Raw genomic sequence first — 144,179 nt, 5'->3', positions numbered from 1 at the left:
GCCATCATCGGCGCGTGCGCGCATGGTACGCGTGCGCGTCCTTGGCCTGTTTCGCAATGTGCGCGCGAGCGCCTTGTGCGCGTACGCGTGCATGACCTGGATCAGCTCTTTGGCTTTTAGTGCTTCTCTCCACTTGCATGCTTCCTTCTTTGCTTCCTTTGATCCATGCCTAGCCTATTTCAACCTGAGATTACTAGCAAACACATCAAGGCATCTTATGGAATCAAAGAGAAATTAGAATTCATCACAATAAGGCTTAAAAAGTATGTTTTTACACTCAAGCACAAATATGGGAGAGATAACAAAACCATGCTAATTCATAGGCTAAATGTGACAAAAGGCTATCAAAATACTCTAAATTCAATACACAACAAACCGTCAAATTGGGGTTTGTCAACCTCCCCACACTTAAGCCTTAGCATGTCCTCATGCTAAAATAAGAAAGAACTAAAGGTGATGACATTTATTGAATGCAACTAACTATATGAGTCCTATCTAAATGCAACTACCTAAAATAAATGCAAATGCTTAATTCAAACATATCAAATTGCCAAGAGAGCATGTGTAAGCACAAGGGCTAGGTAATAGGAATTAATTCCAAACCACAATTGTATTGAATTACCAAAAAGAATTTAAACTTGCAAGAATATAGATAATATGGATGAATACATGTAATCGAACTTTTGAACTCTCACCGGATATGTGTATCCGCTCTATTCACTCAAGTGTTTAAGGGTCAATTCACTCAATTCTCTTCTAGTCAAGCTTTCCAAAATTTGATTTCCTTCTAACAATCAACATTTATTCAATGCATGCATACATTCATCATGAGGTCTTTCAATTAGGTTGTAATGGGGTTAGGGTCAAGGTAGGATCATTTATGGTTAAGTGGGCTAAGGTTTGAATCTTTGATTAGCATAGACTTTCCCACCTAACCTATATAATGACCTATACAAGTTCAAACTATTCTAACTACCCATTCTTCACTTTTTCACATACTCATGCATCCTTATTTGATTCGTAACACCTATGCATTGATTTCTTTTTATTGACTTCACTTTGGGGCAATTTGTCCCCTTTTTATTATTTTCTTTCTTTTTCTTCTTTTTGCATATACATTTTTTTCTTTTCTTTCATTTTTATTTCCTTTTCTTTTCATCTTTTTCTTTTCTTTTCATTTCTTTTTTTTTTTTGTCAAACTATATACAAGAACATCAATGCACAAGGTCTATTCATTTAATCAATACATGAATATGTACCCAATTCCTAAACATAAAAGTGTACTACCCCTTTTATCCCCTCCAATGTTCTCAAGTCTCACCAACTTTGAATAATAATCACTCTCACTAGCCTAGGCTAATCAAAGATCCAAACAAGGACTTTTCATTGGTTTTCCGCCTTAGGCTTGTAATGTGCTAAATTGAGAATGAGTTGGTTAAGCATAGGCTCAAAATTGGCTAACAATGGAGAATAAAAGGTTGGCTATTTGGGTAAGTGGCTAATGAAGTAATGGCCTCAATCATATAAATGCATAAATGCAAGAAATAAATGGACATATAGAATCAAGCAAATCAAGGATTACAATCATAGAAAGAGAACAATTTCACACAAGAATGGAAAATAAGTGGTTATAAAATGTAACCACATCAATAGGCTCAAGTCTCACAAGCTTGTGTTCTTAGTTCAATACATGCTTCACAAAGTATGAAATTCAAGCAAATTCTACCAAAAAAATTTCCTTCAATCAATTGGGTTAATGCCCTATATTTAAACTCCTTGGAAACTTTCAATGTTTGAATAAGCATTGTTGTGATTAAAAGGTTCAAAAATTTTTTCTTAGTTCACCCTTTTCTTTTTCTCTTAAAATCAATTTTTTCTCATGTAAAAAGGGTAACTAAACAATTCAAGTATGATTTCTAATCACAACCACAAACTAAGAACAAAGATAAGCAAAATGTACAAAGAAAGTAAAGATCCAACTAAAAGTACTAAATCTATCATCCAAAATATCTAAAATATCCAAAAGCATCAAAATAACTAAAATCCAAAATAGGCAATAAAAGTATCCCAAAGTAAACTAAAAATGCATCCAAATATATATACAAAATGTGCAAAATAGGATAACTAGGCTGAAAAAGTTCACCGGTTCCCAAATGATGCTACCGGTGCCCTCCCCACACTTAAAACCAAGCATCGTCCTCGATGCTAAACCGGAGGATCAGTGGGGGGTACAACGATAGGCTCAGGCTCTGACTGTGGAACCGGCTCCTCATGAATCTCTAGTGGCTCTGTAGTGGCGGGGGAATGCTGCTGAACCGGTGCCTCCGCAACCTCCTCCTGATGATCCTGCTCATCGGAGGCCGGAGAGTCGGGAAGTGGGGGTAACTCAAGGCCCTGAGCCACAAACATCTGGTCTATCCGATCCAAACGACGTCTGATATGGCGCTTCTCACGCTCTAGGAACCGGAAAAGACGCTGGACTAGGAGATATGTAGGCTCAGGTGCTGCGGGCGGATCAGTGGATGATGAAGGAGCTGCAGCTGTAGAAGAGGATGGGGCAGCCGTAGGGGCAGAGGGTGAAGGTGTCCCGACGGGAGCTCTGGCCCGAGACCGGCGTCTAGCAACTGGTCTCTCGTGCACCCAACCACCCCAAGGAATAGTAACCTCCTTGTCATCATCATCAAGGGGCGGGGGTCGCACATCATCATCCAACCAAGGAACCTCAGCCAGGGCCGCCATACTCGTGACCAAAGTAGGGAATGGGAGTAGGCCACGAATATGCGCCCGCCACATACACTGTCTGATCAGTCTAGGGAAAGAGACTTCCTTCCCCTCCATAACACACCCAATAAGTAGGAGCATCTCCATAGGAATCTCAGAAAAGTGGGTGGTGGGAAGGACATAGCAAGCAAAGATCATCTGCCACGTCTTGGCCTCTCTAGTCAGATGAGCAAACGCCATTCCTTTCGGCTTGGTATTGTTGGCATCCATAACCCAAGTAGCCTTTGGTAACCCAATGACAGTCCTGAGCGCCTCATAATCGAAGGTCATGCTGTGTATGGCTAGCTCAGCCTGCTGGTGGGCACACAACTCATCCGGAACATGCCGGCACTGTAATGCCTCCTCAATGGCGGTCTCAGTGATCATAATCTCCCTACCCCTTACCTGAACCGAATCCAATGTGGGACGGAAGAAGTTACAGTATAATTCCTTCACCCAAGAAACATTGATATCCCCCAAATCCCGGTCAACAAAGTCAATACCCAAATCAATGATCCGACCGGAAATAGAACGTCTCACATCCATGGGGAGAAGTAGCTTCTTCTCAATGTTGAGCTTTGTAGTCCGATACTTAGAAAACCGGAGCTCACAGTAGAGATTAAGGAATTTTTCAGGATTGGTGGAAGGCAATAACTGGTTTTCCTTGTCCACATCATTCATTGGATGCTTAGCATAATTCTTATATGTGGAAGGAAGAGAAGGGGTAGAGTGTTTTCTCTTTTTGGAGGTAGTGGCTATGGCTTTGCCTTTGTCAGACATCCTGAAAAAAAAAATATGATAGGATATATAAGACATTTAGCAATTAACAAATTAAGCATGTTCAGGATACAAATGACAAAAAGAAACAACCTTGATGTTGCAATGAATGTGCAAAAGTGAACAAATAACCCAAGAAAGCAAACTTCATTAAAAGCACAACCCATATTCAAAAGGCAATAATATCATCATAATTTTGAAAGAATTGTTAAAGAGTAAGCGGAAGTTAGATGGTTAGAGAGATTAGTGAGTTAAAGAAAATGGATTAGCAATATGATGATATTTATTCATGGTGGACGAAATTGTGATTTCTATCTTTTGAGCTTTAGCATATATTTACTCTTAGGGCACTGTTTATTCTCACAACTCCGTTCAACTAACCAGCAAGTGTACTAGGTCGTCCAAGTAATAAACCTTACGTGAGTAAGGGTCGAATCCACAGAGATTGTTGGTATGAAGCAAGCTATGGTCACCTTGTAAATCTCAGTTAGGGAGATTAAAGGGTAATTGTGATTATTGGAATAAAGAAATAAAAAAGGAATAATAAAAGGGATAGAACACTTATGCAGATTCATTGGTTGGAATTTCAGATAAGCGGATAGAGATGCTGTAGAGCCCAAGGACGCCTGCTCTCCTACTGCTTCTATTCAATCCTTCTTACTCCTTTCCATGGCAAGCTTTGTATAGGGGTTCACCATCAACTGTGGCTACTTTCTTCCTCTCGGGGAAATATCCTGTGCGGCTGTCACTCGCACAGCTAACCAGTCTGGAGGCATCACCCATGGCTGATGGCTACATCCCATCCTCGCAGTGAAAACTAATGCTCACGCACTCTGTCACAGTACGGCTAATCACCGGTTGGTTCCCTCCCCTACTGGAATAGAATCCCTCTTTTGCGTCTGTCACTAACGCCCAGCAGGTTACAGGTTTGAAGCACGTCACATTCATTCATTAACGGAATCCTACTCGGAATACCACAGACAAGGTGAGACTTTCCGGATCCTCATAAATGCCGCCATCCATCTAGCTTATACCACAAAGATTCTGTTGGGGAATCTAAGAGATATGCATTCAAGCTCTGTTGCATGTAGAACGGAAGTGGTTGTCAATCACGCGCGTTCATAAGTGAGAATGATAATGAGGGTAATCTGACTCATAACATTCATCATGTTCTTGGGTACGAATGAATATCTTGGAATAGGAATAAGATAGAAACCGAATAAGAGAAAATTGAATTGCATTGATACTTGAGGTACAGCAGAGCTCCACACCCTTAATCTATGGTGTGCAGAAACTCCACCGTTGAAAATACATAAGCAAAGAGTTCAGGCATGGCCGAATGGCCAGCCCTCTCTAACGTGATCACAGGATTCAATTTACAATCCAGGATGTCTAATACAATAGATAAATGTCCTATATATACTAGACTAGCTACTAGGGTTTACATGAGTAAGTAATTGATGTATAAATCTACTTCCGGGGCCCACTTGGTGTATGCTTGGGCTGAGCTTGATCATTCCACGAGCTAAGGCATTTCTTGGCGTCAAACTCCAGGTTATGACGTGTTTTGGGCGTTCAACTCCGGATCATGACGTTTTTCTGGCGTTTAACTCCAGACAGCAGCATGAACTTGGCGTTTAACGCCAAGTTACGTCGTCATTCTTCGAATAAAGTATGGACTATTATATATTTCTGGAAAGCCCTGGATGTCTACTTTCCAACGCCGTTGAGAGCGCGCCAATTGGAGTTCTGTAGCTCCAGAAAATCCATTTCGAGTGCAGGGAGGTCAGATTCCAACAGCATCAGCAGTCCTTTTGTCAGCCTTCTTCAGAGTTTTGCTCAAATCCCTCAATTTCAGTCAGAATTTACCTGAAATCACAGAAAAACACACAAACTCATAGTAAAGTCCAGAAATGTGAATTTAACATAAAAACTAATGAAAACATCCCTAAAAGTAGCTCAAACTTACTAAAAACTATATGAAAACAATGCCAAAAAGCGTATAAATTATCCGCTCATCACAACACCAAACTTAAATTGTTGCTTGTCCCCAAGCAACTGAAAATCAATTAGGATAAAAAGAAGAGAATATACTATAAAGTTCAAAATATCAATGAATATTAATTTAATTACATGAGCGGGACTTGTAGCTTTTTGTTTCTGAACAGTTTTGGCATCTCACTTTTTCCTTTGAAGTTCAGAGTGATTGGTATCTCTAGGAACTTAGAATTTCAGATAGTGTTATTGACTTTCCTAGTTAGGCATGTTGATTCTTGAACACAGCTACTTATGAGTCTTGGCTGTGGCCCTAAGCACTTTGTCTTCCAGTATTACCACCGGATACACAAATGCCACAGACACATAACTGGGTGAACCTTTTCAGATTGTGACTTAGCTTTGCTAAAGTCCCCAGTTAGTGGTGTCCAGAGCTCTTAAGCACACTCTTTAGCTTTGGATCACGACTTTAACCATTCAGTCTCAAGCTTTTCACTTGGACCTTCATGGCACAAGCACATGGTTAGGGACAGCTTGATTTAGCCGCTTAGGCCTGGATTTTATTTTCTTGGGCCCTCCTATCCATTGATGCTCAAAGCCTTGGATCCTTGCTTTAAAATTTTCGCCACCTTTTTTTTTCACTGCTTTTTCTTGCTTCAAGAATCAATTTCATGATGTTTTTCAGATCATCAATAACATTTCTCTTTGTTCATCATTCTTTCAAGCACCAAAAATTTTAACACTCATAAACAACAAGATCAAAAATATGCACTGTTCATTCATTCATTCAGAAAACAAAAATTATTGCCACCACATCAATATAATTAAATTAAATTCACTAATAATTTCGAAAATTATGTACTTCTTGTTCTTTTGAATTAAAACATTTTTCTTTTAAGAGAGGTGAAGGACTAATGGATTTTATTCATAGCTTTAAGGCATGGTTACACACTAATGATCATGAAGTAGAGCCACAAAAACATAGATAAACACAATACTTAAAAACCGAAAACAGAAAGAAAATAAAGAACAAGGAATGAATCCACCTCTAGTGGCGTCTTCTTCTTGAAGGACCAATGATGTTCTTCAACTCTTCTATGTCCCTTCCTTGCCTTTGTTGCTCCTCCCTCATTGCTCTTTGATCTTCTCTTATTTCTTGGAGAGTGAGGGCGTGTTCATGGTGTTCCACCCTTAGTTGTTCAACATTATGGCTCAAGTCTTCCAAAGAGGTACTAAGTTGCTCCCAATAGTTGTTGGGAGGAAAGTGCATTCCTTGAGGCATTTGTTGATGATGAATTTCCTCATGTTCTTCTTGAGGGCCGTGAGGAACTTCTCTTGTTTGCTCCATCCTCTTCTTTGTGATGGGCTTGTCTTCTTCAATGGAGACATCTCCATCTATGATAACTCCAGCTGAGTAGCATAAATGGCATATGAGGTGGGGGAAGGCTAGCCGTGCCATGTATGAAGGCTTGTCAGCTATTTTGTAGAGTTCATTGGATATGACTTCATGAACTTCCACTTCCTCTCCAATCATGATGCTATGAATCATGATGGCCCGATCCACAGTAACTTCAGATCGGTTGCTTGTAGGGATGATGGATCTTTGGATGAACTCCAACCATCCTCTAGCTACAGGCTTGAGGTCCAGTCTTTTTAGTTGGACCGGTTTGCCTTTGGAGTCTATTCTCCATTGGGCGCCTTCCACACATATGTCCGCAAGGACTTGGTCCAACCTTTGATTAAAGTTGACCCTTCTTGTGTAGGGGCGTTCATCACCTTGCATCATGGGTAGATGGAATGCCAACCTCACATTTTCCGGACTGAAATCTAAGTATTTCCCCCGAACCATTGTGATATAATTCTTTGGATTCGGGTTCATACTTTGATCATGGTTCCTAGTGATCCATGCATTGGCATAGAACTCTTGAACCATCAATATTCCAACTTGTTGCATAGGGTTGGTTATGACTTCCCACCCTCTTCTTTGGATCTCATGTCGGATTTCCGGATACTCATTCTTTTTGAGCTTGAAAGGGACCTCGGGGATCACCTTCTTCTTTGCCACAACATCATAGAAGTGGTCTTGGTGGCTCTTGGAGATGAATCTCTCCTTCTCCCATGACTCGGAAGTGGAAGCTTTTGCCTTCCCTTTTCCTTTTCTTGAGGAAACTCCGGTCTTGGGTGCCATTGATGGTGAATGAAAAATAAAAAGCTTAGGCTTTTTACCACACCAAACTTAAAATTTGCTCGTCCTCGAGCAAAAAAGAAAAGAAGAGTAGAAGAAGAAGAAGAGAATTTGGGTAGAGAAGGAGAGGAGGGGGTTCGGCTATATGAGAGAAGAAGGGGTTGTGTTGTGTGAAAATGAAGAAGAAAGGAGAGGTATTTATAGGGAGGGGGGAGGGTAGGTTTCGGCCATTTTGGGTGGGAAAGGATGGGAAATTGAATTTGAATTTTATGAGGGTAGGTGGGATTTATGGGGAAGAGGAGGTTGATGTGAATGGTGCATGGGGAAATTGGGAAGAGGAGTTGAGGTGATTGGTGAAGGTTTTTGGGAAGTGTGACATTGAAAATGAGATTTGGATTAGGAGAGTGTGATTAGGATTAAAAGAAAAGGTAGGTGGGGATCCTGTGGGGTCCACAGATCCTGAGGTGGGGATCCTGTGGGGTCCACAGATCCTGAGGTGAAAAGAAATACCATTCCTTCACCATATAGGCATGTAAATTGCCTTCATGCATCATTCTGGCGTTCAAACGCCCATTGGTGCATGTTCTGGGCGTTAAACGCCCATGTAATGATTGTTTCTGGCGTTGAACGCCAGTTTCAAGCTTGTTTCTGGCGTTCAGCGCCAGATTGTCCTCTGTGTGCGCATCCTGGCGTTAAACGCCAGGATGTAGCTTGTTTTGGGCGTTCAGCGCCAGAAAGATGCTCTGTTCTGGCGTTGAACGCCAGCCAGATGCATCTTACTGGCGTTGAACGCCAGTCTGTGCTGCCTCCCGGGTGAAAATTTTTTTTCTTCTGTTTTTGACTCTGTTTTTAATTCTTTTGATTTTTTCGTGACTCCTCATGATCATGTACCTAATTCAACACAAAAATAACACTAAAACAAAATAAAATAAAATTAGATAAATAAAATTGGGTTGCCTCCCAACAAGCGCTTCTTTAATGTCAATAGCTTGACAGTGGCTCTCATGGAGCCACAAGGTGATCAGGTCAATTTTAGTGTGTGGTCTCCACACCAAACTTAGAGTTTGGATATGGAGTTTGAACACCAAACTTAGAGTTTGGTTGTGGCCTCACAACACCAAACTTAGAGGTTGACTGTGTGGGCTCTTCTTGACCTTGAACTGAGAGAAGCTCTTCATGTTTACTCTCTTTTGTCACAGAGGGAAGGCCATGTGCCTGAAATATAAGGTAGTCCCCATTTAATTGAAGGACTAACTCACCTCTGTTGACATCTATCACAGCTCCTGCTGTGGCTAGGAAAGGTCTTCCTAGGATGATGCATTCATCATCTTCCTTCCTAGTGTCTAGGATTATGAAATCAGTAGGGATGTAAAGGCCTTCAACCTTCACTAGCACGTCCTCTACCATTCCATAAGCTTGTCTTATGGATTTGTCTGCCAATTGTAATGAGAACAAGGCAGGTTGTACCTCAATGATCCCCAGTTTCTCCATTACAGAGAGTGGCATAAGGTTTATCCCTGACCCAAGATCACATAGAGCTTTTTCAAAGCTCATGGTGCCAATGGTGCAAGGTATTAAGAACTTGCCAGGATCTTGTTTCTTTTGAGGTAGAGTTTCCTGAATCCAAGTATCTAATTCACTAATGAGCAAGGGAGGTTCACTTTCCCAAGTCTCATTACCAAATAGCTTGGCATTCAGCTTCATGATAGCTCCTAGATATTGAGCAACTTGCTCTCCAATCACATCTTCATCCTCTTCAGAGGATGAATATTCTTCAGAGCTCATGAATGGCAGAAGGAGATTTAATGGAATCTCTATAGTCTCTAGGTGAGCCTCTGATTCCTCAGGATCCTTAATAGGAAACTCCTTCTTGCTTGAAGGACATCCCAGGAGGTCTTCCTCACTAGGATTTTCGTCCTTCTCCTCCTGAGTGTATTCGGCCACTTTGATTAAATCAATGGCCTTGCATTCTCCTTTTGGATTTTCTTCTGTATTACTTGGGAGAATACTGGGAGGAGTTTCAATAACTTTCTTACTCAGCTGGCCTACTTGTGCCTCCAAATTTCTAATGGAGGATCTTGTTTCATTCATGAAACTGAAAGTGGCTTTTGACAGATCAGAGACTATATTAGCTAAATTAGAGTTGTTTTGTTCAGAGTTCTCTGTCTGTTGCTGAGAAGATGATGGATATGGCTTACTATTGTTCAGCCTGTTGCGTCCACCATTGTTAAAGCCTTGTTGAGGCTTTTGTTGATCCTTCCAGGAGAAATTTGGATGATTTCTCCATGATGGGTTATAAGTGTTTCCATAAGGTTCACCCATGTAATTAACCTCTGCCATGGCAGGGTTCTCAGGATCATAAGCTTCTTCAGAAGCTGCTTCTCTAATACTGTTGGATGCATGTTGCAATCCATTCAGATTTTGAGAGATTATGTTGACCTGTTGAGTCAAAATTTTGTTCTGAGCCAATATGGCATTCAGAGCATCAATTTCAAGAACTCCTTTTTTCTGAGGTACCCCATTATTCACGGAATTCCTCTCAGAGGTATACATGAACTGGTTGTTAGCAACCATGTCAATGAGTTCTTGAGCCTCTTCAGGCGTTTTCTTCAGGTGAATAGATCCACCTGCAGAATGGTCCAATGACATTTTTGAAAATTCAGAGAGACCATAATAGAATATATCTAACATGGTCCATTCTGAAAACATGTCAGATGGACATCTTTTGGTCAACTGCTTGTATCTTTCCCAAGCTTCATAGAGGGATTCACCATCTTTTTGTTTGAAGGTTTGAACATCCACTCTCAGCTTGCTCAGCTTTTGAGGAGGAAAGAACTTATCCAAGAAGGCAGTGACCAGCTTATCCCAGGAGTCCAGGCTATCCTTAGGTTGTGAATCCAACCATATTCTAGCTCTGTCTCTTACAGCAAAAGGGAAAAGCATGAGTCTGTAGACTTCAGGATCAACTCCATTCGTCTTTACAGTCTCACAGATCTGCAAGAATTCAGTTAAGAACTGATAAGGATCTTCAGATGGAAGTCCATAAAACTTGCAGTTTTGTTGCATTAATGCAACTAGTTGAGGCTTAAGCTCAAAGTTATTGGCTCCAATGGCAGGAATGGAGATGCTTCTTCCATCAAACTTGGACGTTGGCTTTGTGAAGTCACCAAGCATTCTCCTTGCATTATTATCATTATTATTTGCGGCTGCCATGTCCTTCTCCTGTTCGAAAATTTCTGAAAGGTTGTTTCTGGATTGTTGTGATCTAGCTTCTCTTAGTTTTCTCTTCAGAGTCCTTTCAGGTTCTGGATCAGCTTCAACAAGAGTGCCTTTATCTTTGTTCCTGCTCATAAGAAAGAGAGAAGAAAACAAGAAAAGAAAGAGGAATCCTCTATGTCACAGTATAGAGATTCCTTTATGTTAATAGAAGAAGAAAGAGGTAGAAGAATGAAGAGGGAGATTCGGATTTGTGGATGAAGAGAGGTGAAGAGAAGTGTTAGTAATTAATTAATTAAATAGAATAAGAGGAGAGAAGAGAAATTTCGAAAATAAATTTTGGAAAAGGGGTTAGTAATTTTCGAAAATCAAAGACAAAATATAATTAAAATTAAAATTTAAAACAAGAAGAATTTTTGAAAAAGGGAGGGAGAATTTTCGAAAATTAGAGAGGGAAAAGTAGTTAGGTGGTTTTGAAAAAGATAAGAAACAAACAAAAAGTTAGTTAGTTGATTAAAAAAGATTTGAAATCACATTTTGAAAAAGATAAGAAGATAAGAAAAAGATAAGATATTTTGAAATCAAATTTTGAAAAAGATAAAATTTTTGAAAAAGATAAGATAAAAGATAGAAAGATATATTTGAAAAAGATATTTTGAAAAAGATTTAATTTTAAAAATTACTTAACTAACAAGAAACTACAAGATAAGATTCTAGAATTTAAAGATTGAACCTTTCTTAACAAGAAAGTAACAAACTTCAAATTTTTGAACCAATCACATTAATTGTTAGCTTAATTTTCGAAAATTTGATAAAAAGATAAGAAAAAGATTTTGAAAATATTTTGAAAAATAATTTTTGAAATTTTCGAAAATTATATAAAAATGAAAAAGATATGATTTTTGAAAAAGATTTTGAAAAGATAAGATTTTTAAAATTGAAATTTTGACTTGACTTGTAAGAAACAACTAATTTTTAAAAATTTTTGACCAAGTCAACCCAAAATTTCAAAATTTTGGAGGAAAATAAGGGAAAGATATTTTTTTTTATTTTTTAAATTTTTAAAGAAAAACACAAAAATGACCCAAAACATGAAAATTTTGGATCAAGACACAAGATGCATGCAAGAATGCTATGAATGTCAAGATGAACACCAAGAACACTTTGAAGATCATGATGAACATCAAGAACATATTTTTGAAAAATGTTTTGATGCAAAGAAAGCATGCAAGACACCAAACTTAGAAATCTTTAATGCATGGAAAATATGAATGCAAAAATGCACATGAAAAACAACAAAAGACACCAAACAAGAAATCATCAAGATCAAACAAGAAGACTTGTCAAGAACAACTTGAAGATCATGAAGAACACCATGAATGCATGAATTTTCGAAAAATGCAAGAAAAATTTTAAAAACATGCAAGACACCAAACTTAAAAATTGACACAAGACTCAAACAAGAAACACAAAATATTTTTTATTTTTATAATTTTCTAATTTTTTTGTATTTTTATTGATTTTTTCGAAAATAAAGTTTAGAAAAACGAAAAATAAAAGAAAAATTTTGAAAAAGATTTTTGAAAAGAAAATTACCTAATCTGAGCAACAAGATGAACCGTCAGTTGTCCATACTCGAACAATCCCCGGCAACGGCGCCAAAAACTTGGTGGACGAAATTGTGATTTCTATCTTTTGAGCTTTAGCATATATTTACTCTTAGGGCACTGTTTATTCTCACAACTCCGTTCAACTAACCAGCAAGTGTACTGGGTCATCCAAGTAATAAACCTTACGTGAGTAAGGGTCGAATCCACAGAGATTGTTGGTATGAAGCAAGCTATGGTCACCTTGTAAGTCTTAGTCAGGCAGATTAAATTGGTTTATGATTTTTTAGAATAATTAATAATAAAAAGGAATAATAAAAGGGATAGAAGACTTATGCAGACTCATTGGTGGGAATTTCAGATAAGCGAATGGAGATGCTGTAGAGCCCAAGGACGCCTGCTTTCCTACTGCTTCTACTCAATCCTTCTTACTTCTTTCCATGGCAAGCTTTGTATAGGGGTTCACCATCAACTATGACTACTTTCTTCCTCTCGGGGAAATATCCTGTGCGGCTGTCACTCGCACAGCTAACCAGTCTGGAGGCATCACCCATGGCTGATGGCTACATCCCATCCTCGCAGTGAAAACTAATGCTCACGCACTCTGTCATAGTACGGCTAATCACCGGTTGGTTCCCTCCCCTACTGGAATAGAATCCATCTTTTGCGTCTGTCACTAACGCCCAGCAGGTTACAGGTTTGAAGCACGTCACAGTCATTCATTAACGGAATCCTACTCGGAATACCACAGACAAGGTGAGACTTTCCGGATTCCCAGGATCCTACTCGGAATACCACAGACAAGGTGAGACTTTCCGGATCCTCATAAATGCCGCCATCCATCTAGCTTATACCACGAAGATTCTGTTGGGGAATCTAAGAGATATGCATTCAAGCTCTGTTGCATGTAGAACGGAAGTGGTTGTCAATCACGCGCGTTCATAAGTGAGAATGATAATGAGGGTAATCTGACTCATAACATTCATCATGTTCTTGGGTACGAATGAATATCTTGGAATAGGAATAAGATAGAAACCGAATAAGAGAAAATAGAATTGCATTGATACTTGAGGTACAGCAGAGCTCCACACCCTTAATCTATGGTGTGCAGAAACTCCACCGTTGAAAATACATAAGCAAAGAGTTCAGGCATGGCCGAATGGCCAGCCCTCTCTAACGTGATCACAGGATTCAATTTACAATCCAGGATGTCTAATACAATAGATAAATGTCCTATATATACTAGACTAGCTACTAGGGTTTACATGAGTAAGTAATTGATGTATAAATCCACTTCCGGGGCCCACTTGGTGTATGCTTGGGCTGAGCTTGATCATTCCACGAGCTAAGGCATTTCTCGGCGTCAAACTCCAGGTTATGACGTGTTTTGGGCGTTCAACTCCGGATCATGACGTTTTTCTGGCGTTTAACTCCAGACAGCAGCATGAACTTGGCGTTTAACGCCAAGTTACGTCGTCATTCTTCGAATAAAGTATGGATAATTATATATTGCTGGAAAGCCCTGGATGTCTACTTTCCAACGCCGTTGAGAGCGCGCCAATTGGAGTTCTGTAGCTCCAGAAAATCCATTTCGAGTGCAGGGAGGTCAGATTCCAACAGCATCAGCAGTCCTTTTGTCAGCCTTCTTCAGAGTTTTGCTCAAATCCCTCAATTTCAGTCAGAATTTACCTGAAATCACAGAAAAACACACAAACTCATAGTAAAGTCCAGAAATGTGAATTTAACATAAAAACTAATGAAAACATCCCTAAAAGTAGCTCAAACTTACTAAAAACTATATGAAAACAATGCCAAAAAGCATATAAATTATCCGCTCATCAATGCACAATGAAAAGAAAGGTTGTGGTTCATGTTCACCATGAGTATGCAAATCCGGGAAGTCACAAGGAGATAGGAAGTTGCCCAAAATTGAATTAAGATAAAAATGTAACAAATTTCCATGAAAATCGGGCAGCATTCCGGCTTAAAATTGGATGTTCCCGGATAGCAAAACAGCACAAGAAGCATAGAAGACAGCATCAATTAGGCAAGCATCAAAAATCTCAACAGTGTATATCATTCAGGCAACATGAGGTGCACAAAATCAGGCCAAAATCAACAAACAACATCCAAATAAGCACATAGCAATTTAAGCACGAACGGAGCACTTATCAGGCCTAGAATCCTCTATCCAGCCCTAGCTACCTAACCGCAATTATCTCTATCTAACCTAACATGCAAAATTTGAATTGAAACTAAGTAACATACAATTAGGCTAACTAACAGAAATGAAAACTAACAGAAAAACAGAAAAAATTGAATGGAACCTGGGAGCAGAGGAATCAGTAGCGGAAGGGAGAATGGGGGAGAAATAAGGCTAAGCAAGCACTGCCCCGCCGTGAGTGGTGGCCGGAAAGACGAGCAGCGACGGTGGTTGGCGGTTCGGTCAAGAAGAAGGGAGAAGAGTGAGAGTGGATGAGAGTAGGTACGGTGAAGGAATGAGAGAGGGAGAGAGACCGTGAGCAGTGGCGGCCGCGGCGAGGACTGGGTGGCGGAGAGTGCTGCCGGCGTTGGGACGGCGGTGAGCGGGGAGACAGAGGGAAGGAGAGAGAAAGAGATGAGTGGAGGAAGGAGAGAATGAGTAGGGTTGAGAGTGTTTCGTGGATGGCTAGGAGTGGTGGCCGGCGGTGGCTATTGTTGCTGCCGCGGTGGTATGGAAGTTGAGAGGAGGAAGAAGATGGTGATGGTTGATGGTGTGCGCGACTGCGCAGTGCGCTTCGCGTATTAGGGTTATCCTAATTTGAAATCGACGCGAGCGCGCAGCTTGCGCGTCCGCGTCCCTTGATGAAACTTGCGACCTACGCGTGCGCGTACATTGCGCTTATGCGTGGATGAGAAATATAGGAAGGGACGCGTGCGCGTACAGTGCGCGCACGCGTTCATGAGGTTGGGCTAGAGGCATAGAGTTGGCCCAACCCAGGCCTAACTCTCTGGAGAATCGCCTGGAAGTTGCGCATTCAGATCGGCGCACAAGCGGCAGGTACGCGTCCGCGCGTAGTGAGAAAATTTGAACTCCACGCTGAGCGTACTATGCGCTCTGGCGTGCATGGTAGAAGAGATATAGGCGCGTGCGCGTATAGTGCGCGCACGCGTACAATAGATTGGGCCTGAGGCTTAGAGTGGGCTTGAGGCACGCCTAACTCTCGGGTCCTTGGCCTGGATTGGTGGTAGCACGCATGGACGCGAGCGCGGCAGGGGTGCGCGCGCGTGCATGGCTAAGGTATGAGATGGCGCGTTGGCACGATGTGCGCGCTCGCGCAGGTTGAGTTGAGCCTGGGGCCTAAAGCTAGCCCAGAGCTGGCTCAACTCTCTGGAGTTTGGCTCAAAAACCTGCAGCAGCGAATCGGCGCGGACGCGGCAAGTGCGCGTCCGCGTGAATGTTTACGCTCTTAGAAACGGCGCGCACGCATGATGTGCGCGTCCGCGTGGGTCGAGCTGGGCTGAAGGCATGATATTTGCCCAAGGGAGGCCCAACTCTCGGGAGTGTTGGCTCGTGGTGCATCCTCACAGGGACGCGTGCGCGTACATGGTGCGCTCGCGTCCAACCCCCCCTTTTTTTTTATTATTATGAAACAAACTGTTGGGTTCTCCCCTTAGTGTTCACAACTCTTATTCACTCAACCCTCATACAATTCACAAAAATGCAATTTTGATATTATTCATCTACTACTAAACACAACATGTATATGACTAAGCTAACAATAAAATTGTACAAACAAATTTGTATGAAACATCTACCTACAATGGTAACTCAAATCACTTATTAAGTAAATGTAAAAGATTGGAAAGAGTTTACCATGGTGGGGTGTCTCCCACCTAGCACTTTTAGTTTAAGTCCTTAAGTTGGACATTTGAGAGGCTCTTTGTCATGGTGGCTTATGTTTGTACTCATCCTTGAATCTCCAAGGATCCATGCTCCTCAATTGGTTGACAGAATTTCCAACCATTTTTATTGAGCTTGGGCGGATTTCTACCCAAAATACGAGTCCCCATATTTGGTCTTCACATATCGAACCGGAATCCCATATCTTATTTTCGCATCCATCCGTCGGTTGAGTTCCATGATTTTGTCGGATGGGTAGTTGACATAAATGTGGTGGACACATGGAATTCTCTTTACTCCAACAATGCTTCCTTCTGGATCCATGCAAAGTGATCCTTTTCCCAACATCATCCCTATACCTTGAGGCCTTGACCTTAATGAACTTAACACCTACTTTCCAACCACTACACAACTCATTCTTACTTTTAATTCCACAAAGAGTTCTAAGTTGACCATCATTTTCAATCAAACCATATTCAAGTGAGAAATTAAAGCTTAGAGATAGAGATTTTACCCACTTAAATGTTGTGTTTGATGGTAGCTTGGGAAGGAAGATTTCCCCACACTTAGACGATGCAAGATCTACCTCTTTGTGCTCATCTTTGGTTGTTTCCACCTCTTCACAAACTTCTTCAATTTCAACCTTTTTCCTTTTGTTACATGGCTTGGTGTTGACATATTGTTGGATGGGAGGTGATTCAACTTTGGATAGGAATTCATCGATGAGTGAATGCATCTCTTGATCAACCTCTTCATATTCTTCAATTTCAATATACACCATGCCATTTTTGTTCTCCGTGGGAGGTTGTACACACTCTTCTATAGCTTCAACTTCATGTCCAATGGGAGAGGATTCGATTGTAGAGAGGAATTCATCCATGATTGAATCCATCTCTTGATGAGCTTCTTCCAAGTCTTCAATGATGGTATGCCTTGGAGGTTGCGCACCCTCCTCAACATCAATTTCAAGCTTCTTGGAAAAGTACTTCATGATACTACATTCCCATGGACTTTCAACATCTCCTAGGTCTTCAACCACTTCTTCCTTTTCTTCAATGATCATAGGCTCCTCCAATTGTTCCAACACAAAATGATATCCTTCATCCCCCACCGAATCTTCCAATTTCTCCTTCATGCTTTGTTCTTCTTTTGACTTTTCACATGGGATCATGGGAGTACCTTGAGCGTTCAAACATCGGTAGGCTAAGGTGAACATTACCCTGGTCAAGTTGGTCACAAACTCAAGTGTATCCCGCTTCATGGCTTCTTGTCCTTGAAGTAACAAAGTGAGAGGATCGTCTATTGGGGCTTGTGGTGGGTAGGAGGGTTCATCATTTTGGAGAGAGGGTTCATAATAGGAAGGTGGTTCCTCTTGGTAAGGTTGTGGGGATGGTGTGTATTGAGGTGGTTCTTGGTAGTAATCTAGATAGGGTTGTGGTGGTTCTAAAGGTTCTTGCTCAAAATGGTCATAAAAATACGGTATGGATGGTTGGCCATTCGATGGATATGGATCATAGGAAGGTGCTAAATATGGAGAGGCTTGTGAGAATGGTTGCGGCTCATGTTGAGGATATGGTTCATAGGCATATGGTGGTGGCTCTTGAAAATCACAAGGTGGTTCACCATAGCCATTGGATTGATACGCATCATAGGATGGCTCTTCTTCATAGTGCATTGGTGGAGGTTGTTGCCATGAAGAGTGATCATATGCATATGGCTCCTTCCACCTTTGATGGTTCCATCCTTGATACACCTCCTCATTGAAGCTCTAATTACCTACAACACAATTGGAACCAAACTCATAGCCAAAGTGAGAATTCATGGTGAAAAGGGAAAATAAAATTCTACACTAGCAAATGAAGCAAAAAGCAAGATATTTACACTATTCACATATATACAACAACCAATAACACAACACCATTGCATTCCCCGGCAACGGCGCCATTTTGACGATTGGATTTTTGACGGTTTAGAATTTCTCAAATAAATTCTCGTTGTAAAGTATAGTTCCTAAACCAAACAATAATCCTTTCGTACAAAAAGTTGTTTGTCATTAGTACAAACCCCTAAATTTATAAACCGAAGTATTGGACCTCGGGTCGTTCTCCCTAGGACTACAATAAAGTGTCTTGTTATTGGTTGTGAGTTATTTTGGGGTTTTTGATAAGAGGCATGAAAGTAAATGGCAATGAAAGTAAACTAACAACTATAAAAGGCTCTTGGCAAGATATGAGAACTAGAAGTCCTATCCTAGTTATCTTACTCAATTGTGATGAGAATTATTCATTGCTCCCACTTAGTCAACCCTTGCTAAATAAAGGAAAGTCAAGTGGATGAATCAATTTGATTCCTCAAGTCCTAATCAACTCCTAAAGGAAAGACTAGCTTTAGAGGCATTCAAATCAATTAGCAACTTTTAATCATCAATCAACAAAGGGATTAGAGAACTCAAGAGTTACTAATTACTCTACCTAGGCCAAGAGGGACAAAATCTATCCTAAAACCCAAACAAGCATTTCATCAAACACTTGCAAGGCATAAAAGAAAAGTATAGCAAATCAACAACAAGAATAGAATCTAACAACAATTATTGCAAGAATTAACAACAACAATCAAGGAAATCACAATTATCATGAATTACCTCAATTGCATTATTGAAATGAAACTAGAGAACAACAATCTATCCAAAACAAAATGAAGAACTACAATTATAGAAACACATAACTAGAAAGAGAGAGATGAGAAGGTTGAGAATTGCTAAAGGAAAATTGAATCAAAGTATGAATTAAACCTAGATCTAAGAAGAGAGAGATTAACCTAAACCTAATCCTAATTCTAGAGAGAAGTGAGAGCTTCTCTCTCTAGAAAACTAAACTAAAACTAATCCTAGTGTGTGTGTGTGTATGTATGAACATGTGTTGTCAATCCCCTTCAATCCTTGGCTTTTATGTGCATTTTGGCGCCAAAGTTGGTTGCTGAAACCTCTCCAAAATCGCCAGGCACGTGCTACATAAATGAAATCATGTGCCATCATCGGCGCGTGCGCGCATGGTACGCGTGCGCGTCCTTGGCCTGTTTCGCAATGTGCGCGCGAGCGCCTTGTGCGCGTACGCGTGCATGACCTGGATCAGCTCTTTGGCTTTTAGTGCTTCTCTCCACTTGCATGCTTCCTTCTTTGCTTCCTTTGATCCATGCCTAGCCTATTTCAACCTGAGATTACTAGCAAACACATCAATGCATCTTATGGAATCAAAGAGAAATTAGAATTCATCACAATAAGGCTTAAAAAGCATGTTTTTACACTCAAGCACAAATATGGGAGAGATAACAAAACCATGCTAATTCATAGGCTAAATGTGACAAAAGGCTATCAAAATACTCTAAATTCAATACACAACAAACCGTCAAATTGGGGTTTGTCAGTGACCGACCGGCACCATGAGTTCCTCCTTGTGGACAGTTCCTAGACATGTGCCCAGGACGACCGCACTTATAGCATAAGCCCGAACCAAAATGGCACGGCCTATTCGGGTGATAGTTTCTGCATTTCTGACAACTTGAATCATATGAAGCAACCGCTGACTGTTTTCTTCTAATATTTCCTCGGCGACCATCATTCGTACCAGAATTATTCCTACCTTGGGAAAATTGTTGTGCGTTTCCTCTTCTCTTGAATTCTTGGACCCTTGGTGCAAAGTTCTGATTATGTTCCCTTCGGTGAAAATCCCGGCTATCATCCCTCTCGATAACAGCCTTCTTTAAATATTCTTCCGCAACCCTACTCTTGTTTACCAAATCTGAGAAAACTATGATCTCCATCGGACCCATTGAACTCAGTATATCACTCTGGAGTCATCCTTCATATTTAATACACTTCCATTCCTAAAAGTCTCCCGGAACACCCTGACAAATCCTGGAAAATCGACACAATTCCTTAAATTTGTTTGTGTATTCAGCTACAGACTTTTGACCTTGCTTCAGTTGCAACAATTCAAGTTCCTTAGCTATCTTGACCGAGTTGGGGAAGTAATTTTTATAAAATTCCAACTGAAAAGCATTCCAAGGTATTGTAACATCGTCTTGCTGCAGCAGGCGTCGCGTACCCTGCCACCAATACTAGACTTCATGGTGCACGAAATTGCAATCACACTTTTGCAATTCCGCACAACTAACCAGCAAGTGCACTGGGTCGTCCAAGTAATACCTTACGTGAGTAAGGGTCGATCCCACGGAGATTGTCGGCTTGAAGCAAGCTATGGTTATCTTGTAACTCTTAGTCAGGATATCAATAATTATCAGGGTTGATTGTGAAAAGTAAAAGAACATGAAATAAGTACTTGTTTTGCAGTAATGGAGAACAGGTTGAGGTTTTGGAGATGCTCCATCTTCTGAATCTCTGCTTTCCTACTGTCTTCTTCTTCAAGCACGCAAGGCTCCTTCCATGGCAAGCTGTATGCAAGGGTTTCACCGTTGTCAGTGGCTACCTCCCATCCTCTCAGTGGAAATGTTCAACGCACCCTATCACAGCACGGCTATCCAGCTGTCGGTTCTCGATCATGTCGGAATAGAATCCAGTGATTCTTTTGCGTCTGTCACTAATGCCCCACAATCACGAGTTTGAAGCTCGTCATAGTCATTCAATCATTGAATCCTACTCAGAATACCACAGACAAGGTTTAGACCTTCCGGATTCTCTTGAATGCCGCCATCAATTCTAGCTTATACCACGAAGATTCGGATTAAGGAATCCAAGAGATATCTACTCAATCTAAGGTAGAACGGAGGTGGTTGTCAGGCACACGTTCATAGTTGAGAATGATGATGAGTGTCACGGATCATCACATTCATCAGGTTTAGGAACAAGTGATATCTTAGAATGGAAGCAAGCATGATTGAATGAAAAACAGTAGTAATTGCATTAATCCATCAAGACACAGCAGAGCTCCTCACCCCCAACCATGGGGTTTAGAGACTCATGCCGTAGGAAGTATACAAAGAAACGTGTAAAGTGTCATGAGGTACAGATACAATGTCAAAAGATCCTATTAATAGTAAGCTAGTAACCTAGGGTATACAGAAATGAGTAAATGACGTAAAAATCCATTTCTGGGTCCACGTAGTGTGTGCTTGGGCTGAGCATTGAAGCTTTCATGTGTAGAGACTTTTTCTGGAGTTAAACGCCAGCTTTCATGCCAGTTTGGGCGTTTAACTCCAATTTTTATGCCAGTTCCAGCGTTAAACGCTGGGAATTCTGAAGCTGATTTGCAACGCCAGTTTGGGCCATCAAATCTCGGGCAAAGTATGGACTATTATACATTACTGGAAAGCCCAGGATGTCTACTTTCCAACGCCGTTGAGAGAGCGCCAATTGGGCTTCTGTAGCTCTAGAAAATCCACTTCGAATGCAGGGAGGTCAGAATCCAACAGCATCTGCAGTCCTTTTCAGCCTCTAAATCAGATTTTTGCTCAGGACCCTCAATTTCAGCCAGAAAATACCTGAAATCACAGAAAAATACACAAACTCATAGTAAAGTCCAGAAAAGTGAATTTTAACTAAAAACTAATAAAAGTATACTAAAAACTAACTAAAATATACTAAAAACATACTGAAAACAATGACAAAAAGCGTATAAATCATCCGCTCATCACAACACCAAACTTAAATTGTTGCTTGTCCCCAAGCAACTGAAAATCAAATAGGATAAAAAGAAGAGAACATACTATAGACTTCAAAATATCAATGAAACTTAGCTCCAATTAGATGAGCGGGACTAGTAGCTTTTTGCTTCTGAACAGTTTTGGCATCTCACTTTATCCTTTGAAGTTTAGAATGATTGGCATCTATAGAAACTCAGAATTCAGATAGTGTTATTGATTCTCCTAGTTAAGTATGATGATTCTTGAACATAGCTACTTTATGAGTCTTGGCTGTGGCCCAAAGCACTCTGTCTTCCAGTATTACCACCGGATACATACATGCCACAGACACATAATTGGGTGAACCTTTTCAGATTGTGACTCAGCTTTGCTAAAGTCCCCAATTAGAGGTGTCCAGGGTTCTTAAGCACACTCTTTTTGCCCTTGGATCACAACTTTATTTCTTTCTTTTTTTTGTTTTTTTTTTGTATTCACTGCTTTTTCTTGCTTCAAGAATCAATTTAATGATTTTTCAGATCCTCAATAACAGTTCTCCTTTTTCATCATTCTTTCAAGAGCCAACAATTTTAACATTCTTAAAACAACAAATTCAAAAGACATATGCACTGTTCAAGCATTCATTCAGAAAACAAAAAGCATTGTCACCACATCAAACTAATTCAACTAGTTTCAAAGATGAATTCGAAATCCTGTACTTCTTGTTCTTTTGTGATTAAAGCATTTTTCATTTAAGAGAGGTGATGGATTCATAAGACATTCATAGCTTTAAGGCATGAACTTTAAATTTTATTAATTATGAATTAAGAACAAGACTCAAAAATAGATATAAGATAAGACTAGTAGGAAAAAAATAAAAAAAATTCAAATAGGCTCCTAATGATAGAGGTAATCACAGAGTTAGGACTCAACAACCTTGACTTTGAGAAGTGGATGCTCCCTCAACTTGAGGAGAGAGCTTTTGGCGTTTCAACTCTTGAAGTTCACGCCCCTGCTTCTCTTGTTCCTTCAGCAATTTGCAGAGCATGCAGTTCTGATTCTACTGTTCTTCCTTAAGTTGCTCCATAGTTTCTTGCAACTTGGTGATAGATGCTTCTAGGCTGGTCCAGTAGTCAATTTTTGGGAGTTCAAGGAGGAACTCCTGCGCCCTCTTCTTGATAGAATTGTCTTGCATTTGTCCTTCCATTGACTTCTTGGTGATTGGATGTTCAATGGGTATGAATTCATCCACTCCTATCTTCACCCCAGCCTCTTTACAGAGCAAGGAGATCAAGCTTGGGTAAGCCAGTTTAGCTTCAGTGGAATTCTTATTTGCAATTGTGTAGAACTCACAAGCAATCAGATGATGAACCTCCACTTCTTTTCCAAGCATAATGCAATGAATCATCACTGCTCTCTTGACAGTGACCTCAGAACGGTTGCTAGTGGGCAATATGAAACGCCCAATAAAGTCTAGCCAACCTCTTGCAATTGGTTTGAGGTCTCCCCTCTTGAGTTGGTTTGGGACACCCTTTGAATTGGTTATCCACTTAGTTCCAGGGAGGCATATGTCCTCTAGAACTTGATCCAACCCTTTATCTGCTCTCACCATTCTCCTATTAAAGGATTCAGGATCATCTTGCAGTTGAGGCAATTTGAAGATTTCTCTTATTTTGTCCAGATGGAAGTAGATAACTTTCCCTCTGACCATGGTTCTGTAAGTATGGAAAGCAGTTCCAGTCATTCTCTGCTTATCTGTCAGCCACAGATTTGAGTAGAATTCCTGAACCATATTTCTTCCAACCTTTATCTCAGGATTGGTTAGAACTTCCCATCCTCTGTTTCGAATTTGCTCTTGGATCCCCGGATATTCATCTTCTTTCAGATCGAATTTGACTTCCGGGATCACTGACCTCAGACCCATTATTTTATGATAATGGTCTTCATGTTCTTTGGTTAAGAACTTCTCTTGATTCCAAAGATTCTTTGGATTATTCTCTTTCTTTCCTCTTAAATTGGTTTGTTTTCCCTTAGGAGCCATGATCTTGATAAATCTTGGCTTTAGTTGATCACGGAAAAGCACACCAAACTTAGAGGTTTGCTTGTCCTCAAGCAAAAGAAAGGAAAGAGGAGAGAGATGAGAAGAGCAAATTCGAATGGTGTGGGGGAAGAGGGAGGCCGAACGTGTATTTATAAGGGGGGAGGAGAGAATTCGAAAATTTGGAAGGAGATTTGAGAAGATATGGAAAGAATTTGAGAGAAGGTTGAGTTTTTGAACAAGATTTGGGAAGGATTTGAGAGAGATTTGAAGAATGATTTTAATTTTTTTGAAGATTTGAATATAAATGATGAAAGTTTGAAATGTGTTTGTGTAGAAAAGTATGGTTCAAAAAATGAAAGTTTGAAAAAAACTTAATCAGAAAGCAAAATCTCTGTCCCCCCACCTTTCTAGCGTTAAACGCCCAGAATGGCATCCATTCTGGCGTTTAACGCCCATTTGCTAGCCATTGTGGGCGTTTAACGCCCAGCCAGGTACCCTGGCTGGCGTTAAACGCCAGAATCCCCTTTGTCACTGGGCGTTTTGTTAAATGCCCAGGATGCTGCACACCTGGCGTTAAACGCCCAGAATGGTGCCCATTCTGGCGTTTAACGCCCAAAGTACCCCTTACTGGCGTTTTTTCGCCAGTAAGCTCTTTTTCTCTGCTTTTTGCACTGAATCTTTCTGTAACTCTGTGAATTCCTTCAATTTTGATAATTTCCCTTGTAGAAATAAAACATATAACCTGCTAATGACTGGGTTGCCTCCCAGCAAGCGCTTCTTTATAGTCTTTAGCTGGACCTTTACTGAGGATCATTCCAGCCTCAGGTTTGAGCATTCCTGCTCAAAATTGCTTTCAAGATAATGCTTGATCCTCTGTCCATTAACAATGAACGTTTTGTCAGAATCAATATCTTGAAGCTCAACATATCCATATGGTGACACTCCTGTAATCACATACGGACCCCTCCACCGGGATTTAAGTTTTCCTGGGAACAATCTGAGCCTAGAGTTGAAGAGCAGAACTTTTTGTCCTGGCTCAAAGACCCTGGATGACAACTTCTTGTCATGCCACTTCTTTGCCTTTTCCTTGTAAATCTTTGCATTTTCAAAGGCACTGAGTCTAAATTCATCTAGCTCATTTAGCTGGAGTAATCTCTTTTCACCAGCTAACTTAGCATCCAGGTTTAGGAATTTGGTTGCCCAGTAGGCTTTATGCTCCAGTTCCACGGGCAAATGACAGGCCTTGCCATACACAAGTTGGTATGGTGAGGTTCCTATTGGGGTCTTAAATGCTGTTCTGTATGCCCACAGAGCATCATCCAAGCTCCTTGCCCAATCCTTTCTTCGGGCCATCACAGTCCATTCTAGGATTCTTTTTAGCTCTCTGTTAGAGACTTCAGCTTGCCCATTTGTCTGTGGATGATATGGGGTAGCCACTTTGTGGCTAATTCCATATCAGACCATAGCGGAGTAAAGCTGTTTATTGCAGAAATGAGTACCCCCATCACTGATTATGACTCTGGGAACACCAAATCTGCTGAAGATGTGTTTCTGGAGGAATTTCAGCACGGTTCTAGTATCATTATTGGGTGTAGCAATTGCTTCTACCCATTTAGATACATAGTCCACTACCACCAGAATGTAAGTGTTTGAGTATGATGGTGGGAATGGACCCATAAAGTCAATTCCCCATACATCAAACAACTCAATCTCTAAGATCTCTTGTTGAGGCATGGCGTATCCATGAGGTAAGTTACCAGCTCTTTGACAGCTGTCACAATTACGCACAAACTCTCGGGCATCTCTATAGAGAGTAGGCCAGTAGAAGCAACATTGGAGGACCTTAGTGGCTGTTCGCTCACCTCCAAAATGTCCCCCATACTGTGATCCATGGCAATGCCACAGGATCCTCTGTGCTTCTTCTCTGGGTATACATCTGCGGATTATTCCGTCTGCACATCTCTTGAAGAGATATGGCTCATCCCATAGGTAGTACTTGGCGTCTGAAATTAATTTCTTTCTTTGCACTCTGCTGTACTCTTGTGGTATGAACCTGACAGCTTTATAATTTGCAATATCTGCAAACCATGGAGCTTCCTGGATGGCAAAGAGTTGCTCATCTAGGAAAGTCTCAGAGATCTCAGTAGAAGGGAGGGACGCCCCAGCTACTGGTTCTATTCGGGACAGATGATCAGCTACTTGGTTCTCTGTCCCTTTTCTGTCTCTTATTTCTATATCAAACTTTTGCAGAAGCAACACCCATCTTATAAGCCTGGGTTTTGAATCCTGCTTTGTGAGTAAGTACTTAAGAGCAGCATGGTCAGTGTACACAATCACCTTGGACCCCACTAAATAGGATCTAAACTTGTCAATGGCATAGACCACTGCAAGTAACTCTTTTTCTGTGGTTGTGTAATTCTTCTGTGCATCATTTAGAACACGGCTGGCATAATAAATGACGTGCAGAAGCTTGTTATGCCTCTGTCCCAACACTGCACCAATGGCATGGTCACTGGCATCACACATTAGTTCAAATGGCAATGTCCAGTCTGGTGCAGAGATGACTAGTGCTGTGACCAGCTTGGCTTTCAGGGTCTCAAATGCCTGCAGACACTGTGTGTCAAACACAAATGGTGTGTCAGCAACTAGCAGGTTGCTCAAAGGTTTTGCAATTTTTGAAAAATCCTTTATAAACCTTCTGTAGAATCCTGCATGCCCCAGAAAACTTCTGATTGCCTTAACATTCGCAGGTGGTGGTAATTTTTCAATTACCTCTACCTTTGCTTTATCTACCTCTATTCCCCTGCTTGAAATTTTGTGCCCAAGGACAATTCCCTCAGTCACCATAAAGTGACATTTCTCCCAGTTTAAAACCAGGTTAGTCTCTTGGCACCTTTTCAGGACAAGTGCTAGGTGGTTAAGACAGGAGCTGAATGAGTCTCCATATACTGAGAAGTCATCCATGAAGACTTCCAGGAATTTCTCCACCATATCAGAGAAGATGGATAGCATGCATCTCTGAAAGGTTGCAGGAGCATTACACAGACCAAAAGGCATCCTCCTGTAGGCAAACACGCCAGAAGGGCAAGTAAATGCTGTTTTCTCTTGGTCCTGAGGATCTACTGCAATTTGGTTGTAACCTGAATAGCCATCCAAAAAGCAGTAATAATCATGACCAGCTAGTCTTTCTAGCATTTGGTCTATGAATGGTAAAGGAAAATGATCCTTTCTGGTGGCTGTATTGAGCCTCCTGTAGTTAATACACATACGCCACCCTGTGACTGTTCTTGTAGGAACCAGTTCATTTTTTTCATTATGAACCACTGTCATGCCTCCCTTTTTGGGGACAACTTGAACAGGGCTCACCCAGGGGCTATCAGAAATAGGATAAATAATCCCAGCCTCTAGTAATTTAGTGACCTCTTTCTGCACCACCTCCTTCATGGCTGGATTTAGCCTCCTTTGTGGTTGGACCACTGGTTTGGCATTATCCTCCAACAGGATCTTGTGCATGCATCTAGCTGGGCTAATGCCCATAAGATCACTTATGGACCACCCAAGAGCTGTCTTGTGTGTCCTTAGCACTTAAATCAGTGCTTCCTCTTCCTGTGGATTTAAAGCAGAGCTTATAATCACTGGAAAAGTGTCACCCTCTCCTAGAAATGCATACTTCAGGGATGGTGGTAGTGGTTTGAGTTCAAGTTTGGGAGGCTTATCCTTCTCCTGAAGAATTTTCGAAAATTCCTTTGTTTGCTCTGATTCTTCTTGATCAGGTTGAGCATCCTTGAAGATGTCCTCAAGCTCTGATTCTAGGCTTTCGGTCATATTGATCTCTTCCACCAAAGAGTCGATAATGTCAGCACCCATGCAGTCATTTGGTGTGTCTGGATGCTGCATAGCTTTTACAGCATTCAACTTGAACTCATCCTCATTGACTCTCAGTGTTACTTCCCCTTTTTGTACATCAATGAGAGTTCATCCAGTTGCTAGGAAAGGTCTTCCTAGAATGAGAGTTGCACTCTTGTGCTCCTCCATTTCCAGCACCACAAAGTCAGTTGGAAAGGCGAATGGCCCAACCTTGACAATCATGTCCTCTATTATGCCTGATGGGTGTTTAATGGAGCCATCAGCAAGTTGAAGGCATATCTAGGTTGGTCTGACTTCTTCTGTCAACCCAAGCTTTCTGATAGTGGATGCAGGTATTAGATTGATGCTTGCTCCAAGATCACATAGGGCTGTCTTGGTGCAGGCACCTTCTAATGTGCATGGTATCATAAAGCTCCCTAGATCTTGAAGCTTTTCTGGTAAGCTTTTCAGAATGACTGCACTGCATTCTTCAGTGAGAAATACTTTTTCAGTTTCTCTCCAATCCTTCTTATGACTTAAGATCTCTTTCATGAACTTAGCATAAGAAGGTATTTGCTCAAGTGCCTCTGCAAACGGAATCTTTATTTCAAGAGTCCTTAGATAGTCTGCAAAGCGGGCAAATTGCTTATCCTGTTCCGCTTGGCAGAGTTTCTGAGGATAAGGCATCTTGGCTTTATATTCTTCAACCTTAGTTGCTGCAGGTTTATTCCTTACAGAAGTGGTTGAAGAAGCCTTTTTAGAGGGATTACTGTCAGCACTCTCAGGTGTCTGATCCTCCCTTGACGTCTGAACGCCAGGAATGGGTGAAGATTGGGCGTTTAACGCCAACTTCTCTCCCTTTTCTGGCGTTTGAACGCCAGAACTGGGTAGGGAATGGGCGTTTAACGCCAGCTTTCCTCCCCTTTCTGGCGTTTGAACGCCAAAAGTACTCCTCTCTGGGCTCTTACTGTCCTCAGAGGGATTTTGGACAGTGGTTTGGTTATCCTCTGTCAATTGTTCCTTATTTGGCTTTTTGCTACTTTGAGCAGTGTTATTCAATGTCTTCCCACTCCTCAGTTGAACTGCTTGACACTCTTCTGTTATCTGTTTAGATATCTGCTGTTTTGCTTGATTCAACTGCAGTTCTATGTTCTTGTTAGCAATTTTAGTTTCATGGAGCATCTCTTTAAATTCTGCTAACTGTTTTGTCATCAGGTGTAATTGTTGGTTAAGCTCAATCATCTGTTCTTGAGGATTAGGATCAGTGGCTACTGCCATGACTTCCTCTTTTGGAGAGAACTCATTGCTAGAGTACAAATATTGATTTCTAGCAACAGTGTCTATAAGCTCTTGAGCCTCTTCAATTGTCTTCCTCATGTGTATAGATCCACCAGCTGAGTGGTCTAAAGACATCTGAGCTTTTTCTGTAAGCCCATAGTAGATGTCTAACTGTACCCACTCTGAAAACATTTCAGAGGGGCATTTTCTTAGCATACCTCTATACCTCTCCGAGGCATTATAAAGGGATTCATTATCCTCTTGTTTAAAGCCTTGGATGTCCAGCCTTAGCTATGTCATCCTCTTTGGAGGGTAAAAGTGATTCAGGAATTTGTCTGATAACTGTTTTCATGTCTTTATGCTTGCTGTAGGTTGGTTATTCAACCACCTCTTAGCTTGATCTTTTACAGCAAATGGAAACAGTAATAGTCTGTAGACATCCTGATCCACCTCTTTATCACGTACTGTGTCAGCAATTTGCAGGAACTGTGCCAGAAACTTAGTAGGTTCTTCTTGTGGAAGACCAGAATACTGGCAGTTTAGCTGCACTATGATAATGAGTTGAGGATTTAGCTCAAAGCTGCTTGCTTTGATGGGAGGTGTACAAATGCTACTCCCATATGCAGCTGTAATGGGGTTAGCGTATGACCCCAGAGTCCTTCTGGACTGTTCAATTCCACTTAGGTCCATGATGGATAAAGGAAAATGATGTGGATTGCAAGTAGAAATTTTTTTTTCTAAAAATGACCGAAAATAATAAAATAAAACAAAAGGAAAATAAAATAAAATTTCGAAAACTAAAAGAAAAATAAAATCAAAGCAAATTGGAAACTAAATCAATCAACTAATTAAAAAGATTTTGGAATTGGCAATTAAAAAGATATGATTTGTTTTTTTTTTGAGATGAGGAAAGAGAAAAACAACAGAATGACACCAAACTTAAAATTTTTAGAAGATCAAACTCTAATTTTCGAAAATTTTAAAGGAAAAACACAAAGAGGACACCAAACTTAGAATTTTTAAGGATCAAGACAGGACTAAGGACATGCAAATACGAAAAATAAAAGAAAACAAATGCATGCAATTGACACCAAACTTAAAATATGAAACTAGACTCAAATAAAAGACTCTAAACCAACAAAAATAAAACAGTCCTAATCTAAGCAACAAGATAGACCATCAGTTGTCCAGACTCGAACAATCCCCAGCAACGGCGCCAAAAACTTGGTGCACTGATGAGCGGATAATTTGTATACTTTTTGGCATTGTTTTTAGTATGTTTTTGGTATGATTTAGTTAGTTTTTAGTATATTTTTATTAGTTTTTAGTTAAAATCCACTTTTCTGGACTTTACTATGAGTTTGTGTGTTTTTCTGTGATTTCAGGTATTTTCTGGCTGAAATTGAGGGACCTGAGCAAAAATCTGATTCAGAGACCAAAAAGGACTGCAGATGCTGTTGGATTCTGACCTCCCTGCACTCGAAGTGGATTTTCTGGAGCTACAGAAGCCCAATTGGCGCGCTCTCAACGGCGTTGGAAAGTAGACATTCTGGGCTTTCCAGCAATATATGATAGTCCATACTTTGCCCAAGATTTGATGGCCCAAACCGGCGTTCAAAGTCACCTCAAGAAATCCCAGCGTTAAACGCTGGAACTGGCACCTAAATGGGAGTTAAACGCCCAAACTGGCACTAAAGCTGGCGTTTAACTCCAAGAAGAGTCTCTGCACGAAAAATGCTTCATTGCTCAGCCCAAGCACACACCAAGTGGGCCCGGAAGAGGATTTTTATGTCATTTACTCATTTCTGTACACCTTAGGCTACTAGTTTTCTATAAGTAGGACCTTTGACTATTGTATTAAAAATCTTTTGATCTTTGGAACCTTTTTCTTTAGATCTTTTGATCACTTTGGGAGGCTGGCCATTCGGCCATGCCTAGACCTTATGCTTATGTATTTTCAACGGTGGAGTTTCTACACACCATAGATTAAGGTGTGGAGCTCTGCTGTACCTCGAGTATCAATGCAATTACTATTGTTCTTCCATTCAATTCCGTGAGATCAGAGTCTTCGTGGTATAGGCGAGAACTGATGGCGGCATTCAAGAGAATCCGGAAGGTCTAACCTTGTCTGTGGTATTCTGAGTAGGATTCAATGACTGAATGATTGTGACGTGCTTTAAACTCCTGAGGGCGGGGCGTTAGTGACAGACGCAAAAGAATCACTGGATTCTATTCCGGCCTGATTGAGAACCGACAGATGAATTCCGCTATGCTGTGACAGAGCATATGCAATCGCTTTCACTGAGAGGATGGGAGGTAGCCACTGACAACGGTGAAACCCTTGCTTAAGCTTGCCATGGAAAGGAATAAGAAGGATTGGATGAAGACAGTAGGAAAGCAGAGAGACGGAAGGAAGGCATCTTCATGCGCTTATCTGAAGTTCCTACCAATGAATTACATAAGTATCTCTATCTTTACATTTATGTTTATTTTCGTTCATCACTATTACCATTTGAGTTTGCCTGACTAAGATTTATAAGATGACCATAGCTTGCTTCAATACTAACAATCTCCGTGGGATCGACCCTTACTCACGTAAGGTTTATTACTTGGACGACCCAGTGCACTTGCTGGTTAGTTGTGCGAAGTTGTGTAATGCCATGGTATTGAGCTACCACTTTTTGGAGCCATTACCGGGGATTATGAGAGTTGTGAAAAAGTATTGTTCACAATTTCGCGCACCAAGTTTTTGGCGCCGTTGCCGGGGATTGTTCAAGTTTTGAGCAAGCTTTTGGTAACATCAGTGCCAAGATCCGGCAACAACACCAAATTTTTGGCGTTATTGCCCGGGATTGTTCAGGCTGGACAACTGACGGTTCATGGTGATTTGTTGAAATCTGGCTGGCTGAGAAGCCATGTCTAATTTCATTGGACCGAGGTTTCAACTTATCATCACAACTCTATAAATAAACGTTTGCCACCCCTCATTCCCCACACCATTCGAATTTCCTCTTCCTCTCTCTCTCTTCTTTCCTTTCTTTTGCTTGAGGACAAGCAAACCTCTAAGTTTGGTGTGCTTTTCCGTGATCACTAAGCCAAGATTCATCAAGATCATGGCTCCTAAGGGAAAACAAACCAATTTAAGAGGAAAGAAAGAGAATAATCCAAAGAATCTTTGGAATCAAGAGAAGTTCTTAACCAAAGAACATGAAGACCATTATCACAAAATAATGGGTCTGAGGTCAGTGATCCCGGAAGTTAAATTTGATCTGAAGAAGATGAATATCCGGGGATCCAAGAGCAAATTCGAAACAGAGGATGGGAAGTTCTGACCAATCCTGAAATAAAGGTTGGAAGGAACATGGTTCAGGAATTCTACTCTAATCTGTGGCTAACAGATAAGCAGAGAATGACTGGAACTGCTTACCATACCTACAGAACCATGGTCAGAGGGAAAGTTATGTACTTCCATCTGGACAAAATAAGAGAAATCTTCAAACTACCTCAACTGCAAGATGATCCTGAATCCTTTAATAGGAGGATGGTGAGAGCAGATAAAGGGTTGGATCAAGTTCTAGAGGACATATGCCTCCCTGGAACTAAGTGGATAACCAATTCAAAGGGTGTCCCAAACTAACTCAAGAGGGGAGACCTCAAACCAATTGCAAGAGGTTGGCTAGACTTTATTGGGCGTTCCATATTGCCCACTAGCAACCGTTCTGAGGTCACCATCAAGAGAGCAGTGATGATTCATTGCATTATGCTTGGAAAAGAAGTGGAGGTTCATCATGTGATTGCTTGTGAGATCTACACAATTGCAAATAAGAATTCCACTGAAGCCAAATTGACTTACCCAAGCTTGATCTCCTTACTCTGTAAAGAGGCTGGGGTGAAGATGGGAGTAGATGAGTTCATACCCATTGAACACCCAATCACCAAGAAGTCAATGGAAGGACAAATGCAAGACAACTCTATCAAGAGGAGGGCGCAGGAATTCCTCCCTGAATTCCCAAGAATTGACTACTGGACCAGCCTAGAAGCATCTATCACCAAGTTGCAAGAGACTATGGAGCAACTGAAGGAAGAACAACAGAATCAGAACTGCATGCTCTGCAAATTGCTGAAGGAACAAGAGAAGCAGGGGCGTGAACTCCAAGAGTTGAAACGTCAAAAGCTCTCCTCTCAAGTTGAGGGAGCATCCACTTCTCAAAATCAAGGTTGTTGAGTCCTAACTCTGTGAAAACCTCTATCATTAGGAGCCTATTTTTTTGCATTTTTTTTTCTTTTCTTTTGTTTTGTTTTCTGTTTTTTTTTTAGTCTCATCTTATATCTATCTTTGAGTCTTGTTCTTAATTCATAATTAATAAAATTGAAATTTTATGCCTTAAAGCTATGAATGTCCTATGAATCCATCACCTCTCTTAATGAAAATGCTTTAATCACAAAAGAACAAGAAGTGCAGGATTTCGAAATTTATCCTTGAAACTAGTTGAATTAGTTTGATGTGGTGACAATACTTTTTGTTTTCTGAATGAATGCTTGAACAGTGCATATGTCTTTTGAATTTGTTGTTTTGAGAATGTTAAAATTGTTGCTCTTGAAAGAATGAGGAAAAGGAGAACTGTTATTGAGGATCTGAAAAATCATCAGTTTGATTCTTGAAGCAAGAAAAAGCAGTGAATACAAAAAAAAGAGAAAGAAAGAAAAAGAAAAGAAAGAAAAAGAGATAAATAAAGTTGTGATCCAGGGCAGAAAGAGTGTGCTTAAGAACCCTGGACACCTCTAATTGGGGACTCTAGCAAAGCTGAGTCACAATCTGAAAAGGTTCACCCAATTATGTGTCTGTGGCATGTATATATCCGGTGGTAATATTGGAAAACAGAGTGCTTTGGGCCACAGCCAAGACTCATACACTAGCTATGTTCAAGAATCATTATACTTACTAGGAGAATCAATAACACTATCTGAGTTCTGAGTTCTTATAGATGCCAATCATTCTGAACCTCAAAGGATAGAGTGAGATGCCAAAACTGTTCGGAGGCAAAAAGCTACTAGTCCCGCTCATCTAATTGGAGCTATGTTTCCTTGATATTTTGGAGTCTATAGTATATTCTCTTCTTTTTATCCTATTTTGATTTTCAGTTGCTTGGGGACAAGCAACAATTTAAGTTTGGTGTTGTGATGAGCGGATAATTTATACGCTTTTGGCATTGTTTTTAGTATATTTTTAGTATGATCTAGTTAGTTTTTAGTGTATTTTTATTAGTTTTTAGTTAAAATTCACTTTTCTGGACTTTACTATGAGTTTGTGTGTTTTTCTGTGATTTCAGGTATTTTCTGCTGTGTCTTGATCGATTAATGCAATTACTACTGTTTCTCATTCAATCATGCTTGCTTCCATTCTAAGATAATACTTGTTCTTAACCCGGATGAATGTGATGATCCGTGACAATCATCATCATTCTCACTATGAACGCGTGCCTGACAACCACCTCTGTTCTACCTTAGATTAAGTAGTTATCTCTTGGATTCTTAACCGGAATCTTCGTGGTATAAGCTAGAACTGATGGCGGCATTCAAGAGAATCCGGAAGGTCTAAAGCTTGTCTGTGGTATTCTGAGTAGGATTCAATGATTGAATGACTGTGACGTGCTTCAAACTCCTAGCAGGCGGGCGTTAGTGACAGACGCAAAGAATCGCTGGATTCTATTCCGGCCTGACGAGAACCGACAGATGATTAGCCATGCTGTGACAGAGCATAGGAACATTTTCACTGAGAGGATGGGAGGTAGCCATTGACAACGGTGAAACCCTACATATAGCTTGCCATGGAAGGAGCCTTGCGTGTTTGATAAAGAAGACTGTAGGAAAGCAGAGATTCAGAAGATAGAGCATCTCCAAAACCTCAACCTATTCTCCATTACTGCAAAACAAGTAATCGTTTCATGTTCTTTTGTTTTACACAATCAATCCTGATAATTTCTGATTTCCTGACTAAGATTTACAAGATAACCATAGCTTGCTTCAAGCCGACAATCTCCGTAGGATCGACCCTACCTTGGAGCAATCATGAAGCTAAATGACAAGTTATTTGGAAATGAGACTTGGGAGGATGAACCCCCTTTGCTCACCAAAGAACTGGATGACTTGTCTAGGCAGAAACTGCCTCAAAAGAGACAGGACCCTGGAAAGTTTTCTATACCTTGTACCATAGGCACCATGACCTTCAAGAAGGCCTTGTGTGACTTAGGGTCAAGTGTAAACCTCATGCCCCTCTCTGTAATGGAGAAGTTAGGGATCTCTGAGGTACAAGCTGCAAAAATCTCACTAGAGATGGCAGACAACTCAAGAAAACAAGCCTATGGACTTGTGGAGGATGTTCTGGTTAAAGTTGAAGACCATTACATCCCTACTAATTTCATAGTCCTAGAGACTGGGAAGTGCATGGATGAATCCATCATCCTTGGCAGACCCTTCCTAGCCACAGCAAAGGCTGTGATTGATGTTGATAGAGGAGAGTTGATCATTCAAGTGAATGAAGAATCCTTGGTGTTTAAGGCCCAAGGATATCCCTCTGTCATCATGGAGAGGAAGCATGAAGAGCTTCTCTCAAAACAGAGCCAAACAGAGCCCCCACAGTCAAACTCTAAGTTTGGTGTTGGGAGGCCACAACCAAACTCTAAGTTTGGTGTTGAACCCCCACATTCAAACTCTAAGTTTGGTGTTGGGAGGTTCCAACACGGTTCTGAGCATTTCTGAGGCTCCAAGAGAGTCCTCTGTCAAGCTAGTGACAATAAAGAAGCGCTTGTTGGGAGGCAACCCAATGTTTTATAATTAATTATTTCCTTTTGTTATTTTATTTTTTTTGTAGGTTGATGATCATGAGAAGTCACAAAAACAATGAAAAAAGCAAAAAACAGAATGAAAAACAGGAAGAAAAATAGCACACCCTGGAGGAAGATGCTGCTGGCGTTCAAACGCCAGTAAGCCTAGCAGTTGGGCGTTTAACGCCCAGTCTGGCACCATTCTGGGCGTTTAACGCCAGAAAGGGGCACCAGACTGGCGTTAAACGCCAGAAAAGGGCAAGATGCTGGCGTTAAACGCCAGAAAGGGGCACCAGCCCGGCGTTTAACGCCAGAAATGGCTCAAAACGTGGATTTTGATGCCATTTGGTGCAGGGATGCCTTTTCCTTGACACCACAGGATCTGTGGACCCACAGGATCCCCACCTACCCTACCATCACTCTCTCTCTTCTTCCCCCATTCACCAATCACCTCAACACCTCTTCCCCAAAAACCCTTCACCTATCAAATCCCATCTTTCTCTTCACCACTCACATCCATCCTTCATAAATCCCCACCAACCTCACCCTTCAAATTCAAACCACTTTCCTTCCCAAACCCACCCATAATGGCCGAACCATTACCCCCCTCTCTCCTATATATACCCTTCTTCAACCCTTCATTTTCACACAACCTAAACACCACTTCTCCCCCTCTTTGGCCGAATACACCACCATCTCCCTATTCCTCATTTCTTCTTCTTCTACTCTCTTCTTTCTTCTTTTGCTCGAGGACGAGCAAACATTTTAAGTTTGGTGTGGTAAAAGCATTGCTTTTTGTTTTTCCATAACCATTTATGGCATCCAAGGCCGGAGAAACCTCTAGAAAGAGGAAAGGGAAGGCAAAAGCTTCCACCTCCGAGTCATGGGAGATGGAGAGATTCATCTCAAGGGTGCATCAAGACCATTTCTATGAAGTTGTGGCCTTGAAGAAGGTGATCCCCGAGGTCCCTTTTTCACTCAAAAAGGGTGAATATCCGGAGATCCGACATGAGATCCGAAGAAGAGGTTGGGAAGTTCTTACCAACCCCATTCAACAAGTCGGAATCTTGATGGTTCAAGAGTTCTATGCAAATGCATGGATCACCAAGAACCATGACCAAAGTGTGAACCCGAATCCAAAGAATTATCTTACTATGGTTCGGGGGAAATACTTGGATTTTAGTCCGGAGAGTGTGAGGGTGGCGTTCAACTTGCCTATGATGCAAGGAGATGAACATCCTTACACAAGAAGGGTCAACTTTGATCAAAGGTTGGACCAAGTCCTCACAGTCATATGTGAAGAGGGCGCCCAATGGAAGCAAGATTCAAGAGGAAAGCCGGTTCAATTGAGAAGGCATGACCTCAAGCCCGTGGCTAGAGGATGGTTAGAGTTTATACAACGCTCAATCATTCCCACTAGCAACCGGTCCGAAGTTACCATAGACCGGGCTATCATGATCCATAGCATCATGATTGGAGAAGAAATAGAAGTTCATGAGGTTATAGCCCAAGAACTCTATAAGGTGGCGGATAAGTCCTCTACCTTGGCAAGGTTAGCCTTTCCTCATCTCATTTGTCACCTCTGTTATTCAGTTGGAGTTGACATATAGGGAGACATCCCCATTGATGAGGACAAGCCCATCACCAAGAAAAGGATGGAGCACACAAGAGATCCCACTCATCATGAGATCCCTGAGATTCCTCAAGGGATGCACTTTCCTCCACAAAACTATTGGGAGCAACTAAACACCTCCCTAGGAGAATTGAGTTCCAACATGGGACAACTAAGGGTGGAGCATCAAGAACACTCCATCATCCTTCATGAGATTAGAGAAGATCAAAGAATCATGAGGGAGGAGCAACAAAGACAAGGAAGAGACATTGAGGAGCTCAAGCACTCCATAGGATCTTCAAGAGCAAGGAAGAGCCGCCATCACTAAGGTGGACCCGTTCCTTGATTTCCTTGTTCTTTATTCTTCTGTTTTTCGAATTTTATGCTTATGTTTATCCATGTTTGTGTCTTGTGATCATTAGTGTCTTAGTGTCTATGCCTTAAAGTTATGAATGTCCTATGAATCCATCACCTTTCTTGAATAAAAATGTGCTTAATTGAAAAAAGGAAAGAATTGCATGAATTTTGAATTTTATAACAGTTTAATTATTTTGATGTGGTGGCAATATTTTTGTTCTCTGAATGTATGCTTAAACAGTGCATATATATCTTGAATTTGTGGTTCATGAATGTTGGCTCTTGAAAGAATGATGAAAAAGGAGACATGTTATTGAGGATCTGAAAAATCATAAAAATGATTCTTGAAGCAAGAAAAAGCATTTCCATTCAAAAAAAAAAAACCGAAAAAAAAAGAAAAAAAAATAAAAATAGAAAAAATAGAGAAATAAGAGTTGTGATCCAAGGCAAATAAGAGTGTGCTTAAGAACCCTGGACACCTCTAATTGGGGACTTTAGCAAAGCTGAGTCACAATCTGAAAGGGTTCACCCAATTATGTGTCTGTGGCATGTATGTATCCGGTGGTAATACTGGAAGACAGAGTGCTTTGGGCCACAGCCAAGACTCAATAAATAGCTATGTTCAAGAATCATCATACTCTACTAGGAGAATCATTAACACTATCTGGATTCTAAGTTCCTAAAGAAGCCAACCATTCTGAATTTCAAAGGATAGGGTGAGATGCCAAAACTATTCAGAGGCAAAAAGTTAAAAGCCCCGCTCATCTAATTAGTACTGATCTTCACAGATGTTTTTGGAATTCATTGCATATTCTCTTCTTTTTATCTTATTTGACTTTCAGTTGCTTGAGGACAAGCAACAATTTAAGTTTGGTGTTGTGATGAGCGGATAATTTGTATACTTTTTGGCATTGTTTTTAGTATGTTTTTGGTATGATTTAGTTAGTTTTTAGTATATTTTTATTAGTTTTTAGTTAAAATCCACTTTTCTGGACTTTACTATGAGTTTGTGTGTTTTTCTGTGATTTCAGGTATTTTCTGGCTGAAATTGAGGGACCTGAGCAAAAATCTGATTCAGAGACCAAAAAGGACTGCAGATGCTGTTGGATTCTGACCTCCCTGCACTCGAAGTGGATTTTCTGGAGCTACAGAAGCCCAATTGGCGCGCTCTCAACGGTTTTGGAAAGTAGACATCCTGGGCTTTCCTGCAATATATGATAGTCCATACTTTGCCCAAGATTTGATGGCCCAAACCGGCGTTCAAAGTCACCTCAAGAAATCCCAGCGTTAAACGCTGGAACTGGCACCTAAATGGGAGTTAAACGCCCAAACTGGCACTAAAGCTGGCGTTTAACTCCAAGAAGAGTCTCTGCACGAAAAATGCTTCATTGCTCAGCCCAAGCACACACCAAGTGGGCCCGGAAGAGGATTTTTATGTCATTTACTCATTTCTGTACACCTTAGGCTACTAGTTTTCTATAAGTAGGACCTTTGACTATTGTATTAAAAATCTTTTGATCTTTGGAACCTTTTTCTTTAGATCTTTTGATCACTTTGGGAGGCTGGCCATTCGGCCATGCCTAGACCTTATGCTTATGTATTTTCAACGGTGGAGTTTCTACACACCATAGATTAAGGTGTGGAGCTCTGCTGTACCTCGAGTATCAATGCAATTACTATTGTTCTTCCATTCAATTCCGTGAGATCAGAGTCTTCGTGGTATAGGCGAGAACTGATGGCGGCATTCAAGAGAATCCGGAAGGTCTAACCTTGTCTGTGGTATTCTGAGTAGGATTCAATGACTGAATGACTGTGACGTGCTTCAAACTCCTGAGGGCGGGGCGTTAGTGACAGACGCAAAAGAATCACTGGATTCTATTCCGGCCTGATTGAGAACCGACAGATGAATTCCGCTATGCTGTGATAGAGCATATGCAATCGCTTTCACTGAGAGGATGGGAGGTAGCCACTGACAACGGTGAAACCCTTGCTTAAGCTTGCCATGGAAAGGAATAAGAAGGATTGGATGAAGACAGTAGGAAAGCAAAGAGACGGAAGGGAAGGCATCTTCATGCGCTTATCTGAAGTTCCTACCAATGAATTACGTAAGTATCTCTATCTTTACATTTATGTTTATTTTCGTTCATCACTATTACCATTTGAGTTTGCCTGACTAAGATTTACAAGATGACCATAGCTTGCTTCAATACTAACAATCTCCGTGGGATCGACCCTTACTCACGTAAGGTTTATTACTTGGACGACCCAGTGCACTTGCTGGTTAGTTGTGCGAAGTTGTGTAATGCCATGGTATTGAGCTACCACATTTTTGGAGCCATTACCGGGGATTATGAGAGTTGTGAAAAAGTATTGTTCACAATTTCGCGCACCAGCAAGTGCACTGGGTCGTCCAAGTAATACCTTACGTGAGTAAGGGTCGATCCCACGGAGATTGTCGGCTTGAAGCAAGCTATGGTTATCTTGTAACTCTTAGTCAGGATATCAATAATTATCAGGGTTGATTGTGAAAAGTAAAAGAACATGAAATAAGTACTTGTTTTGCAGTAATGGAGAACAGGTTGAGGTTTTGGAGATGCTCCATCTTCTGAATCTCTGCTTTCCTACTGTCTTCTTCTTCAAGCACGCAAGGCTCCTTCCATGGCAAGCTGTATGCAAGGGTTTCACCGTTGTCAGTGGCTACCTCCCATCCTCTCAGTGGAAATGTTCAACGCACCCTGTCACGGCACGGCTATCCAGCTGTCGGTTCTTGATCATGTCGGAATAGAATCCAGTGATTCTTTTGCGTCTGTCACTAACGCCCCACAATCGCGAGTTTGAAGCTCGTCACAGTCATTCAATCATTGAATCCTACTCAGAATACCACAGACAAGGTTTAGACCTTCCGGATTCTCTTGAATGCCGCCATCAATTCTAGCTTATACCACGTAGATTCGGATTAAGGAATCCAAGAGATATCTACTCAATCTAAGGTAGAACGGAGGTGGTTGTCAGGCACACGTTCATAGTTGAGAATGATGATGAGTGTCATGGATCATCACATTCATCAGGTTTAGGAACAAGTGATATCTTAGAATGGAAGCAAGCATGATTGAATGAAAAACATTAGTAATTGCATTAATCCATCAAGACACAGCAGAGCTCCTCACCCCCAACCATGGGGTTTAGAGACTCATGCCGTAGGAAGTACACAAAGAAACGTGTAAAGTGTCATGAGGTACAGATACAATGTCAAAAGATCCTATTAATAGTAAGCTAGTAACCTAGGGTATACAGAAATGAGTAAATGACGTAAAAATCCACTTCTGGGTCCACTTAGTGTGTGCTTGGGCTGAGCATTGAAGCTTTCATGTGTAGAGACTTTTTCTAGAGTTAAACGCCAGCTTTCATGCCAGTTTGGGCGTTTAACTCCAATTTTTATGCCAGTTCCAGCGTTAAACGCTGGGAATTCTGAGGCTGATTTGCAACGCCAGTTTGGGCCATCAAATCTCGGGCAAAGTATAGACTATTATACATTGCTGGAAAGCCCAGGATATCTACTTTCCAACGCCGCTGAGATCGCGCCAATTGGATTTCTGTAGCTCCAGAAAATCCACTTCGAATGCAGGGAGGTCAGAATCCAACAGCATCTGCAGTCCTTTTCAGCCTCTAAATCAGATTTTTGCTCAGGATCCTCAATTTCAGCCAGAAAATACCTGAAATCACAGAAAAACACACAAACTCATAGTAAAGTCCAGAAAAGTGAATTTTAACTAAAAACTAATAAAAGTATACTAAAAACTAACTAAAATATACTAAAAACATACTGAAAACAATGCCAAAAAGCGTATAAATCATCCGCTCATCACTTCACCCGTTAACTGATAAGTTGCAAACTCAACACGTTGATTTTCAAGAACTTGTTGTGCTTGTAACGCCCGTTCCATCGCTTGGACCAGTTATCTGCCTCTGTGGGGTTCGTCGTCCCTCCAAAGATGGGCGGGTTTACTTTCAGGAAGGTTGCTAAAGTCATTGACCCATTTTCTCTGTTATCGCCATTCCCATTACCGGCTTGATTCCCCAATACCGCAGCCGTAGCTTGCATAGCAGAAGCCATGATCTCCAGGGCATTCATAAAGTTTGCGAGATTATTCTCAGTCATCTCAGGTTCCGTGTTACTAGCCCTATCCCTCTCTCGACCGCGACCATGTCCACGAGTCGCAATTTGGTTCCTGTTCACACAAAACAAGTGATATCAAGGTGATCAATCTCAATATCTCAAGTCTAGTGCTTCAAAGTTACCAAAGGTACACCCATGAACTTCATGCTAGACGTATCAACTAGATACCCTAACTAGCACAGACACAGACCCAGAGTTTGCAATGAAGTATAAGCAGTTCCATTCCTCAGGCTTACGAGGACGAACTGCTCTGATAGCATAATGTAACACCCTAATATACAAATCCTTATGCTCGAGTCATAAGTCAATGATATTAAGGTGGTACGACTCTCAAGGTGGATTGTAATATATAATATAAAATATAATTGAAAGGAAGTATTAAACTAGAAGCCTGAAAAAGGAGTAAAATAGAATCGCGAAGCGTAACACTCACGTATCAACAAAAGATAAAGCGTGTATCGATAGCGGTATAAATATAAGAATGAGATCAAAACATAATATAGATATATGATATATATAAATAGCCACTAGCCGCGACCTACGAAGTTTAGGCCGACTAGGATATAGAGTAAAAGCAGTTTGACAACAGAAGTTTCCTATCTCTCCCAAAATACATCAAGCCTCTATAGGCGAGTTCAAAAGAGTTCAATACATAATATATGCTTTTCAAATAAAGGTGGAGATATTCTAAGCAAAATATAAAGTAGAGAACATAAAGATCTTCGCCGTCTCTCAGATAAACCACAGCTCATTTCTAAGCACCTGGACCTGTATCTGAAAAACAAGAGATATATATGGAATGAGAACCCTCGATCCATGGGTTTCCAGTATGGTAAAAGTGCCAAATAAATACAATACATTGTAATAAAAACTCACTAAGGATCCTAAACTTCCTTTCACCCAAGATTCATCTTATATTCTCGCTAATCCATAAATAGGCAACTGTCATAAGGGGATGCTAAATCTAATTATGCTCTCTCATGTTTCCCAACCTTCCAACTCTCCAACAAATCAAAATTAGAATCATAAGTCAAACCATCACCAGTTATTCTGTCTCAACAATTCTATATCAATACTTCATATTCTTACCTGGAGCAAGTGAAATCACTTCACTGCGTGACCCAGGGAGCTTAAATTACCTCATTCAATAATCATCATTTTAAATTAATCATATCATCATTCCATTTCCACAAGAACAGCTTCAGCGTCAACCAACACTAGCATGAGGGACCACTCAGTTGTACAAACACAAGCAATACAGGCAAGTAATACACAATAAGGTACATGTAGAATAAGTAGCACATAATCAGGTAACATAGCATATATGATATAGCAATCCAAAAAAAATAGGCAAACCCAAACAATTCAAGCATATGCAAATGATATATGCCTGCACTATGGCTGATGATATCATCTGTCGGTTATAAAGCCAACCCGACAAGTCCTTGTAGCTAACCGTGGATGGAACACCAAACACGGAGCAAGTGAGACAACACTGAAACTCTTGCATCTTACCATGTACTTGGAGCAGGGGAAAACCTCACCACTGCCTCTTACCCAGGCGGTGTTATAGTTCTTGACCCGGAGCAAGCGGCGATAAAACACAGCCCTAGCATCTTACTCGAAGCCTCGAACTCTCCTGGAGCAAGTGGATAACACCACTGCATCTTACCCGGATTCACATTCAAAAACACATTTTCTTTATCATTACAATTCATTTTCATACATCAATTCATTCATAATTCATACCCGGAGCAAGTGGATAACACCGCTGCATCTTACCCGGAGGCATATCACAATCAAATTCAAGTTCATTTTCATTATTATTCCACTTCTTTCATAATCATTAATTCATTTATTTATTTTCCATACATTCCCAACATCTCTACACTTCTTAATCATATACACAGAGCGAGTGGTCATTTCCACCGCCTCTTACCCGGTACCTCTATCTCATTCAATCATGTGCATACATACTCCACCAAAAACCAATATTTATCATAGCCATTCGACTCACAATATATACACAACCAGCCATAATTCACTAACAAACATGGCCCTTCGGCTCATGGCGTACATAGCACTCCCACCATCATCCTTAGTAACACATACAATCATCATTACTCATCATTCATCATTCATTCTCACTTTACTTCATCCACAAGTTACCACATGTCTTAGATTCTTTTCATTACTAGGCATACTATAAAGATTTAGGACATAGAGGATGAAAATCGAGGCTTAGAAATCTGAAATTCGGCTTTAAAAACTCAAAATCAACTTTTGCTGAAAACAGGGTCACACGTGCACGTCGCCCACGCACACGCGTGGAAACCGAAAAGAGGAAGTGACGCGCAAGCGTCGTTCATGCGCACGCTTGAGAAGCAGAGAGGTAGCGCGACGCGTGCTCGTCAGTCACACGTACGCGTGGGTGCGTTTTGTGCTCCTTGCACAAAACCATCATAGTATCAGCGCAAATTTCTGGAATTTTCTATTGGGCACTCACATCAAATACAGCGACGCGTACGCGTCGGTTAGGCGCACGCGTGAGAGAGTAAAAAATCGTGAGTGACGCGTGTGCGTCAGCCATGCGTGCGCGTCGGAGTACGTTTTCTTAAAAATTTTACTAAGTTTGAAAAGCTGCAGAATTTCATTTTTAAAGCTCAAACTTTCGCCACACATAACTTCTTCTACAAAATTCCTTTTTCAACCATTTCTAAACCGTTGGAAAGATCGTTGAATAAACTTTCATAAAAATCTAATTTTGAAGAATTCCTAACCTCGAGGACCGAGTTACAAACCGCCGAAGTTGGTCAAAAATCTATTTTTACCCAAAAATAGAAGTCACCAATTTTTCTAATGTTCACAAGCCAAATTCATTTTGACTCATCCAAATGACCACAACCCAACCACATTCACACAATTACACTCAACCAAAACCAAACCTACCTCATCTACAGAATTCAATTCAATTTCGTCCCCTTCCACTCCTAAATTCCTAATTTCTTATTATTCAATAATCAAACAAATTATTCACACATTCAATATCTAAAATCCATCTAATCTCTTATATCATCACACAATACACAATCTGCTTACCTTCCTTACCTCTTTCTGGCCTCCGGCCCAAGATTCACGGCCTCTGGCCCAAGATTCATGGCCTCTGGCCCGAATTCACAATTTAAATGCATATTCCACAAACCAATATTCACTATCCAATTCATCAAATCCTTAACACACCAGACATACAAATTCACACAATTTTCAACCCAATCATTAATTTACATTACATATCAACTATGCATATTAGTACTAACCATTTACACAATCCAAACTTAATCCTAGGGGCATCTAGCATAGAAATTCTCATCACACCACACGGTACATAAATGAAACTTAAACCGTACCTCTTGGAGCAAAACCAATTGAGCTTCTTCTTTGAAAGTCTCCACCAATCTTAGCTCCAAGCCTCACCAAAGCTCCATAAGCAAAACCAACCTCCCAATTGTGCGCCAAAATCAACCAGTACTCTAATGTAACCAATTTCACACTTACAATCAACCTAGAGTTCATGAAAATGATAAATCACAAGGGTTGGAGGGTTTCTTACCTTAACCCACTGAAGTTTGTGATGAATATCACCCATGTCTCATACTAGAGAACCCCTAAACAACCAAAATCACAACATTTTCTCAAAACCCAAACTAAATTCGAAATACAAGAGGAAAAACGAAACTGAGAAGAGAAGAGTTTATTACTCACCATAAAACTTAGATAGACTCAAAGAGGAAAAGAAGAGCGACGCGTGGCCGCAAATGGCTCGTCAATCGGAGCTCCGTATCTCAAGTTATGGTGGTTTGAAGATTGAAATTGAAGTTGGAACCCTCAGCTCTCACCTCTCTTCCATTTCAGCGTGTTTCTCATGAAAATGGGGGGTTGTGACTGCTGAATGGCCTTAATAAGGCTATATATATGTTGGGTCTTGGGCCCACTTGAGTCTGGTTCACTTGGTTTAGTCCGTTGGCCCAACTTTGGACCAAAACCTTCAAGATTAGAGTTTTAAATCGTATTTTAAATATTTCTATCTTTCCAAATTATAAATTCTTATTTCTTAAAATTATTCATTTCTAATTAATTCTCTCAGCCACAGTATCGGACAGATTGCAGTCGATACTGCCGGTCATATTTTCAGTGCGCATTTTTTTCAGAAAACTATGTTTTCCGACTCAGTAAAATTCACTGAGTCCAAATATTATATTTAAATTATCAAATTCCGATTGCTAAATTTTCTAACCATATTTGCTTCTATTTAATTTATTATTTAATTAGTTACGATTTGATCGGGTTTTACAACTCGAATGACTTAGATAAGGTAGAATAGAGCGTGGTCAGGGTGTTTCAGGAGTTCTGACGCCGAGCTACTTATGTGGATACAAAAAGGTATTTAGGGAACCCAAGCTAGCTACAATCTGAGTTAGGTAGTTTTCTCTTTCTTTTATAGATTTTGTTTGTAAAATTGTGTTGATGACTAATGTGCCTTCATTTGGGTGTTGCAGAAAGGATGGCTTCTAAGTCGGCCGCCATAAAAACGCTCATTTCTACTAGGAAGAACAATGTTGCGCGGAACATACAATTAAAAAAAGATGGTGAAACCGCCGATCTATCCTCGCCCTCGATCTCGGACTTGGGCGCTTCAGCTTCTCTGACGATTATTTCCAATCCGACCTCTCAATCCACTCCTCCTCCTTGCTCTGCCAAACAAGCAACTCGTCCTCCACCCGTTACTGTCGAACCGAATCCTAAGAGGCATAAGAACTCGGAGTTGGGGAGTATATACAAGCAGGGTTAGACGGCCTTGCTCGGAGCGAAAAGCACATCCTTACTCATAGCTATATTATCAAGGATGTTGTTGCTATCAAAATCCACCTTCAGCCCCTGGCCCGAGGTGGAGTTCGGACGGCTGGCATTTGTGTGGCCTTGGCCATGAAGTTGGAGAAGACTCCCCTTAATACCACTAGTAGCTCCTTGGCTGCCTCTTAGGCTGAAGTGGCCTCCTTAAGGGAGTTGATGAGCAAATAATTTATACGCTTTTTGGCATTGTTTTTAGGTAGTTTTAGTATGTTTTAATTAGTTTTTAGTATATTTTTATTAGTTTTTAAGCAAAAATCACATTTCTGGACTTTACTATGAGTTTGTGTGTTTTTCTATGATTTTAGGTATTTTCTGGCTGAAATTGAGGGACCCGAGCAAAAATCTGATCAGAGGCTGAAAAAAGACTGCAGATGCTGTTGGATTCTGACCTCCCTGCACTTGAAATGGATTTTATGGAGCTACAGAAACCCAAATGGCGCGCTCTCACTTGAATTGGAAAGTAGACATCCAGGGATTTCCAACAATAGATAATAGTCCATACTTTGTTCGAGTTTAGACGACGTAAACTGGCATTAAACGCCAGCTCTCTGCCCTATTCTGGCGTTAAATGCCAGAAACAGGTTACAAACCAGAGTTAAACGCCAGAAACAGGCTACAACTTGGCGTTTAACTCCAACAGAAGCCTCTACATGTGAAAGCTCAAAGCTCAGTCCAAGCACACACCAAGTGGGCTCCGGAAGTGGATTTCTGCACTTAGACTTATTTCTGTAAACCCTAGTAGCTAGTTTAGTATAAATAGGACTTCTTACTATTGTATTTTTATCTTCGGATCATCCTGGAAGTTACATTTTCATATTTGGGGAGGCTGGCCATTCGGCCATTCCTAGACCTCCAGTTCTTATGTATTTTCAACGGTGGAGTTTCTACACACCATAGATTAAGGTGTGGAGCTCTGCTGTACCTCGAGTATTAATGCAAAGTACTACTGTTTTTATATTCAATTCACTCTTATTCTTGTTCTAAGATATTCATTCACACCCAAGAACATGATGAATGTGATGATTATGTGACACTCATCACCATTCTCACTTATGAACGCGTGCCTGACAACCACTTCCGTTCTACATGAAGACAAGCTTGAATGAGTATCTCTTGGATCTCTAATCAATGATTCACATCGTCTCTCCTAACAACATAGTATCTGAATCTGAGATTAGAATCTTTGTGGTATAAGCTAGAATCAATTGGCAGCATTCCTGAGATCCGGAACGTCTAAACCTTGTCTGTTGTATTCTGAGTAGGATCTGGGAAGGGATGACTGTGACGAGCTTCAAACCCACGAAGGTTGGGTGTAGTGACAGATGCAAAAGGATCAATGGATCCTATTCCAACACGAGTGAGAACCGACAGGTGATTAGCCATGTGGTAGCTGTGCCTGGTATTTTTCATCCGAGATGAGCAATCCGACAGTTGATTAGCGGTATAGAAACCATAGAGGACCATTTTCACTGAGAGGACGGACAGTAGCCATTGACGACGGTGATCCCCCAACATACAGCTTGCCATGGAAAGGAGTATGAATGATTGGATGAAGACAGTAGGAAAGCAGAGATTCAGAAGGAACAAGCATCTCTATACACTTATCTGAAATTTCCACCAATGAATTACATAAGTATCTCTATCTTTATTTTATGTTTTATTTATCTTTATATATTCAAAAACCTCCATAACCATTTGAATCCGTCTGACTGAGATTTACAAGATGACCATAGCTTGCTTCAAGCCGACAATCTCCGTAGGATCGACCCTTACTCACGTAAGGTATTACTTGGACGACCCAATGCACTTGCTGGTCAGTTACATGGAGTTGTGACAAAGTGTGAATCACGTTTAAGAGCACCAAGTCTTTGGCGCCATTGTTGATGATCACCATTCCGTGTACCAAGTTTTTGGCGCCATTGCCAGGGATTGTTCGAGTTTGGACAACTGACAGTTCATCTTGTTACTTAGATTGGGTAATTTTATTTTATGTTTAATCTTTCTTTTATTTTCTTTATTTTTCGAAAAATCTAAAAAAAATTTTATTCTGTTCTTCACAATTTTTAAGAATAAATTCTAGAGTTTTTGATGGTATATGAAATATGGCTGGCTGTTAAGCCATGTCTAACCTTTTGGACCGAGGTTTCAACTTATCATCACAATAGCTTGTTGATTTCTATCAATCTTACTGTTGAATGTAATAATCTGCTAAAAGCTTGGCTGGCCATTGGCCATGTCTAGTGCTTTGGACCGAAGCTTTCACTCAAAGCTTGGCTGGCTAAAAAGCCATGTCTAATTCCTGGACTGGAGCTTTAGACTAAAATTGCATGATTCCTGGGATTCTGATTAAGGACTTTGAATTCATTACTTTCTTTTTCCCAAAATAAATTTCAAAAAAAATACAAAAAAATTATAAAATCATAAAAACAAAAAAAATCTTGTTTCTTGTTTGAGTCTAGAGTCAAATTTTAAGTTTGGTGTCAATTGCATATTTTTTATTTTCCTTAAATTTTCGAAAAATTCATGCATGGTGTTCTTCATGATCTTCAAGTTGTTCTTGGTAAGTCTCCTTGTTTGATCTTTAAATTTTCTTGTTGTGTCTTTTCTTGTTTTTCATATGCATTTTGAATTCATAGCGTCTAAACATTAAAAATTTTTAAGTTTGGTATCTTGCATGTCTTTCTTTTCCAAAAAAATTTTCAAAAATAAGTTCTTGATGTTCATCATGATCTTCAAAGTGTTCTTGGTGTTCATCTTGACATTCAAAGTGTTCTTGCATGTTTTCTTCGTTTTGATCCAGAATTTTTATGTCTTGAATCATTTTGTTGTTTTTCTCTTTCCTCATTAAAATTCAAAAATAAAAAAATATCTTTTCCTTATTCCACTCATAACTTTCAAAATTATGCATTGAATTAGTCAAAGATTTTCAAAATCATATCTTTTTTTGTCAAGTCAAAATTTAAATTTAAAAAATTGATCTTTTCCAATTCTTTTTCAAAAAAATCAAATCTTTTTCATTTTTCTTCTCAATATTTTTCGAAAATCTTAAAAATTAATTTTTTAAAATTTTTTTCTTAATTTTATCTTATATTTTTGAAATTAATACTAACATTTAATGTTTTTATTCAAAAATTTCAAGTTTGTGACTTCCCTATCAAGAAAGATTCAAACGTTAAATTTTAGAATAATATCTTTTAATTTCTTGTTAGTCAAGTCATCAACTTTAATTTTAAAAATCAAATCTTTTTAATTTATCTTTCAAATCTTTTTCAAAATAAAGTTCAATCATATCTCTTCAATCATATCTTCTTCAATTAAATCTTTTTCAATCATATCTTTTTCAAAATTTTAAATTCAAAATATTTTTCTAACGTCTTATCTTTTCAAAATTTTCAAATCTTTTTAATTTCCTTTTCAATCTTTTTCGAAATGAATTTCAAATCATATCTTTTTCAAAATTTTAATTTTAAAATCTTTATCTAACTTCATATCTTTTCAAAATTGATTTTCAAATCTTTTTCGATTAGTTCCTTGTTTATTTTATTTTAAGATTTCTTATCTTTTTTTAAACCTCCTAACCACTTTTTCACTTTAATTTTCGAAAATCACCTCCCTCTTTTTCAAAATTCTTTTTAATTAACTAATTGTTTTAAATTCTAGTTTTATTTTATTTCTTTTCCTAAATTTCGAATTCTAACTCATAATTAAAATAAAAACAAAAATATTTTTCTTTTCTTTTAATTAATATTCGAATTTCCTCCTCTCTCTCTCACCTCTTTCTATTTTATTTTATTTATTTACTAACACTTCTCTTCTCAAAAATTTGAACCCCCTCTCTGTGTTTGAATTCTTCTTCTTCTTTCTTCATTCTTATTCTTTTCCTCTGATACATCAAGGAATCTCTATACTGTGGCATAGAGGATTCCATATTTTCTGTTCCCTTCTTTTTCATATGAGCAGGAGCAAGGACAAGAACATTCTTGTTGAAGCTGACCCTAAAACTGAAAGGACTCTGAAGAAGAAGCTAAGAGAAGCTAAAACACAACACTTCAGAGAAAATTTTTCAAAAATTCTCGAAAAAGAAGAGGAGATGGCAGCCGAAAATAATAATAACAATAACAATGCAAGGAAGATGCTTGGTAACTTTACTGCACCAACTTCCAACTTCTATGTAAGAAGCATCTCAATTCCTGCCATTGGAGCAAACAATTTTGAGCTCAAGCCTCAATTAGTTTCTCTAATGCAACAGAACTGCAAGTTTCATGGACTTCCATCAGAAGATCCTTATCAGTTTTTAACTGAGTTCTCGCAGATCTGTGACACTGTTAAGACCAATGGGGTTGATCCTGAGGTCTACAGACTTATGCTTTTCCCATTTGCTGTAAGAAACAAAGCTAGGACTTGGTTGGACTCTCAACCTAAAGATAGCCTGAACTCTTGGGACAAGCTAGTCACAGCTTTCTTAGCCAAGTTCTTTCCTCCTCAAAAGCTGAGCAAGCTTGGAGTGGATGTTCAAACCTTCAGGCAAAAAGAAGGTGTGTCCCTCTATGAAGCTTGGGAAAGATACAAGCAACTGACCAAAAAGTGTCCTTCTGACATGCTTTCAGAATGGATCATCCTGGATATATTCTATGATGGTCTGTCTGAACTATCTAAAATGTCATTGGACCACTCTGCAGGTGGATCTATTCACCTAAAGAAAACGCCTGCAGAAGCTCAGGAACTCATTAAAATGGTTGCAAATAACCAATTCATGTACACCTCTGAGAGGAATCCTATGAATAATGGGACGCCTCAGAAGAAGGGAGTTCTTAAAATTGATGCTCTGAATGCCATATTGGCTCAGAACAAGTTATTGACTCAGCAAGTCAATATGATTTCTTAGAGTTTGAATGGATTGCAAGCTGCATCCAACAGTACTAAAGAAGTATCTTCTGAAGAAGAAGCTTATGATCCTGAGAACCCTACAATGGCAGAGGTAAATTACATGGGTGAAGCCTTTGGCAACACCTATAATCCTTCATGGAAGGATCAACAGAAACCCCAACAAGGTTTCAATAATAATAGTGGTGGAAGAAACAGGTATGGCAATAGCAAACCTTTTCCATCATCTTCTCAGCAACAGACAGAGAATTTTGAGCAAAGCCAGTCTAGCTTAGCAAACATAGTCTCTGATCTATCTAAGGCCACTCTCAGTTTCATGAATGAAACAAGGTCCTCCATCAGAAACTTAGAGGCACAAGAGGGTCAGTTGAGTAAGAAAGTCACTGAAACTCCTCCTAGTACTCTCCCAAGCAATACAGAAGAGAATCCAAAAAGAGAGTGCAAGGCCATAACTGTGGCCAACATGGCCGAACCTGGAGAGAGTGAGGAGGTCGTGAATCCCAGTGATGAAGGCCTCATGGGACGTCTTCTGAACAAAAAGGAGTTCCCTAATGAGGAACCAAAGGAATTTGAGGCTCATACAAAGACCATAGAGATTTCATTCAACTTCCTTCTGCCATTCATGAGCTCTTATGAATATTCTTCCTCTAAAGAGGATGAAGATATTACTGAAGAGTAAGTTGCTAAGTACCTTGGAGCAATCATGAAGTTGACAGCCAAATTATTAAGTAAAGAGACTTGGGGGGATGAACCTCCCTTGCTCACCAATGAACTGAATGCATTGGTTAGGCAGAAATTACCTCTAAAGAAATAGGATCCTGGTAAATTCTTAATACCCTGTACCATAGGCACCATAACCTTTGAGAAGGCTCTGTGTGACCTGGGATTAGGCATAAACCTTATGCCACTCTCTGTAATGGAGAAACTGGAGATCTTTGAGGTACAAGCTGTAAGAATCTCATTAGAGATGGCAGACAACTCAATGAAACAGGCTTATGGACTGGTAGAGGACGTGCTAGTGAAGGTTGAAGGCCTTTACATCCTTGCTAACTTCATAATCTTAGACACTGGGAAGGATGAGGATGAATCCATCATCCTTGGAAGACCCTTCCTAGCCACAGCAAGAGCTGTGATTGATGTTAACAGAGGAGAGTTGGTCCTTCAGTTGAATGAGGACTACCTTGTATTTAAGACTCAAGGTTCTCCTTCTGTAACATAGAGAGAGGCATGAAAAACTTCTCTCAATACAGAGTCAAACAAAGCCCCCACATTCAAACTCTAAGTTTGGTGTTGGGAGGCCCCAACCATGCTCTGAACATCTGTGAGGCTCCATGAGAGCTCACTGTCAAGCTATTGACATTAAAGAAGCGCTTATTGGGAGGCAACTGAAAAAAATCAAGGCAAAATCAAAAACAGCATTAAAAATAGCACACCCTGGAAGATAAGCTTACTGGCGTTTAAACGCCAGTAAGAGTAGCAGAATGGGTGTTTAACGCTAGAAAGAAGCATCAGACTGGCATTTAATGCCAAAAAGAAGCAACAAGCTGGCGTTAAACGCCAGAAACAGGCAGCAGTCTGGCGTTTAAACACCAGTATTGCACTCTAAGGACGTTTTGCACACCTAAATGGTGCAGGGATGAGAAATCGTTGACACCTCAGGATCTGTGGATCCTACAGGATCCCCACCTATCTCAACTCACTCTCTCTCCTCTTCACACCATTCCATAACATTCTTCCCCCTCCATCTCCTCCATTTCTTCTTCTCCTCCTCCTCTCTTTCTTCTTTTGCATGAGGACAAGCAAACCTTTTAAGTTTGGTGTGGAAAAAGTGTTGCTTTTTGTTTTTCCATAACTATTTATGGCACCTAAGGCTGGAGAAACCTCTAGAAAGAGGAAATGGAAGGCAGTTGCTTCCACCTCCGAGTCATAAAAGATGGAAATGTTCATCTCAAAGGTTCATAACTCAGTGGTAGAGCATTTGACTGCAGATCAAAGAGCCATGAGGGAAGAGCAACAAAGGCAAGGAAGAGACATTGAGGAGCTCAAGCACTCCATATGATCTTCAAGAGGAAGAACTAGCTGCCATCACTAAGGTGGACCCGTTCTTTAATTTTCTTGTTCTTATTTTTCTGTTTTTCAATTTTCATGCTTAATGTTCTGTCTATATTTGTGTCTTTATTACATGATCATTAATGTCTAGTGTCTATGCCTTAAAGCTATGAATAATTCCATGAATCCTTCATCTTTCTTAAATAAATTGTTTTAATTGCAAAATAAAAAGAAGTACTTGAATTTCAAAATTTATCCTTAAAATTAATTCAATTATTTTGATGCGGTGGCAATACTTTTTGTTTTCTGAATGAATGCTTGAACAGTGCATATTTTTTACAGTGAAGTTTATGAATGTTAAAAATTGTTGGCTCTTGAAAGAATGATGAAAAAGGAGAAATGTTATTGATAATCTGAAAAATCATGAAATTGATTCTTGAAGCAAGAAAAAGCAGTGAAAAACAAAGCTTGCGAAAAAAAAAGTGGCGAAAAGAAATAAAAAGAAAAAGAAAAAGCAAACAGAAAAAGCCAATAGCCCTTTAAACCAAAAGGCAAGGGTAGAAAGGATCCAAGGCTTTAGGCATCAATGGATAGGAGGGCCCACAGGAATAAAATTCTGGCCTAAGCGGCTAAATCAAGCTGTCCCTAACCATGTGCTTGTGGCATGCAGGTCCAAGTGAAAAGCTTGAGACTGAGTGGTTAAAGTCGTGATCCAAAGCAAAAAGAGTGTTCTTAAGAGCTCTGGACACCTCTAACTGGGGACTTTAGCAAAGCTGAGTCACAATCTGAAAAGGTTCACCCAGTTATGTGTCTGTGGTATTTATGTATCCGGTGGTAATACTGAAAAACAAAGTGCTTAGGGCCACGGCCAAGACTCATAAAGTAGCTATGTTCAAGAATCAACACACTAAACTAGGAGAGTCAATAATACTATATGAATTCTGAGCTCCTATAGATGCTAATCATTCTAAACTTCAAAGGAAAAAGTGAGATGCTAAAACTGTTCAGAAGCAAAAAGCTACTAGTCCCGCTCATTTAATTAGAACTAAGTTTCATTGATATTTTGGAATTTATAGTATATTCTCTTCTTTTTATCCTATTTGATTTTCAGTTGCTTGGGGATAAGCAACAATTTAAGTTTGGTGTTGTGATGAGCAGATAATTTATACGCTTTTTGGCATTGTTTTTAGGTAGTTTTAGTATGTTTTAATTAGGTTTTAGTATATTTTTATTAGTTTTTAAGAAAAAAATCATATTTCTGGACTTTACTATGAGTTTTTGTGTTTTTCTATGATTTTAGGTATTTTCTGGCTGAAATTGAGGGACCTGAGCAAAAATCTGATCAGAGGCTGAAAAAGGACTGCAGATGCTGTTGGATTCTGACCTTCCTGTACTCAAAATGGATTTTCTGGAGCTACAGAAACCCAAATAGTGCGCTCTTAATTGCATTGGAAAGTAGACATCTAGGGCTTTCCAGCAATAGATAATAGTCCATACTTTGTTTGAGTTTAGATGATGTAAACTGGCATCAAACGCCAGCTCTCTGCCCTATTCTAGCGTTAAACACCAGAAACAGGTTACAAACCAGAGTTAAATGCCAGAAACAGGCTACAACTTGGCGTTTAACTCCAAGAGAAGCCTCTACATGTGAAAGCTCAAAGATCAGCCCAAGCACACACCAAGTGGGCCCCGGAAGTGGATTTCTGCACTTAGACTTATTTCTATAAACCCTAGTAGCTAGTTTAGTATAAATAGGATTTCTTACTATTGTATTTTTATCTTCGGATCATCCTGGAAGTTACATTTTCATATTTGGGGAGGCTGGCCATTCGGCCATGCCTGGACCTCCAGTTCTTATGTATTTTCAACGGTAGAGTTTCTACACACCATAGATTAAGGTGTGGAGCTCTGCTGTACCTCGAGTATTAATGCAAAGTACTACTATTTTTTTACTCAATTCACTCTTATTCTTATTCTAAGATATTCATTCGCACCCAAGAACATGATGAATGTGATGATTATGTGACACTCATCACCATTCTCACTTATGAACGCGTGCCTGACAACCACTTCCGTTCTACATGAAGACAAGCTTGAATGAGTATCTATTGGATCTCTAATCAATGATTCACGTCTCTCCTGACAACAGAGCATCTGAATCTGAGATTAGAATCTTCATGGTATAAGCTAGAATCAATTGGCAGCATTCCTGAGATCCGGAACGTCTAAACCTTGTCTGTGGTATTCTGAGTAGGATCTGGGAAGGGATGACTGTGACGAGCTTTAAACTCACGAAGGTTGGGTGTAGTGACAGATTCAAAAGGATCAATGGATCCTATTCCAACACGAGTGAGAACCGACAGATGATTAGCCATGTGGTAGCTGTGCCTGGTATTTTTCATCCGAGACGAGCAATCCAACAGTTGATTAGCCGTACAGAAACCATAGAGGACCATTTTCACTGAGAGGACGGACGGTAGCCATTGACAACGGTGATCCCCTAACATACAGCTTGCCATAGAAAGGAGTATGAATGATTGGATGAAGACAGTAGGAAAGCAGAAATTCAGAAGGAACAATCATCTCCATACGCTTATCTGAAATTCCCACCAATGAATTACATAAGTATCTCTATCTTTATTTTATGTTTTATTTATCTTTATATATTCAAAAACCTCCATAACCATTTGAATCTGCCTGACTGAGATTTACAAGATGACCATAGCTTGTTTCAAGCCGACAATCTTTGTGGGATCGACCCTTACTCACATAAAGTAATACTTGGACGACCCAGTGCACTTGCTGGTCAGTTACATGGAGTTGTGACAAAGTGTGAATCACATTTAAGAGCACCAAGTCTTTGGCACCATTATTGATGATCACAATTTCGTGTACCAGGAGTCCAAGAAGGAGTTGGAGGAATAAAGAGACCCTTTACTCTCCAACCTCGGTAAAGCTCGGGCCAAGGTTAAACAAGCAGAGGCTGCTCTGGCCATTTCAGAGGGTTTGAAGAAAAAGGCCAAAGAGAGGTCGAGTTCTTCCTTTTTTGATTGGATATTGATCACTTCATCATAGAATCTAACTCTTGGAAATTCTTCAGCGATCTCTATAGGAATCATGGCTTCTATACCATAAGCAAGTCGGAAAGATGACTCCCTTATTGTTGAATGAGGAGTTGTCCGATATGCTTACAAAACTTGAGGAAGCTCATCTACCCATGCTTCCTTTGTGTCTTGTAGTCGACGCTTCAACCCAGCCAATATTACTTTGTTTGCTACTTCAGCTTGTCCATTGGCTTGAGAGTGTTCTACTAATGTGAATTGGTGCTTGATCTTAAGCCTAGCCACCAAGTTCCAAAAGGTTGACTCGGTGAATTGAGTTCTATTGTCTATGGTGATGGAGTGGGGGACTCCAAACCTTGTGACAATATTCTTATAAAGAAATTTCTGACTTCGTTGGGCTGTGATGGTTGCTAATAGTTCCATCTCGATCCACTTAGTAAAATAGTCAATCCCTACTATGAGGTATTTTACTTGTCTTGGAGCTTGAGAAAATGGTTCGAGGAGGTCAAGGTCCCACTTTACGAATGGCCAAGGTGAGGTAATGCTGATGAGCTCCTCGAGAGGTGCAACATGGAAGTTGGCATGCTTTTGACAAGGCAGACATTTTTTGACGAACTCGACTGCTTCGCTTTGCAAGGTTGGCCAAAAAAAGTAAGCTCGGATCGTCTTTTTGGCTAGTGATCGTGCTCCTAAGTGGTTCCCTCATGTGCCATTATGTACTTCCTCTTAGACCTCTTTGGTGTTTGAGGTCAGGACGCACTTTAATAGACACATAGATATCCCTCTTTTGTAGAGAATGTTGTGGACCATGGTGTAATTTTATGCTTCTTTTATGAGTCTTCATGCCTCCTTTTCATCTTCAGGAACAATAATATCAATAGTTAGGGATATTTGTCCTATTTCATAGTTCATTATAGGTTTATATGTCTATATTTAAATTAGTTAGGGGTTTAACTATCTTCTAAAAAGTTTTTAAAAATTTAATTGTCCTATTTTACTACAGCATATTGTTGACATGGAAGGGGGCGTTTTGTCCTTTGGAATGGTTTCTTGACACGTTATCAGCTAACGTGACACGTAGGTAAAATCTGTAGTTCTGGATGGAGACATTAACGGAGGGAGTAGAATGTCTAACAAAGTTAATCATTAAAGGGCTACAATGTCATTTTCAATCAATAAAGGGCGGAATGAGAGTTAGCGAAATAGTTAGGGATCGAAGTGGGATTGTACTAAAAATAAAATACTGAATGTTGATGTTAACATTAATTGAGATTAGTTGGAGCTCGAAATTCATCATAATTTAATTTGTGAAACCAAATATGACTCTTGATCGAAAAAATAATATTAAAAATTTACACTTAATTAATTATATCAAGTGATCACGAGAAAATTCATATGATAAAATGTTTCATTTTATTTTATTTTTTTAGCAAGGCAATTTAGTTGTAAAAGCTTCAACATTTCCTTCAGAAATTAAGGCTGCAATTGATTATATTCATAGCATAGGTTTAAAGTTGAAAATCTATTCTGATACTTGAGTATATATCTCACATTAAACACAATATTAATATATTAGTATTAAAAATTTACTATTTTTAATTTTTTAATTAGAATAATTTTCTTTGTATAGAGAGATCAGACATGCAGTAAAATTATGCCTGGATCAGGGACATGAAGTCCAAGATGCAAAAACATTTGCTTCTTGGGTAATACATTCATTTGAAAGTCATTTTACACTTTTAGATAAAAAATTTTATTTTGATTCACGTATATATAATTAACTTATGTTTTCAATGTTATTTTAGAGAGTTGACTACTTGAAGTATGATAATTGTAACAACAATAATATAAGCCCAAAAAGAGAGGTATTAATTAATGTGATATATATATATATATATATATATATATATATATATATATATAATCAATGAATTTATACATTTTATTTATAAATCAGGTACCCAACAATGAGTAAAGTTTTATTAAACTATGAAAGATCAATCTTCTTCTCTATGTGTTGCAATTTTCTTTCCAAACACAGGGCATTGGAAGATCCAACAAATTGGCCCCCAGGTGTTAGAAATAGTTGGAGAACAATGATTTGTGAGGATTTTTTTTTATCTTTTTTTAATGAATTTACATGTAAAATTGTTAAATTAAATCAAGATTTATGTATTTTAAGCTACCATAAATGTTACTTTGAGTTGTTTTGCAATATGATTTAATACAGGTGGCATTCAGGCGAATTTGGTAAAGTGCAAAGAGAATTCGTGGATGCTGTTAACTCTGACCTCCTCATACTCCAACGAGCATAACTTGAGCTACAGAAGTCTCATTGATGCAGTTCTAGCGGCATTGGAAAGTCAACTTCTAGAATTTTTAACGTTATATAATAGTCTATACTTTTTCTCTGCCATGGTGGCGGCAAACGCCAGAAACCTCACGTTTGGCACCAGAGACCTCGTACAACATGAAAAGCTTACTGCCATGCTAGCGCCAAATGCCAGAACCTGAAGTTTGGCACCAGGAGCCTGGGAACGTGTGCATAATTGCTGCTTACATGGTGCCAAATGCCACCAATCTCAAGTTTGGTGCCAATATGCTGAAAAAGAAGGTTTCCAGCGTGATCTTCACCGAATCTTTTGATTTAATTTAGTTTTTAAAATTAGTTTTGAATTAAGAAAAGATATTTTTAGGTTTTAGAAATAGTATTTTATTTTTATTATTAAGATTAGATATAAAATGAGAAGAGATCTTGGCCTGGGATTTCTTCTTCTCCCCTTCCGCATTTTTCAGAATTACACACTTTTCTCTGCTAGGATTTACTTTCTCCATGAGTAACTAAACCTCCTCTATTATGGTTAGGAGCTCTGTTTATTCTATGAATTGATACTATTGTTATTCTACTTTTAATCAATGCACTGTTCTATATTCAAGAATTACTTTCATTCTTCATCCTAGGAATCAGAATATATTAGAAGATAACTCTTTTTCTTTTACTTGAATTCTTGTTGAATCTTGAAAAAGCTAACTCACTTGAATAACAACTTAAAAGTAAATTCTCGCAGTTCTCTAGTTATCTGAATTTAACGTGATACGTGATATATATTTATCTTATCTTTGGGTAATTAAGGTTTGTGTGGCTAATAAACTAGAATTGGACTTAAACCTTTAATCAAAATTAAGTAAACAAGGAATTGGCGATTAATTAGGTCAGAGAAGATTAAAACACTAAGGAATTAGGATTTAATCAATTAGGATTTGTCATGAATTGAATCGTGCATAATTAAAGTAGTTAGTAAGAATTGTTAATCCGAAAAAATAAACACCTCTAAAACCTTAACTGTTTTTCACACATTTTTCACATCCAAGTCATTATTTGCTTTCTTAATCTCTGAATTACTGTTTAATGCTAATTGCACTCAAAATACTCAAAATCCAATATACTTGTCACTTCAGTTGTGGTTTTGAAATACCACACCAAACAACTGGAGACATCAAAGATAATTGGGACAGGCTAGGTGACTATCAATAATAATGTGGTTTATGAGAAATTTAATTCCCTTGTTGGAATTTGATTTTCAACATTGTGCAGCATGACATCTCTTACAGATCAAAATGACAAATGGGCTTCTTATGCTGGACTTGGAGGATGGAATGGTAATTATCTATCTTTACTTATCGTAGAACACTTGTCAAGGGTCTTGAAGAGTAAAATATGTTCAACGTTTATAACGCATCAATTTTGTATTTAATGAAGAAAAATTAAAACTTTAAAAAAGTTCTAATTAAAGTAACTATATTATCAATTTTTGTGAACAGATCCTGACATGCTTGAAGTTGGAAATGGAGGCATGACAGAAGAATACTGTGCTCATTTTAGCATATGGGCATTAGCTAAGGTATTTTCATTTCTATATATGTCACAAAATTTTATGGACAAAATGTATGTTATATATATTTGTTACTCGAAAAAGATTTTCGATTAAGATGAGCTAATTCGAAATGGAAGCAGATGTTGAAAAGAAGCACGTGCAAGCATTAATTAGGAGTTATTCGACACGGACTCGATTCTGGATGCCTTATTAAATTGGACCGGCCTAGTCGAACAGGTATTCGAATGAGAAATCGAATAGTTGCTCGAATAGTAGATCGAACGGTTACGTAAGTGGAGAAGTTGAAGACCTTTCATCATGTGAGGAATTTATGGGTATCGTTTATGGGGAAAAGAGCGGGAACGGTTACCTGGGAGCGTGCATACAAGACAGCACTATGTAATTAATAATCGGTTACAAAAATGGGTTATAAATATTAGAAAGTTTTAGGGAATAAAGGTTGGAACTTTGCTTCAGAAATTATTCACGCACACTCACATCTCCAGAGACTTTCTGAGTCTGCTTCGAGTTAATTATCTGTAGGGTTCCTTCCATGTCTTTATCTTTTCAATTTAACTTTCTTCAAACTTTATCTTTCAAGCAAGTTTATTTTACAAGCAATTTTATGTTTCAAGCAATGTTTATTTTTTGAATCCAATTTATATTTCAATATCTTTTAATTTTCATGCCAAAAGCCCTTTGACCTAGTCGAAGGCCCCTTTATCGCTTTCTTTAAATTTCAACGCAATCTTTTCGATTTCAACCAATTTCCATTTCGAATTCATCGTTTCAAACTTATTTTTTTCTTTTACAAATTTTAATTTATTTTTCGTTTCAACATTTGTCTAATCGAAGATGCTTTGATGCACTTATAAAAAATTGGTACCTGCAAAGAGGAGTAGGTTTCACTCCCAGATTATTAGATATCGAACCATCGATTTGCTAAAAATCGACAAAACAAATTGGCATGCCCAGTGGGACAGTTTTAAATTAAAGTGTGTCAAAAAGTTTTTGTATTATTTGGTGTATGCGATTGAGAAGCGGAAAGATCATTCACATGGCTGATGAGTTGTCAAATGTGAATGGTGGTTCATTCACCAATGATAGCATACCAGTAATTGTGCAACAAGCGGACGTGATTTCACGTTCGGAAGGTGCGATTGGAAGTGAAAGCATAGCGGTTAACACTGTGCAAACTGAAAATGTTAGACGTAACATTCGTCCACGTGGTAATTTGCCACCACCTCCAATAACTACCAGTTGGCCCCCTTACGGCCTTCCTCCCGGTTATACTCCACTGGTGGGTAGTTTTGTTCCTCCTGTTCGATTTGGGAGAGCAAATGGAGGGAATAATTCTCAAAACCCACAACATTTCGAGTATTCTCATGATTATAATGTAGGCTCTACTTCGAATGCTGCTAATTCTATGGCAGTGTATCGGCATTGATGAGCGGATAATTTATACGCCTTTTGGCATTGTTTTCAGTATGTTTTTAGTATATTTTAGTTAGTTTTTAGTATGTTTTTATTAGTTTTTATTTAAAATTTACTTTTCTGGGCTTTACTATGAGTTTGTGTGTTTTTCTGGGCTAATCTGATTCAGAGGCTGAAAAAGGACTGCAGATGCTGTTGGATTCTGACCTCCCTGCACTCGAAGTGAATTTTCTGGAGCTACAGAAGCCCAATTGTCATGCTCTCAATTGCGTTGGAAAGTAGACATCATGGGCTTTCCAGCAATGTATAACAGTTCATACTTTGCCCGAGATTTGATGGCCCAAACCGGCGTTGCAAATTAGCTTCAGAATTCCCAGCGTTTAACGCCGGAACTGGCACAAAAATTGGAGTTAAACGCCCAAACTGGCACAAAAGCTGGCGTTTAACTCCAGGAAAAGTCTCTACATATGAAAGCTTCAATGCTCAACCCAAGCACACACCAAGTGGACCCCGGAAGTCGATTTTTACGTCATTTACTCATTTTTGTATATTCTAGGTTACTAGTTCACTATAAATAGGATCTTTTGACATTGTATCTTTACCTCATGACACATTACACATTTCATATTGTATCTTCTACGGCATGAGTCTCTAAACCCCATGGTTGGGGGTGAGGAGCTCTGCTGTGTCTTGATGGATTAATGCAATTACTACTGTTTCTCATTCAATCACGCTTGCTTCTATTCTAAGATACCACTTGTTCTTCAACCTGATGAATGTGATGATCCGTGACACTCATCATCATTCTCACCTATGAACGTGTGCCTGACAACCACCTCCGTTCTACCTTCGATTGAGTGTTTATCTCTTGGATTCCTTGTCTGTGGTATTCTGAGTAGGATTCAGGGATTGAATGACTGTGACGAGTTTCAAACTCGCGATTGTGGGGCGTTAGTGACAGATGCAAAAGGATCAATGGATCCTATTCTGATATGATCGAGAACCGACAGATGATTAGCCATGCTGTGATAGAGCGCATTGAACATTTTCACTGAGAGGACAGGAGGTAGCCATTGACAACGGTGAAACCCAACATACAGCTTGCCATGAAAGGAGCCTTGTGTGCATGAAGAAAAAGACAGTAGGAAAGCAGAGATTCAGAAGATGGAGCATCTCTAAAACCTCAACCTGTTCTCCATTACTGCAAAACAAGTATTTATTTCATGTTCTTTTACTTTTTACAACCAAATCTGAGAATTATTGATATCCTGACTAAGAGTTACAAGATAACCATAGCTTGCTTCAAGCCGACAATCTCTGTGGGATCGACCCTTACTCACGTAAGGTATTACTTGGACGACCCAGTGCACTTGCTGGTTAGTTGTGCGGAATTGCAAAAGTGTGATTGTGATTTCGTGCACCAAGTTTTTGGCGCCGTTGCTGGGGATTGTTCGAGTTTGGACTACTGACGGTTTATCTTGTTACTTAGATTAGGAGTATTTTATTTTGTTGGTTTAGAGTCTTTTATTTGAGTCTAGTTTCATATTTTAAGTTTGGTGTCAATTGCATGCTTTTGTTTTCTTTTAATTTTTCGAATTTGCATGTTCTTAGTCCTTTCTTGATCTTTAAAAATTCTAAGTTTGGTGTCTTCCTTGTGTTTTCCTTTAGATTTTTGAAAATTTGTGTTTGATTTTCTAAAAATTTTAAGTTTGGTGTCATTTTGTTGTTTTTCTCTTTCCTCATTTCAAAAAAAAAAATCAAATCTTTTTCAAAACAATTTTCAATCATATCTTTTTAATTGCTAATTCCAAAATCTTTTTAATTAATTAATTAATTTAGTTTTCAGTTTGCTTTGATTTTATTCTCTTTTGGTTTTCAAATTTTTATTTTATTTTCTATTTATTTCATTTTATTATTTTTGGTTACTTTTTTAAAAAAAATAATCTACTTGCAATCCGTATCATCTCCCTTTCTCCATCATGGACCTAAGTGGAATTGAGCAGTCCAGAAGGACTCTGGGGTCATATGCTAACCTCATTACAGCTGCATATGGGAGTAGCATCTGTATACCTCCCATTAAAGCAAGCAGCTTTGAGCTAAATCCTCAACTCATTATCATGGTGTAGCAAAATTGCCAGTATTCCGGTCTTCCACAAGAAGAACCTACTGAGTTTCTGGCACAGTTCTTACAAATTGCTGACACAGTACATGATAAAGAGTGGATCAGGATGTCTACAGATTATTACTGTTTTCATTTGCTGTAAAAGATCAAGCTAAGAGGTTGTTGAATAACCAACCCATAGCAAGTAGCTGCAGACACACCATTTATCTTTGATAAGGAATGTCTGCAGGTGTTTGACCTTCTGAAAGCCAAGCTGGTCACAGCACCAGTTATCTCTGCACCAGACTGGACACTGCCATTCGAACTAATGTGTGATGCCAGTGACCATACTATTGGTGCAGTGTTGGAACAGAAGCACAACAAGCTTCTGCAAGTCATTTATTATGCTAGCCATATTCTAAATGACGCACAAAAGAATTACACAACCACAGAAAAAGAGTTACTTACAGTGGTTTATGCCATTGACAAGTTTAGATCCTATTTAGTAGGATCAAAAGTGATTGTGTACACTGACCATGCTGCTCTTAAGTACTTACTCACAAAGCAGGATTCAAAACCCAGGCTCATAAGATGGGTGTTGCTTCTGCAAGAGTTTGATATAGAAATAAGAGACAGAAAAGGGACAGAGAACCAGGTAGCTGATCACTTGTCCCGGATAGAACCAGTAGCTGGGGCGTCCCTCCCCTCTACTGAGATCTCTGAGACCTTTCCAGATGAGCAACTCTTTGCTATTCAGGAAGAACCATGGTTTGCAGATATTGCAAACTATAAAGCTCCAGGAGTACAGCAGGGTGCAAAGAAAAAAATTAATTTCAGATGCCAAGTACTACCTATGGGATGAGCCATATCTCTTTAAGAGATGTGCAGACGGAATAATCCGCAGATGTGTACCTAGAGAGGAAGCACAAAGGATCCTATGGCATTGCCATGGATCACAGTATGGGGGACATTTCGGAAGTGAGCGAACAGCCACTAAAGTCCTCCAATGCGGCTTCTACTGGCCTACTCTCTATAGGGATGCCCGAGAGTTTGTGCGTAACTGTGACAGTTGCCAAAGAGCTGGTAACTTGCCTCATGGTTACGCCATGCCTCAACAAGGGATCTTAGAGATTGAATTGTTTGATGTATGGGGTATTGACTTCATGGGTCCCTTCCCACCATCATACTCAAACACTTATATTCTGGTGGCAGTAGACTATGTATCTAAATGGGTAGAAGCAATTGCCACCCCCAATAATGATACTAAAACCGTGCTGAAATTCCTCCAGAAACACATCTTCAGCAGGTTTGGTGTTCCCAGAGTACTAATCAGTGATGGGGGCACTCATTTCTGCAATAAACAGTTGTACTCTGCTATGGTTTGATATGGAATTAGCCACAAAATAGCAACTCCGTATCATCCACAGACAAATGGGCAAGCTGAAGTCTCTAATAGAGAGCTAAAAAGAATCTTGGAATGGACTGTTATTGCCCGTAGAAAGGATTGGGCAAAGAGCTTGGATGATGCTCTGTGGGCATACAGAACAGCATTCAAGACTCCTATAGGAACATCTCCATACCAACTTATGTATGGGAAGGCCTGTCATCTGCCTGTGGAACTGGAACATAAAGCCTACTGGGCTACCAGATTCCTAAACATGGATGCTAAGTTAGCCGGTGAAAAAAGATTGCTCCAGCTAAATGAGCTAGAGGAGTTCAAACTCAGTGCCTTTGAAAATGCAAAAATTTATAAGGAAAAGGCAAAGAAGTGGCATGACAAGAAGTTGTCATCCAGAGTCTTTGAGCCAGGACAAAAAGTTCTGCTCTTCAACTCTAGGCTCAGACTATTCCCAGAAAAACTTAAATCCCGGTGGAGGGGTCCATATGTGATTACAGGAGTCTCACCATATGGATATGTTGAGCTTCAGGATATTGATTCTGACAAAAAGTTCATTGTTAATGGACAGAGAATCAAACATTATCTTGAAAGCAATTTTGAGCAGGAATGCTCAAAACTGAGGCTTGAATGAGTCTCAGTAAAGGTCCAGCTAAAGACAATAAAGAAGCGCTTGTTCGGAGGCAACCCAGTCATTAGCAGGTTATCTGTTTTATTTAATAGTTTGACACATATTCTTCAAGGTTGATCATCGAAATTGAAGGAATTCACAGAGTTATAGAAGGATTCAGTACAAAAAGCAGAGAAAAGGAGCTTGCTGGCAAGAAAACGCCAGTAAGGGGTACTCTAGGAGTTAAACGCCAGAATGGATACCATTCTGGGCGTTTAACGCCAGTAAAGGTACCATTTTGGGCGTTAAACGCTAGAATGGGTACCATTTTGGGCGTTTAACGCCAGAATTGCAGCGTCATGGGCGTTCAGCAAAACGCCCAGTGATGAAGGGTTTCTGGCGTTTAACGCCAGCCAGGGTACCTGGCTGGGCGTTAAACGCCCATAATGGCCACCAATTGGGCGTTAAACGCCCAGAATGGTAGGGGACAGAGATTTTGCTTTCCACTTCAAATTTTTTCGAACTTTCTTATTTTGATCCATAATTTTCTGCATAAACACATTACAAACTTTCATCATTCACCTTCAAATTTCAAAAATTAAACAATTTTCTAAATCATTCTTCAAATCTCTTTCAAATCCTTTCCAAATCTTCTTCAAAAACTCAAATATCTTCTCAAATTCTTTCCATATCTTCTCAAATCTCCTTCAAAATTTTCAAAATCTCTCCCCCTCCCTTATAAATACACGTTCGGCCATACCCCTCTCCCCACCATTCGAATTTGCTCTCCTCCTCTCTCTCCTCTTTCCTTTCTTTTGCTTGAGGGCAAGCAAACCTCTAAGTTTGGTGTGCTTTTCCGTGATCACTAAGCCAAGATTTATCAAGATCATGGCTCCTAAGGGAAAACAAACCAATTCAAAAGGCAAGAAAGAGAATAATCCAAAGAATCTTTGGAGTCAAGAGAAGTTCTTAACCAAAGAACATGCAGACCATTACCACAAAATAATGGGTCTAAGGTCAGTGATCCCGGAAGTTAAATTCGATCTAAAAGAAGACAAATATCTGAAGATCCAAGAGCAAATTAGAAACAGAGGATGGGAAGTTCTAACCAACCCTGAGACAAAGGTTGGAAGAAACATGGTTCAGGAATTCTACTCAAATCTGTGGCTAACAGATAAGCAGAGAATGACTGGAACTGCTTTTCATACCTACAGAACCATGGTCAGAGGGAGAATTATTTACTTCCATCTGGACAAAATAAGAGAGGTCTTCAAGTTACCTCAACTACAAGATGGTCCTGAATCCTTTAATAGGAGAATGGTGAGAGTAGATAAGGGGTTGGATCAAGTTCTAGAGGACATATGACTCCCTGGAACTAAATGGACAACCAATTCAAAAGGTGTCCCAAACCAACTCAAAAGGGGAGATCTCAAACCAATTGCAAGAGGTTGGCTAGACTTCATTGGGCGTTCTATATTGCCCACTACCAACCGTTCTGAGGTCACGGTCAAGAGAGCAGTGATGATTCATTGCATTATGCTCGGAAAAGAAGTAGAGATTCATCATCTGATTGCTTGTGAGATTTACACAATTGCAAACAAGAACTCCACTGAAGCCAAACTGGCTTACCCAAGCTTAATCTCTTTGCTATGTAAAGATGATGGGGTGAGGATGGGAGTAGATGAATTCATCCCAATTGAACATCCAATCACCAAGAAGTCAATGGAAGGACAAATGCAAGATAACTCTATCAAAAGGAGGGCACAGGAATTCCTCCCTGAACTTCCTGAAATTGACTACTGGGCCAGCCTAGAAGCATCTGTTGCCAAGTTGCAAGAAACTATGGAACAAATTAAGGAAGAACAGCAGAATCAAAACTGCATGCTCTGCAAATTTCTGAAGGAACAAGAGAAGCAAGGGCGTGAGCTACAGGAGCTAAAGCGCCAGAAGTTCTCCCTTGAAGGGTCAAATACCCTACAAGTTGAGGGAGCATCCACTTCTCAAAATCAAGGTTGTTGAGTGATAAACCCCATTTGTAGGGTTTATCTTGTGCTTGATTTAAGGGATTTTATGACCTTTTACACACATTTTATCCATTGAAATAGCATGGTTTTATAACTTCTCCTTTAATTGTGCTTAAGAGTGAAAACATGCTTTTTAGGACTTAAAATAGCTAAATCTAATTCTCCTTGATTCCATTAGATGCCTTGATATGTTTGCTAAATGATTTCAGATTTAGGAGGCAAGGATTGGACCAAGGGAATGAAGGAAAAGCATGAAAAGTTGGAAAACTCATGAAGAAATGAAAGAACCGGAAAGCTGTCAAGCCGACCTTTTCGCACTTAAATGACCATAACTTGAGCTACAAAGGTCCAAATGATGCGGTTCCAGTTGGGTTGGAAAGCTAACATACGGGGCTTCGAAACAATATAAGATTTGCTATGGTTGAACCGCGCATGGTGACGCGTATGCGCATAGTACGCGCACGCGCCGTTGCTGCCACCTGGTTCACTTAAAGCAAAACGTGGCCAGCGAATTCTAAAGCCTTGTGGGTCCAATCCAACTCATTTCTGATGCTATTTAACCCAAGAAATGAAGAGGGAAACACATGTTAGTTACCATTAGTTTTAGTTTAGCTTAGTTTAGTAGTTAGAAGTAGTTTCTAGAGAGAGAAGCTTTCACTTCTCTCTAGAATTAGGATTAGGATTAGGTTTAGTTCTTAGATCTAGATTTTAATCTTTGCTTTCTTCTACTTCTACCTTTCAATTCCTTGTTGTTACATTCATCTTCCTCTATTCTTTTTTTGTAACTTCCTTTAGGTTGTTCTTGTATTTTGTTGTAGATCTACTTTTGTTTCTTCTACTTTCTTTCAATTCAATCAAGGTAATTCATAATAAATGTGTTTCTTTTGATTGTTGTTGTTGATTCCTTTCAGTAATTGTTGTTAGATTTCGTTCTTGTTGTTGATTTACTATGCTTTCCTTTTATGCCTTCCAAGTGTTTGATGAAATGCTTGGTTGGATTCTAGAGTAGAGTTTTATGTTCTTGGCTTGGAAAGGTAACTTAGGAACTCTTGAGTTACTAATGTCCAAGTAATTGATGATTGGGATCCATTGACTCTAGTTCTCACTAATTGAATTAGTGAAGAGTTAGGACTTATGGACTAGGATTGATATAGCTCATTTGACTTTCCTTTACTACTAGTTAGAGGATGATTTAATGAGATTAATCCTTGCCAATTCTCATATTGTGGTTGATGAGCGGATAATTTATACGTTTTTTGGCATTGTTTTTAGTATGTTTTTGGTATGATCTAGTTAGTTTTTAGTATATTTTTATTAGTTTTTAGTTAAAATTCACTTTTCTGGACTTTACTATGAGTTTGTGTGTTTTTCTGTGATTTCAGGTATTTTCTGGCTGAAATTGAGGGTTCTGAGCAAAAATCTGATTCAGAAACTGAAAAGGACTGCAGATGCTGTTGGATTCTGACCTCCCTGCACTCGAAGTGAATTTTCTGGAGCTACAGAAGCCCAATTGGCGCGCTCTCAACGGCTTTGGAAAGTAGACATCCTGGGCTTTCCAGCAATATATGATAGTCCATACTTTGCCCAAGTTTTGATGGCCCAAATCGGCGTTCAAAGTCACCCTCAGGAATCCCAGCGTTAAACGCTGGAACTGGCATAAAACTTGGAGTTAAACGCCCAAACTGGCATGAAAGCTGGCGTTTAACTCCAGAAAAGGTCTCTACACGAAAATGCTTCATTGCTCAGCCCAAGCACACACCAAGTGGACCCAGAAGTGGATTTTTACGTCATTTACTCATTTCTGTATACCCTAGGTTACTAGTTTACTATTAATAGGATCTTTGGACATTGTATCAGTATCTCATGACACTTTACACGTTTCTTTGTGTACTTTCAACGGCATGAGTCTCTAAACCCCATGGTTGGGGGTGAGGAGCTCTGCTGTGTCTTGATGGATTAATGCAATTACTACTGTTTCTCATTCAATCATGCTTGCTTCTATTCTAAGATACTACTTGTTCTTAAACCGGATGAATGTGATGATCCGTGACACTCATCATCATTCTCAACTATGAACGTGTGCCTGACAACCACCTCCGTTCTACCTTAGATTAAGTAGATATCTCTTGGATTCTTTAACCGGAATCTTCGTGGTATAAGCTAGAACTGATGGCGGCATTCAAGAGAATCCGGAAGGTCTAAACCTTATCTGTGGTATTCTGAGTAGGATTCAATGATTGAATGATTGTGACGAGCTTCAAACTCCTGAAGGCGGGGCGTTAGTGACAGACGCAAAAGAATCATTGGATTCTATTCCGGCCTGATCGAGAACCGACAAATGGATAGCCGTGCCGTGACAGGGTGCGTTGAACATTTCCACTGAGAGGATGGGAGGTAGCCATTGACAACGGTGAAACCCTTGCATACAGCTTGCCATGGAAGGAGCTTAGCGTGTTTGAAGAAGAAGACAGTAGGAAAGCAGAGATTCAGAAGATGGAGCATCTCCAAAACCTCAACCTATGCCCCATTACTGCAAAACAAGTACTTATTTCACGTTCTTTTGCTTTTCACAATCAATCCTGATAATTTCTGATATCCTAACTAAGATTTACAAGATAACCATAGCTTGCTTCAAGCCGACAATCTCCGTGGGATCGACCCTTGCTCACGCAAGGTATTACTTGGATGACCCAGTGCACTTGCTGGTTAGTTGTGCGGGATTGCAAAAGTGTGATTGCAATTTTGTGCACCAGTGGTTAGTGATTAGGATAGAGATCCTTGACCACCAACCCTTGCCAAGATCATTTTAGCCATTAGTTTACTTTTTAGCATTTAACTTCCATGTTTCTTATCAAAACCCCAAAAATAACTCACAACCAATAACAAAACACTTCATTACAATTCCTAGGGAGAACGACCCGAGGTTCAATACTTCGGTTTATAAATTTAGGGGTTTGTACGAGTGACAAACAACTTTTTGTATGAAAGGATTATTGTTTGGTTTAGGAACTATACTTTACAACGAGAATTCATTAGTGAAATTCTAAACCGTCAAAAATCCAATCATCAAAATGGCGCCGTTGCCGGGGACTTGCAATGGTGTTATGTTATTGGTTATTGTGCATATGTGAATAGTGTGAATATCTTGCTTTTTTGTTTTGTTTGCTATTTGTAGAATTTTGTTTCTCTTGTTTTCTATTAGCTTTTGATTTTTGTTTTCTCTTTTCACCATGAATTCTCATTTTGGCTATGAGTGTGATTACAACTATGTTGTAGGTGATGGGAGCCACAATGAAGATGTGTATCAAGGATGGGACAACCAAAGATGGGAGGAGCCATATGCATATGATCAATCCTCATGGCAACAACCTCCACCAATGCACTATGAAGAAGAGCCATTCTATGATACATATCAATCTAATGGCTATGGTGAATCACCTTGTGACTTTCAAGAACCACCACCATATGCCTATGATCCATACCCTCAACATAACTCCCAACCATACTCACAAGCCCCTTCTTACCAACCACCTTCATATGACCTTAATCCATATCCACCATTCCAACAACCATATGAGCCATATGAACCACATATAGAGCCACCACCACTCCAACATCAATATTTTCAAGAGCCACCTCCAATAAATGAAAATTTTCAACCACAAGATGAATTTTACCTTCCACCACAACCTCACATGGAAGAATATTCATTTCCATCGATCCAAGAGTCATATAATCCCTATCATGATATCCAAGCGGAACAAGAGTCAAGGGATCGTCTCAAGGAAGCATTGGATCAATTTCAAGCAACCATGGAGCATGTTGTGCAACAAGTGGAAAAAGTGGAGAATATTGAACCACCACAACTCTACCAAGAAGAACCATCTTCCTACTATGAACCCTTCCCCAAAATGATGAATCCTTCCACCCACCCCAATCTCTAATGGATGAAACCCTTGGTGTTCTTGTTCAAGGGCAAGAAGAGATGAAAAGGGATGTGCAAAATTTCATGGCCGCCTTGGATGCGGTAACAAATCAATTAACCTCCCAATGCTTGAACACTCAAGGAACTCCCATGGCTACATGTGGAGAATCGAATGAAGAACATAGCATGAAGGAGAGATTGGAAACTCCGGTGGGAAATGAAGGAAGTTGCTTTGTATTGGAACAATTTGAGGAAGCTTTAATTGTTGAAGACAAGGAAGAAGTGATAGAAGACTTAGGAGATGCGGAGCCTCCATGGGAACATAGAGTTGAAGAAAACCCCTCCAAGATGATTGAAATTGATGCTAGGGAGGAAAGTGCACACCTTCCAAGGCATATTCCATATGAAGACTTGGATGGGATAGAGAAAGAATTGAGCTCCCTTGGTGATGAAGATCAAGCATCAAGTCCTAATGGTGGAGAATCCTTTGAACTTGAAGAACCTTCTCCCGTTGGATTTGAAAGCGTTGAGGAGGTAAATTTTTCTCACCCTCCCTATTATGATTTGAGTAAAGGAAAAGGTTTAGATAGAATTTTTGAACAAAGGATTGAGATTAAGAGATCTTGTGAAGAGGTGGAAGTCCTTAGAAATAGAAGGACGAGGGTTGGTTATGCTTTGTCAAGATCGCTGGAAGCATCTTTGCCTAGGTTGTCATCTACCCCTTCACTTGAGTGGGTAAAATTCATTTCTATTAGCTTTATTGTACCACTTGAGTACGGCTTGCTTGAAATGGATGGTCAACTTAGGATTCTTTGTGGGATGAAGCGTAAGCGAAAGATGTTTCATGGTTGGCGTTGCAAATCAAGGCTCATTTTGGTTGATACTTCAAGAGTTGAATACAAAGGTGGGAATAGTGCTCAAATAGATGGGTCTAGGAGGATTGTTGGGCACTTCATAGAGAATTCATCTTGTTCACTACCCGGATGGACCAATAATGATGATCAACTTCTAGAAGGGTGTGAAAACAAAGTGTGGGATCCCAGATTAAAAAAAGAGGATCAACATTGGGAGCCCCAAGCTTGTGAAGAACTCCATCAACACTTGGCTCAACCCATAGGAAATCTTGGGGCACAATGGAGAACCAAGCATTGGTGAGAGTTCCAAGATGAGTACAAGCACAAGCCACCTTGAGGAGGAGCTCCCCATAAGTCCAACTTAAGGACAATAAATAAAAGTGCTAGGTGGGAGACACCCCACCATGGTAAATTCTTTTCATTTTCTCTTTTGTACATATTGATAGAATTAGTTTAATTTCATGTTTAGATTAGTTGGTAGAGTTTAATTGGTAGTTTAGTATGTTAAATAAGGTTTTATGGTATTTTGGTAGCTGTTTGGAGGTTTGGAATGCTTGTATTGGTGCAAAAAAAAACATAGCAAAAATTTTTGAAAAAATAGAGCACCATCCACGCGTACGCGCACTGCGTGCGTACGCGTGCATCAAGCATTTTGAACCATCCACGCGAGCGCGCCATGCGTGCGTACGCGTGGATTGAGAAGTTCCACCCTCCATGCATTTTTCCAGAGAGTTGTGCCTGCGCCGCGCCAACGTTGTGCCTTTGGCACAAACCTATTTACGCGCTTGCGTACATGACGCGTACGCGCCACTCTCGGAATAAGCCATCGACGCGGACGCACTCTGTACGCGTACGCGTCGCGTCCATTACACCACCATCCGTGCTCACGCGCCATGCGTGTGTACGCGCGGATTTCCTTCCTTCACTACATTTCGTTTCTTCTCCTCTTTCTATTTCTTTCATTCTCCTTTCTTCTTCCCTCCTCCTACCCCTCATCCAACACTTCCAAACACCATGGATAACCATTTATTTTAGTTAGTTAATTAGTTAGTCGATTAGTTAGTTTTAGTTAGTTTTCATTTCATTTTTTCCTTTTCATTGTAAGTGTTGGATTGTTATTCTTGTTTACCATTAATTGCTGTTGAGTACTAAAAAGGGATGTTATCTTCACATCATTATGCTTACAATCTTTGTTGGATTCTATGTTGAGGTTATATTTTGCTATTTGGTTTTGAGTTTTTCATGCTTATCTTTTGAAAAATACCAAGTGATGAGAATTGCCTTCGAGCTTGTAACTCTTTTGAATTACATGTTGTAGCTAGCCACCATGTGATTTGAACTCTCTCTTTGAGTGGGCAATTTCTTGATGGATGTTATGCATTTACCTTAATATATTGTATTTCATAATCATATGCATCCATATGTGTTTGGCTTGAATGTTTTCATGCTTCTTTAATGCTTGTTTTACCTTACAAGTTCACTTAAAGCATCTCAAGCATACTAGAATGAGTAAAGTGCATGCTTCTTTTGTGACATCGCCCTTTTATGCTAATGTGTGTTCTAAACCAAGTAATTTAGAATTCACACACTTATTTGTCATTAATGTCACACTAATTCACTCACTCAATTCTAGTGATTAGTACCTCATTCCAACAATGTATGCTTCCTTATTTTTATATCTTCTCATCTTATGGTGTTATATTTTTGTTTTTTCATGAACAATGAACCACAAGCAATAACGGAAGCAAGACTAAGAACACGCAGCAATCCGGAGAGTCGCCGTACCCCCTCGCTCATCTTTGAATGCACCGAGGACGGTGCAAACTTTTAAGTGTGGGGAGGTCGTCCGACCGGTCGGCGATTTTGGGTGACAAGTTTCTAATTCCAACACTTTTGCATTTCATTCTAGGATTTTACGATTTTTGTTGCATTTTCTTATTTTTGCATATATATACACAATAAGCTTAGTCAAAATAATGAAATTTTTCAAGGATTTCTATCTATAGGGCACCTCAATTGATTTGAGTGAAAAACTTTCTCATTAAACTTGCTTGAATTATATATATTATGGATCATGTTTTTGAGCTAAGAACACAAGCAAGTGAGTTTTGAGCCTAATGGTGTGGTTACATCTTATAACCACTTATTTTCCTTCTTGTGTGCATTATTCTCTTCCTATGATTGTAATCTTTGATTTGTTTGATTCTTTATGTCCATTATTTTGTGTATTCATACATTTATATGATTGAGGCCATCATTTTGATTAGTTCACTTACCCAAATGGCCTACCTTTTATCAACCTTTGTTAGCCAACTTTGAGCCTACGCTTAACCCACTTATTCTTATTTTAGCACATTACAAGCCTTAAAGCGAAAAACAATAATTATCCCTTAATTTCGATCTTTGATTAGCTTAGGCTAGTGTATGTGAGTATCATTCAAGTGTGGAAACCTTGGGACATTGGGTGAATAAAAGGGTAGTTTTGTATTATTATTTGAAATATTAGGAATCGGGTATATGCTCATGTATTAATCAAATGTAAAACCTTATGCATTGATGCTTTTGTATAAAAAAAAGAAAAAAAATGAGAAAGACAAAATAAAAGAAAAAGAAAAAAATAATATGGAAAAGAAAAAAATAGAAAAAGAAAGAAAAAAAAGAAAAGTAATAAAAAGGGGACAAAATGCCCCAAGTAAAGCAAAGTCCAATAAAGATCAATGCATAAGTGTTATGAAATGAAAAGGAAATGCATGGGTATGTGGAAAAGTGAGGAATGGGTAGTTAGAGTAGAATTTAATTGTATAGGTTATTATATAGGTTAAGTGGAAAGTTTAAGCTTATCAAAGATTCAAATTCCAAGCTCACTTAACCAAATATGCATCCTACCTTGACCCTAACTCCATTACAACCTATGAAAAGACCTCATGATATATGTATGCATGCATGAAATATTTGTTGATTGTTAGAAGAAAAACAAATCTTAGAAAGCATGATTAGGAGAGAATTGAGAGAATCAACCCTAAACACTTGAGCGAATAGAGTGCAAACACATCCGGTGAGGGTTTGATGCTCAATTACATGTTTCCACCTATGATCATCTCTTCTCATGCAAGTTTGTAAAAATATTTAATAACTCAATTCAATTGTGGATTAGACTTGCTAGTCCTTAGCCCTTGTGCATATATGCTTCTTGGAAATTGATTTATTTTGACCAAGCAATTGCATTCATTTAGATAGTTGCATGTAGGTAGATTGCATTTAGTTAGTTTCCATTGAATAAATGTTGATGCCCTTTGCTTTCTCTTGGTTTAAGCATGAGGACATGCTTGGTTTAAGTGTGGAGAGGTTGATAAACCCCATTTGTAGGGTTTATCTTATGCTTGATTTAAGGGATTTTATGACCTTTTACCCACATTTATCCATTGAAATAGCACGGTTTTATAACTTCTCCTTTAATTGTGCTTAAGAGTGAAAACATGCTTTTTAGGACTTAAAATAGCTAAATCTAATTCTCCTTGATTCCATTAGATGCCTTGATATGTTTGCTAAGTGATTTCAGATTTAGGAGGCAAGGATTGGACCAAGGGAATGAAGGAAAAGCATGAAAAGTTGGAGAACTCATGAAGAAATGAAAGAACCGGAAAGTTGTCAAGCCGACCTCTTTGCACTTAAATGACCATACCTTGAGCTACAGAGATCCAAATGATGCGGTTCTAGTTGGGTTGGAAAGCTAACATCCGGGGCTTCGAAATGATGTAAGATTTGCTATGGTTGAACCGCGCATGGTGACGCGTACGCGCACGCGCCGTTGCTGCCACCTGGTTCACTTAAAGCAAAACGTGGCCAGCGAATTCTAAAGCCTTGTGGGTCCAATCCAACTCATTTCTGATGCTATTTAACCCAAGGAATGAAGAGGGAAACACATGTTAGTTACCATTAGTTTTAGTTTAGCTTAGTTTAGTAGTTAGAAGTAGTTTCTAGAGAGAGAAGCTCTCACTTCTCTCTAGAATTAGGATTAGGATTAGGTTTAGTTCTTAGATCTAGATTTTAATCTTTGCTTTCTTCTACTTCTACCTTTCAATTCCTTGTTGTTACATTCATCTTCCTCTATTCTTTTGTTGTAACTTCCTTTAGGTTGTTCTTGTATTTTGTTGTAGATCTACTTTTGTTTCTTCTACTTTCTTTCAATTCAATCAAGGTAATTCATAATAAATGTGTTTTTTTTATTGTTGTTGTTAATTCCTTTCAATAATTGTTGTTAGAATTCGTTCTTGTTGTTGATTTACTATGCTTTCCTTTTATGCCTTCCAAGTGTTTGATGAAATGCTTGGTTGGATTCTAGAGTAGAGTTTTATATTCTTGGCTTGGAAAGGTAACTTAGGAACTCTTGAGTTACTAATGTCCAAGTAATTGATGATTGGGATCCATTGACTCTAGTTCTCACTAATTGAATTAGTGGAGAGTTAGGGCTTATGGACTAAGATTGATATAGCTCATTTGACTTTCCTTTACTACTAGTTAGAGGATGATTTAATGAGATTAATCCTTGCCAATTCTCATATTGTGGTTAGTGATTAGGATAGAGATCCTTGACTACCAACCCTTGCCAAGATCTTTTTAGCCATTAGTTTACTTTTTAGCATTTAACTTCCATGTTTCTTATCAAAACCCCAAAAATAACTCACAACCAATAACAAAACACTTCATTACAATTCCTAGGGAGAACGACCCGAGGTTCAATACTTCGGTTTATAAATTTAGGGGTTTGTACGAGTAACAAACAACTTTCTGTATGAAAGGATTATTGTTTGGTTTAGGAACTATACTTTACAACGAGAATTCATTAGTGAAATTCTAAACCGTCAAAAATCCAATCATCATTGAGTCCTAACTCTGTGATAACCTCTATCATTAGGAGTCTATTTTAGAGTCATTTAAATTTTTGTTTTCTATTACTGTTAGTCTTATCTTATATTTATTTTTGAGTCTTGTTCTTAATTCATGATTAATGAAATTTAAGGTTCATGTCTTAAAGCTATGAATGTCCTATGAATCCATCACCTCTCTTAAATGAAAAATGCTTTAATCACAAAAGGACAAGAAGTACAGGATTTTGAATTCATCTCTGAAACTAGTTGAATTAGTTTGATGTGGTGACAATACTTTTTATTTTCTGAATGAATGCTTGAACAGTGCATATGTCTTTTGAATTTGTTGATTAAAGAATGTTAAACTTGTTGGCTCTTGAAACAATGATGGAAAAGGAGAAATGTTATTGAGGATCTGAAAAATCATCAGATTGATTCTTAAAGCAAGGAAAAGCAGTGAATTCAAAAAAAAAAAGCAAGCAGAAAAAGCCAATAGCCCTTTTAAACAAAAAGGCAAGGGTAAAAATAAAAAGTGATCCAAGGCAAAAAGAGCATGCTTAAGAACCCTGGACACCTCTAATTAGGGACTCTAGCAAAGCTAAGTCACAATCTGAAAAGGTTTACCCAGTTATGTGTCTGTGGCATGTATGTATCCGGTGGTAATACTGGAAGACAGAGTGCTTTGGGCCACAGCCAAGACTCATAAAGTAGCTGTGTTCAAGAATCATCATACTTAACTAGGAGAATCAATAACACTATCTGAATTCTGAGTTCCTATAGATGCCAATCATTCTAAACTGCAAAGGATAAAGTGAGATGCCAAAACTGTTCAGAGGCAAAAAGTTACTAGTCCCGCTCATCTAATTAGAGCTAAGTTTCATTGATATTTTGGAGTCTATAGTATATTCTCTTTTTTTTTATCCTATTTGATTTTCAGTTGCTTGGGGACAAGCAACAATTTAAGTTTGGTGTTGTGATGAGCGGATAATTTATACGCTTTTTGGCATTGTTTTCAGTATGTTTTAGTAGATTTTAGTTAGTTTTTAGTATGTTTTTATTTGTTTTTATTTAAAATTCACTTTTCTGGGCTTTAATATGAGTTTATGTGTTTCTCTGTGATTTCAGGTAATTTCTGGCTGAAATTGAGGGACCTGAGCAAAAATCTGATTTAGAGGCTGAAAAAGGACTGCAGACGCTGTTAGATTCTGACCTCCCTGCACTCGAAGTGGATTTTCTGGAGCTACAGATACCCAATTGGCGCGCTCTTAATTGCGTTGGAAAGTAGACATCCTGGGCTTTCCAGCAATGTATAATAGTTCATACTTTACCCGAGATTTGATGGTCCAAACTGGCGTTCCAAATCAGCTTCAGAATTCCCGGCGTTTAACGCCGGAACTGGCACAAAAATTGGAGTTAAACGCCCAAACTGGCACAAAAGCTGGCGTTTAACTCCAGGAAAAGTCTCTACACATGAAAGCTTCAATGCTCAGCCCAAGCACACACCAAGTGGACCCCGGAAGTGGATTTTTACGTCATTTACTCATTTCTGTATATCCTAGGTTACTAGTTCACTATAAATAGGATCTTTTGACATTGTATCTTTATCTCATGACACATTACACGTTTCATATTGTATCTTCTATGGCATGAGTCTCTAAACCCCATGGTTGGGGGTGAGGAGCTCTGCTGTGTCTTGATGGATTAATGCAATTACTACTGTTTCTCATTCAATCACGCTTGCTTCTATTCTAAGATACCACTTGTTCTTCAACCTGATGAATGTGATGATCTGTGACACTCATCATCATTCTCACCTATGAATGTGTGCCTGACAACCACCTCTGTTCTACCTTCGATTAAGTGTGTATCTCTTGGATTCCTTAAGCAGAATCTTCGTGGTATAAGCTAGAACCCATTGGCGGCCATTCTTGAGAATCCGGAAGGTCTAAACCTTGTCTGTGGTATTCTGAGTAGGACTCAGGGATTGAATGACTGTGACGAGCTTCAAACTCGCGATTGTGGGGCGTTAGTGACAGACGCAAAAGGATCAATGGATCCTATTCCAACATGATCGAGAACCGACAGATGATTAGCCGTGCTGTGACAGAGCGCGTTGAACATTTTCACTAAGAGGATGGGAGGTAGCCATTGACAATGGTGAAACCCAACATACAGCTTGCCATGGAAGGAGCCTTGCGTGCATGAAGAAGAAGATAGTAGGAAAGCAGAGATTCAGAAGATGGAGCGTCTCCAAAACCTCAACCTATTCTCCATTACTGCAAAACAAGTATTTATTTCATGTTCTTTTACTTTTTACAACCAAATCTGAGAATTATTAAATGTCGGTTTTATGAATCAATCTCATTTTGTGTCTGCTTTCCCTCAAGTTGTTCAAATGGCTGAAGTTCCAAGAGGGGTGAAAAATCCAAAGATAATCACAAAATTTGCTGGAAAAATTAGAGAGTCAACTACTAAACATGTTGCTCGATATTTGGTCGAAATTGGAAACCTAGCCAATAATGAGAATCTGAAAATGATTTTTTTCCTTCTTCGTTAACGAAGATTGCATTTACTTGGTTTTTGAATCTCAGACCAAATTCGATAACGACATGGAATCAGTTGAAAATTACTTTTCACGCTCAATTTTATCGAGGGGAATTGAATGTGGTAGTTACTGATCTAGTTACTTTGAAACGTGAAGATGGTGAAACCATTGACGATTACATGATACATTTCAAAAATTCTAGAAGTAGGTGCTATGTGTCATTACTTGAGAGTGAAGTTGTGAAAATAGCAGTTATGGGGTTAGGATTTTATATGCGTCAAAAGTTGCTTAATGTGCATATTCCTGACTTAGCCCATTTAGATGAAAAGGTTCGTCAGGTCAAACTCATGAAAAAAGAAAAAAAATAAACATAGGAATGAGCAGAAATCAAAGAGTAAACCTTTTACCCAAAAAGAGAAATTCACTTATTTGACTATGGAGTCTTCAGAAAAGGAACTCGATTTCAAGGCAGAGATCGATATGGCCGAACTTAAAAAAGATCCTCTATATGTTTGTTCTTTACTTAAAAAGCTTCCTAGTAATGAAAAGTCGAATGATTCAAAACTAAAAAATGGAAAGAAATATAGTTTTGATATTTCGAAAACTGATCAGATTTTTGACGTGTTGCTTAAAGATAAACAGTTAATTCTGTCTGAGGCTAGAACCTTACTTGTGGTGAAAGATTTGAAAGGGAACCTTATTGTAAATTTCACCAAGCAACTAAACATTCGACTAACAGTTGTGTTCGTTTCAGGGACTTAATTCAGGAAGCTATAATGGAAGGACGTCTAAAGTTAGATGATGGTAAGAAGGAAATGAAGGTCGATGTTGATCCTTTTGATGCTTATGCTAGATTCGTTGAACTATATTTTGGAGTAAATATGGTTGGTATATCTTACGACTTTGATGTGGCTCTTGATGATTTTGAGTCACAAGTTTGATCTGTGTATCCTTGAGCTGGAGATGGCCTGCTAGACTTTTTAGTACAGCAAAAGATTAAGGACCATGATGTGTCCTTATGTCCTTAGAGTCAGAGGATACCAAAGAGGTAGGGGTAGAAGAAATATCAATCAAAATAAAAAGCCTCAAGCAGATGTAAGCAAGGGGGCAACGCCTTCCGCTCATTCTCGAATTGTCTTTCCTTCTGATGGAGAGACGTGCCCGAAGGGAATTCCATCTCCTGTAAAGATGGAGAAAGGCAAAGCAATAGATCATTCCTTGGGGGTCGAGAAAGGCAAGGAAGTTGATGTCGATGAAGTGTACATCGAAAAAGGGGATGATGATATGTTTGGAACAATTTTGATTATTCCAACTGATTATCTGGGGTAATATGAAGGCGACCCAGAGGAAGACTATGTGATGAGCGGATAATTTGTACGTTTTTGGCATTGTTTTTAGTATGTTTTTAGTATGATCTAGTTAGTTTTTAGTATATTTTTATTAGTTTTTAGTTAAAATTCACTTTTCTGGACTTTACTATGAGTTTGGGAGTTTTTCTATGATTTCAGGTATTTTCTGGCTGAAATTGAGGGACCTGAGCAAAAATCTGATTCAGAGACTGAAAAGGACTGCAGATGCTATTGGATTCTGACCTCCCTGCACTCGAAGTGGATTTTCTGGAGCTACAGAAGCCCAATTGGCGCGCTCTCAATGGCGTTGGAAAGTAGACATCCTGGGCTTTCCAGCAATATATGATAGTCCATATTTTGCCCAAGATTTGATGGCCCAAACCGGCGTTCAAAGTCACCCTCAGGAATTCCAGCGTTGAACGCCGGAACTGGCACCAAAATGGGAGTTAAACGCCCAAACTGGCATAAAAGCTGGCGTTTAACTCCAAGAGGAGTCTCTACACAAAAATGCTTCATTGCTCAGCCCAAGCACACACCAAGTGGGCCCGGAAGTGGATTTTTATGTCATTTACTCATCTTTGTAAACCTTAGGCTACTAGTTCTCTATAAGTAGGACCTTTTGCTATTGTATTTTAATCTTTTGATCTTTGAATCTTTTGATCACTTTAGATCTCTAGATCATCTTTGGACATCTAGTTCTTAGATCATTGGGAGGCTGGCCTCACGGCCATGCCTAGACCCTGTTCTTATGTATTTTCAACGGTGGAGTTTCTACACACCATAGATTAAGGTGTGGAGCTCTGCTGTACCTCGAGTGTTAATGCAATTACTATTGTTCTTCTATTCGATTCCGCTTGTTCTTGTTCTAAGATATCACTTGTTTTTCAACTTGATGAATGTGATGATCCGTGACACTCATTATCATTCTCACCTATGAACGTGTGACTGACAATCACCTTCGTTCTACCTTCGATTGGGTGAATATCTCTTGGATTCTTTAACCGGAATCTTCGTGGTATAGGCAAGAACTGATGGCGGCATTCAAGAGAATCCGGAAGGTCTAACCTTGTCTGTGGTATTCTGAGTAGGATTCAATGATTGAATGACTGTGACGTGCTTCAAACTCCTGAGGGCGGGGCGTTAGTGACAGACGCAAAAGAATCACTGGATTCTATTCCGGCCTGATCGAGAACCGACAGATGGATAGCCGTGCCGTGACAGGGTGCGTTGAACATTTCCACTGAGAGGATGGGAGGTAGCCACTGACAACGGTGAAACCCTTGCTTAAGCTTGCCATGGAAAGGAGTAAGAAGGATTGGATGAAGACAGTAGGAAAGCAGAGAGACGGAAGGGAAGGCATCTTCATACGCTTGTCTGAAATTCCTACCAATGAATTACATAAGTATCTCTATCTTTATCTTTATGTTTTATGCGTTTATCACCCATATCCATTTGAGTTTGCCTGACTAAGATTTACAAGATGACCATAGCTTGCTTCATACTAACAATCTCCGTGGGATCGACCCTTACTCGCGTAAGGTTTATTACTTGGACGACCCAGTGCACTTGCTGGTTAGTTGTGCGAAGTTGTGTTAATGCCATGGTATTGAACACCAAGTTTTTGGGGTTCATGACCGGGGATTATGAGAGTTGTGAAAAGTATTGTTCATAATTTCGCGCACCAAGTTTTTGGCGCCGTTGCCGGGGATTGTTCAAGTTTTGAGCAAGCTTTTGGTCCGGTAACATCAGTGCCATGGATTGTTTGAGTTTGGACAACTGACGGTTCATCTTGTTGCTTAGATTAGGTATATTTTTTTCAGAGTTCTTAAAGATGAATTCTAGAGTTTCATGATGATTTGTTGAAGTCTGGCTGGCTGTGAAGCCATGTCTAATTTCATTGGACCGAGGTTTCAACCTATCATCACAAGAGCTTGTTGATTTTTATCAATCTTGCTTTTGGAGCAGTGATCTGCTAAGGCTTGGCTGGCCATTGGCCATGTCTAGTGTTTTGGACCGAAGCTTTCTTTGAAAGCTTGGCTGGCTGTGAAGCCATGTCTAATTCCTGGACCGGAGTCTTAGACTAGCATTGCACTGATTCCTGGAATTCTCATTAAGAATTTTGATACCTTTATTTTCTTCTTTTCCCACTTAATTTTCGAAAATCCAAAAAAATTACAAAATCATAAAAACCAAAAATATTTCTTGTTTGAGTCTAGTGTCTCATCTTAAGTTTGGTGTCAATTGCATGCATTCATTCATGTGTCTTAAGGATCTTCAAATAATTCTTGATGATTTCTTACTCTAATCTTTAAATTCTCTTGACTTGAGTGTTTTGTATGTCTCATATGCATTCTCATTTTATTAGTGTCAGTAGTATACAAACTGCTAAGTTTGGTGTCTTGCATGCATTGTTATTTGATTCTTGTTGCATTTTGATTTTTCCTTATTCTTAAAAATCCAAAAATATTTTTAATTTGTGTCTTTTCAAGTCAATAATACAGAGAATTGAAGATTCAGAACATACAGCAGAGGAATTGCACAGAAAAAGCTGGGCGTTCAAAACGCCCAGTGAAGAAGGACAGACTGGCGTTTAAACGCCAGCCAGGGTACCTGGTTGGGCGTTTAACGCCCAAAAGGGTAGAATTCTGGGCGTTAAACGCCAGAATGTGCACCATTCTGGGCGTTTAACGCCAGGATGGCACAAGGGGGAAGATTTTGTTTTCAAATCAATTTTTTTTCAAGTTTTCAAAATTTTTCAAAATCAAATCTTTTTCAAATCATATCTTTTCAATCAAATCTTTTTCAAAATCAATTTCTTTCTATTTTTAAAAATACTTGCTATCAATTAATGATTTGATTCAACATTTCAAGTATGTTGCCTTTTCTGTTGAGAAAGGTTTAAATATCTGAATCATATCTTTTCTTGATAGCCAAGTCATTAATTTTCAAAATCAAACTTTTTTGTTAAAAAATGTTTTTCAAATCATATCTTCTCAATCACATCTTTTTAAAACTAATCATATCTTCTTAACCACATCTTTTTCAAAATAGTTTTCAATCAAATCTTTTTGATTTCTAATTTCAAATTCTTTTTCAAAAATCACTTGATTTCTTTTCCACTTTCATTTTCGAAAATCAATTAATGTTTTTCAAAATGTTTTTTAAAATCTTTTACTTAATTTTCGAAAATCACTTCCCTCCTTCTCACATCCTTCTATTTATGGACTAACACTATTCCTTAATGCAAAATTCGAACTCCATCTTCTCTGATAAGTTCGAATTTTCTACTTCTGTCTTCTACTCTTCTTTTCCTCTGACACCTAAGGGAATCTCTATACTGTGACATAGAGGATTCCACATTTTCTTGTTCCCTTCTCTTTCTTATGAGCAGCAGCAAAGACAAAAGCATTTTTGTTGAGGCTGATCCTGAACCTGAAAGGACCTTGAAGAGAAAGCTAAGAGAAGCCAAAGCACAACTCTCTGTAGAGGACCTAACCGAATTCTTCAAAGAAGAAGAACACATGGCAGCCGAAAACAACAACAATGCCAACAATGCAAGGAAGGTGATGGGTGACTTTACTGCACCTACCCCCGACTTCTATGGGAGAAGCATCTCTATCCCTGCCATTGGAGCAAACAACTTTGAGCTTAAGCCTCAATTGGTTTCTCTAATGCAACAGAATTGCAAGTTCCATGGACTTCCATTGGAAGATCTTCATCAGTTTTTAGCTGAATTCTTGCAAATCTGTGACACTGTCAAGACTAATGGGGTTGACCCTGAGGTCTACAGACTTATGCTATTCCCTTTTGCTGTAAGAGACAGAGCTAGAACATGGTTGGATTCTCAACCTAAAGAAAGCCTGGACTCTTGGGAAAAGCTAGTCAATGCCTTCTTGGCAAAGTTCTTTCCACCTCAAAAATTGAGTAAGCTTAGAGTGGAAGTCCAAACCTTCAGACAGAAGGAAGGAGAATCCCTCTATGAAGCTTGGGAAAGATACAAACAATTAATCAGAAAGTGTCCCTCTGACATGCTTTCTGAATGGAGCATCATAGGTATTTTCTATGATGGTCTCTCTGAACTATCCAAGATGTCTTTGGATAGCTCTGCTGGAGGATCTCTTCATTTGAATAAGACACCTGCAGAAGCTCAAGAACTAATTGAAATGGTTGCAAATAACCAATTCATGTACACTTCTGAAAGAAATCCTGTGAACAATGGGACTAGTCAGAAGAAAGGAGTTCTTGAGATTGACACTCTGAATGCCATATTGGCTCAGAACAAAATATTGACTCAACAAGTCAATATGATTTCTCAAAGTCTGTCTGGAATGCAAAATGCACCAAGCAGTACTAAGGAAGCTTCATCTCAGGAAGAAGCTTATGATCCTGAGAACCCTTCAATAGAAGAGGTGAATTACATGGGAGAACCCTATGGAAACACCTATAATCCCTCATGGAGGAATCATCCCAATCTTTCATGGAAGGATCAACAGAGACCTCAACAAGGTTTCAATAACAATAATGGTGGAAGAAACAGGTTTAGCAATAGCAAGCCTTTTCCATCATCTTCTCAGCAACAGACAGAGAACTCTAAGCAGAATACCTCTGACTTAGCAACCATGGTCTCTGATCTAATCAAAACCACTCAAAGTTTCATGACTGAAACAAGGTCCTCCATTAGAAACTTGGAAGGACAAGTGGGTCAGCTGAGCAAGAAAATTACTGAACTCCCTCCTAGTACTCTTCCAAGCAATACAGAAGAAAATCCAAAAGGAGAGTGCAAGGCCATCAACATGGCCGAATTTTGGGAGGAAGGAGAGGCAGTGAACGCCACTGAGGAAGGCCTCACTGGGCATCCACTGGCCTCCAATGAGTTCCCCAATGAGGAACCATGGGAATCTGAGGCTCAAAACGAGACCATAGAGATTCCATTGGACTTACTTCTGCCATTCATGAGCTCTGATGAGTATTCTTCCTCTGAAGAGGATGAGTATGTCACTGAAGAGCAAGTTGCTAAATACCTTGGAGCAATCATGAAGTTGAATGACAAGTTATTTGGAAATGAGACTTGGGAGGATGAACCCCCTTTGCTCACCAAAGAACTGGATGGCTTGTCTAGGCAGAAACTGCCTCAAAAGAGACAGGATCCTGGGAAGTTTTCAATACCTTGTACCATAGGCACCATGACCTTCAAGAAGGCCTTGTGTGACTTAGGGTCAAGTGTAAACCTCATGCCTCTCTCTGTGATGGAGAAGTTAGGGATCTTTGAGGTACAAGCTGCAAAAATCTCACTAGATATGGCAGACAATTCAAGAAAACAAGCCTATGGACTTGTAGAGGATGTTCTGGTAAAGGCTGAAGACCATTACATCCCTACTGATTTCATAGTCCTAGAGACTGGGAAGTGCATGGATGAATCCATCATCCTTGGCAGACCCTTCCTAGCCACAGCAAAGGCTGTGATTGATGTTGATAGAGGAGAGTTGATCATTCAAGTGAATGAAGAATCCTTGGTATTTAAGGCCCAAGGATATCCCTCTGTCACTATGGAGAGGAAGCATGAAGAGCTCCTCTCAAAATAGAGCCACACAGAGCCCCCACAGTCAAACTCTAAGTTTGGTGTTGGGAGGCCACAACCGAAACGCTAAGTTTGGTGTTGAACCCCACATTCAAACTCTAAGTGTGGTGTTGGGAGGTCCCAACATTGCTCTGAGCATCTGTGAGGCTCCATGAGAGTCCTCTGTCAAGCTACTGACATTAAAGAAGCGCTTGTTGGGAGGCAATCCAATGTTATATTTTATATATTTTTCTTTTGTTATTTTATATTTTTTGTAGGTTGATGATCATGAGAAGTCACAAAATCAATGAAAAAAGCAGAAACAGAATGAAAAACAGGAAGAAAAACAGCACACCCTGGAGGAGAGCATGCTGGCGTTTAAACGCCAGTGAGGCTAGCTGTTGGGCGTTTAACGCCCAGTCTGGCACCATTCTGGGCGTTTAACGCCAGAAAGGGGCACCAGACTGGCGTTAAACGCCAGAGAAGGGCAAGAACCTGGCGTTAAACGCCAGAAATGGGCACCAGCCCGGCGTTTAACGCCAGAAATGGCTAAAAACGCAATTTTGCTTGCCATTTGGTGCAGGGATGACTTTTCCTTGACACCTCAGGATCTGTGGACCCCACAGGATCCCCACCTACCCCACCACTCTCTCTCTTCTTCACCCATTCACCAATCACCTCAACACCTCTTCCCCAAAAACCCCTCACCTATCAAATCCTTTCTTTCTCTTCACCACTCACATCCATCTTACATAAAACCCCACCTACCTCACCATTCAAATTCAAACCACTTTCCCACCCAAACCCACCCTCAAATAACCGAACCCTACCCTTCCCCCTCTCCTATATAAACCCATCTTCACTCCTTCATTTTCACACAACCTAAACACTACTTCTTCCCCCTTTGGCCGAACACAACAGCCATTCCCTTCTTCCTCATTTCTTCTTCTTCTACTCTCTTCTTTCTTCTTTTGCTCGAGGACGAGCAAACATTTTAAGTTTGGTGTGGTGAAAGCATTGCTTTTTGTTTTTCTATAACCATTTATGGCATCCAAGGCCGGAGAAACCTCTAGAAAGAGGAAAGGGAAGGCAAAAGCTTCCTCCTCCGAGTCATGGGAGATGGAGAGATTCATCTCAAGGGTGCATCAAGACCACTTCTATGAAGTTGTGGCCTTGAAGAAGGTGATCCCCGAGGTCCCTTTTTCACTCAAAAAGAGTGAATATCCGGAGATCCGACATGAGATCCGAAGAAGAGGTAGGGAAGTTCTTACCAACCCCATTCAACAAGTCGGAATCTTGATGGTTCAAGAGTTCTATGCCAATGCATGGATCACCAAGAACCATGATCAAAGTGTGAACCCGAATCCAAAGAATTATCTTACTATGGTTCGGGGGAAATACTTGGATTTTAGTCCGGAAAGTGTAAGGTTGGCATTCAATTTGCCCATGATGCAAGGAGATGAACACCCTTACACTAGAAGGGTCAACTTTGATCAAAGGTTGGACCAAGTCCTCACAGTCATATGTGAAGAGGGCGCCCAATGGAAGAGAGATTCAAGAGGGAAGCCGGTTCAATTGAGAAGGCATGACCTCAAGCCCGTGGCTAGAGGATGGTTGGAGTTTATACAACGCTCAATCATTCCCACTAGCAACCGGTCCGAAGTTACCATAGACCGGGCTATCATGATCCATAGCATCATGATTAGAGAAGAAATAGAAGTTCATGAGGTCATAGCCCAAGAACTTTATAAGGTGGCGGACAAATCCTCTACCTTGGCAAGGTTAGCCTTTCCTCATCTCATTTGTCACCTCTGTTATTCAGTTGGAGTTGACATAAAGGGAGGCATCCCCATTGATGAGGACAAGCCCATCACTAAGAAGAGGATGGAGCACACAAGAGACCCCACTCATCATGAGATCCTTGAGATTCCTCAAGGGATGCACTTTCCTCCACAAAACTATTGGGAGCAACTGAACACCTCCCTAGGAGAATTGAGTTCCAACATGGGACAATTAAGGATGGAGCATTAAGAACACTCCATTATCCTCCATGAAATTAGAGAAGATCAAAGAATCATGAGAGAGGAGCAACAAAGACAAGGAAGAGACATTGAGGAGCTCAAGCACTCCATAGGATCTTCAAGAGGAAGAAAGAGCCGCCATCACTAAGGTGGACCCGTTCTTTGATTTCCTTGTTCTTTATTCTTCTGTTTTTCGAATTTTATGCTTATGTTTATCCATGTTTGTGTCTTGTGATCATTAGTGTCTTAGTGTCTATGCCTTAAAGTTATGAATGTCCTATGAATCCATCACCTTTCTTGAATAAAAATGTGCTTAATTGAAAAAGAAAGAATTGCATGAATTTTGAATTTTATAACAGTTTAATTATTTTGATGTGGTGGCAATATTTTTGTTTTCTGAATGTATGCTTAAACAGTGCATATGTCTTTTGAATTTGTGGTTCATGAATGTTGGCTCTTGAAAGAATGATGAAAAAGGAGACATGTTACTGAGGATCTGAAAATCATAAAAATGATTCTTGAAAGCAAGAAAAAGCATTTCTATTCAAAAAAAAATCGAAAAAAAAATCGAAAAAAAGAGAAAAAGAAAAGAAAACGAAAAAAAAAGAGTGAAATAAAGTTGTGATCCAAGGCAAAAAGAGTGTGCTTAAGAACCCTGGACACCTCTAATTGGGGACTTTAGCAAAGCTGAGTCACAATCTGAAAAGGTTCACCCAATTATGTGTCTGTGGCATGTATGTATCCGGTGGTAATACTGGAAGACAGAGTGCTTTGGGCCACAGCCAAGACTCAATTAGCAGCTGGGTTCAAGAATCATCATACTTAACTAGGAGAATCAATGACACTATCTGGATTCTGAGTTCCTAAAGAAGCCAATCATTCTGAATTTCAAAGGATAGAGTGAGATGCCAAAATTGTTCAGAGGCAAAAAGCCAAAAGCCCCGCTCATCTAATTAATACTGATCTTCATAGATGTTTTTGGAATTCATTGCATATTCTCTTCTTTTTATCTTATTTGATTTTCAGTTGCTTGAGGACAAGCAACAATTTAAGTTTGGTGTTGTGATGAGCGGATAATTTGTACGCTTTTTGGCATTGTTTTTAGTATGTTTTTAGTATGATCTAGTTAGTTTTTAGTATATTTTTATTAGTTTTTAGTTAAAATTCACATTTCTGGACTTTACTATGAGTTTGGGTGTTTTTCTGTGATTTCAGGTATTTTCTGGCTGAAATTGAGGGACCTGAGCAAAAATCTGATTCAGAGACTGAAAAGGACTGCAGATGCTGTTGGATTCTGACCTCCCTGCACTCGAAGTGGATTTTCTGGAGCTACAGAAGCCCAATTGGCGCGCTCTCAACGGCGTTGAAAATTAGACATCCTGGGCTTTCCAGTAATATATGATAGTCCATACTTTGCCCATGATTTGATGGCCCAAACTGGCGTTCAAAGTCACCCTCAGGAATTCCAGCGTTAAACGCCGGAACTGGCACCAAAATGGGAGTTAAACGCCCAAACTGGCATAAAAGCTGGCGTTTAACTCCAAGAGGAGTCTCTACACGAAAATGCTTCATTGCTCAGCCCAAGCACACACCAAGTGGGCCCGGAAGTGGATTTTTATGTCATTTACTCATCTTTGTAAACCTTAGGCTACTAGTTCTCTATAAGTAGGACCTTTTGCTATTGTATTTTAATCTTTTGATCTTTGAATCTTTTGATCACTTTAGATCTCTAGATCATCTTTGGACATCTAGTTCTTAGATCATTGGGAGGCTGGCCTCACGGCCATGCCTAGACCCTGTTCTTATGTATTTTCAACGGTGGAGTTTCTACACACCATAGATTAAGGTGTGGAGCTCTGCTGTACCTCGAGTGTTAATGCAATTACTATTGTTCTTCTATTCGATTCCGCTTGTTCTTGTTCTAAGATATCACTTGTTTTTCAACTTGATGAATGTGATGATCCGTGACACTCATTATCATTCTCACCTATGAACGTGTGACTGACAATCACCTTCGTTCTACCTTCGATTGGGTGAATATCTCTTGGATTCTTTAACCGGAATCTTCGTGGTATAGGCAAGAACTGATGGCGGCATTCAAGAGAATCCGGAAGGTCTAACCTTGTCTGTGGTATTCTGAGTAGGATTCAATGATTGAATGACTGTGACGTGCTTCAAACTCCTGAGGGCGGGGCGTTAGTGACAGACACAAAAGAATCACTGGATTCTATTCCGGCCTGATCGAGAACCGACAGATGGATAGCCGTGCCGTGACAGGGTGCGTTGAACATTTCCACTGAGAGGATGGGAGGTAGCCACTGACAACGGTGAAACCCTTGCTTAAGCTTGCCATGGAAAGGAGTAAGAAGGATTGGATGAAGACAGTAGGAAAGCAGAGAGACGGAAGGGAAGGCATCTTCATACGCTTGTCTGAAATTCCTACCAATGAATTACATAAGTATCTCTATCTTTATCTTTATGTTTTATGCGTTTATCACCCATATCCATTTGAGTTTTCCTGACTAAGATTTACAAGATGACCATAGCTTGCTTCATACTAACAATCTCCGTGGGATCGACCCTTACTCGCGTAAGGTTTATTACTTGGACGACCCAGTGCACTTGCTGGTTAGTTGTGCGAAGTTGTGTTAATGCCATGGTATTGAACACCAAGTTTTTGGGGTTCATGACCGGGGATTATGAGAGTTGTGAAAAGTATTGTTCACAATTTCGCGCACCACTATGATATGGAAGCCAAAGAAGCTTTTTCCTTCATTCAATATGAGGATGAACCGTGTTATTTTCTAAGGCCTATTGAAAGGCAGAAATCCCATCTTTGCCCACTCCATATCACTACTACTTTGAGTGGGATCAAAGTAAATAAAGTTCTAATTGATGGGTGATGAGCGGATAATTTATACGCTTTTTGACATTGTTTTCATATAGTTTTTAGTAAGTTTGAGCTACTTTTAGGGATTTTTTATTAGTTTTTATGTTAAATTCACATTTCTGGACTTTACTATGAGTTTGTGTGTTTTTCTGTGATTTCAGGTAAATTCTGACTGAAATTGAGGGATTTGAGCAAAACTCTGAAGAAGGCTGACAAAAGGACTGCTGATGCTGTTGGAATCTGACATCCCTGCACTCGAACTGGATTTTCTGGAGCTACAGAACTCCAATTGGCGCGCTCTCAACGGCGTTGGAAAGTAGACATCCAGGGCTTTCCAGCAATATATAATAGTTCATACTTTATTCGAAGAATGACGACGTAACTTGGCGTTAAACGCCAAGTACACGCTGCTGTCTGGAGTTAAACGCCAGAAAAACGTCATGATCCGGAGTTGAACGCCCAAAACACGTCATAACCTGGAGTTTGACGCCAAGAAATGCCTTAGCTCGTGGAATGATCAAGCTCAGCCCAAGCATACACCAAGTGGGCCCCGGAAGTGGATTTATGCATCAATTACTTACTCATGTAAACCCTAGTAGCTAGTCTAGTATATATAGGACATTTATCTATTGTATTAGACATCTTTGATCTCAGTTTTGTTTTATTCTTCATCTTAGGGGATCATTGATCACGTTTTGGGGGCTGGCCATTCGGCCATGCCTGAACCCTTTGCTTATGTATTTTCAACGGTGGAGTTTCTGCACACCATAGATTAAGGGTGTGGAGCTCTGCTGTACCTCAAGTATTAATGAAATTCTATTATATCTTATTCGGTTTCTATCTTAATCTTATTCCAAGATATTCATTCGTACCCAAGAACATGATGAATGTTATGAGTCAGATTACCCTCATTATCATTCTCACTTATGAACGCGCGTGATTGACAACCACTTCCGTTCTACATGCAACCGAGCTTGAATGTGTATCTCTTAGATTCCCCAACAGAATCTTCGTGGTATAAGCTAGATAGATGGCAGCATTTATGAGGATCCGGAAAGTCTCACCTTGTCTGTGGTATTCCGAGTAGGATCCTGGGAATCCGGAAAGTCTCACCTTGTCTGTGGTATTCCGAGTAGGATTCCGGTAATGAATGACTGTGACATGCTTCAAACTTTAACCTGCTGGGCGTTAGTGACAGACGCAAAAGAGGGATTCTATTCCAGTAGGAGCGGGAACCAACCGGTGATTAGCCGTACTGTGACAGAGTGCGTGCATTAGTTTTCACTGCGAGGATGGGATGTAGCCATTAGCCATGGGTGATGCCTCCAGACTGGTTAGCTGTGCGAGTGACAGCCGCACAGGATATTTCCCCGAGAGGAAGAAAGTAGCCACAGTTGATGGTGAACCCCTATACAAAGCTTGCCATGGAAGGGAGTAAGAAGGATTGAATAGAAGCAGTAGGAGAGCAGGCGTCCTTGGGCTCTACAGCATCTCCATCCGCTTATCTGAAATTCCCACCAATGAATCTGCATAAGTATTCTATCCCTTTTATTATTCCTTTTTATCTATTTATTCCAATAATCACAATTACCCTTTTATCTCCCTAACTGAGATTTACAAGGTGACCATAGCTTGCTTCATACCAACAATCTCTGTGGATTTGACCCTTACTCATGTAAGGTTTATTACTTGGACGACCCAGTACACTTGCTGGTCAGTTGAACGGAGTTGTGAGAATAAACAGTGCCCTAAGAGTAAATATATGCTAAAGTTCAAAAAGATAGAAATCACAATTTCGTCCACCAATGGGGGAGCAGCAATAAGTCTCATGCCTGAAAGAATGCTGATGAAGGTGGGGAAACATCCTGATTATCTGGTCCCCATTAACATTGCTGTGACAGACTTCAGTGGTTCTTCAACGCCAGCAAAAGGTCTTGTCACTTTGGGAGTGAAGGTTGGCTCATCTAAATGAAACACTATGTTCGTGGTAGTGCCATCAAAAGCAAGTTAACATGCTTTATTGGTGCATGATTGGATCCATGGTGGGAGCTGTACCTTCTACTATGCATCAAAGTGTACTTCTTTGGACGGAGGATGGCAAGCCTGAGTTATTAAGGCAAATTCGAATCTTTATGTCGAACAACTGCATGTTGATTTCAGGATGTATAATCCTAAGCTGAAGCCTTTGAATGTTGACAAGACACTGAACTCTTACAATTGCGAAGGCTGTTATCTGTCTTCGGAAGGTTTGACGGTAAAGCTGCGCTATCCACAGTTGGATGTGAGCCCGACTGGCTGGGCTTGTCTCTCTTAGAGTTTGTTGATGGATTTCTCTCTGGACCAGGTTGAGGATATTTCAAATTACCTGGTAACTTTAAATAATTATTTAAATAATTCTCTTTCTGTAGGAAATAAAGGTGGTTCTTTTGATGAAGTAGAATCATGTAGGAATATAAGTTCTTTTTCTAGTTGTAACAACTTGGTACCTTCGATCGAGTTTAGTCATGGTGTTAGTTTTTCTTCTTTATGTAATACAAGTGTTGTTTCGAGTCAAACTACTGATTTGATAGCGAAATTTCATTATATTGAAAATAATGCTATGGATAATTCAGCAAAAGATCAAATATGTTCTATTTATAATGAATATGTGGATTTATCTTTTGATTGCATCTATGATTTAGAACCTTTGGGTTTCGAAAAGCATTCAGTAAAAGATGATGATCATTTTAAAGGATTCGAATCTCAAGATCCCTTAGAAGGAATTAATTTAGGGTCTCTTGATGATGTTCGAGTCACTTATATTTGTAAAGGTCTTGTTGATCCTTTTCGAACTGAACTTTTCCATCTTTTACATGAATTTAAAGATTATTTTGCTTGGGATTATCATGAGATGCCTGGTCTCGATCGTTCTCTTGTAGAGCATCGATTAGCATTGAAACCAAATGCTCGACCTATGAAGCAAAACCCCCGTCGTTTTGCTCCAGAAATCAATCAAAAGATTAAAGAAGAAATAGAACGTTTGATTAAAGCAAAGTTTATTCAAACCACACATTATGTCGAATGGATTTCGAATATTGTGCCTGTTATGAAGAAAAATGAAAAACTAAGGGTATGCATCGATTTCAGATGTAAAACCCGGTTAATTAACGGCTAATTAACCCATAAATGAGAATTTATTCTAGAAAGCCCAAAATTTGATTTTTATGGCTAAATGTGATAGAGGAGATTGAGACGAGAATTTTGGTACCAATTTTATAGAATTCGGACAAAGATTGGACCGAACGGGCCAAACCGGGCCAACCGGACCCAAAGTGGGCCCTTGGCCCAACATAACTAAACCAAAACCCTAGTTTTCAGCACTCTCTCTCCTCACACAACACACACACACGTTGAAAAAGAGAAGAATGGGGGAAGAACACTCTCTCAAACTTCTATCTCTCACTTGATATTCAAACTACCATAACTTTTGATCTAGAGCTCCGATTGCCGCTCTATTTGTGGCCACGCGTTCACCGCGGAGAGCTCTACAAAACCCATACAATTAATATTGAGGTAAGCCACGTTTTGCTCTTCGAAATTCCAGCCTTGTTTTCGAGTTTTATGAGCAAAAATAGATTTTGGGCTCTTTGATGTTATAGGACCCAACTCTCTTGAAGGAGAAGGTTAATCTTGTCTCCTTGGACCTTGGGTGTGGTAAGATTCTCAATCCTAGTGTAATTTGTTGTTCTATGATGTTTGGGTATTGAGATGTTGTGTATGGGTATGATGATTGTGGCTTAGGTTGTGTATGTGTGAATATTGGAGCTTGATTGGTGATTTGGAAAGCTTAAGAAGGGATTTGGTGGTAAAAAATCTGTTCTTGGAGGTTTAAGGCCTTGAGAGCTTGTGGATAAGTGATTTGGAAGTGCTCCGGTTGAGCTTGGGAAATCGGCTAAGGTATGGTTTCGGTTTCCCGTATCTAATATGTAATGTGGTAGGAAATACTTAGGCTAGAGGCCCTAAGATAGGCATTGAATTGTTGATGTTGTTGAATGGTTGATATATATAATGTGGTCATATATGTGATGATGATTAATGATGCCTTGATGGTATGATGTATGAGAAATATGCATGTTGTGATATATGCTTGATGATTGGTTATGGTTGAATTGTGGGTTGAACCATGTTGATGGTGAGTATGATATTAATTGTGTACAATGATGATTTATTAGAATTGGTGTTGTTGAGAATTGGCATGAGGAAGAGTATATGATATGTCAATATGTTTGAGTTTGAGCCACTTGGGTGAAGTGGGTTAAAATGATGAGATAGTGATTTTGTAAATTGTGGTAAAGTCTCAATGTGTGAGTTGAGGAGACTTGATGTTGAATTTGATATATTTTAATTGATTTCAAAGAAAAGGGATAAAATTGGCATGTTTAGATTGATTTTGAAAAGAGTTGAAAATGGCTTGTTTTGCAAATGGCACTTTGTGGTTTTGTATGAAAAATATAGTTTTTGGGCATACTTTGACGGGACATAACTTGGACTACAGATCTCTGTTTGGTGCCAAATCTGTTTAGAAATGAAATTTGATCCGGGATGTTCATGCCGTTCGAAGAACGGGTGAAAAATGATTTAAAATGAGAAAGTTATGTCCGTTGGAAGATTGGGGTTTAAATCTGTGAATTCTGCAGCTTTTAACTTAGAAAAATTTTTAGCAGAATGACCCCTTGCGCGTGGGCGCACTTGGCGCGTATGCACCGTTCTTCCAGAAAGCGCCATCCGCACGTGCGCGTGATGTGCGCGGGCGCGCCGATTGTGCTGCACCCAATGCCCAGCCATTTTCCAGAGAGTTGTGCCAGAATTGTGCCAGCTTTGTGCCTGGGGCACGAGAGCACCCACGCGTACGCGTGGTTGACGCGTGCGCATTGCTTGGCTGTTTTTCAATCCATGTGTTAGCGTGCATGACGCTTACGCGTCGATGAGTTTTCGAGGCCATCCACGCGTGCGCGTGGAGTGCGCGTATGCGTGGCCCTGTTTTCATCCCAAAGTTGATTTTTGAGTTTTCAAAGCCAAATCTCATACTTCTAAGTCTCCGATCTCACCACTTATGTATTAAATCATTATGATATGTCTAGCTATGAGAAGAAGGGCTAGTGAATGTGGTAACTTGTGAGTGAAGCAAGGGAAAAATGAATGATCAATGAGGATCAAAGATGATTATGTGAGATGCGGAGGATGGTGGTGGAAGTGCTTGTTATGCCATGGGCCGAAAGGCTGTAATTGTTAATGAAACGGCTGGTTATGGATTTAACCGTGAGTCGGGTGGCTGGTTATGGATTTAACCATGAGCCGGATGGCTGGATTATTGCCGTGTTACGGCGGAGCCATGATTATGGCTAGTATAAATGCATATATATGCTGTTGAATGAATTGTGAATGTTGCACTTCCATTATCGGAGATGAGAGTTTCCCTGGGAGAAAGCTGTGGCTAGCCACCACGTGCTCCAGGTTGAGACTTGAAGCTCTTTTGACCCTATGTCGTCAGGGTGGCCAGGCACTGTGAAAGCCCCGGATGAGCTCACCCCCATAAATATTCACCAGTGAGGGTGATGGATATGGATCATGATTATGATCAAGTTTATATTGAGTATGACTCAAGTTGGGGAGACACGACAGAGGGACAGTCCAATGGTTAACTGCCAAGACTTGTCGGGTTGGCTCTATAACCGACAGATGATATCATCAGCCACTAGGGACAGGCATTCATCATATGCATACTATATGAATTGTTTGAGATTGCCTATTTGACTGCATATTACTTGCTAATTGTCTAAATGCCTTAACTGTTCCTATTTGTATATTCCTTGTTTGATATAACTATGTTTGCTACATTATACTCCTGCTGGTGGTTGGGAGGTTTGAAGGAATTGGAAAGGGAAGTATTAGTTAGACTGAAGAATCTTTAGTCAGATGCCCTTATATGGTTTAGCTTGTTTATAAGCTTTGAATTATCTGGAGGAAGTTCTTGGATTGCCTTCGGCTTTCCTCTATTATTATGTATTATATATGTGGAAGCTGTTACCATGCTGGGGACCTCTGGTTCTCACCCATGCGGATTTTGTGGTTTTCAGATGCAGGACGTGAGGTTTCCCGCTGAGGCATGCTGGAGACTTCTAGATTTGCGAAGATCCTTTGTTCTCGAGACTATGTTTTGGTTTATATATTTTGCTTAGATACTTTTATCTCCATTAAATAATACAAACTGTGATGACTCCTCTTATAGGAGATTTTGGAGAATAGTTTTCTGTATTTGTGTCCCTTTGGGTTTCCTTTGGGGTTGTCCTTATTTTATCATATGTATATATTGCTATGCTCAAACCGGTTATCTTCGCAGCCGGATTTTGAGTCTTGATATTCCTGTTTTTGACACTCCTTTGTACATATATAATCTCACGTTGGTTATCCTTGTTCGTTACGTTATCGATCGGAGTGTTGCGCTTTCGAGTTGCGATTTTTTGTTTACCCCTCTTTCCATAAAGGCTCCTAGTTATAATCAATCATTCATACTACTATACGTACTAAATTTTTATTTTAGAGGTCGTAATACCTTGCCATCTCTGAATTATGACTTAAGCATAATTCTCTGTATGGTAGGGTGTTACATCAGAGATTTGAATAATGTTACTCCAAAGGATGAATATTTTATGCCAATTGCAGATATGTTGATTGATTATGCAGCAGGAAACAAAATTTTAAGTTTTATGGACGGTTATTCAGGATATAACCAAATCTTCATTGCGAAAGATGATGTGTCTAAAACTGCTTTTTGTTGTCCTAGGGCATTAGGCACTTATGAATGGGTGGTTATGCCTTTCGGTTTGAAAAATGCTGGTGCAACTTACCAGTGGGCGATGAATGCCATATTTCATGAATATATTGGAAAATTTATGGAAGTGTATATCGATGATGTGATGGTCAAATCGATTTCGATGAATCAGCATATTGATCACTTAAGGAAGGCATTTGTTACTATGAGGAAGAAAGGGTTAAAAATGAATCCTTTGAAATGTGTCTTTGGTGTATCGGCTTGGAATTTCCTAGGTTTTGTTGTTCATAAAAAAGGGAATTGCAATTGATAAAAACAAAGCCGAAGCAATATTAGCATTGTCTGCATCAAAATCAAAAAAATAAGTGCAATCCTTCCTAGGAAAGGTGAATTACCTCAGAAGGTTCATTTCAAATCTTTTAGACCGAACTCGAGTGTTTGCACCTTTAGTGAAACTAAAGAATGACTCACAGTTCGAATGGACAAATGAGCACCAATTGGCGTTCGATTCGATAAAGGCTTATTTATCTAAAGCTCCGATTATGGCGAATGTTCGCCCACATGAGCCCTTAAAATTATACATCGCAGCATCTACAAATACAATTGGGTGTATGTTAGCCCAAGATGATGAGGATGAGCATGAACGGGCTGTTTATTATCTTAGTCAAGTTTTAACTGATATCGAAACAATGTATTCCCCGATAGAAAAATTGTGTATATCTCTATACTATGCCTATATAAAATTGAAATGTTACATGGTGGCTAAATCGGTGAAGGTTATAGCACAAACTGATCTCATCAAATATATGTTGAGTTTTCCAATGTTACGAGGGCGTTTAGGAAAATGGATGTTGGATGTGATAGAATTTGATTTACAGTATGTCCCGGCCAAAGCTGTAAAAGGTCAGGTCATTGCAGATTTTCTCGTTGACAATTCGAATCATCTGAATGACCAGGGCACAAATGTAATCGACATTGAAGTTGATTATTGGAAGTTATATTTTGATGGATCGAAGCATAAAGATGGTGCAGGGGTTGGAATTCTTATTATCTCACTAGAGGGGATTCCATCAGAATTCTTATTTGAGTTAAAATATCCTTGCTCGAATAATGTGGCAGAGCATGAAGCTTTAATTTTGGGTCTTGAAATATTAATTAGTATAGGGGCTTTAGAATTCCAAATACTAGGGGATTCTCAGTTAGTTTTAAAGCAGTTATCGAAGGAGTTTAGATGCAATAATGAGAAGTTGCAAAAATATTTAATAACGGCTTGGGAGTTGTTAACCTCCTTTCAAAAAGTTTCTCTGGTTCACATCCTGAGGATTCAAAATGAAATTGCTAATGAGTTAGCCCAAATTGCTTTGAGATATAGAATCGGTCCAGAAACTCTTAAAAAGTTGGCTAGTGTCCATCAAATTTTAGTGCTTGCGATGAAAGAGAGGCTTTGTGCATAGATGAATGGGAAGATAATGATTGGAGAAAGTCTATTGCTGAGTATTTGAAGAATCCTGGCACCCCAGTTAAAAGAAAAATAAAATTGTAGGTGATGAATTTTGTCATAATGGCTGATGAGTTGTATAAAAAAGGAATCGATGGAAGTTTGTCGAGATGTTTAGGCCAAGATGATAAAAATATTGCTTTGGGTGAAGTTCATAAAGGAATATGTGGGGCCTACCAAGCTGGAAAGAAGATGAAATGGGTGTTATATCGCAACCACGTGTATTGGCCATCCATGATAAAAGATTGTATCGATTATGCAAAGGCATGTCAGGAATGTCAGAAACATGGTTCGATACAGCAGATTCTAGCATCTGAGTTGCATTCGATAATAAAGCCATGGTCATTTAGATGTTGGGCTTTAGATTTGATTGGGTTGATTCACCCCCCTTCATTGAAATAACATAAATTTATCTTGGTAGCAATCGATTACTTCACTAAGTGGGTTGAAGTAGTTCCTCTAATAGAAGTTGGTCAAAATAAAATAATAGATTTTATTGAGAAACATATAATTCATCGATTTGGAATTTCTCAAACATTGAACACTGATCAAGGGACTATGTTTACTGGTCAATGAATTAAACATTTTGCAGCCTCAAGGAATATCAATATGGTTACTTCAACTCCCTATTATGCACAGGCTAATGGGCAAGTGGAAGCAGAAATTCTGATAAGTTTAATAAAAAAAATCGGGAATAGACCTCGAACGTGGCATGAAACTTTAAGCCAAGTATTATGGGCTTATCGAAATTCGCCAAGGGATTCAACAGGTACTTCACCTTATAAGTTGGTTTATGGCCATGATGTTGTATTGCCACTAGAAATTAATTTGAATACTTTAAGGGTGTAAAAAAAATGATTTGCCAGTTGATGATTACTGAAATGCAATGTTTGATGAGTTGAATTAGACTCAGAGCGGATACTGGCACTTGAGAATATGATTCGACAAAAAGAAAGTGTCGCTCGAAGTTATTATCGTCGAATAAGAGAAAAGTGTTTCAGTATAAGTGAGTTGGTTTTAAAAGTTATTTTGCCGATGGAAAAGAAATCAAGATTTCTTGGCAAATGGTCCCATACTTGGAAAGGTTCTTTCCAAGTGATAAGATTGTATACAGGAAATGCATATCGGATCAAAGATATCAAATTGGGAAATGTAATTAACTTAATTAATGGAAAATACTTAAAGCAATATTATTGTTTGCTAAATTAAAAGGCAAGGTGCATAAGTCAAAAAGAAAGTGAAATTATCACAAATACTGAAATCTAAGAAGAAGTATGAGGTGCCAGGAGTTTTGCCAAGTCTAAGCGTAGCTTTACCCTTTCATGATCCAGAGTTGAAAGTGCCTCAGTGTGCCTAAATTTTTCATATTGGACCTTGTCAAGTTGCTTCCCACATTCTTCTTGTTTGGTCTCAATAGAAACAATCTCTTGAATGAGTTGCTGTTATTCTTGCTGGGCAGTGGCCAGAGGTATGGCTATATCAGCTCTTCTCATGCGAATTTTTGCAAGTTTTTTCATTAATTTGGGCCAATTCTGTTTCAAGTTTTATCTCTTCTCTATCATAATGAGCCTGAACAGAAATAGCCTGAGAAATTTTCAAATCGAATTCTTTACGAGAAGCTTTGATTGGTTGTAGAGCTGCAGTATAGCCTTCTGCCTCAGTTCTGATCTTAGCTTTCTCATTTTCGATTTCTTAGAGTTTGTTCTGGGTAGCTACGCTGTTGTTGGTAATTTGTTTGAATTGGTGGAATATGGCAAAATATGGAGTTGGAGCCAGAAATTCAAAGGCAGAATTCAGAAGATCGGATAAAAGCTGGTTAAGAATTGCATCATTGATCCATGCAGCAAGTGGATGGTCCAAGAGTTTAAGAAGTGATTGAAGTTGTTCTTGAGCATCAACATTCAGCTCGAATGAAAGACCAGAAAGTATAGGAGCAGGAACAGGCACTTCGTCTTCTTGGATAGCTTGATTTAAGATGGAGACCAGGTTAGCCAAAGTGGCACTTGTAGGTTTAGAAGAAACACCCAAACTTCCATATCCTTGATCAGGAGGATTTTGAAATTCAACTTGTTGAAGAGGACTAGAGGTTCTTTGAGGAGAAGAAAGAGTCTCCAGAACTCTTGATGCAAAATCCGAGTCAGGGCCAGTGGTCTCAACAACTCGAGATGGAGAGTCAGAATCAGGGGCCACTTGATATTCGAATGAAGGTGCAGCCTGGATGACTGGAGAAGTATGTCCAGTGCTCAGAGTTCGTGTTGGTGAGTGTTGGAATTGCTCTGTTGTTAGATCAACCACTTGTGTCCCAATGGGAGGTGGAAAAGCAATTTGTAGTGGCTGAACGGACTCTGTAGCTTGGATTGAATCATGAGATGTAGTCCGTCCCTGGTCATGTTGTTATTGTTGATAGGTTGATTAAGTGTCGGGGGTGAGGTGATTGATTGAGCAGCAGTAGTAGGCTGATGCACAAGGTACACAGTCATAAATCAAGATTTATCCTAACTTAATTGAAATGTATGTAGAAATGACATGATACTAGAATGAGTCTTGGCCTTCGAATTAATTGAAGACCTGAATCCGAATCAGATGTATCCTCTAATTGTGAGGAAGTAGTAAGGATGTAATGAATAGATTTCCCACTTCCATCAGAGCTCTCACTCGACGGTTGCAATTGTAACTGATGAAAAGATCGAGATCAAGAGATGTTAAGTAAAGGTGATTTTCAAAATATTTCAATTTAAGGTGCATGAGTATAGGTAGAAAAGTCACCCTTCTGGACGTCTTTGTAGGAGTCCTTCGACTCTTCCATTGCGGTTGTTGTGAGGAGGCTGTAAGGTCGGCTTTTCTTTTTTGAGATTTTTTTGGAGAACCTTTAGCAGCAGAAGTCGTTCGAATAGTAGAACCCTAGATTTCCTCTAAGGTACGGTTGTACCTGGAATAGTAAGCAATCCACCATTCAAAACAAGATTTGGTGATACATGAACTGCAATCATAAACAAGGAAATTGAAACGCTCTCTTTGTTGTTGATTTTTCAAGAGGCAAAAATCAAGTTCACTTTGAGAAGTTAGAGTGATGTGGCAAAATGGCTTGTTGTTTCAAGGAAGTGGAGTTAGGATGGCTTGTGAGAAGCATAGTTTCCTGGCTATGAAATGAGGGGCATACAGGGTCACTTTGAGTTTTTCCTTTTTGTGTTGGGACAGCCTTGTAGGAATTACTTGAACAACCAGTAAATTCGCCCAACTCCGATTAGCAAGTTCACTTTCCTCAGTGTCATTTGGAAAGAATAAACGCTCAAGCCATGCAGGTCTACAATTTCGACGCATAAAGGGAGTGAAATTGAGGTTTTCATTGTAAAAATCTTTACATGAATGAAAAAGAGAGAAAACAGCTCAGAATCAGTCTTCATCCGATTGTGTTTCTAGGAAAGTTGGCTTAAAATCAGCCAATCGAAAACCTTCGATGTGCTGTTTGTCGGTAGCACCACTCCCAGGCTTTGTCATGTATTTTTCAAAAATGGCATTAAGTCATAGTTGGAGAAGTCAAAGAGGGCCACCTATGCTAATCAAATAATTATTTCGGAGACAATTTACAAATTGACCAAGCTCTTCAAAAACATGCCTTAGAAGAAGCTTGGCCAAATTAAGGTTATTTCCTTCATGCAACAGAGCGGCCAGAGGAAGGAAAAACTTCAACATCTGGAGACTTCGGGAACAGAAGACAATTGCATTTAGCCAATAGAACAGAAAGGCTACGTGCTTATCATATGTAACAGCAGTGCCCTCTGCGCCCATGTGATGAGCAATAAAGTCGCTATAGGAAGAAGTGGAGGCAATAGTGTATTGGTGTTTGGGTTGCATGTCAGAAGTGAAGTCTGGAGGACTTATCGGTAGCCCTGTAATTGCAGTTACGTCCAAAAGAGACATACCAATTATTCCACAATGAATGAGAAAATTGTTGGTAGTCCTATTCCAGAAACAAGTTACGGCCCCAATCATCCAAGGGAGAGTTGAAGGTGAGAAATGGGAAAGTCTTAGAAGATCCTAAATCCCCAGAACCCCCCAAGCAGTGCTTTTTGTGGGAGCAAGGCGCTAATGCCAGGCTGTGAAGTCGGTCCCTTGAGGGTTAATCTTTGGATTATTCTTGAAAGGTTTCTGATTAATGAAGAAAGAGATATCGAGGGCTTGATTGATCAACAAATCTTCCCCCTGAGCACTAGGAAAGAAAGGTAGTTTCTTGTTTGCCCTTTCCTGGGGTTCGATAGGCCCAAGAAAACATTGAGTATCTTCGCCTACCGTGAAAGGGATTAGGATTCTGGTATCATTGATTTGAAGTTGTGGGTCATCAATGACTTCATCATTGACTTGATTCAGCACATGAAGGACTGGTGGAGCTGGTGGTGCCACCATGGGACCTTTACCCTTGTCTTGGGCAGCAGCATGAGATGAAGAAGTGGCCATTGCAGAGCAAAGAAGAAGGGAGTTTAAAAGATAAGGGTTGTGCAGGAAATATTGATGCAAGAGAAGATTAGGAAGCAAGGGTTCGAGAAAAATCGAACAAAGACGAAGTGTCAAATTTAAAGGGAATGTTACTGTAGCCGTTACTGCAGGAGGAACTCAAAGAGAAAAGAAGTAACTTTGCAAAGAAGGCGAAGTGGTAGAGAGAGAAAGTGCGAATCGTGGGAGACGTGCCAAACGGGTCAGTATTAATGGAAAGTTAAATGGTAATTATTATTGATTCAAGAGATTGAAATTTAAATTTGGATTAAGTGTTTCATCTTCTAATAATGATTTCGAAGACAAACACATTAATCCAAGGGGGCAATTTGTTAAACAAAAAAGATTTTCGATTAAGAAGAGCTAATTCGAAATGAGAGCAGATGTCGAAAAGAAGCACGTGCAAGTATTAATTAGGAGTTATTCGACACAGACTCGATTCTGGATGCCTTATTAAATCAGACGGGCCTAGTCGAACAGGTATTTGAATGAGAAATCGAATAGTTGCTCGAATAGTAGATCGAACGGTTACGTAAGTGGAGAAGTTGAAGGCTTTTCATCATGTGAGGAATTTATGGGTAACGTTTATGGGCAAAAGAGCGGGAACGATTACCTGGGAGTGCGCATACAAGACAACACTATGTAATTAATAATCAGTTACAAAAATGGGTTATAAATATTAGAAAGTTTTAGGGAATAAAGGTTGAACTTTGCTTCAGAAATTACTTACTCACACTCACATCCCTAAAGACTTTCTGAGTCTGCTTCGAGTTAATTATCTGTAGAGTTTCTTTCATGTCTTTATCTTTTCAATTTAACTTTCTGCAAACTTTATCTTTCAAGCAAGTTTATGTTTCAAGCAATGTTTATTTTTTGAATCCAATTTATATTTCAGTATCTTTTAATTTTCATGCCAAAAGCCCTTTGACTCAGTCGAAGGCGTCTTATCGCTTTCTTAAAATTTCAACGCAATCTTTTTTATTTCAATCAATTTCCATTTCGAATTCGTCGTTTCAATCTTCTTTTATTCTTTTACAAATTTTAATTTATTTTTCGTTTCAACATTTGTCTAATTGAAGACGCTTTGATACACTAATAAAAAATTGGTACCTGCAAAAAGGAATAAATTTCACTCCCAAATTATTAGATATTAAACCACCATCAATTTGCTAAAAATCTACAAAACAATATTATAACTATTTTGCTTTTTTTTTTTGAATTTATAGGCTCCTCTATTGATTGGTTGTGATACGCGAGCCCTTGATAAGACCACAAAGGAACTCCTAAGCAATTTAGAAGCTATTGCTGTAAATAAACCAAGGCAAGAGAAAAAGCTAAAAATCAACAACACCAACAACAACAACAATAATAATAATAAAAATTGCAGACAATGAATGAATGCCTTTTAAGCTATTTACTTTCTTATATACTGCAGATAAACTAGGAGTTCAAGAAAAGAAGGTGAAAAGTAATAATGGTTTGGAGGTCATTTTCTTTTAAAAATATTTAATAATAAAAAAATATTAGTGAAAAATTATTAAAATTTATTATTTTTTATTTTATTTAATACATTCTATAATAAATAAATATTAAATAAAATAAATTTGAGCTATTTTTTTGTTAGCATTATCAATTTCTTTTTTTTTCATGTGCTTGCTATATTAGGTTTTTTGTAATGACGTCGATAACAAAAATATTTTATTTGTACAATATTTTTGTATACTAAGTTAATACATATATATCTTTTATACTATATATTAATAGAAAGTAAAATTAAATCATATAAAACGAGTTTCATATTCTATCTAATAATAGAGGAATAGTATAATTTATTTTAATGCACTCCCGCTATAAAATAGTTATATATAATTACATAATATCACATAGCAAAAATATTTATATTTTATATTAATTATGTAAATAATAATAAAAAACGAATATAACTAGATATACTATTCTTACATGCACTATTATTAGGGCAATTTACATAAATAAATTATTTACCTCTCAAATTTATGCAATTGCATTGTTTTAAATATGAAGACGCAAATATATTATTTCATATATCTATAGAAATTACTATTGCAGTTTACCGAAACACATAATCCGCTATAACTTGCAACGAATTACATGCGAATAGGGAACACAAACCGCTAGAGACTGTCGCAGTTTCTGTTTGTTGATACTTGACCATAAACTGCTACTGCCAATAGCGATTTATATGTATTGGGATACGTGCTTAGACCGCTAGAGACGGTAGCGGTTTACTTTGAGTATACATTTTTTGCAATCATATGATTTATATAGATAAAAATGAAGTAATTTTTAAAGAAAAAATGTGTACTTTAGTGAATTTTTTACTAAAAATAAATTATTTTATCATTCATGAGTTTTAGAAAGGATGAAGATAAAAAAAGATTAGTCTTAATTTATATATTTTAGTACTCTGTGAGTACTCACTCTTTGATTTGCTATTTAGTCTCATTTCAATAATAAATACAAATAAAAAATTATTACAGGCATATTTATATTTTTTATTTTATTCATCAAAATTATGATGCTATCACTATTATGTATCCAATCAATCAACTATAAAATATAAATAGTTTTTATTTTTTAAAATCTTAAAAGATATAAATGCAAATGACCTTTTGAGTTATATGACTAAGATTTAAAGATGATTTTTTAAATACATATTAATTGGTAAAATTTTATATTCTTATGAATTATTTTTATAAGTTAAAAAAAATAAAATTATTAATATCTATCAGAATAATTATATCTCTCTATCAACATAGATTTAATAAATATATAAAAATTTTTAATTTAAAATTTAAAATTTAAAATTAATTTTATTTTAATTTTTTAAAATATTTAAATAAAATATAATTTTAACAAAAGGCTTCTACAATTACAGAAAATATATATTATTTGGTGTTGGTGTATAAATTTTAAAAGAGATGAGAAACAAAAAAAATTAATCTTGGTTTATATAATTTAATACTTTGAACACTGTATTTTTTATTTGTAATTTAGTCTCACTTTTAATAATAAATACAAATACAAAATTTATTACATGCATATTTATATTTTTTAAATTATACTGTGAAATGATAAATTAAATTTTTTATTTATGATATTATTTAAATAGTATATACCATTAATTATTTGTTTTGTAATTATTTTTTTAGATAAATATTAGTTTTACTATTTGTTTTCATACTCAACGTAAACCGCTGTTGCCTCTAGCGGTTTACGCACGTGTCCCAGTACACATAAATCGCTATTGCCAGTAACAGTTTATGGCCAAACATCAACAAACAGAAATCGCGACAGCCTCTAACAATTTCTGTGTTTCCCCATTCACATGTAATCCGCTGCTGGCTATAGCGGATTATGTATGTTTCGATAAACCGCTACTGGTAGTAGCGATTTCTATAAATATATGAAACAATGTATTTGCGTCTATATTTGAAACAATGCAATTGCGTAAATTTGAGGGGCAAACAATTTATTTGTGTAAATTGCCCCTACTCTTATGATTCTTTGGATTTTATAATATAAATGAAAATAAAGAGTAAAGTATCATTTTTGTCTCCAACGTTTGGGGTAAATCCCAAAGTTGTCCCTAACATTTCAAAATTGACTCAATGTTGTTCTACTGTTAGGGATCCGTTAATAGAATTTCCGGCAAGACAAAATTGAGATGATTTTGAAACGTTAGGGACTTAAATAGGACGAAAATGTTGGGACAAAAATGATACATAGAAATAAATTTTAATTTTATCCTTCAATAATATCAATTTTTTACTATACATAGTATTCAATTATTTTTTAATCCCATCTAAGTAAATTACACTTAATCATATTACTTTCATTTTAAATAAATTAATTTTTTTATAATTTTACTCTTAAAGATTTTTAGTTATCATGAAATATTTGTAGAATGACTAGTATATAAACTATAGAAAAGAAAAAAATAATATATATACAATAAAATATAAATTATACCTTTTGTCTCTAATGTATCAAAATTCTTTAAAATTATAAAAAAATAAATTTATTTAAAATGAAAGTAATGTGATTAAGTGTAATTTATTTAGATATAATTAAAAAATAATTGAATACTATGTACAGTAAAAAATTAATATTATTGAAAGATAAAATTAAATTAAAATTTATTTTTATGTATCGTTTTTATCCCTAACGTTTTTGTCCTATTTAAGTCCCAAACGTTTCAAAATCGTCTTAATTTTGTCCCGCCGTCAATTCTGTTAACGGATTCTTAACGGCAGGACAACATTGAGTCAATTTTGAAACATTAGGGACTTAAATAGGACGATTAAAATGTTGGGGACAATTTTAGGACTTACCCCAAATGTTCGGGACAAAAACGATACTTTACTCGAAAATAAAAGAAAGCTTGTGAAAATTATGAAAAAGTGAAAGAGTTGAAAGCAATTGAAAGAAAGAGAGAGCAGAGATTAATTTCTGAGATGAGTAATATTGATCTAAAATTGTTGTAGAGCGATCCTTTGTTTACACTAAAGGTTCTATATTTATAGTGATAGCATGCCCTATGTAACTTTACTAGTGTCTATATTCTCTATCCCCCCCTCAAACTAAGGGTGGGATTTGGTTGCACCCTTAGTTTGTCCATGAACACAGTAAATGAGGGAGCTGATAATAGTTTCGTCAAAATATCAGCGACTTGAGCATGAGAAGGTATGTGAACAATGTTTAGCAATCCTCTTTGAACATGATCACGAACGAAATGGAGATCAACCTCGAAGTGCTTGCTTCTGCTATGCATAACTGGGTTTGCAGCAAGAAGAACAACACCTAAATTGTCACAAAACAAAGTGGGAGCAACTGGAGAAGTAACACGAATTTCTCGTAGAAGCTTTTGAATCCAAACTAACTCAGCTGCTGTGTCTGCCAAGCAACGATACTCTGCCTCAGTAGATGAACGACTTACAGCTTTTTGCTTTCGGCTGCTCCAAAAGATTGGATTGCACCCAAGGTAAATATAGTAGCCACTTGTTGAACGTCGATCATCAAGGTCCGTGGCCCACTTGGCATCTGAAAAGGCAAGGAGATGAAGATCAGAGGATTTAGAAAATTGAATACCATAATTCATCTTACCTTTGAGAGATAACGCAAAATGCGTTTGACTGCCTTCCAATGATGAATCATGGGTGAATACATGAATTGGCTAACTTTGTTGACTGAATATGCAATTTCAGGATGAGTGAGAGTTGCATATTGAAGGCCTCCTACTATTGATCAATAGAGACTAGGATCATCAAAGGAATTTGAACCCTGCAGTGTTAGTTTTTCAGAAGAAAGCATAGGTGTGGACATTGAATGTGACTTATCCATGGATGCCTTTTTAAGAAGATCACAAATATAGGTAGTTTGTGAGATATGTAAGTCTCCTAAAGGCAAAAAATTAAATTGAATGCCTAAAAAATAATGCAGTGTCCCTAAGTCCTTTAAAGAGAATATTTGATTCAATTGAGAGATAATAGACTCTATTTCAGATTTATCATTACTTATGATGACTATGTCATCAACATAAGCAAGAAGAAAAAGAGTAGAAGAAGTTGTAAAACGAACAAATAAGGAAGGATCAGATGAAGTATTTTGAAAACCAAACATGGATAGAGTACTGCACAGTTTAGAAAACCAGGCCCTGGGAGCCTGCTTGAGACCATAAATGGCCTTATCAAGTTTACATACTAAGTCAGAATCAGAATTGAAGAGGCCAGGAGGTGGTGCCATGTACACATTCTCAGTTAGATCTCCATTGAGAAATGCGTTGTTAAAATCAAATTGCCTAAGAGACCAACCTTTAGATAAAGCCAAAGATAAAATGACTCTAATCATTGTTGGCCTAATAACCGGGCTAAAGATTTGAGAATAATCGATGCCCTCAATTTGATGGCATCCTTTGGCCACAAGGCGAGCCTTATATTTTTTAATAGAGTTATCAGGTCCGCGCTTAATGGCAAACACCCATTTAGACCCAATAATGGTGGAATTGGGTGGTGGATGGACTAAATGCCAAGTTTTGTTTTTCATGAGAGCAATATATTCCTCCTTCATGGCTTGAAGCCAATGAGAGGAGTGCATAGCTTGAGAAACTGTCCTGGGAACATTATTAACCAAGTCAAGATGATTAGAATGTGCAATAAGAACCTTAGGCTTAGAGATACCAGACTTGGAACGAGTTACCATAGCATGAGTATTGTGGAAGATGAAGATTCTATGATAGGTAACCTTGGAGGCTCAATTTCAGAACCAGAAATTGATACTGATGCAGAATCTGTAGTAACCGTTTCAGAAGGTGATTGATTAATAGTTGATGAAGCATTGTTAGTTAAAGGAGGGGAATTTGTATTAGAGTTAGGAAGTAGAGTTGAAGTAGGTGGAGCTGAACTTTGGGTACAAGGTAACTGAGATGTAGGAGAATTTGAAACAAAAATCTGAGGTAACATCTCATGCTCATAAAATGAGATTAGTGATGAATTAGAGACAACATTCTTATGAAAAAAATGAGGGGAAAAGGAAAAATATTTTCATCAAAAATAACATTACGTGAAATAACAAATGTACCATCTTATTTTAAACATTTAAACCCTTTTGAGAAAGGAGCATAACCAAGAAAAATGCATTGTTCAGATCTATAGTCTAATTTATGTTTATTAAAGGGTCTTAAGTTTGGATAACAAGCACACCCAAAAACCTTCAAAATAGAATAATCAGGGGGCTTGAAATGAAGAACCGCAAAGGGTGATTTCATATTAAGTATCCTGATGGGCAATCGATTGATAAGAAAAGTAGCAGTCAAGAAGGCATCCTCCCAATATTCCATTGACAAATGTGCAACAGCAAGAAGCGTAAGTCCCATTACACCTTGTTGTTGGTGAGTATGAGGGCATGACAATCTATGAATGATGCGATTGATATTGAGAAAGGTTTTGAATTCATTTGTTAAGAATTCTTTAGCATTATCCGTTTGAATAGATTTAAGAATTTGACCTGTCTGAGTTTCCATCATGGATTTGTATTGTTGTAAGATGGTAAACAATTGAGACTTGGTAGTTAATAAGTAAATACATGTGTATCTAGTAACGGCATCTACAATATTCAAGTAATAATGAAAACCAGAACGAGATATAGAAGGAGCAGGGCCCCAAACATCCAAGAAAACCAATTGTAAGGGTGCAGTATAAGTGGTTTCAGAATAGGAAAAAGGTAAAGTATGCATTTTTTCTTTACAACATGCTTCACAAACAAAAGATGCTGAATCAAATGTATTAGAAAATGAAAGATTACACTTTTTAAGAACAGATTCAACAATAATTGGAGATGGATGGCCTAGGCGTTTATGCCATAACTCCAAATTTGTCCTACAAGTGGCTAAAAAGGCATGAAAGTTTGAATTATCATAACATGATTTTGGAATACAAAATTAATCAAACACATATAGCCCATGTTTAAGTTGTCCCTGAAGGAGCACCTGCTTGGTATCCTGTGATTTAACCACACAATGAAATGGATAAAATTCAAAGAAGACATTATTGTCCAGACAGAATCTTGAAACACTAATTAAGTTTTTAGCTATTTGAAGAATATGCAAAAGATTCTTTAAAATGAAAACATGATTGTTGGATGAATTCTGAATATATGAATAACCAGATTTAGAGATAGGCAAACCTGAACCATTGGCTATGTATAATTGATCGGGTCCTGTGTAATCTGAGGGTGAAATCAAACTGGATGCGTCATTAGTGAGGTGGTGAGAGGCACCAGAATCAGGATACCAGGACATATCTGAATTTTGAGAAGAAGATGCAAGAAATGATTGTGGTTGATGAAATGAAGCTGGTTGAGGAGGTGGTTGATTGATTGATGGGGAGGAGTTTGACGAATTTGTAGTAGAAACTCCCTGGAAATTATGATCAAATCGAAAGAAGCATTGAAGGGCGGTGTGTCCAATTCTACTACAAACCTAACAAATCTGCCTATTATTGAGTTGTCAAGAGCTTCTGCCTCCACGAGAGAATCTGTCACCTCTAGCACCCCTTCTACCTCCATATGGACGATTAGAGTTTCTTGGATTTGGAAAATTTGTTTGAGCAAGATTTGCTTGAACCATTGTTAAAGAATTCTATTTGAATTTTTTAATGGTGTCTTCATGAGATACGATGAGATTTGCAACCTCTCCCAAGCTAAACAATTCAGGTTTAGTTTGGATGAGGCTAATGCAGCTAGAAAACTCTTCTGGCAAGCCTTCACAAATAGTCTCAATGTAATCTTCATGGCTAAGTTGAAAACCAATTGCTATTAACGAGTCTGCAATTTTCTTAATTTTTGACAAATACTCAGATATAATAAGGTTCTTTTTCTTGGTGATCTTCAATTGATTCTTCAATTGCTTGATCTTTGTTTTAGTTGATTTTGTAGAATAGTCTTGAAGTTTCTGCCGAATCTCCAATGCTGATTTACAATGAACAATTCGATTCTTGAAGGAAGAATCGACAGATGCTAAGAACCAAGAACACATATTATAGTCTTGTTGCATCCATTCTGAATATATTAAAGAAATCTTGCCAGCAGTCGTTGTTTCTTCAGATTCAAATTTAGCAGGCACCTTCCCTTCAATTATGTGATCTTCCAGATTCTGTCTTTTGATTGTGAAGAGTGCTTATTGCTGTCATGTAACAAAATTTGTTTCTTCAAGCTTAACCAATATAGGAGTAAGAAATTTTTTTTGATTTGCTGAATTCATAGGTAAAGCAATGGATTAAACCAATGCTCTGGATACCATGTGAAAATTATGAAAAAGTGAAAGAGTTGAAAGCAATTGAAAGAAAGAGAGAGCAGAGATTAATTTCTGAGATGAGTAATATTGATCTAAAATTGTTGCAGAGCGATCCTTTGTTTACACTAAAGGTTCTATATTTATAGTGATAGCATGCCCTATGTAACTTCACTAGTGTCTATATTCTCTACAAAACTATAAAAAAAAGTGTTAAAGGATTTTAATAAATATAAAAGATATTAGAATATAAATAAATATTTTTTAATATAGAATACTTTAAAATAAAAGTGCAATATTTTATTTTTTTAAAAATAAATATAAAATATATAAATACATAAAAATATAAATATTTTTTATTCATTAAGACTAATTATTATGTTGTAAATTTTATAATGGTAAAAATTCATATTAAAATGTTATTTTTAATTACAATATATTAAATATAAAATAATTAAATTTTATTTTACATTTGACAAACACAATTCTAAATATTGAATAGTAAATAAATTTGGATAATGTATGCTCATAAATTATATTATGGTAGTTAGCTATGTAATTTTATTCATATATCATCAATTTAATCAGTTATACATATATGACAAAAAGTTATATTATGCAATAATATATTTATTTATTATGAATTTCTTTCATGCTCGTATAAAGCACAGATCCATACACTAATATTTAAAAAAATATGGTTTCTAACCACTTAACACGTAATTTATTCTTTATAATATGTTAATTTTTAATTAATTAATTTTTTTTATTTAATCGCTAACTGCACTATTAATTTGGATTTTTTAAATTTAACAAAAGTTAATATTTAGGATCACTTTGTAATTAAGTTATTCTTTAAACGTATGTCTTATTGTATAATTAAGTTTATTCTTTAAAACTTCTTCACCTTTCTTTTTTTTTCTTCGTATCTCTTGTCCGTCTACTTTCTATATCTTTAAAAATTGAATAATAATATATCTAATTACATAAGGTTTCTACATCTAATTTTTTTTAATTATTTTATCGTTAAACTATTGTTAAGGTCGCAAGTATGAAGAGTATAAAAAATTAATTTCGCCTCGAATAGTGAAGAGTATATAAGATGAAAGACCTGTTAACTTGATGTCTTAAAATTTTGAGTTGGATGTAGCATTTTCTCATTTTAATTCAATACTAAATAAAGCAAGTTTGAGCTGATTTTTTATTATTTTCTTAATATTATTGTCTTTTCAAATCATATCATTTTGATTTAACCTCCAAAATTCTTTTTTATTTTATTTGCCAAACAACGCAGCACAAATAATGATAAATTAAAATCTCTTTTAAGTCATTGTTGCACAAATAATGATAAATTGAAATCTCTTTTAAGATTCATTTACTTTACTAATTTGTATGGGCAAAATATTAATGACAAGTAGTTATTTTTAGTTTTGATTTTTTATTATCTCCCTAATATTATTGTTTTTCAAATCATATCATTTTAATTTAACCTCAAAAATTCTTTTTTTATTTTATTTTCCCAACAATGTAGCATAAATAATGATAAATTGATATTTCTTTTAAGATTTATTTACTTTACTATTTTATACGGACAAAACATTAATGACAAGTAGTTTTTTCAACTTAGGTTTTTTATTTTTTGTTACACTAGCAGAATTTAATATTTTTAGGAATAAACTAAGTGTAATGAGTAATAATTATACATTTATGTTTGTAATTGCAAATGCAATTCAAGTACTCACATTGAAATCGACTTTTCTTTTATTCTATCTAGGTTTGTGATATATATTTCCAATCAATCAATTTGATTGGTTTGATATTTAGTCCTATATATTAGAGATCTTGATTAAGAGAGAAACAAATAGAGCGACAAAAATGTAATACCATTGAAATTTTTCTAAACTTGTATATTGAAATCTAATTTATTTTTTTATTACATTTTGCGAGGCACACCACAAGCGTAAGACTCTATTCTCTATTGTTCCATCTTCATCTCCAATGCAAATGGCAACCCATAGTAATCAAATTCCTAAAGATCTTGTATGGGAAATTCTAGCAAAATTATCTGTTAAGTCTTTGAAGTGATTTAGTTGCGTGCATAAGTCTTGGCTAAATTTACTTGAGAATTCTGATTTCAAGAGCATGTACTACGAGAATTTAAAATCTAAAACTGCTTATTCCTCGTCTCTCCTTCTATGGAGATATTTTCATGACGAAAGAAGTGATCGACACGTCTATGAAAATGATGTGTATTTGCTTTTTGGAGAAAGGTATGAAAACATAGTTACGTTAGTTTTGCCAAGTCTATTTGAAGAAATTGGTTTTGATAGAGTTATAGACTGTGTTAATGGTATCATATGTCACTATAAAAAAGCTGGTCTTAATGTAAAAATAGGACTTTGGAACCCCAAAATCGACGAGCATAAAATTATTCCACCAAGTATTATTACTAATGATCCCGACTTTGATGCAGAGGTAGAAATTCATGGATTTGGTTATAATAATGTGAATGATGACTATAAAGTGATTCAACATATATGTTATTGTCATAATGAATTTTACCAATATGAGCCTGCTCTAGCAAATTGGCAAATTTATAATCTAAAAAGTAATTGTTGGAAGAAACTTGATCTTGAAATGACTGAAAATGGAGGTTTTGGTGAAGGTTATGTAACGTACTTAAATGGAGTATGCCACTGGTGGGGTGTAGATAAGGATGGAAAAGAGGTATTTGTGTCATTTAATCTCAGCACTGAAACGTTTCGAACCACATGTTGGTTGACAACAAAGTGATGATAATGATTGCCTTACCAGAACTTTGGTAGTGCTCAACGAATTTATTGCTCTGATATCCTCTTTTGATGAGAATAGTCATGTTGAAATATTTATTTTAGGTGAAGTTGGTGTAAAAGAATCTTGGGTGAAGCTTTTTATAGTTGGACCCTTTTCATATTTTTGTCATCCAATGGTAATGGACAACAAATGTGATATAATATTTTTTTATGGAAAATGATAACCATGAATTGGCTTCTTTTGATATTATTAGTAGCAAAATAATTCACAATATTAATATTAAAATAGATCTATTTGGTACACAGATTTATAAGAAAAGCCTCCTCTCTTTCACTACAGGAATTAATTAATTTGTAAATATACAAATTTATATGTTATTCTTATATGTTATAATAATACAAATATATTAATAAGCATTTTTTAAATTTGCTTGGATGAATTTTTAAGAAAATTTTTTTTGAATTATCCTTTTTTTTAAGATTTTTAAAAAAAATAAAAGTAATTTTATGTTTGGATATTTAATACAAAAAAAAATTTATTTATCAATTATATTTAAATACAATAAAATAAAAATATTTATTTATTTATTTATTATGTAAAAATAAAAAAAATTATTAAAAAAGATTTTTTTATTAAAATTTAACGGGCCTAAACAAACACTTTCGTTGTGCATGTACATGTAATATTTTATTCAAATTAAAGGTTCACTATTTGCTATTATTAATATATATTTATTTTTTTAGAATCAATAATTGATCCCTATTTTTCACACTAAAATAATAATAATAACTGGATATAAGCAAATATCACAATAATATTTTAATAGAATTTTTTTTGCATAAAGTAGACCCTGTCTGTATTTTTAAGACATGTGATATTTCTGACTCTATTAATATTGAGAACAAGTGAACCTCAAATAATAATACATCACTCCAAAGTTTTATACACACAAGTTAGAATTCAATCCGACTAATTTTAATCTTTATTGTATTGATATTGTCAACATAATTATAAGTTGTAGTTGCATTAGGACCTAATTTAACATTCTCGAATACATTTCAGATATCCAATTTATTTTTAAGAATAATTACCAATCTAAAATATTGAAATTGATTAAACTTAGCAAGCTACAAGTTTTATATTTGTTTCATTTATCTTCCCAAAATTGTCTATTGCGTGTTTTATTATTTAGATTTGGCCAATCAATCGTAAATTGAGGTTCCAAATTCGTTATTTATGAGAATAAACTACAAAAATTATTAATAATTAATTTATTAGATAATAAGATAAATAAAAACGGATAAAATCTAATTAATTAGCTTACTGGACTTGCTTGAAATTTATTGCTTGTTGGAGAACAATTTAGTGGCCAAAGATAAGACGCATTTGTGAGCCACAAACCGTATATTGTGAAATTTCACTTTAAAGATTGTGTTGTCAGTTTTTCAGATATAAGCAGAAAAAATGTTAACCATTGTTAGATCAATTTAAAGAAAAGGCTTAATTATAATATGCATAAAAGAAAATAGAAACAATTATGATCTTTGGAATATGGTTCCATCAATCGTAAAGATATTTTTTCTGTTTAATTTTATTCTTTTTTATATTATAATATATAGTTCTTATATTCTCTTAAAATTATTATTCACTTCTGTTTCATCGTTGTTAATGTGCTTATTGAATTTTTTTTATCAAATATGAAATGAAATTTTGATTTTCTTATGCATGTGAAACTAAATAGCGAAAAAAAATCCAATTTGAAAGAAAGAAAATAAATGATGAAGAAGTTGTGATATTTTAAACAAAATGTTTGATAATTAAAAAAAGAGTAATGCTAGGGTTTAGTAATTTTTGTGATTGTTAGTCATTAATTAGCCATCAATAATGATTTGATGGTGTGAGATTAGTGTGAAATTTCATCCAATGGCTCATCTTTTTCTGCTGTTACATGCTGGCCAAAATTCAATAAAATTGCTAGCCTTTAGACTTTCTCTTAAAAAAATTAGATAAAAATAGTCATAATTTATTTTATTTAATATTTATTAATTAGTGTGATAATTAATGAATATTGAAAATTCTGACTTATTTTTTTATCCTAATATTACCGTATTTTAAAAAACAAAAGAGAATTACAATGCTTTAGGAATAAAATAAGAGATATTGTCAAATTGTATAAAATAATCTTTTATGTAAAACAGTATAGATTCTAAATAAAAAAATGAACAGAATTAACTTTAACATATGTTATGTTTAATATATTAATAAATTAATTAATTATGTTTTGTTATAAAATATAACTCTAAAAATTATAAACTTCGAATAATTAGTAATTAATTAATTAATAAATTAATTATTATTTAAAAAATTAAAAATTTAATTTTATAATTTAAAAAATTAAAATAATCGTTTCAAATATTAAATATATTAGTAGCTCATATATTTAGTTTAATAAATAAATATATGTGATCTAATATATATAACTTTAATAATTATATTCTTAATAATATTTTATTAATAAAATCTATCCTTATAACTCCAGAAGGCTTCCACGGTTCACCTTGTATAATAGCCACCTCCTCATATATATATATAAACTACTTGTTTTAAATTCGGCAATGCTTCTTTTATATATATATATATATATATATATATATATATATATATATATATATATATATATATAGCTAAGTCTCTGGTGGCTATGTCTATGGTAACTAGTGGTGGCTAAACCTACACTTTTAACTTAAAATCGTAACTCTTCACAAAAAAAAGTGTCATCTAATGGAAAAAAGTAAATTAGAAGATTTAAGAGAAGAAATAATTAAGTTATCAAAATTAATAGATCAAAAATTAATGATTTTAACTAATATTAACTGTAATGACACCGAATTCTTAAAATCAATACAAAATGATTTTTCTCAAAATCTTTATTTTACTATAAGTTTTATTGAAGGACTTCAAAAACCTGAAAAAACTTATTTTTCATACGGAATTTCTAAAAAATGTTACCATGGAAATGATTCTCCACATCTATATCATACTTTTAACCCACAATTAAATTCTATAGTAGATATGCTTGAAGAAATATTAACATCCATAAAATTTTAAAGAAATAAGGAAAAAGAGAATCCCAAGGAAGAAAAATTTCAAAACATAATTAACATAACAGATTTAAAAGTAAAACCATCACTAAAATTATGAATATTGAAGAAAAATTAGAAGAAGTTACAATGCTTTTTAAACAATTAAAAATGGCTCAAGAAAATAATATTATGGAACAGGAATTTCAAATAGAAGAAGAATTAGTAAATTCTGAAAATATAGAAAATGAAGAACATATCTTAGATTATTCAAGTGACGAAGAACCAGCAATTCCAATACAAGTTAAAAATAAAGCTGGAACATCTAAGGATAATCAATCTCAATTTAAATGGGAAACAGGTTTTGATAATTATGCTTTTAAAAAAGGGTTTATAAATAAAGATTCAAAATATACAAAAATACCATCAAAATACGTCCCTAAAATCCAGGAAATGGAAGGAGAAAGAATGCTTGACTTAGACTGTAAAAAGAATGAAAAAGAAATTTTCGAAAATTGGTTGAATTCCTTTTTATTAGAAGCTTTTACTAATCCAAAGCTTAGTGAATTGTCTGGAAGAGATATTTGGAATTACATAGGGTTTCATACTAAAGGAACTATAAGAGATTATATGACATCAATAGAAAATCAAATAATAGAAGATTTAGCAACAAAAGCAACAGCTTATGATAAGATATTATATATAATGATGATTCTATATAAAGAATTTTTTGGAAAAAATATTATAGATCATAAACAAGAAGTCTATAATAAAGAATATCAAGAAGCAAAAAACTATTTAGCTAATATTCAGATATATGATCTATGTAACGTGGAATCTTATATATGCAAATATAGAATACATTATTACAAATTAAAAGAAGAAGATAAAAATCATTATCTTAGTATGTATATAACAAAACTTCCATATCCTACTAATGAATTTATAATGGGAAGATTTATAAGAGAAATAAATAGAGGGACAATTGAAAATAATTTTGGTGGAGCAACCTCTGCAATAAGAGAGGAAATAAAAGAACGTTGTATGCAAGAAGCAACTCAAAAAAGATTTGCGAATATAATTAGAATTTGTTGTCAGGATAATGAAGAGATACCCCAAAAATATGGTCTTAATAAAAATTTTCAAAGAAAAAGAAAATATCAATTTAGAAAAAGAAAATACTATCCAAATTGGAGAAAAAAGAGGTATTTTAGAAAAAGAAATAACGATAAAAACAAAAAACAAAAAATGACTATTGCCCGAATAAAAAAGAAAATTGTAAGTGTTGGTATTGCCAAGAAGAAGGACACTATGCAAATGAATGCCCGAAAAAGAAGGATAAAAAGGATCTTACTAAACAAATAGAAATTGCTAAGTCTTGTTTCATGGAACCATTAGAGGAATCTGATGATAACTTAGACTATATTTTTGAATATGTCTCGGAAACAGACTCAGAGACTGAGTAATAATGCCACATTTATTACTATAAAAATAACAGAAAAGTTTATAAATGCTTTCATAGATTCTGGAGCAACACAATGCTTTGCTAGTTCAAATATAAAACTTGATTGGAAAAAATTAAAGAAACCATTAAGAGTTAGAATAGTTGACAAATCAATACATAAAATTGACCAAAAAGTAGAGATGGTTGAAATTTTTATTCAAAATTATAGGTTCATTGTTCCATCAATATATATGTTAGATTCTGGAATGGATTTTATCATAGGAAATAACTTTTTAAAGCTATATCATCCATTCATTCAAGAATTAACATATATAGTTTTAAAAGCTCCATACGATTCTTCAATAAATCAAAAATCAAAACGTATAAAAATACCAACTACTACTATAGACAAGATTCTAAAATTTAAAATATTTTCTATCTTAGAGACATGTTATTTAAATTTATACTTTCAGATAAATATTCCAAAAAATAATCCTGAAATAAAGATAGAAGAACTTTTGGATGAAATTTGTGCTGAAAATCCTTTAGATGTTAAAAATATAAATAACAGATTAATAAGCATTAAATTAAAAGATCCTACAAAAAAGATAAATGTTCCAAATAGAATTTCTTATTCCGCAAGAGATAGAGAAGAGTTCTCATTAGAATGTAGAGATCTTTTGGAAAAAGGAATTATAAGATTAAGTAAAAGTCCTCATGCGGCTCCAACCTTTTATGTCGAAAACAATAATGAAATTAAAAGGGGAAAACGAAGAATGGTTACTAACTATAAAAAGATGAACGAACCAACTATTGGTGATGCTCATAAACTTCAAAGAAAAGATTCTATTTTAGAAAAAATCAAAGGAGCAACTTGGTTTTCATCTCTTGATGCAAAATCAGGATATTGGCAACTTCGTTTAGACGAAGAAACAAAGAAATTAACTGCTTTTACTTGCCCAACAAAAGAATCAACAAGTGTGTTGCTCTATGAATGGAATGTATTACCATTCGGATTAAAACAAGCCCCAGGTATTTATCAAAGATTTATGGAAGAAAATCTAAAAGAATTAAATGAATTTGTTTTAGTGTACATTGATGATATACTAATTTTTACAAAACAGGATAAAGAAGATCATCTTCAAAAATTATTAATAGTTTTAGAAAGATGTAAAGAAAAATGATTAGTTCTTAGCAAAAAGAAAGCAAGAATAGCAAAACAAGAAATAGAGTTTCTTGGATTAATTCTATCTACTCAAGGTAAGCTAAAACTTCAACCAAATGTTCTAGAAAAGGTAAATTTATTTCCTAATAAAATAGAAGATAGAAAACAATTACAAAGATTTTTAGGGTGTATAAATTATATTTCTGATCAAGGATTTTTAAAGAATATAACAGAATACACTAAAAGCTTATTTCCAAAAATAAGTACTAAAAAAGAATAGAAATGGGATGAAAAAGATAGTATGCAAATTCAAAGAATTAAAGAACTTTGTGAAAAACTTCCAGAACTTTATATTCTAGAAGAAAATGACTACTTAATAGTAGAAACAGATGCTTCAGACATAACCTGGTCAGGATGTCTAAAAGCTAAGAAAGCTATAAAAAGCTTGGAACAAGAAAAAGAATCATTAGATTCTAAATATTCCCCAAAGGAATTACTTTGCAGGTATATTTCAGGGACTTTTACTCCAACAGAACAGAGATATACCACTCATGAAAAGGAAACTCTAGCAGCAATTAAATCTCTTAAGAAATGGAAAATTGATTTACTACCCAGAGATTTTACATTAAGGACAGATTCAAGTTACCTAACAGGTTTCATACGATATAATTTAAAAGTTGATTGTAATCATGGACGATTGGTAAGATGGCAATTATTTTTGTTACAATATCCAATAAAATTAAATATATTAAGGGTGACAAAAATGTTATTGCAGATACATTAACAAGAGAATGGAGTTCGTCTACAACGCATTAGATCAAGACATTCAGAAATACGAACAAGAACTCAAAAAATACAAGCATTGTCAGCAAATAAGGACACAGATCCAATCCCTCAAGAAGGCCATCGAAGCAATGAAATCAACACAACAACCAAAACCATCAGAGTTCAGCCAGCTAAGCGTGGTGGACAAATCAGGTGAAGAAAAAATTCCAGAAAATAAAATAATTGCTGAAATCATCAAAAAATCCACCTAAGATAAAAAATATTATGTAATTTATAATGGCCCCATGAAAGGAGTATATGATGCCTGGGAAAAAGCAGCACCATTTACACATCAATCAAGGATAATTCATAAAGGAGGGTTTTTAACACTGGAAGAAGCAAAGGAATCTTTCAGGGAATATGAAGCTCTTCATCCAGAGCAAACCCTAAAAAGAGCAGATAAAGCTCCAATTCAAACCCAGAGAACAGGAATAATAAGAAACATTCCTACAAGAGCTGAAATCAAGGAAAAGAAAAGGGTCTGTAGATCAAATCTCAGAGAAACCCTTAACATAGTCCTGAATTGGACTGAAGAAAAAAGGGCAATCTTGGGATATTATCCTATTGCCAAAGAACAGCTAACAAAGCTGGTTATATTTCCAGATGCTTCCCCATCTGACACCTATCAGTTTTTCCAGTATGGATTAATTGATACAATTTTAATTTTTAATGATTTAAAAATTATTAGTGAGTTTCCTGCAGGCTGCAGGATTCATTGATGCAGTAAAGAGATTTAAAAATATGATTGACAACGTAAATCCAAGGGATATATCCCTAAAATTTATGAATAGTCAACCTATTTTTAATGAAGAAGAAGAATGCTTGGTTCCAGCACATCAAGTAATCTTCATGTCCGTCTTCCCAGGAAATTTTCAACCAATTGATCAAGTTCAAGATTTAACAATCTACAGTCATGAAGGAAGACTAACCAGCACACTAGCAAGGGTCTTCGAAAGAACTCAAAAGATAACAAGGGAATCTCACACAAGAATCAATTATAAAAGCAGAAATACTTTGCTTGTGTCCAGTAAAAGGAATGAAATTGAAGAAAGAGAGATGAGACTCTTAGTGGAATTTGAATCAGCATTCTACAACTTATCTGGACTCTTAGAAAAGCTCCCCGAAGGGATAAAGAAGAATATCTGCTATTTGATAAAAGACAGAGAATACCACAAGTGCCAGCTATGTGTCTCAGAGTTATCTGAAGAAAGCAATAATGAAACGGAATCAACACACATGATAAAGGAAGAAGACAACGCATCTGAAGGTCACATGATGAAAGAGGAGGACAGCACATCTGAAGCATCTCTCAACATTATTGCATAGTGACGTAAGCGCTTAGGTCATAAAGCACCAACAATGTAGCTGGTGCAAGATAATAAGCAATGACGTAAGCAATGACGTCATAAGAAGGGTAAGGATGGGAATTGTCCATCAGACCCAACCATTATAAATAGGTTGCTTAGGCAATTGTAGAAGGCATCAGAAAACAGAAAGCAGGAGGCTAAGAGTACTCATATGCTAGGAGAGTAAGGAGGAAGCTGCCGAGGCGATTCTGTAGTCTGAAAAAAGAATTCCCTTAGGAAAAAATAGTTTTAAACTCCCCTCTGGAGTTAATATCTATAATCTCCCCTTTGGAGATAAAAACATCTTATGTAAAATATACTAAATAAAGGAAGTTTTTCTCCAGAAAGGTACGCCTTTATCCTAATCTCTTAGTTATGAATTATTTAGAAAGCTTAGAATTAACGGAAGAATCTGATTATTATAGATTATCTGCTTTATTAGATAATGAAAAATAGGCTGTTCTAAAAATAGAATTAAACCTCAAATCAAATGAAAATTTTAATAAACAAAATCTTTTAAAAGAAGTTTTTAATAGAAAAAATATAATATACTATGGAAAAATTTAACTTGAAGCCCCTATAAAGATAAAATCTGAAAATGGGGAACTCGAAATAGCTTTGATAAATGATGAAGAATTGAGTAAACAGATTAAGAAAATTAAGGATCAACAAAAAAGATGTAAAATTAGATGGATTCATATTAGTACTATACAAGTCTTAATCAAATCTACATATATGAAAGGAATTAATTCACCAATAAGTTTAGCAATCTGTGACAAAAAAATTACTGATGACCCAATAGATCAAATAATTGGAATTGTTCATGGAAACTTGACAAACGTAAATGTTAAATTTAATGCCCATCTTGGATACGCTATACCTTTATCAACTAAAAATCTTGGAAGATCTATAAGTTTAGCTTATAAATTTCACAGAAAGAATCTAATGGAACAAGATGATGAACCATTTTCAATTACATATGCAATAAATTACGCTTTAACAAATAGCCATCATAGTATAATATTTAAAAACAGAGAAAGGATTTATGTTGATGAATTATTTCAGAAAATTGTAAAAACAGAAATACCAAAATATAAAGCTATTGAAAACCCAGTTCTATTACTAAAAGAACCATCAGGAAAATTAGTTTCATCGAATTTTCAAATAAGAGAATCTAAAATTAATAGCCCTTTAAGTTTATCTAAGTTAAAAATTAAAGAAGAAAGTTCTGAAATAAAAGAACTAACAAAAAAGGTCGAAAAATTAAATGAGACCCTAAACACTAAACTATGACAATAAATAAAGAAGAAATATATGTAACTTATCAAGACAAGAAACAAGAGCTCTTTGAAAGAGAAAATCGTTTGAATTATTTACAGTTTTCTGAAATAAATCAAAGAGCATTTGAAACCCTAAAAATAATCTATGACAAGTTGAAAAGAGAAGTTGAAGAGCTAGAAAAATTAATAGAATCTCTAGAAAATAGTGATGAACCGATGATAGAGTTTGCGGAAATTTTAAATAATGAAGCATAAAAAGATTGAAAAACCAGAAAATAAAATAAAAAGAAATAGGACGAGAAAATTAAAAAGTAAAATAAAGGAGTATAAAAGGGAATTAAATAATCTTCAGATTGAAATTGATGATCTTATAATAAAAAGGATAGAAATAAGAATAAATATAAACAAGTTGGAATTAAACTTAAAAAATTTATAAATGCCTGGAAAACCATATTATGACTTAAAAGAATTAAAGCTGCTGAAAAAAAAATGGAGAATGAAATTGAAAAATTAAACAGATATTTAGAAACAAGAGAAAGTGTAGAAATAAAAGAAGTTATTGAGGATTTGAGAAATTATATTAAAGAAAAAGACAAACAGATAAAAGATTTTATATACAGTAATCCATGCAAAAAAGAATATTATAAACTAAAACAAGATTAAAAGGTTATAAATATACATCAAAATAGTAGAAATGGTCAATACTATAGAATTTACAAATTATTTTTATTCAAAGTTAAAAATTTGGTATCAGAGCCAAATTAACGATTAAGGGTAACACTTTTTCTTTAAGCAACACTTTTAGTGATACGTTTAAAAAAAAGAAGCTAGTTACCAGATGTCCACAATTAATTGGTAAACTTCTTTGTAGTCACCATAGACATAATAAAATAATAGGTACCACAGAACGCACCTATATATATATATATATATATATAGATACATTCATATACATACTTTAGTTTTTGAAACTCACTAAGTAGAGTAGAAAGAAAATAAAGAAAGAGAGACCGTGGGAGAAAGAGAGAGAAATCGTAAAAATTTTCGAGTTTTCGGCTTTGATTTTTTGAGAAAGCTTTAATTTTTTGAGATTTATAACTTTAATAAAAAATTTAATTTAATAAAAATGTTCGTATTATTCTTTTTTTTATATGTTAGCATTATTTTTGTCCGATAAAAATTGATAATGGCGTAGCCTTCCTTCTTCTTAAGTTCAGCTAAATGAAATTTCAGGAGATATAGATAATTTCTGACATTTTCTTCTTTAATAACTTGGTCGAAAAACTTCTGCGGAGTTTCTGTTGTTATGATTTTTTTACGGAGGTAGGGTTTAGTAATTTTATAATAATTAAATGTGAATTTGATAAGTGAATGTTGGTTTTGATTGATTATTGTTTGAGTTTGAATGAGTTTATGTTAAATTATTGTTGTTGGTTGTGATTTATTGATTGGTTATGAGGAACAGCTCAGCTGTAGTTATTTTAATAGTTTTGGGACTGTTGTGGTATGGTATTTTAAAAAAATTGATGAAATTGGTGGTTGAAAGATTAAACTAAAAACTGTGAAAACTCGGTAATCGAAAAATTTGAGAACAGATTAAAGCATAAGTAATATTTTGAAAGAAAAAAGCTAAGGGTTTCGGTTTTGGTATAAAAGAAAGATTAGTAATTACAATTTATTTTTTAAGGATAATATTGTATTTGTATATAAAAATCGAGGTATAATTTATAATTGTATAAGTTTTGAGGTATTTTGGGTAATAAATAAAGTATAAGGATAAAATGGATATTTTATAAAAACACAGAGTTATTTTTATAAATATGAAAATAAGTGAGAATTCTAAATATTGAAGTTAAAAATAGAATAATAAAAGGATCGTAATGTAGAAAGTAATTGATAAAAGTTTAAAATAAAGTTTTATAAACTAAATTTTAAAAGAAGATTATAAATATTATTTTAAATATATTTTTAAAATTATTCATTTATATTAAAATAAATTATTATTATTTATATTCTAATATTTTAAAATGGTCAATTATGTTTCATATTTTAAAAATTACTGACTCTTAGTGTTAGAAAATAATAAATTATATCACACGAATCAATTTTGGATATCTGAAATATTAATGAAAACAAATCAGATAATGTTCCATTATTCAAATGGCAGTGCGTTCTGCATCACTTAGTAGTTTTAAAAAGCTCCTTTACCTATAAAACTCATGATTTCACACACTGGTGGCCATGGGAACACCTTCACTCACCCTTTGTTCCTAAAGGCCTGTGCCAACCTTGGTTCCATTATTCAATATTCATGGGACTATGATTCATGGCCATATTCTGAGATTTGGCTTCCAAAATGACTTAGTTATTGAACAGCTAGCTAGCACCTGCTTTTATTTAATTTGTTTGTTGTATTTGTAACTTACAAATCTTTATAGTTCTTTTTTTTTTTGTATGTGCTATTTTTAGAAATAAAAGTATAATAAGGGTATCCCTTATTTTTCAGTAAAAATTTTAGATGAGTGCTTAGCTTGTTATTACATGTTCAAGAAGGAATTTAATGCTAATTTCTTTTATTTTAGATTTTAATTCGAACATATAATTTTACATAAAAGATGTTTTTAAAATAAGCTCAACTAACTCTATATGCATTAAATATGCTACTCTTATGATTCATTGGATTTCATAATATAAATGAAAATAAAAAAGAAGCTATAAAAGAAGAATGTTGAGGAATTTTAATAAATATAGAAAATATTAAAATATAAATAAATATTTTTTAATATAGAACACTTTAAAATAAAAATGCAACACTTTATTTTTTTAAACTAAATATAAAACATATAAATACATAAAAATATAAATCTTTTTTATTCATTAAGACTAATTATTATGTTGTAAATTTTATTATAATAAAAATTCATATTAAAATGTTATTTTTAATTACAATATATTAAATATAAAATAATTAAATATTATTTTAAATTACTTGACAAATACAATTCTAAATATTGAATAGTAAAAAAATTTGGGTAATGCATGCTCATAAATTATATTATGGTAGTTAACTATTTAATTTTATTCATATATCATCAATTTAATTAGTTATATATGACAAAAAGTTATACTATGAAATATATCTATGTATTATGAATTTCTTTTCATACTCGTATAAAACACAGATCTATACACTAGTATTTAAAAAAAAAAGATAATTTCTAATCAATTAATACGTAATTTATCTTCTATGACATATCAATTTTTTTATTTAGTCACTAATTAACTATACTATTAATTTGAATTTTTTAAATTTAACCAAAGTTAATATTTAGAATCACTTAAGTTATTCTTTAAATGTATGTCCTTATTGTATAATTAAGTTTATTTTTTAAAATTTTTTCTTTGCCTCCTTTTTTTTTTTTTAAAGTTAGGAATGAGACTCCTTTTTTTTTTCAAAGTTAGGAATGAGATTCGAATAACTCGAGATTTTTAAATGAGAAAGAAAGACTATACGGTTAGAATTATAGTTCAAATAGCATAGTCTTCTCTTTTCTTCACCTTCCTTGTCCGTCCACTTTCTACATCTTTGATTCAATACTTCTCTGCATCTTTAAAAATTGGATAATGATATATCTTTCAACATCTAATTTTTTTAATTATTTTATCATTAAATTATTGTTAGGGTTGCAAGTGTGAGAAGTATAAGGAATTAGTCCTACATCAAAAAAAATATGAATAAGTAAAGAGTATATAAGATGAGAGACATATTAACTTGAAGCTTAAAGTTTTGAGTTGGATATGACATTTTCTCATCTTGTATTCTCTCGTTTTGATTCCTCTCTGAAATCTTCTGGTAGTAGAGCAAAATGATAAATATTTACTTTTATATTTTTTTATTATTCAAAATTGTAAAACTATTAATGAATGCTAAATAAAACAAATTTAAACTGATTTTTTATGATCTTTCTAACATTACTATTTTTTCGAATCATATCATTTTGAGTTAACCTCCAAAATTCTTTTTTATTTTGGTTGCCAAGCAACGTAACACAAATAATGATAAATTGAGATCTCTTTTAAGATTTATTTACTTTACTATTTTGTACAAGCAAAATATTAATGATATGAAATTATTTTTAGGTCTAATTTTTTATTATCTTCTTAATATTACTGTTTTTTCGAATTACATCATTTTGATTTAACCTCCAAAATTCTTTTTTATTTTATTTGCCCAACAACATAGCACAAATAACAATAACTTTAGATCTATTTTAAAATTCATTTACTTTTCTATTTTGTACAAAAAAATATTAATGACAAGTAATTATTTTCAACTTAGGTTGTTTATTTTTTTTAAACTAGTAGAATCTAGTATTATTTAAAAATAAACTAAATTTAATGAGTAATAATTATACATTTATGTTTGTAATTGCAAATGCAATTCAAGTGCTCACAATTTAGATCAGCTTTCTTTTTATTCTATTTAGGTTTGTGATATATATTCCCAATCAATCAATTTGATTGGTTTGATGTTTAGTGCTATATATTGAAGATCTTGATTAGGAAAGAAACAAATAGAGCGACAAAAATGTAATACCATTAAAATTTTTCTAAACTTGTATATTGGAATCTAATTTATTTTTTATTACATCTTACGAGGCACACTACAAACGTAAAATTCTATCCTCTATTGTTCTATCTTCATCTTCAGCGAAAATGGCAACCCATAGCGATCAGATTCCTAAGGATTTTGTATTGGAAATTCTAGCAAAATTACCTGTTAAGTCTTTGAAGCGATTTAGTTGCGTGCATAAGTCTTGGCTAAATTTATTTGAGAATTCTAATTTTAAGAGCATGTACTACGAGAATTTAAAATCTAAAACTACTCACTCATTGTCTCTCCTTCTATGGAGATATTTTGATGACGAAAGAAGTGATGGAGACGTCTATGAAAATGATGTGCATTTGCTTTCTGGAGAAAGGTACGAAAACATAGTTACGTTAGATTTGCCAAGTCTGTTTGAAGAAAATGGTTTTTATAGAGTTTTAGACTGTGTTAATGGTATCATATGTCACTATGAAGAAGAAGGTCTTGATGTAAAAATAGGACTTTGGAACCCCAAAACCGACCAGCATAAAATTATTCCTCTGGGTATTACTGATGATGAGCCCGGCTTTGATCGGCAAGTAAGTATTCATGGATTTGGTTATGATAATGTGAATGATGATTATAAAGTGATTCAATGTGTATATTATATTCATGGTCAAACTTTTGTAGAAGAGCCTGTTCTAACAATTTGGCAAATTTATAGTCTAAAATGTAATTGTTGGAAGAAACTTCATCTTGAAATGACTAAGAAGGAACATATATATAATGCTTCTATAGCGTACTTGAATGGAGTATGCCACTGGTGGGGTAGCGAGCATGCTACTAATGGACTCGAAGAAGAACAAGTACTTGTGTCATTTAATCTCAGCACTGAAACGTTTCAAACCACATCAATTGTTTGGCTGCAAAAAAATGTTGATAGACCTATAAGAAGTTTGGTAGTGCTCAACAAATCTGTTACTCTGATTTCCTCTTTTGCTAAGAATAATTGCATTGAAATATCTATTTTGGGTGAAATTGGTGTGAAAGAATCTTGGGTAAAACTTTTCACACTTGAACCCTTTTCATCAAAATTTAGTCCAATGAGAATGGGCCACAAATGTGATCTAATATTTATCGGAAATCACAACAGTGAATTGGCTTCCTTTGATGTTATTACGCGCAAAATAATTCACAATATTAATATCAAAACAAGCATGTTTGGTACATGGATTTATAAAAAAAGTCTCTTTTCTTTCATCAAAGAAATTAATTAATTAGTAAATATACAAATTTAAATGTAAGATGTATTTAAATGGGGTATAGAAAGAGTATGTAAACTTTTTAAGATGAAAGTTAATTTTAATATTCATGTTGATAGTTAAAATTGATTTGATAAGTCAATTTGTATTACATTCTAATATTTTGAAATGGTCAATTATGTTTCATATTTTAAAAAATATGACTCTTGGTGTTAGAAAATAATAAATTTTGGATATCCGAAAGTTTAATGAAAACAAATGGAATAATTGTCCATTATTCAAATGGCAATGCGTTCTGCATCACTTAGCAGCTTCAAAAAGCCCCTTTACCTATGGAACTTGATGATTCGAGATTCTACCAATAACGGCTTCTATATTGAAACCTTAAACATATACACTTCAATGGTTTCACACACTGGTGGGCATGGGAACACCTTTACTTACCCTTTGCTCCTAAAGGCCTGTGCCAACCTGGATTCCATGATTCATGGGACTATGATTCATGGCCATATTCTGAGACTTGGCTTCCAAGATGACTTATTTGTTCAAACTGCACTTGTTGGCATGTATGCTAAGTGCACTTATGTTGAGTGTGCACGCCACGTGTTTGATGGAATGGCGCACAGAAGCGTCGTGTCCTGGAACTCCATGATTTCGGCTTATTCTCGTGGGTTTTTTATGGATGCGGCATTCAGCCTCTTGAAAGATATGTGGGTTCTTGGCTTTGAGCCAAGTTCGCCCACATTTGTTTTAATTTTGTCAGGTTGTTCGGATTCAGATTTAGATTCCTTTAGCTTTTGGTGGCAAGGGATGTCGATACATTATTGCTTGATCAAACTTGGACTTGTGTATTCTCAAGTTACTTTGGCCAATGCGTTAATGGGAATGTATGTTCACTTTAGCCAAATGGAGGAAGCGAGGAAGATTTTTGATTTGATGGATGAAAAATCAATAATTTCTTGGACAACTATTATGGGAGGTTATGTGAAAGTTGGCCATGTTGCGGAAGCATATAATTTATTCAATCAAATGCAGCATCAAAGTACTGGCATAGATTTTATTGTATTTCTAATTCTTATATCTGGTTGTATACAAGTAGGAGATCTCTTATTAGCTTCATCAGTTCAAGCTTTTGTACTTAAATATGGATGCGATAAAGAGGAGTCCATTGAAAATTTGCTAATAACTAAGTATGCAAAATGCAGTGACCTTGCATCTGCTAGAAGGATATTTGATTTGATTATCAAAAAGAGTATTTTCTCATGGACATCAATGATTGCAGGAGATGCCCATTCGGATCACCCATTGGAGGCATTGCATTTGTTTAGAAGGCTTGTACGGACAGATTTTAGACCAGATGGACCAATCGTTGCTACTGTTATCAGCTTGTGCTGATATAGGATCAATTAGCATAGCACAAGAGATGGAAGATTATATTTCTCTAAATGGATTGGAATTCGATCTACAAGTCCAAACATCTCTCATACACTTGTACTCCAAGTGTGGAAGCATCAAGAAAGCTCAAGAAGTATTTGAAAAAGTGGCAGATAAAGATTTAACTGTTTGGTCTTCCATGATAAATAGCTATGCTATTCATGGGATGGGGAAAGAAGCGATTGACCTATTTCGCAAAATGACAACTACAGAAGGGATAATTCCAGATGCTATTGTTTACACCAGTGTTTTGCTGGCTTGTAGCCATGCAGGGTTAGTAGAAGATGGATTGAAGTACTTCATAAGTATGCAAAAAGATTTTGGAATAACTCCTAAGATAGAACATTGCACTTGCTTAGTAGATCTTCTTGGTCGAGTTAGCCGGCTTGACTTAGCATTAGATACGATTCAGGGGATGCCCTTGGAAGCACAAGTGCAAGCTTGGGCTCCCTTGCTCAGTGCTTGTAGGATCCATGGTAATGTTGAGCTAGGGGAGATTACTGCTGTCAAGTTACTAGATCTTAGTCCTGGAAGCTTTGGAAATTATGTATTGATGGCTAATTTGTACACCTCATTCGGCAAGTGGAAGGAGGCGCATGCAATGAGAAAATTGATAGATGGTAAAGGACTGGTTAAAGAATGTGGGTGGAGCCAGGTTGAGATCGGTGGTGGATTTCATACATTTGCAGCAGGAAATCCGTCACGTGTTCAGTTGGCCAATATCTATAAGATGCTAGAAGATCTAAATTTTACTCTTCAAGAAGGTAGATATGCAGGACAAGCTGTAACAATGAATAATGACCCGTAAAAAAGAACCACCTTTGAAGACATGAGGTTATATAACAAAAACTTTTGCTTCTGGTCATGTCAATTTGTAATCTTGCATTTATAAGATTATGCCAATTTCAAGTGATTCTTACCCTACTATAGGATTTGTCTCTGTCTCCTAGCACAGATGTTATTTCATTTTCTCCAAATGAAGAGACCAAGGAAGCACTGATAATAGTACGAGACTTCACCATCAATAATAATGATGCTTCAGTGTTCTTGGATGCTCAACATTGTTGCATCATGAAAACCAGCTTAGATTATCTCTCCAGTTTGTCTGCTAATGATGGTTTATCAGGAGCAATGAGAGCATTGATATCTGAAACTGCAACTGTGTTTGCACATTGTAGTAGTAGCTACATTGAAGCAAATATGAAAATTGAGTCCACTGCTTCAGAACTGTCGAGAGCTGATAACTTAAAATCTGACCTTGAAAATAATAAGAATCAGTTCAATGATATGGTGGCGTCAGAAAAAGAGCTGCGGCAAAAGTTGGCACGTTTAGAGGAAATGAAAAAGGAGCTAGAAAAGCAAATCAGAACTACTAATGCTAACATCATGGCTTCTCGAAAAGAACTGAACACGACTCGAAAGAGAAAGAGAGGTGTTTATGTGGAAGGAAAAGCACTCAAAGCTCAAATGGATGTGAAGGAGAAAGTACCATGTTTGCAACATGACTTGGCAAAGGAAAACTAGGAAAAAATCAAAGCTGAATGGTCAGAGTTTAGAGAAAAAATTAATAAGATTGTTGTAAAGTCAGCTGTACAAGATTAGTGAGAGGAGTTTGGTTATTATGTTCAAAACACAATTCTTTTATTATTAACATTGTGATTGAGTATCTATTTTGTTTTGCTCAACTTGGAGTTGAAATTGTCCCGGTCCTCATTAGCCCAGTTTCATACTGATTGCTCTCCAAACCTGCAAAAGGTGTTGAGAAGACCTCCTCTCGCTTCATCCCAAGTATAAAGTTTAACGTTTGTATGGTGACTATTGTTTTTATGTGAGATTATATGCGTGGTATATCTCTAACTTGCACATATTTGTAAAATCCGGCATTGTCAGCAAAGGTAGTCATTGATGCACATTCTATACGAAATTTTGGGAGGCCTTTGCTTCTAATATAGCCACTTAATATGTCTATTTCCAAACTGAAGCTCAGGCTTCAAGAAATTCATCCCCAAGAATGACCAATGAAACTGTTTAAAAGGCTGTAAGTGCTTGTCTTTTTATTAAGTGTGTTCATTGCTCATTGTGTCTAATTCGATATGTTGTATAAATCATTATGCTTGTACTCATTGCTCCCATTGTTTTTCTCTCAAGCTGCTGCCTTGAAAGGTTCTAAGGCTGCTTAAAGAACCAACTCAATTTTCTGTTTCAGGTGTTGATTCTTTGTTTGTTATATTAACAAAAGGCTGCTTTTATAACACCTTCAAATTTATAATTTTATATAGATTTATAACTATTGAATGATAATTAATAAAACAAGTCTATACTTAATAGTTAATACTATAATTTATTCCCTATTTATTACACTAAAAAAAAAAATTTCGCACAAAAAGTAGCATGTTGGTAAACTGAACGGACAATAAATTATTATTAAAAGTAGCATAAGTTGCTAACTTTCCAGAATATGGAGAAAATTGGAGCAAATTAAACGATACTCGGTAATATAAGATTATGTTTGATGCATTAGGTCCATTCGAATATTTGAAAAATCATTCAAAATGATTTCTAATTCATCATTGATTTCATTGATTTTATATGTATTTTAGAGTTTGACCATGATAGAAGTGTAAAGTTTGTATGTTATCATTATGATGATAACAATATATGGCTTTTAAAGTTGATAATAATTACAAAAATCAAATTGTGTTAATAGTGCGATAATATTTTATTGATAACTATATGAAAATATATATTTATAATTAAACCAATAAACTATATATATTCCTCACTACATATGTTAAACTTAAAATCTTTTTAATTGTATATAACTATTAAATTTTATTGAGAAGGAAAAAGTAAAAACTTTATACCATTTTTAAAAACTAATTCAGCAATATTTAGCATTTATAAACTTTAACTAATTTGACTTGAGTGAAGTTGACTTATTTATAAGTAAAATTCTCAATATTTAATCCTAAAATTTAATGCTCCTAATTCATAAGTAACCACATACCCAAGAAATCTTCATCACTTACAACTGCAATGATTTAAAGGAAAAGAGACTAAAACCAGAAACTTACATTGAATCTACACCAAGGATGAAAAAAAAGTGATGTATCTCCACTGCACCCATCATGTTCTATGTGATATTACTGCCTGTTAGGTATAATGTTTTCACATTTCGAGGTCTCATTGCTCCCATTGTTTTTCAGAACCAAATCAATTACCTGTTTCAGTGTTGATTCTTTGTTTGTTATATAACAAAAGGGTGCTTTGATGTTTCTTAGGAAAAATAAATAAATAAGGAGAGCTTATTTTCCTTGTTAGAGTATTTGTTTTTCTTTTACTCTTATATTTATCATTTGAAGGAAAAAAAATTTAGAAATTTTTTAAGAAATTTTGTAGAGCAAATATTAAATAATGCAAAATAAAAAAGAATTTAGTCATATTAGAAGTCATTTTGTGATACTAATTTTATCTTAATTATAATTCACATTTTAATAATTTTACTAATATGTCCTTTTTAAAGTAGTTGGTAGGTGGATGGAATCATGAAAGAGATGACATAGAAAAGGATAAAAAAATATTTTACAAATTATTTTTATATTTTTTTTATAAAAACCATCTAATATTTTGGTTGTTCATTGAAGTTAGCTTCTAGTCTTTCACAAAGCATTGTCCAAAAAAGAACTAGCTCATGGACCATTTAGACCCAGACTCATTTTTTGAAAGATAAGTAAACGGTCAAATTAGGTAATTTCACAATCTTTATTGATGTTACCTTAAAATAGATCCAAATTTAATTCAATTCCATTATAATAATAATTGATCCCTATTTTTCACACCAAATAATAATAATAATAATAATAATAATAATAATAATAATAATAATAATAATAATAATAATAATAATAATTGAGTACAACAAGCATATTTATTTAGAGAATCAATAATTGATCTCTATTTTTCATTCCATAATAATAATAATAATAATAATAATAATAATAATAATAATAATTGGATACAAGCATATTTATTTTTGAGAAATCAATAATTGATTTCTATTTTTCACACAACAACAACAACAACAACAACAACAACAACAACAACAACAACAATAATAATAATAATAATTTGATACAAATAAACTTCACTCGGGTATGTTAATGAGATATCCTTGGCATGAGTTGCTATTATTAACACATGAAAGAGGTTGAGTAGCTTGATGTGAAGGCTGCATTCTTTCACGGTGACACAGATAAAGAAATCTATATGGAGCAACCAGAGGTTTTCAAGGTTAAAGGAAAGGAGCACCTTGTATGCAAGTTGAAGAAGAGCTTATATGGGCTGAAGTAAGCGCCAAGGCAATGGTACACAAATTTTGATTCCTTCATGGAAGGTCATGGGTACAGTAAGACTTCTTCTGATCATTATATGTATGTTAAGAAATTCTCTGATGGTGATTTTATAATTCTCTTGCTTTATGTTGATGACATGTTGATTGTTGGTCATGACACTAAGAAGATTGAAAGTTTTAAGAAAGACTTGAACAAATCCTTTGCTATGAAGGATTTGGGTCCTGCAAAGAAAATCCTTGGCATGAGTATCACTCGTGACAGGAAGAATGAGAAACTGTAGTTGTCACAGCAGAAGTATATTGAGAAGGTTTTAGAGAGGTTTAGCATGAGTAATTCCAAACCTGTTAGTACTCCACTTGCTAGTCATTTCAATATGAGTTTGCAGCAATGTCCTACAAGTGAGAAAGAGAAAGCAGAAATGAAGAAGGTTTCATATGCATCTGCAGTTGGCAGTTTGGTGTATGCTATGGTTTGCATCAGGTCGGATATTGCTCATGCCGTTGGAGTTGTTAGTCGGTTTCTCTCTAATACTGGCAAGGAACACTGGCAAGCAGTAAAGTGGATTCTCAGATACCTTAATGGTACTTCCAGAGTTTGTTTATGCTTTGGGAGTGGCCAACCTGTGTTGGATAGTTACACAGATGCGGATATGGTTGGGAATCTTGATTCAAGAAAGTCTACTTCTGGTTATATGATGACTTTTGCAGGGGGAGCTGTGTCGTGGCAATCTCGACTTCAGAAATGTGTTGCTTTGTCTACTACAGAGGCTGAATACATTGCTATTGTTGAACCTTCTAAGGAACTCTTGTAGATGAAGAAATTCCTACAAGAGTTAGGCATCAATCAAGAGAAGTTTATGTTATTTTGTGACAGTCAGAGTGCTATCCATCTCAGCAAGAATCCGACGTTTCATTCCAAATCGAAGCACATAGAGATGAGGTATCATTGGATACGTCAAGCGCTTGAGATGAAGTCATATGCACTTGAGAAGATCCATACTGATGATAATGGTTCATATATGATGACTAAAAGTTTACCTGCAGTGAAGTTTGATTTCTGCAAAGAGAAAGAGAGCTTGGTGGAGTAGCCTATCACCACTTGAGTTGGTGAAGGGGAGATTTGTTGGTGGGTCCCCAACTAAGTGGGGCCCACAGTTACTACATATTCTTCTTGTTCTTGTTACTGCACGCCTTCTTCTTCGTTATCGTCGTCATCAACACTACCACTTTCTCCTCCTCCTCTTCCTCCTTCTTTTTTCATTGAAATTTCTTCTCTTCCTTTTTTTTCTCTTTTTCCTCCATCATCAGTTATCTCGTTGTTGAAGATAATAAATAATTTAGGTTCATATTGTCAATTGAACCAGAACGAAATTGATTATTGTTTTGAATCTAATCAAGTGGCTGAGGTGTGGTTCAATTTAAAAAAAATGTAGCATTAGAGGAAGTATTTTTCTGTATTTGCACCAAATTTGTGTGTAACACGAAGATATTTGGGTGTAACACGAAGATGTTTGGATATATTTTAAGAATTTTGGATGAATTTTTTTATTCTGATAAGTTCTGCATAATTCAAAATTCTTCCTCTTCCTCCTCCTCATCTTCTACTGCTTCTTCTTTTCTTTTTTTCATCATCATCACCATCTTCTTCTTCTTTTTTTCTTATTCATCTTTTCTTTTTTGTTTTACCTTCTCAAGTTTCTTCTTGTTTTACTCTCTTAACAAGAATAAAAACAAAAAAATCAAACAAAGAAGAAGAAGAAACACATAATGCTGCAAAATTACTTGGAAGAGGATGAACTTACATTCATTTAACTAAAAGATAGAAATACGAAAAAAAAGAAGAAGAAAAAAAATGAAGCATTAGAGAAAATATTTTTCTGTATTTGCAGCAAATTTGGGTGTAACACGAAGATATTTGGGTGTATTTTTAAGAATTTTGGGTGTATTTTTATTCTGATAAGTTCTACATAATTTAAAACTCTTCCTCTTCCTCCATCTCATCTTCTGTTACTTCTTTTTTTTCATCATCATCACCATCTTCTTCTTCTTCTTTTTCTTATTCATCTTTTTCTTTTTGTTTTACCTTCTCAAATTTGTTCTTGTTTTACTCTCTTAACAAGAATAAAAACAAAAAAATCAAACAAAGAAGAAGAGAAAACACATAATGCTGCAAAATTACTTGGAAGAGTACATGCATTTAACTAAAAGAAAAAAAGAAATAAGGAAAAAAAGAAAAAAATACAGCATTAGAGAAAATATTTTTCTGTATTTGCAGCAAATTTGGGTGTAACACGAAGATATTTGGGTATATTTTAAGAATTTTGGATATATTTTTATTCTGATAAGTTCTGTATAATTTAAAATTCTTCCTCTTCGTGCTCCTCATCTTCTACTGCTTCTTCTTTCTCATCTTTTTATTTAGTTTTCTTATAATTCTTCTTAGGAGAAAAAATCAAACAAAGAAGAAAAATACATAATGTTGCAAAATCAATAGAAAGAGGAGGAAGAAACAAAATGCAGCAACAATAACAACAATAAAAGAACCACGATGAGGATGAAACATGCGAAAAAGAAAAAGAAAGAATGCGAAGAAAAAGGAAGAGGAATACAAAGAAGAAGGAGAAGAAGAAGAAGAAGAAGAAGGAGATAGAGGAGGAGGAAGAATGTGGAATACAAATGTTGAAGAAGAACCGTTTCTCATTTCGCGCTATTCAAAGTTGAGGAGGCGCGTGTTTACACGTTCTCTAAATTGAGGGTTGTTTTTGTTAGACTTGGACTAACTTGTATAGACTTGTATACTAAAAAGACTTATATGTGTAGCAAGTCTTTTTAAAAGATAAATCTAACATGATAATTTTTTGTGACAAAACTAGGATATTAAATGTACAGTCAAAATAATTTCCAAAATATTTATACAATTTTTGGATATAGTATATTTTTTTATCTATTAAACTTATCTAAATAGCTAAAGAATTATTTGTTACTATTTTTTAACAATATATTATTTTTTACAACTCAAATCAATATTTATTATTATTATTATTATTATTATTATTATTATTATTATTATTATTATTATTATTATTAATTTGACAACATTTAGTGAATATATATAAAATCCATTTTAAAATAGTTTAGTTCATGTTTTTTTATATACATTGAATTATTTGTTTACTGTGTACTACACCTTTTCTTTATTAAATCTAACTACTTTGTAATTTTTTTTATTTTGTAAATTATTTGGTATATATTAATATATAACAAAAGGTTTGTTTTATATAAGTTAAATATATTCATAAATAATTTATTTTAAAAAAATATTTCAGACATAAATACAAAAAATAGATATTTTTATGTATTAAGTAGATATATTAGTTATATACTAGTGTATGTAGAGTTAAGCCCCACTTTGGCCCCTGAGATTGACGAGTTGCACTGATTTAGTCCTCGAGATCTCAATTGCACTAAATTAGTCCCCCAGATTCGAAAACGTGCACCACGTTAGTCCTTCTCCCAATTTTCATCACCGGAGCACTAACGCCGTCAGTGACGTGGCCATTTGTTGCCACGCTGGACCCAATGAAACGACGTCGTTTCTAATTTGGCGCTAATCATCCCTTTGAACGACGTCGTTTATATGTAAAGGGAAATAAAATGTTAGGCACTCCTTTTTTTTTCTACTCTTCGTCTTCTGCTTCTCCATGAGTGACGCAGAGAAAAAAAAGCTTCTCTTCCATGAGTGACCCAAAATAGCAACTGGTGGCTGCAAAAGGATTTGTCGAGAACATTGGAACACAGCATTCATTGTGCAACTATCGGAAGAGTTCGTTTGCCACTACAGAGTTCTTCTGTGTCATCACTGAGGTTAGTGAGGATAAGATTTTTTTTTTCAAATTTAATGGAATGCTGTGATGATTGTTGATCATGATTAAGTGTTTTGTATATTGTCGGTTCACAAGTTTTAAAGCTAATTTTATGTTAGGGTTTTGTTTTGATGTTTTGTGAAACTGTGTCTGGGGGTTTCTTTTTATGCTCTGTTTCAATGGTGGAAGCATTAGCACCTTCGCATGAGTGATCATGTTTTTTTTATGATATTTTCTATGGCTTTTATGACTGTTATTGATGAAAAGTGTCTAAAAGTTATCAGTGTGTGTTACTGTTGATTAAAATAAATTCTTTTGAACCATGCAGATGGATGCTGTGTTAGATATTATGTTCCACCATGGGGGAATGTTTCAAAAAGATGAGAATGGGATAACAATTTATTCCCCTGATAAGAAGGCTTGTGTTGGTGACATTGATCAAGATACTTTGGATGTATTCTGGGTGAAGAATTATTATAAAGGACTAGGATATGATAAGATAGAAGAATGTTGGTAGCATGTGCCTAGGAGGAGTCTAGACAGTGGTTTAAGAGCTCTGAATTCTAATGATGAATTAAGAGAGATGTGTTTCATGGCTCAAGAAAATGATGGACTGATTGATATTTACTTTGAGCATGCAGTGTCATCACCAGAATTAATAGAGGGGAAGGAGATTGTTCTGTATGTTGAAGATGAGCATGATGAACCCAAAAAAGATAGCCCTGCCAAGCCTAATGAGAAAGATGTAACAATGTCTGGCAATGAACCCCTAGCAAGCAAGATCCATGAAGAAGCTACTTGCCCTCTGTCTGACAACAATGAACCCAGAACCACATCCAATTCTAATCCCAACAAAGGCAATAAGTCCATTGCCCTGGCTGATAACACTTCACCACCCAACAACATAGAACCAACAAATCATGGTTCTAATAACCCAACACCCCACATCAAGGAATCCAGAACCAATAATAATGCTAACCAAAATGCTACTGCAAAGCCTAACATGAAGACTCCTCCAACTTGCCCAAAGACTAAGTCCAAGAAAAAGACCATCTCAAATCCAAAATCCAGTAGTATATCTTCTTCGAAGCCTAAGTCTGGGTCCAAAAGTATGTCCAAGCCCAAGAGAAGCTCAAAGCCCAGTCACAAAACCAAAGCCTATTGCACAAGATCTGCTTCAGGGGTGAGGCAAGTCCATCAAGGTCCCAAGAAAAAATAAGTTGTAATGTTGTCTTCTTCTGAAGATGAACACACCATAGATGATAGTTCATATGAACCTGGAAGAGATGATAGCTCAAGTGGTGATGACACAAATGGAAAAATTGACAAAGACAAGGCAAGAAACTTTAAGTTGAGCCATGCACCTGCAGAGGCTTTTGCAAAGTCTAAAAGGAAGTTAATTAATGATGAAGATGCATTGGTGGTGGATAATGAGGAGTGCGAGGTGGACCTAAATTTCTTACAAGTCCCTGTCACAGGAGATGAGGAGCTTGACAACGCTTTGGACCCAGGTGCAGAGTCTGATGGAGCCAACTCCTGGCACTCTGAGGAGCTGAAGACTCCTCCCCCTTCAGAAGAAGAATTTTCAGAAGAAGAGGCTGATGATGTTTTTCCAGTATTTAGAGATGGTATTTAGTTTGGTGATTTGAAACTTGAAGTAGGAATGAAGTTTAATACAAAGTATGAATTCAGAGAGGCAGTGAGGGAGTTTACAATTCAAGAAGGCAGACGAATTTAGTTTATTAAGAATGATGCTGTCAGATGTAGGGCTGTGTGCAAGGTTGAGGAATGCAAATAGGTAGTTTATGCCTCAAGGGACCATGAGGAAATATGCTGGCAGATTAAAACATTCAACGACGATCACACATGTCCTAGAGAAGCCACTGACAGAGCTGCAAATAGAAATTGGTTGACTAACAAGTTAGTGAAAAAAGTTAGGAAGTATCCAAACTTTAGACAATGTGAGGCAGCTGTGTATTTTAAGTCTAAGTGTGACCTGGTGTTGAATAGAAATTCAATTTCTAGAGCATTGGCAGATGCTAGAGCTATTGTGTACGGAGATGAGAAGGCCCAATATGCAATGGTGAGGGACTATAGTGAAACACTTCTAAAGTGTAATCCGGGATCAACAATAAGAATTGGCACCATTCCATAACCAGATGGTACAGTGGTATTTCAGAAGATGTATGTTTGTCTTAGTGGGTGCAAGAATGGATTTAAGGCGGGTTGTAGGCGACTGATTGGATTAGACGGGGCATTCCTCAAAACACAGATTGGTGGCCAGATTTTATCCGCAGTAGGTCATGACGCAAATCATCACATATATGTTATAGCCTGGGCAATTGTAGATGTCGAGAATACGGAGAATTGGAAGTGGTTTCTGGAGCTGCTCCACGAGGACCTCGGAGACTATAAAGAAAACAAATGGTGCTTTATGAGTGACATGCAAAAGGTAATAATCTTTATTTCCTTCCATGTTAAGTAGTGTACATGAACTTGTCATTTTCTCTTGTATGATTTCCTGTTGGTAATAATTTGAATGGATTCTGGATGATAAATAGTGTACATGAACTT

The 144,179-nt window shown here is 36.9% G+C and overlaps 4 protein-coding genes and 1 non-coding gene across 5 annotated transcripts; all 5 read left to right on the top strand.

Moving 5' to 3' along the window:
* Positions 1-10,424: 10,424 nt before the first annotated feature.
* On the top strand, positions 10,425-10,528 carry LOC112805043 (small nucleolar RNA R71). Its single transcript, XR_003203656.1, has one exon. It is a non-coding gene; the product is annotated as a small nucleolar RNA R71 (small nucleolar RNA).
* A 49,070-nt stretch (positions 10,529-59,598) lies between these two features.
* Positions 59,599-107,598, top strand: LOC112803687 (alpha-galactosidase-like). Its single transcript, XM_025847166.1, has 7 exons — positions 59,599-59,684; positions 60,558-60,614; positions 60,694-60,758; positions 60,921-61,000; positions 106,574-106,662; positions 106,781-106,832; positions 107,488-107,598. The coding sequence occupies exons 1-7, from the start codon at positions 59,599-59,601 to the stop codon at positions 107,596-107,598; spliced, it is 540 nt and encodes a 179-aa protein (XP_025702951.1).
* Positions 107,599-116,316: 8,718 nt separating this feature from the next.
* Positions 116,317-116,967, top strand: LOC112803685 (F-box/kelch-repeat protein At3g23880-like). The gene has a single exon (XM_025847165.1). It carries the CDS (start codon positions 116,317-116,319, stop codon positions 116,965-116,967), a length of 651 nt encoding a protein of 216 aa, XP_025702950.1.
* A 13,856-nt stretch (positions 116,968-130,823) lies between these two features.
* LOC112803684 (F-box/kelch-repeat protein At3g06240-like) lies at positions 130,824-132,091 on the top strand. Its single transcript, XM_025847164.1, has 2 exons — positions 130,824-131,753; positions 132,077-132,091. Exons 1-2 carry the CDS (start codon positions 130,824-130,826, stop codon positions 132,089-132,091), a joined length of 945 nt encoding a protein of 314 aa, XP_025702949.1.
* A 148-nt stretch (positions 132,092-132,239) lies between these two features.
* On the top strand, positions 132,240-133,352 carry LOC112803683 (pentatricopeptide repeat-containing protein At3g03580-like). The gene has a single exon (XM_025847163.1). The coding sequence runs from the start codon at positions 132,240-132,242 to the stop codon at positions 133,350-133,352; it is 1,113 nt and encodes a 370-aa protein (XP_025702948.1).
* The last annotated feature ends 10,827 nt before the right edge of the window (positions 133,353-144,179 follow it).

The sequence above is a fragment of the Arachis hypogaea genome, chromosome 5 (assembly GCF_003086295.3).
Source record: "Arachis hypogaea cultivar Tifrunner chromosome 5, arahy.Tifrunner.gnm2.J5K5, whole genome shotgun sequence".
Taxonomy (NCBI): Eukaryota; Viridiplantae; Streptophyta; class Magnoliopsida; order Fabales; family Fabaceae; genus Arachis; species Arachis hypogaea.
Note: the sequence above shows the minus strand (reverse complement) of the source record. Positions and strands in the feature narration are given on the sequence as shown.

Bases quoted from the DNA above. Each gene is read 5' to 3' on its own strand.
- LOC112803684 (XM_025847164.1), top strand. From the start codon at position 130,824: ATGGCAACCCATAGCGATCAGATTCCTAAGGATTTTGTATTGGAAATT.
- LOC112803685 (XM_025847165.1), top strand. From the start codon at position 116,317: ATGTACTACGAGAATTTAAAATCTAAAACTGCTTATTCCTCGTCTCTC.
- LOC112803687 (XM_025847166.1), top strand. From the start codon at position 59,599: ATGCCAGAACCTGAAGTTTGGCACCAGGAGCCTGGGAACGTGTGCATA. The intron at 59,685-60,557 runs GTTTGGTGCCAA...TTGTCACTTCAG, and splicing joins CCAAATGCCACCAATCTCAA to TTGTGGTTTTGAAATACCAC. The intron at 106,833-107,487 runs GTCATTTTCTTT...ACATGCGAATAG, and splicing joins AAAGTAATAATGGTTTGGAG to GGAACACAAACCGCTAGAGA.
- LOC112803683 (XM_025847163.1), top strand. From the start codon at position 132,240: ATGGCAATGCGTTCTGCATCACTTAGCAGCTTCAAAAAGCCCCTTTAC.